This window comes from Lepeophtheirus salmonis, chromosome 14 (genome assembly GCF_016086655.4).
Source record: "Lepeophtheirus salmonis chromosome 14, UVic_Lsal_1.4, whole genome shotgun sequence".
Taxonomy (NCBI): domain Eukaryota; kingdom Metazoa; phylum Arthropoda; class Copepoda; order Siphonostomatoida; family Caligidae; genus Lepeophtheirus; species Lepeophtheirus salmonis.
In genome coordinates, this window is record NC_052144.2 from 35,068,193 (window position 1) to 35,212,371 (window position 144,179).

General features: G+C 30.3%; 5 protein-coding genes across 13 annotated transcripts; 3 read left to right on the forward strand and 2 right to left on the reverse strand.

The window, feature by feature from the left end:
* The first annotated feature begins 13,878 nt into the window (after window positions 1–13,878).
* Window positions 13,879–16,956, forward strand: LOC121129198 (uncharacterized). Of its 4 annotated transcripts, none has more exons than XR_011783560.1 (3): window positions 13,879–14,864; window positions 14,926–15,842; window positions 15,928–16,956. XR_011783560.1 is itself a non-coding variant. In XM_040724888.2 (2 exons), exons 1-2 carry the CDS (start codon window positions 13,988–13,990, stop codon window positions 15,525–15,527), a joined length of 1,479 nt encoding a protein of 492 aa, XP_040580822.1. In that variant the 5' UTR covers window positions 13,879–13,987; the 3' UTR covers window positions 15,528–16,956. The 4 variants fall into 4 exon arrangements, 1 of the variants encoding a protein (XP_040580822.1); XR_011783561.1 differs by having other exon boundaries at window positions 14,926–15,740; XR_011783559.1 differs by having other exon boundaries at window positions 14,926–15,658.
* Window positions 16,957–45,548: 28,592 nt separating this feature from the next.
* Window positions 45,549–63,844, reverse strand: LOC121129545 (uncharacterized). Of its 2 annotated transcripts, none has more exons than XM_071893297.1 (5): window positions 63,282–63,837; window positions 49,075–49,255; window positions 48,657–48,979; window positions 48,272–48,587; window positions 45,549–45,697 (listed from the first exon to the last, which is right to left on the reverse strand). In XM_071893297.1, the coding sequence occupies exons 1-5, from the start codon at window positions 63,540–63,542 to the stop codon at window positions 45,618–45,620; spliced, it is 1,161 nt and encodes a 386-aa protein (XP_071749398.1). In that variant the 5' UTR covers window positions 63,543–63,837; the 3' UTR covers window positions 45,549–45,617. The 2 variants fall into 2 exon arrangements, with proteins under 2 accessions (XP_071749398.1, XP_040581198.1); XM_040725264.2 differs by lacking the exon at window positions 45,549–45,697 and adding an exon at window positions 46,026–47,475 and having other exon boundaries at window positions 63,282–63,844.
* A 178-nt stretch (window positions 63,845–64,022) lies between these two features.
* Window positions 64,023–70,996, forward strand: LOC121129355 (uncharacterized). 3 transcript variants are annotated; one of them, XM_040725067.2, is made up of 5 exons: window positions 64,023–65,014; window positions 66,395–66,809; window positions 67,678–67,916; window positions 70,166–70,256; window positions 70,425–70,996. In XM_040725067.2, exons 1-5 carry the CDS (start codon window positions 64,870–64,872, stop codon window positions 70,549–70,551), a joined length of 1,017 nt encoding a protein of 338 aa, XP_040581001.1. In that variant the 5' UTR covers window positions 64,023–64,869; the 3' UTR covers window positions 70,552–70,996. The 3 variants fall into 3 exon arrangements, with proteins under 3 accessions (XP_040581001.1, XP_040581002.1, XP_040581003.1); XM_040725068.2 differs by having other exon boundaries at window positions 64,832–65,014; window positions 70,372–70,996; XM_040725069.2 differs by having other exon boundaries at window positions 64,833–65,014; window positions 70,323–70,996.
* A 9,954-nt stretch (window positions 70,997–80,950) lies between these two features.
* On the reverse strand, window positions 80,951–99,684 carry LOC121129001 (uncharacterized). 3 transcript variants are annotated; one of them, XM_040724635.2, is made up of 7 exons: window positions 99,539–99,684; window positions 96,136–96,358; window positions 84,361–84,709; window positions 83,735–83,852; window positions 83,528–83,668; window positions 81,529–81,875; window positions 80,951–81,465 (listed from the first exon to the last, which is right to left on the reverse strand). In XM_040724635.2, exons 4-7 carry the CDS (start codon window positions 83,835–83,837, stop codon window positions 81,190–81,192), a joined length of 867 nt encoding a protein of 288 aa, XP_040580569.1. In that variant the 5' UTR covers window positions 83,838–83,852; window positions 84,361–84,709; window positions 96,136–96,358; window positions 99,539–99,684; the 3' UTR covers window positions 80,951–81,189. The 3 variants fall into 3 exon arrangements, with proteins under 3 accessions (XP_040580569.1, XP_040580571.1, XP_040580568.1); XM_040724637.2 differs by lacking the exon at window positions 96,136–96,358; XM_040724634.2 differs by lacking the exons at window positions 96,136–96,358; window positions 99,539–99,684 and adding an exon at window positions 88,573–89,141.
* On the forward strand, window positions 90,380–97,524 carry Ric (Ras-related protein interacting with calmodulin). The gene is made up of 3 exons (XM_040724638.1): window positions 90,380–90,838; window positions 94,743–94,946; window positions 96,534–97,524. The coding sequence occupies exons 1-3, from the start codon at window positions 90,515–90,517 to the stop codon at window positions 96,624–96,626; spliced, it is 621 nt and encodes a 206-aa protein (XP_040580572.1). The 5' UTR covers window positions 90,380–90,514; the 3' UTR covers window positions 96,627–97,524.
* Window positions 99,685–144,179: the final 44,495 nt, after the last annotated feature.

Here is a 144,179-nt window from a genome sequence, read left to right on the forward strand (position 1 = left end):
TAGTAATGAGGAAGCGTAGTGACGGGTTTTTTATTGTATTTTAAAATAAAATAGATTGTATCGGACAATTATTAATATCAATTTGTTCCAAAAAATATATACATCTAAAGATATATATATATTTCAGAGAAAGCTTGGTTCTTATGTATGTTTTTAGTACTTTTAAAATTTGGTTTATTGTTAAAGACACACATGTAGTCTTTTAAGTCGTTTGACCCCACAGGTCCACTATTTTTTTGTTACAATTTTTGAGCAAAATATATATGTTTCGGAATGCGGGATATTGCACAATCACATGACCAACAGCTACTGGATATTAACTAAATCAAGGTCAAATTTGTCACAAAACAATTGCAGTTTCTCAAAACCACAAGTGTTTGATTAATTGACTCATTTGTAGAACTTGAAAATGCTGAAAATATATTTTTATTTCCGTAAGATTAGACATACCTTTACAAAAATGAATATATCTAAAAAAAAACTATTCCATATTTTGTATTTTTGACTTCAAATTTGAATCGATCATAACATTTTGGTTTAGAAAACATGAATTACTTATAATAATTCGAAACTTGATATTATCCCAATTTTGGCTGTGAAACCCGTGTAGAATCTAAAACAATGGCATATGTTTGTGAAGACATTAAAATCACACATAAGACCTCCTTCTCATTCATTTTTCTTCTTCATTATTCACGTTAGGGTGGATAAATGATAAGAACACATAAAAACAGTCTTTTAAACCTTGATAATTAACTCCCGAATTTGCTATATCCCCCCCCCCAAAAAAAAAATGATATTCAAATTATATCATAAATAAATAATTTATAATGAAGATGGAGGGAAAATATGATGTATACAATATATTACAAGATATTTTAGTTTTTGGAGGAGATAAACACCCCAAAGAAAGTAACAGAGATTTAATCAAATAAGTAGTTAATAATATGCAGAATGGTAAATATCCTTACTGACAAACAGGAATCAAACTCCCCTTCCTCCAACTCACTTCTAAATTCCTTGCTGAGCATTCCATTTACGAGTTTACATATGTAATATAATATGTTTCATCCATTTCCTAATCGTCATAGAAAATGTATTTATTTCTAGAAAATAGGAGTTTTTTGTTTAGTTTCCCGCTTTTTTACTTGATACAATGAAAAAGTAAAACCTTCCATGATATTTAATATTTATTCCCGGAGCTTTGATTTCATTTTTGTTTTATTAGAACACATGAAAGAGGATTTTGTTCCAGGGTTACATTGTGACTTTTCTACAAATTACAGGTAGAAGGAATTACGTGAAGTGAGTTTAATTTCAAATGGTGCATTACTCCTTTCTACGAGTACACCTATACAAAAGTAAATTCAAAGACTTCCTTTAAAAAATATACAAGCTCCTTATTTGGCAAACTATTATTCCAAGACACTGTTTGTATTTTTTTTTTTAATTCATGAAATTACAATGTAACGAATGTACAAACGCAGGTATTATTTGTTGGTGGTAAAGTAGTTTGCTTGTTATCTAGGGGAAACCCGGGGGACACCTGTAATAAGTAATTTCTTGGAGGAACAATATTTTGTAATAATATAGTCAGTTTTTTATTGTTTTTGCTGTGATTTATATAATTTAAATGAGTGATTCTTTTAATATCAGGCGAGATAATTTTACCACAAAATTTAAAAATCACTCATGGCGAAGGGATTTGAGATATTGCAACGCTTAGTACAAAAAGTTCAGTTATTACAAGTGTTTCCATTTTTTCAAAAATATATAAAAGAAGGACCGTGCACTGTTCTGTTCTTCTTTATTTCTTTTCTTTTCTACGGACTCAGCCCTAAAGACATAATTATCTATTGCAGCCTTTTCCTTTGTTCCTTTGATGATCGTAGTTGTTTGATTGAGCGTGTTTAAAAGTACATTAGCATTTATTTTAAATATTGTGTGTTGCAAAATTGGGAGATAACTCTACTCTGGAAGATGAAGGACGAATTCGAATCCATTATATTTGACCAATTTCTATAGATCAACATCGGGATTGAACATAAGAAGACATATGTCATTCTTCTACTAAATGTCCAATAGGAACCTACTTTAGAGTTGTCATTCGAAAGAAAGATTTAATATATTACATTTTACTCTTTGCCCTTTGCTCACCCCCGCATCAAACATTTCTTCATGTAGGGACATGGCATAGAACTCCCAATTGTAATATACATATTACTTGCAATAACAATGAAATTAGTCCACTTTTCTGGGAGAAACTTGATTTAATAATTAAACAGTTATATGTGGTTTTATGAATTAAGTACATACATAATCTGAATTCTTTGTTGGCTCTAAGTTGTATTACAAATATTTATACAGCCTTTTGATTTACTTTATAATTGTATTTGAAATTACGAAGGGCAGACAGCCAATATTAATACAAGAAACTGTTATAATTTAAAAGTTATTACAAAAAATGATTTATTTCTTTGGTTTATCCATAGTGAAATGTTTGCTTATTAGTTAACTCTCTTTCTAAAAAAAAAATAGGCCTAGCTGGGTATGTATACTTGCCATTTAAGTGCGCACTCCTTTTCTTTAGTGCTACTTGATTAGCCAGGGAAGGGACCTGAAGAGGGTTGTAAGATTTAATCTGTGCAGTCTATAATAAATATTGGCCAAAGTTATAAAATTTAGATATATTTATATACAATATATTTAATATGCACGACATTTTTGATATTTATATGGGAAAAATAGAGAAATTAATTTTTTTGGAAAAAAAATTCAAAAATTAACAGTTGGTCACAAAAAAAATTAATTTTTTGGAACAAAAATCCACAGTTATTCCCAAAAAACATTAATTATTTTGCAAAAAAATTCAAAGCTTTTATCCAATATTTAAATTTTTGGCTATAAAAATTTATAGCTGCTCCAAAAAAAATTTTTTTTTTGCAAAAAAATTAATTAAATTTTGAAATATAACATTTTTTAGTAAAAGGCAAAAATGTCTTCTTTTTTGGGGGAGGAGGGTAAGGCCGTTAGGCCCACCCCTGCAGACACCCCGAACCCATTAAAAGCCTCAGTTATTTATTATAATTTTGTTAGCTTATATCGCAAACTCGATTTTATAACTATTACAACCGTGACCATTGTGATAGTTGAAAAGTCGCATTCCAGTGAAATTGTTACTCAAAAAACTTCTACAAATTGTAGACATATATATTGGTATGTTGTGGTAAATTTTAGCATGTCTAAGTCGACCAAAATCTGAGCAATTGAGTATAAAAAAGTTGAACTATTCTTGGTCTCCCCTATTATTGAAATATATTAGAATGAAAACTTTGGGAACGGACGTTACACAACTTGGTTGTGCAAAAAAATGCCTTGTTCCTAACAAATTGATGATGTAGTACATAGTATGTAGGTACATAGTATATACGTATAGGAATATATTTACAATAATAATAAGCAGAGGGGAAAAAACTAGAAAAATGAGTTGCCTATTAATGAACAACTGACCCCTTCTAACCTACATACATACCTGTGTGCGTAATTTCCATGACTTATCAAAATATTAACATTTTTATGAACCCACTTTTGATATACCCATGTAATATATATGAGGTTTCTTTAGTGTTATGTCGACTTGAATGTTATTTCGGTCACAATTTATTCGGTCAAGTCCAGTCGTAGGATCGGTCTTCAGAGTTTTCCAAAGTATGTCGGTTGTTTATTAAGCCAAATATGATATATCTGATAATATATAATCCTGTTTTCATTATATTGATATAGACCGGCGGTGGAATGTATTTGCAAGAGAGGCATACTTTTATAATGGGACGTCATCTGGGGAGCCGACATGGTTACTTTTTCTTTGGGGGGGGGAAGAGTTGGCTTTTTGGGGTATATTTAGGTAGTTTATTTTATTTTTTCAGTGATATATATGTATATATATATTTCTATTTATATAAATATGTATATTGTACAGCAGCTAAATTAAGTTTAAAGATTTAGGTTTACACTCGTGCGCAGAAATGGAAGAAAATTGCCAGTAAGGAAAATTACCCGGGAGAAAATTACCCGTATTTTCTTCAAACTTACTGATGAATCATAACACATTATATTCGCTTCATATTATTTATGACAAATATCTAAAAATATTGTTTGTTCCAACCCTCAAGGGAGTACCTTAAAAAATGCAAAAATTGCAATATAGGAGGAGGAGGGGGGAGGATAAATAGCTTGGGCCCCTTAAAATATAGTTGAATACTCTCTGCCTTCCGATTGTCCAGCGTTCCGGAAGTAGTGTCTGATACAACCAAGGAACCCATCTAACATCATAAAATAGTTCAAAGCACTCAGGTTTTCAGGGTCCGGGAGGTATTGTGAGATAGTTACCCCCACCGCCGAAGCATCACATCAATCCAAGGAACGCCCTCTAGTATCAAAAAATAGTTACACGGCATTGGGTTGCGTGGAGTACTTGAGGGTACCCTTGGATAATTAAAAACTGCCGCCTTTGCATCACATTCATACAAGGAACCCCTTTAACTACCCCGGCCAATCTGAGGGCAAGTGTATTCAACCATATTTTAAGGGGCCCTAAGCTATTCACCCCCCCCCCTTCCTTACCAAAAATATCGATCCATATCTTAGGAGATTGGATTTAATTTAAAAAATTGAAAGGAAATTGTCTTGCAATAATATTACTCACACTGGAAGGTACTCCCTTGGGAGATGGAACAAACAAATATGCTTAGATAATTGTCATAAATAATAAATAAAGCGAATTTATAATGTGTTATTATTCTTCATGAAGTTTGAACAAAATACGGGAAATTTTTCTAGCTGGCAATTTTCCTCCATGGCAATCTTCCACTGGCAATTTTCTCCAGGCCAGTTTTCCTAGTACCGTTTACACAAAAATAATTGTTTACATAAATAAGTATGATAAAACTATTATGTCTCTGTTACCAGTGATGGGCAAGTTAACTTATCTTTTAAGAAATTAAATTAAAATTCATTATTATTTTATTTTTTTATAACTAGTTGAATTAAAGTTAATTTCGATTTATATGAAAATTAACTAGTCAATTAAACCTTTCCTCCAAAACGAAAACTAGAAAAAAAACCTTAAATTAATTGGTAGTTTGTCAATTGTTCCTAACTAGTTTGTCAATTTAATTTGAATAAACGTTCAAAATATTGTGAAAGTGAAAAGAAACAAACAGTCGACAGTTGATAAAAAGTACATATTACATTTTTGTTGGTGAGGAAACACCGTAATAAATAATAAGTGGTTCGATACTTTGGCTTTAAATAGGGAATTGTTTGGTTTCAATTAAACATTTGAATCTGGAAAACCACTTTCTCGTTGTATCTTTACATATAAGTTATGATAAAAAAGATTTAATTTTGACTGGTTCTATTATATTATCATTTATCATATTAAACATGTTATCAATTGATTAGAAGGGAAAATATAAACATGTTTAAAAACGAAATCAGATCATATGTTGACTTTCAAAAAATCCTTAAGGATCATAAAATATAAGATTGATAGGATTTAGAAGCAATATTTTTAAGATATAAATTTTTAATGATTCAAAATTAGTGTTGAATTCAAGTAAAAAAATTTGAGTTTGATCGAGTTTAAGTTTTTGAGAATTTACACAAAGTATTATAAGTGGTTTCTGTTTTTGAATACAATATTAACTCTTCCTTGAAAGAAGTAAAAACGTTTGTCGTATTTTTTATTTTATTTAATGTTTCTCTTATTGGTAGGATTGAGTTACACTGATTAAGTATAAGTGAACATTACAGTATTACCATTACTCTATCTGATCTAAGAATTGTCTTTTAAGTCTATATACCTTTAAGTATATTTCCTTCTCTAGGAAAGACTGAATATCGAACCTACGCACATACAGGGAGCGGCGATCAAATTGTCGCCAAAATATTTTTCTACAAAAAACAACACAAAATATACATTTTTTAACTTTTTTATTGAAAATCAAAACTATGACGAGCATATAGGTATAGAGTAGCCATTCATTCGATATAATCACCGTTACCATCAATAACGGTCTCAATACGGCCTCTGAACCGGCCGCAGGCTCTTCTGACCATCTCATTGGCCATGTTGCCGAATACCTCCTTGATGGAGTCCATCAGGCTGGCCTCGGTGCTATGGGGATGTCTGTTGGTATGTCTCTCGACATAGCCCTAGACAAAATAGGCCAAAGGATTAAGGTCGGGAGAGTTAGGAGGCCACAAATCCTTGGTTACGATGTCATAACAGTTCTCGGTTAACCACTGCATGAAGATTTTGGACACATGGCAGGGTGCTGAGTCCTGTTGCCACACCCAAGGCCTGTCTCCGGCCTTCATGGACCTGGTAGGGTCATCCTCAACCATCTTCTTCACCTTGTCGACAAAGTCGGTGTCCCTTTTTTAGTCTGATTAATACCCAAGTCGAACCTTAGTCAATTTTGTGATCATTATTTGTTGAGTTTGAGTATGTAAATATCTAATGAACTCTAAGTGTTTGAAATTTGTATAGAACTGTGTACGGTCTAGAAAAGAAAAAATATATATAATTTATATATGGACCTCAATTTCCTAGGTAAGATGAATTAATTAAAGTAATAAAATGTCAAACTTATACCAAAGCTTAACTTGTTTTTTTCCTTTGTTTTACTCGGCGCGCGTCATTTTAAATGATAAATGATTTTAAATTTGTATACATCAGAATCTGGCCCTCCTCAAATAAAGCAATTCAAGCTTAACAGAGAACTGATCAGACGGTAACAGTAAGGTATCTACAGGAAGGTGACGTCACTAAGCTCCATCTCATTTCTAAAACTTATTTTACTATTATAAGGCCGCAGTTTGTTCTTAAGAATTAATTCCATGTTTCTTGTATTGTTGAGATACATCAAAGAGTACCTAAAATATGTAAAAAAAAAAGTAAGTTGATAAACACACGAATTTCATATTATCATGCTAATTATGCATACATTCCTAAGGCTGGATTAAAATTATCATTCCAAATATATGCATATACAATACTTTTTAAAATGATTTGCTTCTTTTCATAGATTAAGATATAAAAATGATGAACTTATATAATACTAAATATTATAATCATAATCTCCTTTTCCCCTAACACGAACAAAGTCAATCTGAGGCCAACAAAAGTCAAGGGAGATAACAAAGAAATATTTCTTAATATCTACATATGTTCCATTAAGATTCGCTTTCTTCATATTATTCAATCTTGAATATGCTTATTGAGTGTAAAATAAGATTAATGGGTGCGTAAAATTATATCATCGAAGTAAAATATAAGTAACTGTAACATTATAATCCAAAAAATTAAATAGGAGTGTCGGTTTTTATACTACAAAAATCAAATTTATTTTGCACAATTTTAATGTAGTTTTAAAGTAGAAAAATACGTCAAATGGAACGAGGGATAAAATAATGATAAATGATATTGAAGCAAATATTGTATTATTTTAGTTAAATGAGGTTGTATACGTAATTATCTCTCTCTCAGTCTAAGGATTGATTCTATAAAGGAAATTTGTATTGATTTAGTTATATAATTAGCGCTAGCTGTATGTAAAAATGCTATAATATTAAGATATCATGACATTGCAAGGCAGTTTCAAAATTATAATACTCATGTAGTACGCAGTAGGGTGGCTCTTATTGATACTTACAAGTCAGTATTTTAATTTATTTATTTCAGATCCTCCATCGGTTTTAATAGTAAAATATATTCCTTCCCCTAAAATTGTAAGATTTGAGCAATATTCAGAAGTAGCCCTTGACTCTTAAGCATTCGACTAAAATTGTAAAATTTATCAACTCTTTACACAAAAATGAATTGTATAATAAATTAAATTTTACCACGGCACTAAATAATAGTTCGTTTGATAAATAAATTACTTTGTATTTTATAATACCATTAATATTAAAAATTTATAAAACATCTTAAGCCATAAAATAATTGGCCCTTCCAGCAACTTCAATGCTGAGCACGTAGTCATTGTACATCTCAGCCCACTCCTTCTCAACGGATGCCTTCAGGGAATCAACATAGCGGTGGCGAGCTGAGTAGGGGTTTTCACGAAGTTTCAGAGTCCATATTCCAGTGGTGAGCAGTTCAGGGATGAGGGAGACCATTTGTTTTGAGGTCAGAAATCAGCGAAGTTTTCCTTCCACCAAGCTTGAGTTGTTTTAACCTAATGCTCAGGTGCTTATTCTTGTTGCAAACAGTAATCCCCTTCAGGATAGTTTTCATCCAATCAGGGCATCTCAACCTCTTTCATGACCTCTTGGTACTTCAATTTCAAAGGCCACACTGGTCCGGAAGTCTTCATCGACAATCTTGTTGTTTCCTCCACTTTCTGTCTTCCTCGAGAGGCTCAGGGTGCTGTTAATCAGCCTCCTGACCTTACGGACAAGCCACAAAAAAAATTATATATATAGTGATAGGTGCGGAGAAGATATACATTTCATTTTTTTTTGTGTTTGCCTCCATTGCCCTTGTTTTTTGACGTATTGCAACCAATAATACAAGGTATGAAAGCTGATAAATTTATAAGCAATTTATGCAGGTGTGCACGTCTAAAACTGAACACTTCTTTAAATTTTATGTCATGCACATATTCGTGATTATATTGAGTTGAAACCGGTTTATACTTCGAGGCAAGGGTCTTGACTAGTTATAAACAAAACTCCAGCAAAATCTAAACAGCAACTGTGAAACAATAGCTGATAATATGTAGAGACGTCGAGTCGCAATTTTGGAACTTTCTGCGCGGAGAAAAACTCCCCCTGAATTTGCCAAGGTTATGAACTGCAGCCGCACCACCGTTTACAGCGTGGTAGCCAAAGGGACTCCTGAGGCGACCACAATATCTAAGTCAAGGCCTCGAAGGTGGACGAAATGGTTGCTGCCGTGAAAAAGTATGTCGAGGACAAGAGAGGCAAGGTCACCGTCAGCGGCCTTTCCAGGGAGTTCAACGTCAGCAGAAGTACCATGGACCGGCTAGTTAAGAAAAATTTGGCCTGAAGGTCTACAAGAGAAACCCTCGTCAAGCCTTCAAGCCTGTAGACAAGGAAAAATTTAGAGGAGTGTTCAGTTTTAGAGGCGCACACTTATATTATTTACACAACTTCGATTGCTAATAATAAAACTTAAACGAGCTCTAATTGGTGCAGCACGATTTACTTACCGCACACTTTTTATACAACTTTTTGTAATAATTTCTGATTATGCAAATAAATATTTTCTAAAATTACCTACATTATTTGACTAATTATACTTAATTGACTGCTTTATTGAGGTAGTCAAACTGACTTAATTTTTAAATTTAGATTTTATCCATTCAATGGAATTGAAAGTATCAAAAATATAGGTTCCAATTCGAAGGACCTGGGTACAGTATAAGTTAACTTATATTATCTAAAACGAGCTGAGATCCAAACTGGTTTTGGATATTTGAATATTTACAAAAACAGAAAAAAGTTTTTAGTATTTTTTAGAGGGATCCTCGCATTTGGCTTCAATCGATAGATATTGGCATTTCTGAGTGTGAATATGTACCTATATATGTGTTGATAAAACTAATTCAAGGCTGGGGAAATCAGGCCTTTTAAATAGATTTTCTTATACTTTGTGACGACATATTTCCAACTTGATATTCTCGAATCAAAATGATGGCATGATATCATTTAAAAATGAGCATGCACCATTTATTCACTGAATCCTAACACTTATAAATTTAAACAAATATCTTGACGTAAGGATCGTTTTCTTCTTTTTTAATCAATTTAAAATATTCATGCGTCCATGGATAAGCTTCTTTAAAGCATGTACCTCTTGATTGTTTTGTCCAACGCAAGTTCTCATAATGAAGATTTGGAGATTTATTAATACCCCCCCCCCTTGTTTTTTTCATTTATAGTTGTACATAAAATGTATTTTGAGTCAGTCACCTTCCCTTTTTTTAAGAAATAAAGCTAAATAATTGTTTAACTAATTTGCAGCCTTTGTCAGTATTTCTCTTTCATCTCCTACTTTTCAACTGATCTCAGTACCAGTCTTGTTCTTATGAGGTTAAATAGTAGAGTAATACCCTCCGCTATGTTACATTCCTCTGCCGGGCTCCCCCCTAGATTTTTTTTTATAAATATTACTTTTTTTAGTATGAGCAATTGCCTCCACGTAAGCTATGTAAATGTTAGTTTCCAAATACTTTACGTCACCTCCAGTTCAAGTTTTATATCACTCAAAAATATTTAATGAATACTTTTTGCTTGAAAATATTAAAATAAAAAACTACAAGATTTTAAATATCTCTTTCAAAAATGTAATCTTATTCCAGATTCTATTTTATTTAGGTCTGAACTAATGGTAAAATGCTTATAAAATTCGAGAAAGTTACCATCAAATAATGGTTTCGATATGGATACGAAATTTCAGGTACCCGAAATACATTCAAATATTCACGTCTAAATATCCGAACCTATGCCTAACCAAGAAAATGTGAATCCGTCCTAACTATAACTCCAACTCGACTGGACTCTATATTCAATTACTGAAATCCAACATTGGTAATCTCATGAACAGGCCCTGTGATAAAAAGGTTGAGAAATACTATTATAGACTGATTACCCTTTTTTTAACAAGTTTTCTCAAAATTGCATGTAAATAGTTCAATCAACTCTAGTAAGTAAGATGCAGTCTTATTCATCTTAAAATGACTTTTTTTGACACTTATCATAACATACTTTTTTTGCATCATCTGTTTGTTACGATATATTATTAATTATATATATATTTTTGAAATAAGAATACAAAGTTTTTTGTACCATTAAAGACTTTTTTTGTCTATTTTACTACTCGGAAAATAATTTCGGAATGGAACAGAGATTTTAATTAAAACAGTCTAACAATCAATGTTATCAGGTATGAAATTATTTTTTTAAATTCATCTATTTACTTTATATTATTAAAAAATTGTATTAATTAATACAATAAAAATAAATAAATCATGATTTTTCGATCCAAAATTATACAATTTTTTTTCAATCAAGTTTGGGCTTGAATCAAGTGGCACTAATAACTTATAAAATCGGCATTGTTTCTTCTATAAACCAACATGAGTGAAGCTGCTTTGAAAAACTTTGTATTTTTAATACATGAAAGGAAGATTTGAACATAAATTGACTTATGAGATCCATGTTATTCTTTTGCATCTCTAAGGTATTTTGAGAGGCAAAAAATATTTTGACTATAAGCGATAAGTTTTATGTTATTTTATGAGACTAATAATTTAGTTCAAAAAATATTTCACAAAAAGTGAAGCACCTCATTTTCTTAAATATTAATATCTTTTTATCCCATAAAGTTTTATTTTTGTATATATTTATTTATAATTTCAAATCTATTAAGTTAGCTGTTTTAAAGGAATTTTGTTATAGCTCTTTCATGAGTACGCACAGCACGTAGTTCTTATTAATAATGTGAACCTTATGGAGATTACCTGTATAAAGAAAACGCAACCAAATAATATATGGTTGGTTCATATCATGTGTTTTTATACGTCTTAATGGTCAATAATTGATATATTAATGTATTAAATCAAAGAGCTTAATTGATTTCAATAAATGAAATCAATGTGATGATCCAAAAAAAAGTTAGGCATGTCACTTAAATTCTTATCTGAGCTAACTCGATCAAAAAATATGATATGTAATAAGTTAAAATGAACAATGTTACCTCCAGGAAATAATTTACAAAAGTATTATATAAATTTTAAGCCACATGGTATATTTTCCAAATTATTTTAGATATCATAATTTAAAGGTCTTAAATGCGTTTAAACACAATAAATAATATATGAATCAATCGTTCGAAATCATTAGCCCAGTTAGGATTTTTAAACTGGGAGGTCACTACATAAATAATGTAAAAATATGGAAGGGAATTTTTCGCCCATGGCTGAATTTATCATTCAAAATGATTTTTTTTATTCTAATTAAAAACACCATACTATAACACACAAGAATATAAGAAATCACAAAAAGTGGGGTGTAAATCATAAAATTTAGAAAAAAAAAAATTCAATATCCCCTCCCCAAAGGACAAATCGTAGTATCGGTCTTCCCCTAGTGCCCTTCTACCTTAAAACTTCCTTGATTGTAATGAATGGACGAAATTCTTTAGATTTTTATTGTAGACTAACAAAATTGACAAAACGTTATATCGAACTAAATACGCGATAATCATCTGATACAATAACTCTTTTTCAATGCTACAATACATCATCTATCCAGTGATTAAAATCTAATTTATCATACTCATTATTCGGTAAAATATGTACATGATATTGCGGGTATATTTATATACGTAATTAATAGGAAAAATGAGCATAAAAGAAGTCTTACGTGCGGTTACCTAGTACAGAAACAGTCTTGAACAAAAATCAAGACAATGAAAAAATCTTGGATTTTTTTATTTTATTTTTATTCTACAAGAGTATACCTTAATATTTTATACAATAGAAGATTTTTCCTAGATTTCATATAATGGATTATAATTGAAGGAAACGTCATTTTTGGGAATCAAAGTTGATATTTTTACTTAATAAAATAGACAAATTTCCAATAAATCTCAATGAAACTTTATCAAATGGATATATGAATAAATAAAAACCTTTACATTTGAATTAAATGCTACTGAATGCAGATGATAAACACTGATATATTAATTCAATCATAGTAATAAAAAGTCTAAATTTGTACAACTTTGATTCATTTTCATCGCTAAGGGACAAAAAAAGTAGGATTATTTGTCAAAAATATCTTATTCTTTCCTTTATAAAAGTTAATTTTTATCTAAATTATGGAAATGAGTTGTATCACGATGTAATCATATATTTTTATCTCATTTAAGGACCAGATTTATAACAAAACTAAGCAATAGAGGGATATTTTTGTAATAGATGGTAAGTCTTAAGTATTTTTATTTATTGGTCCCATTATGACATCCGATACTTCACTATTTCTCTTAATATTAATATAAAAATGGGGTTCACTGTCGTAAAACTTGGTCAATCAGGACCCCAAAATAAACGAAATTAACAGTTCTGACTTCAAAATGAAAATTCTCAATTATAGGCTTATTATTTGTATTTTTGGGATGAGTTAAGATAATCAGGAATTTTGACTAGCTCTTAGAATTTTGATTTAGTTTATAAGACATAATTTGGCTCTAATTTATCTTTATACTAAAATATATATTTTTTTGATTCTTCCATTGTTAAAATGATTTTTTTACAGGGGTGCTTTTTGGCAATTTTTTTTTCAAAGACAAATATGTCTTTTTTTTTATTGTTTCTTTAATAACAAATTTGATAATAACCTTGTTTTTGTAAAATATTGACAAAAATGTCTGTTCGACAAACTTGACCATAAGATTTTCGATAGAAGTTTACAATAATTATTCGTTAAAGAATACGAATGTCATCCTGATTCAATGTTTATAAAAAAATATTCTAGCTTGCTTCTGTGTTGATGAGCCACACTAATCAAACAAGTAATGAGTGAAAATGTAAGTTCATTTTATCAAGAAATAAACTATTTGCGATCCTTCAGAATATTTTTATAACATGTTCTACTCATAAACACAAACCTTCCCGGCATTCTTTATTAATTGATCAGACTGTGACAAGTAGCGCAAATAATAATGTTTTATTAATACATACATAGGATAGCAGGCAATCTCTGCGTTAGGTACAGCACATGGTGTTAGGCCTGCGTGCGCACACGTCACTTTTTGATAATTTTTAAATCAAAAATGGAAGAAGATTTTATTATTTAGTTTTGCAGATGTATAGCGGAGGTGCGGTGCGGTGCAGTGCGTGTGGTTCTTCATATGAAAAATGCCCTAAGTTAATTCGTGCTATGTGCAAATACTATGTCTTCAAAGACATCTACCATTCTTTGTTCTAGTGGAATCTTTATCATTTTACTTCTTCTAGCTGGTGCACTTTACTACACAGTGATTCTATCATCTCCTTTTCCTGATAATGCTGTTTACTATGCCAGAGACATATCACTAGGCATTGCTTTTTCAGATGAAGAGGATACTCAGGCAGCTATATCATCCATCCAGCGAATTAAACGAGGATTAAAAGATTTTTCATGGAGTTTCACTCCAAATATTAAGGCCATCAATGTGCCTGTTGAGTCCTTAGCTCAAGACTATAATAAAGCCAGTCAAGAGGTAAAGTTCTTTTTTGGATATCAAGACGAACAGCTCTCAGCTCTCGAAAGTGTAGCAAGCAAGTACTCTGTTTTTATATCGCCATTGGCTCATTTTCCTCATCGCCCACTTCATCTTATTCGTAATAATTTGGACGCAGGTCTTTTAGCAAAAGCTTATAAAGCTTATTTTGAGGCTTATCGAAGAGGAACCAAAACTGTTATAGTGTGTGTATTATCTCCAGACGACCAATTGGCTGTACAATTCTATGAACACCTTAAAGCATTAAAAGCTCATAATCTTGAAATAAGCCTCCCTGTTGCATTTGCACAGAACTCTTCTTTTCCATCAAGTGATGCCTGGCAAATTGTGTCAGATATAGGATCGAAATTAGCTTGGGCAAAACGGCCATACATTTTTTTCCTTTCAGATCCTAGTAATATCATTCCCTATTTATCAAAAATAGTTCAGTCACATCCTGAAATAGCAGAACATCCTTGGGTTTTAAGAACTCCATTAACACCATGGCCTGGACTCAAAAATCTAGCTGACAAAGTTGGTCTACATACCATATCGTACTTTGCTTTAGGTAAGTACTATTTTCGGGTTATGATTTGAAACTGATATGCTTACATCTTCCATTTTATTAGGGGATGATGAAAAAAATTTAGAGAGGCGAGCACAATGTCTCGATGATGGTATCAAAGCTGACAATTGTCATGTGTATGAGAGCTTAATGAGATTTCATCGTTCAGCCTCTATAGCAATCCAGGATAAGACCAACTTAGAGTCAGCATATTCACGGGATGGATTTGAATCTCCAGAGAGTCTAAGTCTTCAATCTGGAATCCTTGCAGTTAAATCAGGAGAAGGTAGAATCCGAGATATAATTAAAGTGCAAGATAGAGTTGTTACCAAGGTTATTATTGTACGTGAGAGCTATTTACATAGAAGAGAAGTCGCCAAGTGGGCTAAAAATGTATCTAAAATTGATATTTACTTGGAACCCGGAATTTTACTTCCATACTCACATTTGATGTTTGAAAACTTTGGGAACTTCCCAGAGTATTTAACAATACCTCAAACTAGAGAGGAAACGGAGTTTGGTCTTCATTTGAAATTAAAAATTGATTCAAAGACTGTTTGTATTTGTGTGCCAAGCAAATTAGATCATGGAAAGTATATCTGTGATCTTGCAGATAGTTACTTTGACTCCCCTACTGCTCTTCCAAAGAAACTAGTATATTCATAAAGAAGTGGTGTTTATAATATATCCTGTCAGAAATGTAAAAATAAATGAAAATGAACTAAGTAATCCTGACAATTTGAAGAATGTTAAGGAGAATAACAGCTTAGCTGTCATGAAGTTTTATTATATCAGCTGCAAGCAACTGTAAGTGGAAGGAAAGAAACACTGATCCCACTCTGTATATAGCTAAATACCTCTTTACATTAACCTTAGGAGGTAATTCAATTTATTATATGCATGTTTTGCATAAATATTGGTGTTTATAAATACCTATATGTACACACAGGGATACACATAAATGAATAACAAGCACTTTGTGTACGTATGTACCGAGTGGTTCATTGAAATCTGAACACTGCAAATTTTAAACTTCAAATAAATATAATTTATTTATTAACTATAGGATTTCAACAAAATGAATGGTGTATATAGATGTGAATCAGAGCTCTCTTAATCATTAATGTAGCTTCCCTTAGCGGTAATGATAGCTTCCAGGGGACGGTGGAAGGCCTGGCACACGTTGCAGATATAGCCATCTGTCATGGCTTGCCAGTAGAGGCTGAAAGTGGCTTTGAGGGCCTCTGTGTTTGGATGACGGACACAGCAGGACTTCCCATCGACATGCACCCAAAAGGTGTAGTCGAGGAGGTTTGCATCAGGGCAGTGGGGAGAGCCAAAATTGTCAAAAAAGAGTTCAAAAGAACTCAAAAGGCTCATTCAATAGAGTCTTTCAACAGAGGAGATGGGTGTCTTTCATAGCTGCTGTCAAAAGTGGCCTCTTCACCCTGACAAGGCACTTTCCTCCCACTTTTTTATAGCTCTCTGGACAGTCTGGTATTTTCTTTAACTCCTCCGATTAAGTTTGGGCTTTTTGAGAGAGTCCTTCTTCTTCTGCAACGTTTTGGACTGGCGTTAAACTCCGAGATCTTTTGCATTGACCATCATGGACTTGAATGGATTGGTCTGAGCTGTTTCTTTAACTCATCCAGGTCCAGTTTGGCCTTTTTGACAGAGCCCTTCTTCCTCTCCAACGTTTCGGGCTTGCTGGCGACTTAGAAGGTGGTCCTAGAGACGCCCAACTGCATGGAGCGCACGAATGGATTTTCGCCAATCACGTTCATATGTCATTTTCCCTACTTTTACTTAAGTTAGAGAATTAACGGTTTTTTCGGGGTTTTTTCAACTTATTGTTTATGTTTTACTATATCGAAATGTGAATTAATTTCAATCACTCAACCTTTATTAATTATTGTATGTGTAAGTGTTCAGATTTCAATGGACCACACAGTATAATATTAGAAAGTTGCTAAAAAGTAGCAATAGCTATCATTATAGATAAGATTAATACTTTTAAAAATTATTGAGCCTCTTGTGGCTTATTTATAAAAAGATGGGTTTTATTTTTGTAAAATACACTGACATTACATTTGTACGCACTTTTTTAATTATTCCTCTAAAAAGACACGAAGATATTATTTAATCGAAAATTGTCTAACAAAATTAAATAAATGCATATTAAGATAATACAAGGAATAATAAAACATCTAGAGACGGAAATAAAAACTACATCCCCATGCGTGTAAAATAATAGTATTATCAGTCTGCTATCTGCTTATTCCAGAGGATTTTTTTTCTTATTCCCTTTTCTTGTCATATCATTGTTCTACTTCCAACAAATAAAAAACGAAAATATATTTTTATAGTTATCTGGGAGCGCTCTGAATTACTCTCTGCTATGCTTGAGAGTAGTACACAATATGTGCTGCCGGCTTGTAAGAAAAAAAGGGAAATGACGTCATAAACCAAAAATGTTTTCCCGCTCTTTTGTTTGTAATTTTTACTATTATTTTACAAACACTTGGCGACAGTTTTCGTTTCTGTCTCTGAGCACTCATGTAACCCTTTTCTTTTTATATAGCAACTATAGGGGATATTTTTTACTATTGATAGAATAGTTATGACATGAAGGTGATTACCTCACGAAAATCTTTACAGTCCAATGTTTTGACTGTATATTTGTTTCGGTCGTTTAATGGTATATCCCAGTTTCATCAGCCATAATTAAACCAAAAGTTATTTACGAGTGTTGCTATAGATTGGACTATTTTCATGTTGAGGTCGGTAACTTTTCAGACCACCCTCATATATATATTTATTCATCTATTTTAGTTTATAACATGTTGAATGCTATAAATATTGTAATGTATTGTCAATATAGTATAGTCAAAACATTTATGTGTCCTCCTAACTCAAGCCACTACAAAAAAAAACTTTATTAATCAAAGCCTTTATAACTATTGTATATACAGTATGAATAAAGTATAAGAAGATACGGAAAACCTAAAGTAGTTTTCCACATTTTCCATATTTCTAAATTATAGACTCAAGTCAACGCATTAATGAACAAGATCTTGTATTGTATTGATGGTAATATGTCAAAGGAGCTTCAGAAATAATAATATAAAGAAAAACAAAATGTTTAGCTTTCTTGAAATATTAAAAAAAATTCCGATCCCATATCATAAAAAAAGTAAAGTACAATCCGATATTTTACAAATTATTAGATGTATTTTTATCCTTGAAAGTTTTGTCACTATTTTTTTCTTTCATTTACATCTTGTTATAGCACTCGGTGGTTAATGCTAAAGGACTTAAGGGAAAGAGAGGACAGTCGATAGATGAGAGCATGTTTCTTCCTTCTCTTTGCTGATTGGCTTAAAATTGACAGCTTCCATAACGTCTATTATTAAGGTCTTGAATGCAATTTATGTACTACATTGGGGTCTTAATTCACTTGTTTACCATAATTAGCTAATTATTATTATTGGAATATTTTTCATAGTGGGTAATGTAATGCAGTGCATTGTAATAATAGATCAACTTGAAGTAAAAATTTCCCAAGAAAATATTTAATTTCCCAAAAAGACAGGAATCGAAGGAAGTTGTGGATCAATGTTATCAAACGAGCGAATTAAACTCCAACTATTTTTTACTATGTGATAGATTTGCAAATTAAATTAATGGTTTGTATTGTAAAGATGTCACTGGGTTCCATTTTCTAATTATTCATACTTAAATTATTCGCCTTCAGCTCACTTTGAAGAATCAATGTTTCTGGGGAAGTCTTCAAACGGACAGTGGCGTTTGATATATAATACAATTCCTTCTTTATTTGAACATTCTACGTTAAAAAAAACAATGAAAGTCCCCGTTTAACCGAAACAAAACAAAAGTAGTTGATGTATGCATGAAATTGGGCATGCCCACATTGAATTATAATTAATTATTTAAATGTATTATTTCGTAAAAATGTTATTTAATTTTATAGTGTACAATTCAATTAAGTATTTTATAGTTGAAAAGTAAATTAGGTTCTTTTTTAACTTTATACTTATTTTTGAAAATAAAATTTTTAATGGAATTTCTTAATAAGGATAATAAAACAAAGTATTAACAACTATTTTATAAAATAATAACCATATTTGATTATGAAAATGAGAGAATGACTACTATATATCAGTCAGTGCAATAGCTGTAGATGAAGATCTTATTTCTTTACCTGATATATCTACATATATATTTTTTTTTTGTTGTAGATTTTTTGTCAGTCCACTCTTTCCCTTGAGTCCTTTAGTTAATACTATACTTTCTATTTCTTGGATATCAAGGCTTATTTATATTTCCATTTGATAGTAAGAGGAAAATGAAATTTTAAACAAAAATGCACTAAAATGTAATCAAAAGGATAGAATAAACAAAAATTCTTGTAAAAAATAAAATCAAAACTTGTAGAAAATACTGATTTATCTGTTTTAAAACATGTAAGTAAAGTTTCAGAACAGATAAAACACCGAAGATATCATAGTTCGAGGAACTACGTTTTGCATATAAATTATAATGAGCTTTTGTAATAGTTCTGTTAATAATTTTCTCCTCTTTTCCAGAGGAAAAGGCTAAGAAATCATATTTCTTCATGTTATGAAAAACAAAATGTTGCTTTTAAAGTTCGCCAATGTCATTATATATGGTGAATACTTTACTTATTTAAAAGACTGATATGTGAGAGTTATAAAGGGCAGATTCATCAATTTGATCCCTGGTTAGTAATGTGAGAAATATGACCGTTTCAAAAAGAAATTAGTTGCTGTGTTAGACAAATTTGACATGCCTTGGTAATGAATAAATCATACCTTGAATTTTTTACCTAATGTTAAATGTAGAGAGAAAAACCTTTGTGTATGCCCTCTTTTAGGAATTAAATAACTTATGAGTACTCTGTTTATTAAGCATTACCTGGCTATAAATAAAAAAGAGCAAGAATTTTCCAATTTTCCTCTTTTTTCAGATAAAATATCGGAGGGAATATCAAAATTTCGAAGAATTTTTTCCCGATCTCGATAGGAAGCAGATACTTGATACTTGGCCCAATGTATGGATTTCTCGAATTCTGATCCAATATATCAGCCCATGTTTAATCTACATATCTGTATTTATAAATACGAATATTTATGTACAATATGATGATAATAAATTCAATTAGTTCCTCAGATTGTATGTAAAGAGGAATGTGAGTAGTATATTTAAACATTTAAAACTTTATCATAAGGTAAAATAAGTAATACATATATTCATATTATGTCACACAAAGTATATGAATTAATTCCGTGTAATTTCAATTAAGAACCATTGCAATTTGATTAATTATTTTTTCATCAAAAACATTAATGAGAGGAGACTAGTGTTATGTCGACGTAAATTGAGTTAATAAATTAGACCATATTTCAGAAGAGAGCTAAAACTATATCCAAATTTCAGAAAAAAAAAATTGAGAACAGATGTGTATTTTGAAAAAAAATTGTGAATAGCTGTGAATTTTATAATTTTTTTTTTTTAATCTAATATTTGAAATGTAATTTTTGAGATTTTTTTCAAAAAAATTTTACTTTTCAAAATATTTTTGGAAAAGAACGGAAGTTTTTTTGAAATTTTTTCCAAAATATATAATTTGGAAAATTTTTAGAACAAAAAAATCTAAAAACCAAGTAGTATGATTTTTTAAATTTTTTCTGAAGAAAAATAAATTTTTTGAGTATAACTATGGATATTTGAAATTTTTATTTTTCTGGATGTTTTTGTTTGTTTGCTAATAATTCCAAGCATTGGCAGTTACTCTCGCTATAAAAAAAAAAGTTATTCCAATTCAATTATCTCTGCACCTCGTCACTATTCGACAAATAGTGAAATGAAAAAGAAATCTTAATTTAAACCAGGTTCATTTATTTTTATTCTGAACACCATCTTTTTTTTTATTATTTAACTACTTATGCAGACCTATTTAGTTCAGGAAAAAAAACACGATTGATTCATTGGGACACTCTTGTTATAGTAAGAAATAATTTACATAAATACTTAATAAACTAATTAATTTCATCCATGTTTTTATATTGATGCCAAAAAGAGGATCTAATAGAAATGAAGGATGGTTTCTTGGCATTAACTTTTTGTTGTTGAGTTTTTTTGTATGTATTGCGTACTCATAACCTACCCTTGAGAACTCCTTTTATGATTTTTTAGTGGGTCTTCGTATAAGGTTATACCTACATACCTATATTACATTTATATTACCGTCCATATGTTAAAGTTAACTGAAAGGAATAATTAAAACATCACATCAGGTGAAGGTCAAGAGTTACAATAGGAACTTGATAAAAACTTTTATTTGAAAAATAAAATAAAAATCAGGGAATGGATAACATCTTATTAAATGTATACGTATAATATTATACATTTTTAGTATGTTTTAATCATAAGTCATAACTGTATTTCCTATCTAATATTATCAATTTTCCTTATTAGGTATTACACGTCAAGAAATAAATTCTATACGTGGAACGAGCACTCTTTTTCCCCTTTCCTTCTTTTAACCAACTAAAGGATATATATTATATTTGAAGAGGGGGGGGGGGGTCTAGAAAAAACTAAGAATAGCGATAAAAAAAGGAAAAACGGTTGATGCTTGTGCTCTTTCTTCTTTTTTATTCATTATTTAATAATTGTGTGTGTGATAACATCTCCCCCTAGAAGAAGAATAATTGCCTATCATTTAAAAATAGTGTTTGCAACAAATTTTATTCTATATATGAGCCCTCAGCTTTAATAATTGCCTCAATAAGAGGCCACAAATCCTTAGAGACTTTAACTATGTAGTTAGACACGAGCTAGGCCCACTCCTTCTTTATGGAAGCCTCTAAGACTAGATACTAACACAGCACACACCCTCTCCTCCAGACGCACCTTTGATAGAGTAGTTCATTGGGTTCGTGTCTGAATAGGATAAAACTCACATGTTGACGTCCCAAAAGTCTGGAAGGCTATCTCTGAGGAAGGCCGGGGTTTTAGCAGTGCGATTATAAGGAGCTCCGTCTTGAGTGAAAAAAAGGTTTTGCCCCTACATTTCTCGGGTCCAAAGTAGTTATTATCCAGAATTTCGATGTAAGCATCTGCATTGAGCCATGCCTTCCTCTCCACAAAAATGGAAGAGCAGACTTCCTCTGTACTGCCCAATTGATTTTTTGTTCTGCAGACATGTCTCACTAAAGCTGAGATATTGTCTGGATATTCAGTTTTGATGTAGCGGCTGTTCTGCTTATTCATAATGGTATCAACGGTGAAAAAATTTTCAGCAGAAAAGAGCATAACTTTGCCCGAATTTTTGTTGTCCTTGAGAAAAATTAATATCTACTTTGCTCTTTCCAACAGTCGCAACTTGCTCTGTTCAAAGATAATATGGGCTGAAAATAATTAAATGTGTACCACTCGATAAGATCAACCCTGTATTTATGAATATATATTTAATTCCAATATTTTGCAATACTAATGCAATTTTACATGTATTTTAAAGATATCCTCTTTATACCAATAATTCAATTGATCCCTCCAAAATTGTAAAACAGGCAGCTGATATTAACAGAGGTCTTAACTCAATTGTACCATATGTCTCCCTCCCGTCTTCTTCTTGCACTCCTGCAAAAAACACATCTCTTTATATTTCGTAAAATAGCAATGAAATGAACGAAAGAATTCAATAGAGCATGAAAAAGCTAAGAAAATAAATACTATCCCCCTCAAGGTGGTGTGACAGTCTGTAACTTGTTTTAAAAAATGGCACATTCTCAAAAGAATTTTGACAGCTCTCTCTATGTCTGTAACATAAGTTATGTTATTTTTTATTAAATAATATTATCATTCAGGTTGATTTTTTTTTGTCATAGGACTGCGTCATTCTCTGTCACTTTTTTTTATATTTGAACATAAATAAACATCGCTAATGCCCCATTAAAAATCTTGTAATGAAAGTTTTAAACAATTACATTAACTTTTTATATCAATTTTTATATATCATAACTTTAAAATTGAAACTTCTGAAATTCAACAACATAATTTTAAAATTGATACTTCTGAATCCATTTACAAATAGAGAATGTCCGCAAGAAAAAGTCATTTTCAAATGACTGTAGAAGGCAAAAATCGTCCATAGAAGACTGAAGCCTTATAAACATTACTTTTCATAAAAATACAACAAAAGATCTAATTAAAAGGTCACCCAAAAAATTTGACACAATTTTACATATGCTAAAATCAAGATTTTCCAGAAGTTGACCTCGTTATGACCTTTGAATTTGTAAATTACCTTAAAACTGTACTTTATAAACTTAACATGTTATATAACTATTTTTTTCATCATAAAATTTGCAAGTTTCTTCTTATTACATTGAAAATAGATTTAAAAAATGGTCGATATTTTTTTTGTTCAATGGTGCTTAAAAGATGCTCTTCCATCCGAAAAGTAGGGATAAAATTTAAATAGCTCAATTTCATGATTTAACACCCCACCTCCTATTATGAACAATGTAAGGTTCTATTTAATTTCGGAAGTCTCTTGATTAATACATCATAAATTTTCAAGTTAAACTGAAAAAAATCAAACAAAATTGAATAATTTTTTTACGGGAAATCTTTTAAAGTTGTAATAGAAGATTTATTTTTGATCTTTATATAAATAGGTTCATTTTTTAGGACCTAAGCTTAATAGAAATACAAGGTTAGACCATCATGTAATCGGGCTTGCTAATAATACCGTACCGACCACTAGGCAAGGCAGCCAGATTTTGACGTCATAGAGGGTAACAACGGTACTCTGACAGTAACAGTGAAGGAAGGCAATATATAGCTACTCTTGATAACAGTTATACTCAATGATGTCACGATTAAATAGTGTGATGGAAGTCAAACATCCGCTCGAAAAACATTATAGTATAACCTTGCATTTCTATTAATCTTGGTAGGACTTATATTCAAGATAACTTGAAAAAAAATATATTTTATGCTGAAATGACTTTTATCAAATGTTATTATCTATAACTTTCATCTATATAGCTATTTCACTTCAAAATATACCTTTGAAACGTGCAATCGTTTGAACTATATTTTTAAAACGTTTTTTGTTTTTATTTGAAAAAGGCTTTAAAGGCCAAATCTATTGTATTTGAAAGTTTTAATGGTCATTTTCGTATATTATGGCTTAAATAACTTTAATAGATGAGGGTTTTACCCTGTGGGCGTGTTATCCAAAGATTTAAAAAAACTATTCTAGAAATAGCAAATACATATAGACTTTTAATGTGTACCTTTATATTACTGTATTTATAGTACCTTATGTAATTTGATATTTTAATTTATTGGCTTGTTTGAAATTTACGTTGTAATTTGTTATAATTGTTTGAAGTTAAACATTTGTTAATGTATTGATGTAACGCATTGATTTGGTCTTTTATATGTACATTAAATTATTTTCAAATTTTCACAAATAACGCTTAATCTTTATTCAAAAGTTATTTTTAAGTTTTTTTAACCTCTAATTAATTTGTTTGAAAAAGTATAAAAACTATAAAAAGTCACATTTTTGGATTTTTTCAATGTGCTTTGCAATTCTTTTTTTGAGAAATATATATTTGTGTTTAAGATACAATGACTAGAAAATATAGAATAATATAATTGTTTACAAAAATTAGCATTAATTTCCTAAATAAGGAGATTCATTAAAAATTTCTATAAATAATCGAATATATTTTAAATATAAAATCAACAACATATATACTATTTGAAATCATTTCTAAACTATCAATTCTCTTTTTTGCAATAAATACAGTAAAAATTGAGACTCACACACAAATATAATTACAGGCTGTGGATGTGCAAATAGGTTAATAAACGAATCAAGGGCTTAATGTGATAGACGTGGACTGTTCAGTTCTATTCTAGGTTTAATTTTGGACACAGCAACTCGAAGATCATCCTCCATATTAAGCCGCAATCTGTATATATTGTTGATTTAAGTTAATATGGAAAAATTCCTCTCACATAAATAAGTTGAGCCAAATGGTAAAAGTAAATCTAAGACTGCGTTAGCAAGCTGTGGATACTCATTCGACACATAAATCCAGAATTTGCCAAGTATTTTAGAATCAAAATCTGTTTTTTGGATTTGGTTACATTAAAGTTCGATAAGTGCATCTTCCATATCAGACATCCTAATGTTCCGTAAACCACATGAATTTATTTTTGTTCTTTACTAGTAGTCAAAGAGGTTCCGCAATGTGAGTGAAATCTGGAATGAAATTATGCAGTTAGTTTTTAGTCTCATGAATGAAAGGAGATCCGTCACATTTTGAGGTGTAATGAATTTTCGTATCCTATCAGTTTTTTTTTGGGTCCACGGAAATACCATGGAAACCTATTATGAAGCCAGCAAATTTTATCGAGGTTCTAAATTTGATAATTTTCGACCTTACTATAAAATCCAATTCATCCTTCCATTTTTTTTTTTTTACGGTAAGCAAGGGGAAATTCGCACAATTAACTGCGCCATGTTTAGTTCTGTAGAGGACTTTGTATTTGTAACCGACAATATACATGCACATATAAAATGATTTTAATACTAGTATACTAGAAGGACAATACTACATTTAATATAATATTCTGACGACAAACACAATTTAATATACAAAAAGTGCCTATTGAATTTTATATTTCTTTGATTTTTCAACCAATTAATTCACAATAGATTTCAATTAATTAAGGGAGAGATTGGCGTGATTTGTGTGATGATGATCATTCCTTTTCTTAGTCTTCAATAAAATAATTGTTTGAAGAAATATTACGTAAGTGTATTCCCAAAAGCTGTGATATTAAAAGCATTGTAAAATAATTGTTTTATATTTATAGAAGTTATTCAAATAAAAAGAAGTAAATTATTTACATTTTTATTTCACATTATGTAAACAGAGCCACTAACATAACATTTTGCTATTTGCTTTTCTATCAGTTGTCTATTTTTTTAGTCCCTTATTAAAATGTACTTCAAACGTTAAATCACTCAGTCAAATCAGTTCTTGTAAAATTAACTATTAATGACGAAAAATATTGTATGAAGGAATAAATATACATAGATTAAATAACTACCTTTGTAATTAATGATACAGTTGGGGGATGCTTTGGGGTAATTTAATGTAATTATCTATATGACTACATTAAGTAATTATTTTCTTCATTAATTAAGAAAGTCTTACTCCTGGATATATATAATTACATCATTTCATGCTTCTTTCAATCTAAAAGGATGTTTCATTAATGGAATTAAGGCATTTCTTGTATGAAATGCAGTCATTGGGTGTACAGTTTATGTATAGTGCATTCTAATATATATCATAAATATATCAATACAGTTTATGGAGAAAAAGGGAGAACAGTACACAGTATAAAATGAATGAAATCTTGAAAGAATTTAGTTCAACTCATATTAAAAAAGAAAAGTTTGTTTTTTATTGGAAATATTATTTTTTTGTACATAGCTGAAATTTTTTGAAATTTATTTACAAAAATTTTAATATTTGAAATTAATTTTATGTTTATTGCAAAAAAATTAATATTTGAAATTTTTTTCCAAAATATTTAATTTTTTGTGAACAACCGTGGATTTTTAAAATTTTTGGAGTATAATCATCAATTTTTGAGGTTTCTTATGAATAACTGCATTTTTGACACTTTTTTACAAGATATTTAATATTTGAAATTTAATTTTTTTCCCAAAATTTTAATTTTTCTATTTTTTTTTATTTTTTTTTTGAAAAAAAAGTAAGAAAAAACTAAGCTCCCTCCCACCTCCCAAAAAAAATATATATATAATCCTGTGTACACCCCTGTTCTCTCTTGCTCATTAAATCATATTTAAAAAAACTATCAAGCTGTTATTGAGTATCTACGTTTGAGTGTGCTAATGTAAAACAGAAGGGTAAAACCAAAGATTGTTGGGAGTTATGTTCTAAATTATTAAACTAAAATTTATTTTCGTCAACCCCTAATAACTCAAGGCAATACTGCGTACAACCGCAACTATAAATTATAGATATGTTATGATAATCCAGCGTCATTCTTTTATACAAAAAGCTACATATTTTTCTTTACATTTGGACAATAAAAGATCTAAAATTTGTATTTGAAAATTAACTCTGAATATGTCAAAAGTTAAAAAAAAAATTTAAGACGATATTTTTTAACTGAAAAAAGGAAGTATCAATATAAAAATAACGTGAACCTAGCTATGTACAGTACTAATACGTTACGAAGATAGTAAACATAATATTATCAATAAAAATTTAAGGGTTTTCTCCTTAAGATAAATAAAAAATATTCTTCCGTTAAACAGTAAAAAAAATTTGTATTTGCAAATTTAATATTTTTATTCTAAATATATCCGTAGAGGTTGGGGCAACTTTTGTAAATGTATCTTAGAGGATGCAATATGATTAAGTTTTTTAAATAGACAGGGATTAAATAATTTTAAATAAAAATAACTGTCAATATTTTTCATCAAATTAGCTTTGATTAGTTATGAGATTATGAAAGTAAACTAAAATCCCACTCTTATATAGGCAGGAATGAGAGCCATGTCAATTTTAATTCTATTCCGAGTCCAACAAGGGCTTAAGCTTATAACTCCACAATAAATTCTCAGAGTTACTCTTCTTCTTTAATGCAATAGTGATTTGTTTATACCTACTTATTGTTCTTTCTTCAACAATAAAAGAATAATTAATTATGATAGCTTTGGTAAATCAAAAATTATTTTCAGGTAGCAATTACAAAAAGAGCACGATCTTCAAATTGCATATTTTTTAACATCAGAAAATAGACATGGACTGATATAAAAAAAATTCCGATTTAATATCATTTCAAAAATTATTTTATAATCCATTCCAATATTTTACAGTGTATCCGTATCTGTGGAAGCATTTGATTGGTTTTGTAGCAATTGGCTTATTTTGTTTACATCTTGATTTAGGCTTTGTTGGCTAATGCTTTACTTAAACGAAAAGGATGATCCGTGAGAGACAAATTTTTTTTTGAGTAACAAATATTTTAGCCATTAAGTACACATTATTTTGCCCAATATATCGGTTTTCCGATTTTGATCCGATATACTAGCTTACTTTTAGTTTAAAAAGTTACGATTTAGAAAGTTATTTTTTCTATAAAATAAGGTATAAATGTTTAAATTTTGATACCAAAAAGTTTGGATACAAATTGTACGTGTATCAGAGGTATTTTTTGATTAAACAACTAATGCTAAACTCATGCTTATCTCGTTATATGAAATTTGGGTAGTAAGGGAACAATTTTAGTACTAAAACCAGTCAAATGGGAGACATTATTTTTCTAAGTCCTCCGTTTACTTTTTTTTTTTTTTATGGTTACATCAATAAAAACATTTTATTCATTATAAATTTTTTTAAATAATGTATGCCGGACGACATACGTGTTAATTTAATCCTTATCAAGTATTTACTTAATTTTTAAACCAGTCATTTCAATAGTGTAAAATTTAAATAATCGGAACTTAATTAACATTTATTCAGCAGCATTTTATATTACAAGTTTATAAAATAAACAATAAGCAAAACTTTTAAGGATAGGTATCAAATCAAAAACTTACAGGAGACAATGAAAAATTATACACTTCTTTTATATGAATATTAAGGTATTTCTTATTTTTCATTTTGTTGAAATGTCCGGGTTGCCGGGTTGAAATCCGTTCCTATTGATAAAAAAATACAATCGGCAAAGTTTTTGCGAAATTGAAAAAATATTTAGATTAGTTTTTTTGATAATTTAAAAAAAATTATTCAATTATTCTTAATAATTATTTATTTTGCTTTGTGTTAAATATATTTTATTAGTTTATAACTTTATTAACATAAGATAATTTATATAATAAATATAATAGTTTCTACTCTATCAAGCATTACTATACAATTTGCATATTAATACATGGTTATATTGTCTGATATACATTTCTAATATACTAAGATATCCTGGATACAGATTTTTTTTTTCCAGTCTGGATACATCTTTCGATGCTCTTCAACAACTTCTTATAAGAAGTGAAGCTGCGATTCGTCAGTTATTAACGAGCTGCTTTATCCTGTAATAAGTGCTAGTCCTCGTTTTACTGGGTCATTGACAGCTTGAAGAGCATCAACTATTTCAAGAAACTTCTTATAATAATCGTTACCTCGCCACAATTTTGGAACAACTCATAAAAACACTTCTGTGAATTTCAGCATCTCAATGATTTTTTGTCTTTTTTGTTACAAAGTCTTCTAAATTTTTATGAATAATTTTTTTCGTTGAATTTTCGTCTTGTTTTTCCAAAATAATGTTTCTTTTCCCGTTGCCTAACTCACTCGACGATTAAATAGAGCCAAACCAACAAGTTTTTCAGATTAATTCCAAAAATGGTTTGAAAATTTTTGAGATGTCGTTCTTGAAATTAAAATATTTATTCTGGAATAATTTTGTGATTTCATCAAATTCAAATAATTAAATAGAGCATCTGAGGCTGTAGGAGTAGAGATCCATGCTTTCAAATAAATTCTTACAATAAAAATACAAGGATATCCTGCAATCCTTGTTTCTCTTTAGAAGTTAATTTTAATTGTGACTTAAATAACCAAATTTTTAAAAAATACAATACTTTAGACAACCAATGCACGCGTTTTATTGGATCGGGACACATAAGTTTTATTCCAAGTTTTGAAGTACTAACAAGAAATATTATTGTGAGTTCTAAAAATTATTTATAATCATTTCTTGGAAGACTTCGTTGAAGATGATCGTTAGCAAAATTGATTATATCTTCTATTATATTCTTCAATCTGACATGCTATTTCCCTATTTATAGTTCCAGGCTCGTAATTAGTTTTGTATATCATTTGCCATATTTTTTGGAATCTTTTGAAGAGTATAACCTCGTTAGAAGTGTTATATCCCATGCATGCATTATAAACTGACCTAATTATTAATTCTATAATGTGATGTCTACATGCAAACGATTATACCTTTTTATCAAGCATTTTCTCTAATAAAACACAAGTTCCAGCTTTTCTACCTCTGTTTGAGCTAGTTGTATCAAAACAATTCACTTTAATATCGTCTGCTACTCCCCAATCTTGAACGGCTTTAAAAATCGTAGTAGCTTGTGCTTCACCTGTACCAGATGGAAGCTGGGCAACACAAAGTAATTTAGAAATTTAAAAGATCGACCATTTATCGTTTCCAATTATATTGGTCATCATTTTACCATCCCAATGGATTACCAGAGGAATCGGATTTTTTTCTCAATATTTTTTTATCTATATTCAATTCTGTAACTACGAATGGTACTTTGCTTAAGAGCAAACTCATTTATGTTTTCACTCATACTCTGACTGATTCTTCTAATATAGAAACAGATTTCCATTAGACACTTTTGTCCCATCAAGAGCTCATGCAACTTCTGGAGTAATTTAAGTTTTTCTTCCTCTTAAGATTTCATTGAGTAGAACCTAGTTATTCTCCCTCTGTAATATTTTAGTTGTATAAATATAATACAATTATATTTCCATGCCAAATGGATTTAAATTGTAAACAAAAATAATCCAGATGTGCATGACACCTTTACTCGACCGATAAATGAGACTAAATTAACATTCCAAATTAAGGACCAATACAATTAAAACAAAGAATCATGTCTTGCAGAAGGAAAATAGTAAAAATGTACTATTTTGCATCATAATTAATATTATGAATATTTTTTTTTCTCAGAATAGCATAAATATATCTTATAAATAAATAATAAATTAAGTCATTTTAAAAAAGATATAATACACAAACAGCTGTATTGTGAACTGTTTACACGATAATCGAGGAGAAATTAATTTTTTTTTAGAAAAAATTGGCAATTTTCAAAACTTTGAGGCCGTTGTGCTACCTCTAAATATTTTTCAATTTGATGAAACTTTGACAATTGTATTTTTTGATCAATAGGAACGAATTTCGGTCCGGCATTCCAAACATTTCAACAAAATGAAAAATAAGAAACACCCTAATGAATATAGATGCAAAATATGAACAAACTCATCAACAACTAGAAAAAATCTTGTACATCTCAATAGTTTTTATAATTTATTATCATAATATTGAGAAGAAGAAAAAGCAATATGAAGTAAATATACTGCACTATCCGGGGAGTCAAAATAATTTCAAACACCACGTTATGCAAAATTTGCGTTCTTCGAAACTGCATTATGCTGAAATCACCGGTATAAAGTTGAATGGACAGTGATTGAAGATCTCCAATATGTAACATACAAATTACATATTGTATTTTGTAATATAATATGTGTTAAAAAAATATTATTCTACATTAATTTAGCTTATAAATTTAGTAGTTTCATTATAACTATTCAATCCCATGGAGTAATTTTTGCAATCATTCAGATAACGCAAGATTTTAAAAGTTTTAATTGACACAACCTCTACTTGAAAAAGCTTATATGTCGCACTATCAAAAATTATATTTATTTTATTATTATAATATTAGAATTAAGACAATTATAAAAGATTTGTTGTAATCGTCAGATTTACTTCAAATTTCGGGTTTCTTACACTTGGTTCTTAGTGAATACAAACAAAAACAAAAAAACTCCATTAAAACTGAAAAACCATACGTCAAGCTTGTTTTAGATAATTTTTTTCAGGCATGTGTCCAGTAAATGGACTCTGTATCTAAGTGTGTCATATTAAAAGTGAAATAGTAACTTAATAATGATGATAAATTAATTTTTCTAACACTGTATTAACTGTATTTTCAATAATTAAAGCCTTTTTGAGATAACTTAATTGTATATCTATATTCAATCTTCATTGTCAATATGAGTTGATCGTTTAATGTCTTGCGGAAATCAAATACATGATAATACTTATTTTAAATTACATATTAAATTCATATTACAAGAATACCATAAGAAAAACTATGAGAGTTTGCCAAGCTTCTGCATAACTGACTTTTCTTTAAAGATGGACAATTTATGTAAAGGGAGAATTAAACTAAGCTATAAATATATTTGTAAGAATATAAAAATGCTTATGCACTTTTTTCGTTGCTAAGAATCAAAGTTAAAAAGATATTTATTTACTATTACATACCGTAAATAAATTATTTGTACTACACGGTATACTGTAAAACTCTTTAGAACGCGTTGTATCTATCATTGAATCTGAATATAGGAAGGATTACATAATTATTTATTTATTGGATCTTACAACCTTACTTCCAAAAAGAAGCAGGAAAAAAGCAGAAAATTAGTAGATAATTTTCTAATTGTTACTAACTATGAAATTAATATTCAATATGAGAGTGGTCTGAAAGGCTTCTGACCTAACAAAGATACCAGCCATTTTTTCTGAATTTCCTATGTTGTATTAGCGAGGTATTTATAAAATAGAAATGGAAATATACTTCGGTTTTAACAAAACTGCTTTAAAAAATAGGACAAAAATGAAAAACAAAACAAATCTCAATATGATATAACCCTGAAAAAATAAGACTTGGATTCTAGTTTGATTTCATGAAACAAGACTAGACAGATTGTATCCGTCAAATAAAGAGTTTCTGTTGTCAGGAAGATGAGATGAAGACGAAACGAAACAAAACCTGGACGAGACAATAGAAAAATTATATAAAAAATTAATACATCTTGGAGTTGGCAGGTAAAAAGTAAAAGCTTATATTGACACATACATAGTTTTATCCAGTAATGAAAGGTTACTTAAGTTATAATCTTGGTAGTTTCAGGTCTTTGCACACAAGACCCTGGTAAGTTTCAGTTTAGAGTCAGGTCAACTTTTATAACTATAATAATGACATAGCTATTTTGTTACGGTTTTTCTACTCATTATACATCAACAAAACCATTTAGGATAAGAAAAGTTTTTACGCTAATGGGAAATGACTATGGATCGGAGAAATGTCTGATCATATGAGAGAGATGGGAATCACTTTCTAACTTCCAACTGAGTGTAATTGTATACATATGTTACTTTCATGTTAAAAAACTTTATATTATACAAATTACCTTAACATGTTATAAGAATATTTTGAAATAGTAAAGTAAGAGTAATACCATTTCATGACATTTATGAAAAACAGGTTTATATTATACAAATTTTGGTGTTCTGTTCATTTTTTTTTTTTTTTCGTTCAGCATTCAGCCATTATTTTTGTTCCGTTCCGCGTTCCGTTCTGCGTTCCAATCATGAGGTAGTACCAGGCTTGTGCAGTATGCATGCACTCCCGCGCTCGTTCAATGAAGCTGTACAATTTTTGAGGCATAAAAAAATCGGATACTCCAAATTAGATTCCTAAATTAGAACGTATAAAAACGAGAACACTTTCATGTATGTCTGGGTGGCGAAGCTTTTCTTGTCTGAAATGTCTATGGGAATCATTAAAAAAAAAATCCCGTGAGATAAATATGTAAATTGTCTTCTGAGAATATTCCAAGGTTAATAGAAATACAAGGTTATACTATAACGTTTTTCTCATTGATGTTCTACTTCCACCACGCTTTTTAATAGTGACGTCAAAGAGTATGTACTATTACTATTAATCATATATTTTCTAATATTATATGGTATTAATATACCTTTGTTATTCTCTATAATGTCAGAATCTGTCTGTCTTGCCCAGTGGTTGGTACGGTACATTAAATTGAAAATTTTAGCAAGCCCCATTACATGATGGTCTAATCCTGTATTTCTAGTAACCTTGAGAATATTCCATATTTTTTGGTTCTATTTCAACGGTTTCGAGTATAAGAGTTCAAGAACAAACATTGATCATCCATCTGCCAATATCTAAGGAGCTTTTTTTTTGTTCGTATCTTTATAAATATGAAGGAAAAATTGATATGATGAATTCTGATTAAGATTTATTCATTTTTTTCAATACAAACTTGTTCCTAAATTGGCAACTACTTTTAGTTGTTATTTTGTCGTCATTAATACAACAGCAAACGATTGAGTGTGATAATGAAATATATAGATTTACCAGTCATTCATTCATAGTTGAAATTAGATAATGGGGGATTGAGAATCCAGACTGACAAAAAATTTAAGCGGTGTCTTGGTTCTATTCCATCGGATCTGATTCAAACGGTTCAAGAATTGGAATTGCTAAGACTGCTTTAGGGACAACCTTGCTCATTATAGAACGAGAAGTGAGGGACCACATCCTAACTATTCGATGAAAATAACTTTCAGCGATATGGCTTTATAAACACTAATTAGTAGTAAACTGTATTGCGGCCCTTGCAACACATGAAAGCAGAATTTATTATTTTTAATGGTCAATTTGCTTACATACACGACCAAATGATGAGCCTCGGCCCCATGATTCCTAATTATTGAACTGGTCAAGTTCATTTGTTAGAATTAAGGTTGAGTACTAGAAAGTTTCATGTTCAATAATAGCCTTCAAAAAGAGCCCCCTTAGCCATCCCCCCTGTGCCATTTCCGCAAAATAAGTCTTCCGAGCGTTCGAATTTGCTGTATCAGCTCTTCAAATAAAAGTAGTAACTCAAGAAATTCTAAACTACTGGAAAGGAAAGAAAAATATCGCGCTCACACAATTATGCTAACTCCCTCTTTTCCTCTAACTACAAAAATGAGAAATGTCTAGTAAGATTTATAAAAAATTTATCGTACAAATATATCCGACTCGTAATTATGTCTCATGAACTTAAATTAATAAATTTCTCATCTTTATATTTATCCCTTTAACTTAATCATTTCATTTTATACCCAGACAAATAAAAACTTAATTTATATTACTTTGGATATTTATTTAGCATATTTTTTTTTCATTAGTTTAAAAATAATTTTTATTTCGTATTGATAAAAATATAATATTTGAAGTAGAATCATCTGTTAAGTCAAATGAAGTTAGGCAACGCTTTTGTTGTTTTACTAATAAGGGAAAATATTTTTTTCCTCTGTAAGCCATTCAAAATTCTGCATGGCAACGTTGAAAAGTCTATCGACAATTTTAGGATTATTAGTAGAGATACAGTTACCTGATTTGTAAGTAGTTGATAGTATTTCACTGGATATTGAATAACATACAGATTAAATACTCAGTTACTTTACGTATCAAAAATTATCATAATACCCTCAACTAAAAGTAAAGTGATTCTAAAATATTCCGACATTTAGTATAAACAGATCTGTCGACGTAAAAAGAATCCCTGATCATTGCTAAAATACATGTGCGAATCTCACTTCCATATAAGTTTCTTTTATTTATGAACGAAGTTCATTTCTAGTTGAAGTTATTATGATTAATTTTGATCACTAACGGTATGTGAGCATTTACTTTTATTATTTTTCTTGATGTAAATAAATATGAATATATAGCATAGTTATATATTTTGAGAGATGTGCAGACATAGCAAGTTTTTGGATAATGGTTTTGATAATGATCCAACAATATAGATACGATTTCTTGGTTGTGTTGAAGATCCTGAAGATGAAGTTATAGAGCGGGTAGATTTCCACATAATGTTCTCAATTTACATATCATATTGATGTTACAATTAGGGATAAGATTTTAGAAATTATTCTATTTTCGGCTTTCTATGAATCGACTTGAACGAGTTGAATTGTGTCAAATAAGGAAAAGGACACATTTAATGTTTAAGCAGTATGCTTTGAATTTTTATTAAATAAAAAGTTTCTCGCTGAAGTACAACTAAGTATATTTACTAAATTCTTTTTGTTGGTACAGGCATCACAATTGATCCGACAATGAAGAACTCACTTAAAGTTTTAATTTTCTGTTGGAGTATTAACGATGATAATGATATCCGCCAATATAAAATTCCTTGCTGTTGAAGAAGATCCTGGAAAAAAGTTTTATAGTTTGGAGATTTTCCATAATAATCTGAAATGACCTACAATTTGCATGTCATATAGATCTATTTTTAGAGATAAGATTTTAGATATTATCATTTTTTCGTCTTGGTATAGATGGACTTGAATGAGGTGTCAAATAACGAAACAATTTATGTTTAAGTAGTAGCCTTTGGATATTTATTAAATACTATGTTTGTCCTTTCTTTACAACTTATTACATTCACTTAATTCCTGTTGTTAGTATGGACATCACAGATTTATAAGACAAGAAGAATTCCCTTTTAGTTTATTCTTTTTTGCACAAGCTATACAGATATCTTAAATATAAAAATGAGATATCATGCAAACTATTTCTTTCTCTGTCCGTGGATTTTGTAACCCCAGAAAAGGAGCACAAAGTATATCTTTTACAATGTTAGAAGAGATAGCCATTTGTACCATTATGATTGAGAACTGGGAAGTTGTTAAATTTTAAGTGTCTCAAATGAATTTATGCTTCAGTACAGTGATACTAAGTGTAATACTCTCTTATTTAGTTTGATGTTGTTAAAGAAGATCCTGAAGGATATGTCTTCTTCCACCTCCAGGAAGCTGCAATGTCTAGCCCTTTCGTATCTGAATGTAAAATTTTGATAAGTGCAACTTTTGGAGTTTTAAGCAACAAGAACCCCGAAGGAAATGTTTCCAAAGAGAGCTCGTCATAGAGATCTTTTGCTGACAGAACAATCTATTCTGCATACTCCAGATCTTCTTGTCTTTCATTCTCCAAATGCACTCTTTTGGTACTAGTTGATGCATGTGTTGGTCTTGGAGGTGGTAATGAGATATACCTTGGCAGATTCGACCAGTTTGATGGGATGGCATCATCTTTCAACAGCCTGTAAATATATATCATTAATAAGTATTATTGATTACTAAAATTGAAAGGGAAGAAATTGCAATATTAAAGTGTATAATTTAGAATTTGAAAGGAATGCTTCTTAACTATGCTATAACTTCTTGAACATACATTTGAACAGCATTAGACAGTCCTTCTAAAAATATTTTAATGGACATTAAGCAAAAAACAAGACATCTCAGAGATTCGTAAGCATGAAGCAATTTCATAGTATTGGGGAGAATTGCTTACCTTCGTTGGAGGGATTTTCTTTTATTACAGGATTGATCTAAAGATTCAGTGACAAAATCAGTCAGTTTAAAATGCAGACTGCATACTCTTGAATTCGCTGTTGGTGTCTAGTCAATAATATCTTTTGGTTGGCATGGTCCTAAGCCATTTGGTTAGGTTTTATGAGTCTTTCATGGGGAATTTGTAAAGCTCACATCTTGATCCTTAGTAATGCCGTCATAGCCTGCTTGCATCAAGGAGCAGAACACTTGTTCACCATTATTAATTAAGTAATAACAAAAAAAAAAGTAATCTTTATGAACCACGTTTTCCTTTAGTATAATTCATAAAACAAAGGATGTATCAGCCTCATCGTGTGTAAAAAAAGTGAGTGCGATTTTAAGACACACTTAAAGTTATTTTTAGTATTTGTTGAGTGACTGTAATGACCATCAACTCTGAGCAAAGAAAAATGTAATCTTGAAACTGAGCATTTTCAATGCTCCAAGCTCAATGGATATTAAATGAACTACTTATTTGGCCTTATCTTTGCTTATGTAACTCCCCATAAAAAAGTTGAATGGTTTGGCAATACAAAATTGTAAATTTTCTACTTTAAAAATACGAAGGTAATAAAGTTAATAAAATCTTTATACATATGTGTCAGCTAGTTTGAATTTGAATGCATATTGATACTTTAATTTAAAAGAACCAAGTCTTCATTTTATATACATTATGAAATTTCTACAATCAACACCTACAGTTTTTTGAAATTGTATTTTTTTTCCTGTGGACATCTCCGAAGATCAACTTTTATTATTTTCTCAATATAATCATCATCAGGAATTTCATGAAATGTTTGAATCATTATTTAAGTCATATTGTGAATAGCCCAAGTTTAACAGTAATTTCACGAAAAGACTAAAGTTTTCAAGAATTTCATGAAATTCATAGGTATTCAGTTAGACTTTAACATATATAAGAATAAAAAACATTTTAATTTAGTCAAGTTATTAGTATTGGCAAACTATTAATTAAATATCGTCCATTTTGTAAATCAAAATATATAACAATGAAAGTTTTACTGAATTAATTAAAATATATTCGTACTTCAGAGTAATCTAAGTGAATGTGTTACATGTTGAGAGCGTTTAAAAATTTAGGACTTTCTTCAAAATTGATAGCCAAAACAAGACCGATTTTAACTCCTATATTATGGACCGATATAACTCTTTTAAAAAAAGCATGAATCCATATAATGTTTCAAGTAGTCTAAATTGAAGTAGTGACCCTTTTAATTATTTTAATAAGATCTAGTACTGAGAGTCTGAAGATTGACAGTCTTAAGGAACGTTCCCAAGAACATTCTAAGACTGGACTAGACCATATAAATAAGGACTGACACGACCAGGGCTGCGGAGTCGGTACAAAAAATATCCGACTCCAATATTTTGAATGTAACCGACTCCAACTCTAACATACATTATTATTTTATAATAATATGCTTTATTGCCTATATTGCCATTGAGTAATTTGAGTCTAGAGACTATAAATATAGATTTAGTTTATAGTAATAGGTAGTTATTAGTTATTTGTACTAAATAATTGGGCCATATTTAACAAGATGAACAAAAAATGAAATGCAGCAAAATCTATCGATTGTTAATACATTCATAAGTTTCTGAAAATAATTTAGGAACTCGTAACCGAGGAACGACAATCCAAACAACATCTCATTACAAAGTTACACTTTTCTCTCATGACTATTCACAAGAATAAGTAATGAAGTAGAATGGCTAATGACTATGTTTTACTTGAGATTTTAGACATGTTTGGGAATTGGGATTATATAAAGCATAAAACACGATTAAAATTTGTGTTCTGTTAATTAAAAAATGAGTTAACTTTCAAGTTTTATAAATTAATAGTATTTAATACCTATAATTTATTAACATCTTTAAAAAAAACTTTACGAACACTCAATGTAAGCTTTAGATTATAAACTAATTTTATGTACATAGATTATAATAATTTTTGTAGACGGAGTTCGTAAAAAATTTCTAACTCCTGACTCCCCTAAAAAAGGTACCGACTCCGGCTCTCCAGACCTGGATACAACACTAATTATAATTTCAATAAGAAGTATTTTTCGTAGGTTAAAGTTGAAAGCGGATCTTTTAGGCCCGTAAGACGGCACAAGGATTAATATAACTAATAGATGGTAATCTCATTCGGTAATGTTGATATTTATTTGTAGGGGGACACCGTGGATAGCTGCAATAGTCCATTCTTCTTGAACATCAAAAGGGTGCTGCCATAACAATTTTCATCACAATTCTGAATTATAATACAGGTTATTGAGAGAGAGAAAATCAATAGCTTTTGCCAACATATTTTTGATATATGAGATATAAACTGTTTTTAAAAGGTAAAAGTAGTTGTTTTTAGAATCCTTATTTTTTTATGCATTGTTTTTGATGTAACTTATACCATTTGAATTGGCTACATTGGTATCAGTTCATATAATTTTATCAAAATTCCTACATCCCTCTGTGATGAGAAGTTTAAGATATTTTATCGCCCGGTACAAAGGGGTCCGTTGTACGAAGTGCTATAATTTGCATGGGAATCTTTATTGTTTCATGTTATTTTATATAACTACACTTCACATTCAGCTAGAGCATGGCCTTGAAGAGATTTATAAAAGTATTTTTTTAAATCTATAATAGGGATCAGTGAACTATAATATAGATCCTATTATATCTTAATGTACTATAATAGATTGAAATTTTCAAATAATTCAACATCATAAAAAGTCAATTTAGTTTTTCTTCAAAAAAAAATATTATTTAGTCTAGTTTTCTTAATTTATAACTCAAAATCGTTATTGTTTAACTATTGGAAACGTTCCTGGCTACAGGAACAGTTGCCAGTTGTCTTCACAACAAGTTCTTCATTTTGATTTTACAGTATTAGATACAAATATGTATGGTGGTTAACCAAAGAGTTTTGAATTTGTACGTAAACAATTTAGTGATATTCAAAATATTATATTTGTACCGATTTACATATTATCGCATTGTTAATATATGTGCATTAATCTTATTGTGAACCAAATTCACAGTCAAACTTTTATTTCGAAATGCATATAAAAATATTGAATACACTGAATATGAGTACATAAAACCAGTGCTGGAGGATTGAAAATGTACAAAAAGTGAGTTTATACATGTACATACAATTGATGTATGTATATCTGACATAAGTCTAATAATTTTAAATTATTTCAAAATATTTACATTTACAACATAAGTACATTTATTCAAGAAATGGAATGAGACTAATTTTTTGTATATTAGTTGTCCATTGCCTCATACTTAATTAAGTCTTTTTTTTCCTTCTATATATTTACAAATTTATGAATGAGTTTACATTTTTCAGGATCCAGCCATGTCCTCCAGACATTCAATTCTGTAGACTGGATCAATGACAGTATAAGTATTTTTTCTGACAATACCAGGTCTATTTTTCCATTCTGTAGAATTTTTCCTCAAGTCCAAAGATGAAGTGAAGTGAACAGCGGATCTCAAACTCCGAACAGGACGCTCTTTTTCATGGATTTTAATAGGAGTTGGGTAACGAGATAATGGAGCCAATTTTAGAGGCTTATTACATTCATCGTCGTTGTTATTTGATAAAGGAGAGTTCCTTCGATGATTGTGACGATGTTTTAAGGCGTTTTTCATCTTTTTACTTACGGTTAACAAGTCAGAAGAGGATTTTTTTCTCGATGAGGCATAAGAAGAGGAGAATGAGGAGGAATTGGATGTCTCACTGGAATCGGAACGGAGAAGAGGTAATTTTGAATCATTCTCTGGTGGAGTTTTGTCTATAACCCCGTCTCGGGATTCATTTCGAAGGTTAAATGCAACTTTCTTATACTTGATACTTTCTTTTTCAAAAATTCTATTTTTGAAATCTTCTTCTTGTTTTTCAGTGCTCATTCTAGGTTGAGTTTTGTTAGAGGCATTGTGTTCATATGACATGTATGTAACATTCACTTCTAGTTAAAAATGAAATAAAGTTAAAAATTAACAACACAGAGGGACGATTTATTGCTTTCTACTTGAAAAAGAAGAAGAAAATTCGTATCTCTTCATAGAAATGGAAACCACGTAAATACCATACCTTATTGTGAATAATTAATGTCTACGAATAAATGCTAAGCAACGAAAAAATAGCCAGCCTTAACGTGTGTGTGATTGAAGTGGTGTTTGAATTGACAATGTATGGTAGGGATTTCCTCTTAAGAAATTATATTTTTATTTAAAAACATAGCCTGTAAATACTTTTTTTTTCATAAACCAACTTTTTCAAGTTCAAAAACTTTGTTAAAGTAGACATTTTATTTCAATACTTGGATCAAAATCATAAGAAATTTTTTAACCTGTTTGGTTATTTTAAAATCACCTTGTTAAATGTATATAAGTCAGTGCTTCTCAAACTATGAATCATATACACAGTTCTATTACAACTGGATATTCTAGTTGAAAAAAATGGGATATCAATCTGAAAATTTGTAATATTTTGTGCAAAAGGCACAGGAAAAAATAGAAATTTTGGGTCAAAAAAAGGTTATTGAAAGAAAAATGTCTTCTTCAAAAAAGAATGTACCTAAAAGTGGTATCCCCCTAAGATAAGTCGTAAGAACAATCCTGTGTGTATCACTATTAATATGTTTTTAAAATGGCAACATCAAATAAATAAACACAATGTTTTTAATAATAAAATGATGATCAAAAATTATGTCTTATAATATGGTAACAAAGGGCTTAAAAAAAATTGCATTACATTTTGAAAAATTATCAAATTTTAATAATGATTCAACTTGGAAATTAATTTCTAAGGGGGAACTTAATGCAAAAGTTTGAAAACCACTTATCTAGATAGTATTATTTTCACTTATACTGGTTACTAATATAAATATACCAATAATCAGGCAATTAAGATGGTATATTACGCCAAGTAATATAAAGCATTCCGACAATATCTGAATATTTTTTTAAACGTCACCCAGAAATTTTTGTAAAAAAGATAGCCAAAGAAATGCCTTGTGTTTAAAAAGTCATAAAAATACTAGTTACAAAAAAGGAAACTACTATTATTTACTAGGAATTACTAGGAAAAAAATAATAATAATAATGAGAATCCTACGTTTATAGTGGTAATTAATGTAAAAAGTTTGAGAACAACTGATCTAGAAAATGTTCCTTTCAGCTAAACTACTTACAAAGTATAACAAAATACGTAATTATATAGATTAACCAGAAAAGGGTTACCCGGCGTAGCTCAGGCCAAGGAGGTAGCAGGAAATCACATTGACAATGGTCAATATGATTTCATCTTAATGTTTAGACACAATTGGTATAGGCAAGCAATATTATAAGGCGTCTTAATAAATATATGATAGTATAAATTGCGTTATAAATTCAAATAACATACCAACATATATGCATGAAAAAATGTGTCAACATAAGAAGTCCATCTTTTATATTTGTTCATAAATTGTCAAATAGAAATTCGCAAAAACTGGAACATTTTATGACATAATTTTTTCAGTATTTGCAAAATGAACCAGTTATCGAGGTTAATTTTTTTGACGAAATTATTCTCTATAATTTTTTTATTTTTCCAAAAAAAAAAAATAATATTAGCATTGTAAAGAAGAACTGTATATCTTTCTTACTTGCCGAAACAAAAAAAAATTAGAGAATAATGTTGTCAAAAAATTACCCTCGATAATTGGTTCATTTTGCAAATATTGAAAAAATTATGTTATAAAATGTTCCTTGAAATTGAAAATAATATATCATTTTAAGTGTTAGAGTCTAAAATTTTAGGTGTAAAATGCATTCTTTTGTGGCATTTCTTTTTAAAAGTTGACTTTTGATGAAAAAAAGAGAACTAAAAGAAAAAAAATTAAGATATTTCAGTTAAATATATTTTTATGTGTTAAATATGCAAACGAATTTTCAAACAAATTTCTTCAAACTTCTTTTGCAAACCTTTTTTTTTTTTTTACAAATGAAAAAAAAATGAAAGTGCAATTTTCACCTATTTCTTATGTTACCCATAACTTTAGAAAATATCGTTATTCGTATAATTGTTGTTTTAAACGCTAATCACTTTTTGATTTATAACTCCACCCCTATCTAGTCTCCTTGAGCTCGAAAAAACAACTTTTGTGTTTTGAATATAGAATTACCCATACCCTTATATGACCCCCCAAAAAAATGTCCCTTTCCCCTGTCTTAACCTCACCAGGTTCATAAGAGGCAGCCATGAAAAATTTCAACCTCCTACGTCTAACGGTGTGGGCAACCATTAAGATCACATACTCTATTATACAATATGTCCAAAAATAGATGCTATTTTTTTTTTTAAATCATGAAATAACCTAAGCAAGTGATAGTTTTTTGGTGAAAAACTTTATTTACTTCCCAATATGACGACCTTTAAGCTTAATGCATTTTTTATGCGTTTTGGCATCCCTTCATACAGATTATTCAAAGTATCTAGAGAAATTTTTTCACAAGCTTTTATCAGATTTTTTTTAATTCATCCTCTGAAGTTGTTGGTGCATTTTCATTGAGTTCCCTCTGGACCAAAGCTCAAAAATTTTCAATGGGAGTCAAATCAGGACTGTTGGCAGGAATCCAAGTTGTCTGAACACTACTTTTGTGCCTTTTTGGAGTAGTGAGCAGGGCACCATCCTGCTGGAAAATGGCTCTTGATATGTCAGACAAAATTTTCCTCTTCTTGACTTTGAAGTCAATCTTGCTGCAAGTTTTCTTGTGGATTGCCTCTTTTTGGTCAAAGATTTTGAAATCACCAGTTTGAGAACTTTGCTAATTTTTTTCTTCCTTCCTCGACCCTTCTGATTTGCAAGGTTTTGTCCAACCTTCCTTTTCTTACACCAATTCTCCATGGTCCTAAAAGGAATCTGTAACCTGTGAGCAACGTCTCTCTGGCTTGATCCACCCTCTATCATGCCAACAGGTTTGGCTATAGTCTTCAAAGAGTGCTCTATCACCATTTCGGATATTGAATTTCAACTAACATCCTATCATGTTTTCTGAGCCCTTTTATACTGATGTATGATGCAATTATTGAAAATAATTGCATCAGAAAAATTTAATATTGCCTAATGATTGTCTTAACCAAATTTAATTTTATTCTGACCAAAAAAAAAATTTTTTTAAACTATAAAACGGATATTTTTAATACCACTATGAATTTTTGGACATACTTTATATATGTTATTTTACTGTGTTTTTACGTAAATTTCAAAAATGTAACTTATAAAAAGATAGGATAATCTTAAGCTACATCAATTTCACTTTGAAAATTAGAGAAAATGTGGATTTTTTCTGTATTTTCCAGTACTGGTTTTCTTTATGTAATTTATAGATATTAATATTAAAGGAATGTATACATATTTATTGTTCTTGATGTGAAGAGTTCAAATATGAAGAAATTTTAATCATTAAATTATTCTAAGCTAGTTATTTGTGCACTTTAAAGTAGATAAATAAGCAGTAATTTTAATACTGTCTTGTATGGAAAATACTTGGAAACATATACTTTCATTTATTAACCTTATGATGCATATCTGTTGATACCATATTTTATCAGTTTATTTATTTTGATTCTAAATATATAATAAGAGAAATATGGCAATCCAAATAATTTATTAACAAACAATTTATTTGATTAAATAGTGAAAATATTTAAATTACATTTGGATCATCTTTTTCTTTCTGTATATCTTTCTTATAGTTTATTTAATTTTAGAAGGTTATAGAGGTCTTGCTTGGAGTCATACTTGGACATCTGTCTCCTGCTGCCCTCCTGAGTTCTAATTGATCCATCTCTCTTTTCATGTGAGAAATACTGTGAAGAAGCTTCTGTGACCATTTTAAAAACCTTCTCACAACTTTGTGTATGGCATAGTTAATATATTTGTCACTAAGTTATCATATTTTTCTTCTTCTTAATCAATTTGAAACAAAGTTAATTATAAAAATCTAGTCATTTCATAAAGATTTTTAGTATCTAGATATTTAGTTTTATTCCAATATCACCATTTTTCCTTGACATCAAGTTGCTTGAAAAATAGGTGTTAAGTATTTTTTTTCTTTTTCATTTCTAAATCTATTTGAGGAAGTTTATTCATAGTTTTTTTTTTAAATTAGTCTATTTTGTTTAATTAATAAATATATCAAATCTAGGGCCCCAAAATCGTGTCCCTTTGGCTTATGATGAAATATATATCTCACAAAAAGGTTGAATAGTTAATGATTTGATAATTGACTAAGCTCAAACTAATATACTTACAAAAAAATAACATTCAACTATGTAGTTAGTCTTTGATTTTTCTACTCTTTGTTTTGTTTTATAAGTGTGCAGAACATTGATTGGTTGAATTTGAAGAAAAAAAACACCTCTTTTTAAGGGCTGTTAACCATAGGCAACAATTATTTAATAGTAATATAATAGTTGAGAATAATTGTCTAGTTATAAAAAACTAGTTTTGGGCCTTTTTTTTTATGTTGGAGGAAAGGTGCAACGATGTATTAAATTTTTAATATTTCGAAACTTTGAAAAATTGTAGAGAGCCTTCGTATTTTTTCTTCAAAATTTGTAGTAAATTGTCCTGAAATATAAAATCATAAATATACTAATAAAAATGATTTAACTATTGAAATTAATAAATAAATGAAGGAGTTTTTAAATTTCAAAATTCTACATCAAAAGTGAAAACTCTTTCATCGACCGAAATGTCCTGTTTTTAAAATTTGTTTTTCCCTCATGATATATTTGAATGAAATAAGAAAATATTTAAATTCGTAATGTATTTATAATATCTGGCAAATTGATGATAATTTGTATTTCAAGCAGAAAAAGAAACGCCATTCTTTAAGGATGAAAAAAATAATACTAATATTATAAATTTATTATGTAGTAATACTAAAGATTAAATATTGATTGATATATGTATATTTTTTGGACGATAGATTAAATCTGACAGACAAACTAAAATATATTTTTATAACAAGTATAGAAGCCAAAGATTGCGTTTCCCGAGGATTTGCCCTAAAAAATTATGCCCAGAACATGTCGTTGCCTTGAGATGTTTTCGTCTTGTAATGCTTTGTCCTTGTGACATTTACGCTTCTACTATTTTTGCCTTATACTGTTTAGCTTTGCAACATTTTGGCCTTGAGACTGTTTTGCCTCAGATAATATTAAAGGGAATGTCAGTGGATTTTTTACCATTGTATTTCAGGTTTGAGAAGTTATTGACAAAAAGGTTAACATGCTTAACAATCACAATTATTCAAACCTTAAGATGTAGGTTTCAGAGCATTTGGAAATAATCACATAATTGCTACTACTACGGTCACTTGCGAATAATAATTAGCATTCATATCCACTCCATTTCTTCATCAATAGGCGACGCAGATATTTTGAAATCTTTCCTTACATCAAGGATTTTTCTGGAGTTATAGATCAAGATGGAAACTTTTCAATGAAAGTCTACTTAAATTTATATTATATTAATTATTATTATATATCTAGATACTTCATTAATTTATCACAATTATACACGTTATAAGGCAAAGGCGTTACAAGACGAATACTTACAAGGCAGACACGTTCAAGGCAAATCCCATCAGAACCAAAAGATTGATTGTCAAAACTATGAATTAATACTTTTCTATGAAATTGTTAAGTCTAAAATACTGCATTTATGTACATTAATTATAAGTTACAAATTGGAGAATTTCTGAGAGCAAAAATAATACATTATATATATTTTTAAAGAAAAACTGACGATAAAAATTAATTTTTATTCCTCCAATTTCAGAATATTTTCATCTTCTTTTAATCTTCGTGGAGGAGGATCCCATTTTGGAACGTTCCCTATTCCCGTTACATATTTACCACAACATCTTAATCTCATGTGTCCATCATCTCCCACATAAATAAATTTTGAGCATCCACACATATAAATGCAGCTTATAATCATTACCCCTCCAGGAATTGTCGAAAAGAGTATGAGAAGTAACAAAACTTTACTTGGATTAAAGTCTATCACTACAAATTCATAATTTTCTGGATCATAAAAGCAGGGATAGACAGCTCTGGATGTATAATTGCGGCCATCCTTTCCATAGTTATCATAAAAACTATTACATTCTTCGCTCAGAGTATTGACGCATCCTTCAATATTGATTTTCAATTTTGTTCTATTTATAAAAGTGATGTCGTGTTCGTAGTCGATCCCGTCAACTTTAAACTCCTCTATCTCCCTATACTTTGCATATTCTGTGGTTAGGTAAGAGTAGTTGACCGATCCTCCATTGTAGTTATTTGGAAACCATGTTCCATTGACACAGTCTCGAGAGATCATCATGTTTGAAGATCGATCTGTAGAAAATAAAGGAACGAAAAATTACATATTCCTAAGTGTATATATTAAAATGATAATCCATATGTAGTGAAGACATTTAAATTAAAGAAAATTAAATATATTTTCCTCGTAACATAGAAATAAAAACTTCTAACCATAAGGTAATTTTACATAATTATTTGACAATAATAACTGAAATATGAATAACTCTCAGGAGTACATTATTTTTTTTTATTTGACATAATTTACTTCCTTTTTCTTTTTTAACATGACGCACACGCTCGATGCTACATGCAAAACGCCTTCAAGATTTCATCAATATAACGACATTGTTATTTCTTTTATCAAAAACGACTCTGCAGATTACATGGAGACAGACATATAGACAAAGTAAGCTTCATTAACAAAGAAGATGATATTATATAATTATTTGTGGAATTTATAATTAAGTTATTTAGATTAAATCAAAAGAACGCGCGTTTTATATATGACATTTCTCCTTAAACTATTCTTCCATTATTAAGTCAAAATTTAATATAACAGAAAATCTGGACAAATGTTGTTTTTTTAAAATTATATTTATTCAATTATAAAATAATATTATATCCCCATGTACTTGGATGATACAATAGGAAAATAATGTTATAATTTTTTTCACCCTGAAATGTATAAAGAGCCTTCTAAATGTGGAAAAAAAACCATTTTTTCTAATGATTTTGACAAGAATATGAAAAAATTTGTGGGTCAACCTCAATAAAAAAATTAGTGTCAATACATATGGATAGGCAACCTCAAGAATATTTTTTTACTTACCAATGGTCACGTTTGTACATGCTACAAGGAGAGTATTCCTTGCCCCTCCTTCAAGTTTTGAAACTTTGGCAGTGGATCGTCTTCTACAATAGGCCATGATGACTTTTTCTCCTTGAAAAATGAAGGAATTTTTTCTTGTAGTATTAAATACTATCCCATCACACCGTCGCTCACACTTTAAGTCATAAATCTCTGAGCAAAAACCATGCTCACAAGTATAATATCGAGATACAGAGTTACCAAATTCATCTGTGCCAATTTCGGTGGGATCCTTTCTTCGTCTCAAGTCATAGCACTGCGCTCTTTCTCTACATATCTATAAGAGAGTAAAAAGTCACTCAGTTTAAGCAATCCTACAATTTATTATAAGCATTATATTTATTACCTGTTTACATGTTGAACAACCCAATTGATCACAATAAGCCTTGTAAGTCTCGTTTTTATTAGGTGTTTCTAGACAATTAGTTACATCCGAGGGGCAAGAGTTCCCATAGGGTCTATTTAATTCCTCTGGACATAAAGTACAATCACAAACCCCATGCTTGTTACTTTTTGAGTCTGGCTGTTTGGCCTCAAGGTCAAGTAGCATACTTTGAAACTTACTTTTATAAACAGAACTTATATTACGACAAATCCCAGCTTCACAAGCGATTTGAATATTATGGAATCGAATACAGCGATTTTTATCACCTGGGTTTTTATCCTCATCTACAATGTATATAAAGTAAGTTAGTATGGGAATTAAATGTTATCCTTGAAATTGTTGTTGGATAAAGATTTCAAAAGGATCATCTTTATATTACCTTTTTCATATGGAAAAAGCTTGCAGTTAAGACTTGGCAAGTCTTGAAGTACATTGCATTTATGATTGATGAATTCATCCGAATAAGTGACGTTTTCTGGAGGGATTTCACAGTTGATCCAGTCGATCTCAGTACCTAAATTACGAACTGCTGCATACACGTGGCTACATTCCTTGTTTGACTAAAAGAAAAGTGAAGTTAAAAAGAGTAAAAGTTAAACAGACTTTAATTAATGAGGTTTAAGGTAGTATATATTTATGTAAATAGTTGGTTAAATATAACTGTGTATAAAAAAGTAAATATGTGGTTTGTCAGCATATAAACAAAATTGAACAAAAATTAATAATAAACTTTTTTAATATTTTCACATCATAAAATAGACAGCCAAAAGAAATAGGCATATTTCGGTCAATAATAGTCATTGTATTTAAATTTTGGGATAATTTGAGATTCTCATTAATTTTTATAATAATTTAAAGCCTTCATAAGATTTATAAGAGTTAATTTGGTTCTGACATAGCTTCTCTCAAATAAAATCTTTCAATTATTGAATTGTTTTATTGTGATAATGCACTTTTGCTTCTTAAAGTGCAATTCGCAATCCTTTCCAAAGGATTTATAATAATAATTTGTTGATGGAAATTGATGAAGAAAATATACCATTCTAACTTTTTTTCGTATTGATAAAATATAACATTGCAAATATTTCAATTTCATATAAATGCGAATGAATTAATATTTTTGTGTAACTTCACTATGAATATGAATATATACCGAAGCTGCAATGTAGTGTGCAATTATTTTTATGAACACACACAAATAATGAAGCAAAAATTATATTTTATAATTTTATACAAAAACAGTATAGATAAAATAGTGCCAAATAAATTAAATATGTATTGGCTTTTTTTATAAATATTATGATTCTATGGCAGGTGCTTATCTTTACCACTAAATTCTCTAAAAGATTTTGCTTATGTAGACGTAATATTGGCAATGGTTCTAAGAGAGTTATACGCCAGTATTTATTACAAATTGATTAAATATAATATTTTCTAGGAATCTACATTAATTTATGGAATAGAAATATTGATATTAATTTCGTCGAACCTTGTAATTTATTGACTTTGTCAAAGAATAGGAATTGTAAGATATACATATCATTGTTATTAAATATAATCAAAACTATAACTTAAACGGCCTTTATTTGTCGTTGGGTAGGAAAAGTCAACATAGTTTTTATTGATGGATAAGCCATCTTTGTGACTATAAATGAAAACTTAGGGTCCAAAACAGTGCCGGTTTTAGGGGTAAGGGACATATGTGGAACTTATTTTTGACCATGCGCTTGGTTATGAGATGTAGAAAGCCTTAAGATTGTAAAACGTTGTATTTTTTTAATCCAAAAATATTTATTATCTAGAAAAAAAATCATTAAATAATTTCAAACCCTTATAAAAAAAATTAAGCTTAAAATCAATATCAATAAAGTAATTTAAAATTTTATAACACATACAAATGCTACCTCAACTAGTAAAAAAAGAGCCACACAAACTATAGACTGGCTGTGCCTAAGTTCCACATTTTAATGGAAAAATAGTTCTACATAAATAATTGTCTAAAAATCATAATTATCTCATTCAAATATAATAAGAAAAGGCCTTTTACAATTTTCTTTGTTATAGGCCTCGTTCACGGTAAAGTCGGCACTTGTATAATCATTGACTTTCAATATAATGTCTTCCTTTCAAGATCTAGCCTGAACATCTAATATTCTATCGGGATTATGATATACAGGTTAGGGAAGCAAAACGGGGACTGTTAATTAATGTTTATTTTCTCATTACTATCAAAAGGTTTAGTGATTATTTTTTGATATTCTGTCTCGACGTCCTTTTTATATAAACAAACTATTCTAATCACTTAGTCATTTCATCATCATGAGCGAGCAACAAGCAAAAAGGCAGTGCATCTCAGATCTTCTAGATACTAGAGTTGATGTGATGAAGATTACGGACATTTTTAATTTGGCCAAGAAGAAAAAAAATGGAAAATACTTCTCCAATATGTCAGAAAGTGGAAGGCATAAATTAAAGAGGGATATGAAGTGCTTCTTATGTTTGGAGAAGAATATAAAGGAGGATCACACTAAGTCGATGATTCACCTCACCAACAACTTCTTTGTGGCTCCTATGACCATCAGGAACGTCCGCCAAGTACCAAAAGTTATGTGCAGATAACATGGCTCGATTCTGGTTCAGAGAGATATGATCCCTTTCCTCACCAGATTTGAATCAACTGGACTTTTCTATATGGGGCACTTTGGAAAGGGAAACCAACAGGAAATCACACTCAAATATGGACTCACTGAAGTCCTCGATAGTGGCTGCATGGGACAACTTGTCAGAGGAGTTTGTCATCAAAACCTTGTTTACAAGTTTTGTTAACATTATTTTTTTGCCTATTATTGAAAATATAAAATTATTAATGTATTTATAAATCCCTCTCTCGAGTCCATGTTTGCTATCTTACCCTGTATGCCTTTTTTTCATCAATTTGAACTGGGGCTTCATAAGCGAGAGAACGTTCTTCTGAAGAAAAAATATCAAGTTCATATTCCTAAATTCTAGATTAAGATTTTGGAAGACGTACAGAATATTGAAAGCGCATGGTTTTACGGCCTAGATTTTTATGCATTCCATATTAAAAGTTTGGAAACATTTACCTTTATTATAATGAAGTATTTCAATTGATCTAAAAACAGTTATTTTATGAAAAAGTTGCAAAGATAAGGTCGCCGAAAGAACTATGCACTTAAGTTAGGCTAGCTAAAACGAGTGGACACGATATTAAAGAACAACCCAGAAAACATAAAAAGTTTTTCAAAACTTCACAAAACTTTTTATAATATTCACAAGGTTTTTCTCCTTTTGTAAGAATGTTTTTATTTTGTTCCTTAGGTCTTTAAATTTTTTTATCCATATCTATAGCTTGTTCACCTATTTTTACTCCGCCTCCTATTTAATAGTACATAAAAGTCTACTTTTTCCTATCATATTTTATGTGCCATATAGAGGTACCATACATGTATAAACATGACTAGAGTTGTATGTAATATTACCTGAACGCGTATGATATTTTTTATGTTTGTTAATTTGAAGAGTGTCATTTTTTATTCTTGAAGAAAGAACTACTATGTATAAAGTAATCATCAGTGCTCATGACTGATGGAAAGTAACACTTATGTTTTCTTGAGTAGTTCTCTATGAATGTCCTTGATGTACAAAGAGTACAATTGATGATCGACATCAAAGTAATTTCTACCTATGCCCCTGTAAATATGGAGTGGGATTTGTGTTTATTGCCTTCAGCCCATAAGTGTAAGGAGTTACTACGCTAATTTCTGCTACCTTTTTTATAACATCCTGGCAGATCATATTTTATACAATTCTACCCATAAGTATCGCACCTGCTTCTCCTCCCACTCTACATAATACTTATAATTGTATTATTTTCTCGAAATAATTAAACATAATATAATTAAGTGTTCCTGGATTTTTTTATTCAACAACGTTTTGATTCAACTTTAATTAGTAATTAATCTGAAAGCAAACTTGAGGGGAGAAATGTTGTAACAATATCCGATACTTAATTATCATCAGTTTAAAAATGTAGACTTCATGGTCGGGGACAAAAGAATACAGACAGAGATAGATGAGGGCTCATTATGATTTGAGAAGAGATACTATTTCAACTAGTAGCAGTGATCTTCATACTGTAGAAGATAGAGTCAAATAACTTCATTTTGATGGAATAGGACATGGCAATATGAATATAAATAAACTAAACAATGTTGATGATGTGAGAGACGGTTGGACAAATTTTAATGCTGAAGCATCATGAAGCAACACACTCAAAACAAAAAATATATTTTCTCTTCCGACTTCTTTTCAAGCAAATATAATAAATGACTCGAAAAAATCTTACAGAAGCATAGACGTACATTCCTAACCACACATTTTATACTACTTCAAACCTCCAAAACTATCGAGAAATGATTATACCTGGAATGAAATTTTAATCCTATTTCTATTTTTTATTCTATAAGTTTAATATTTTTCCTTTTTTATGAATATTTGATTTCTTTATTTTTTCGATAAACTTTCAAAAAAGAAACTATAAATCAATGATTGCTTCTAATTATTTTTTTGTTTGATAAATAGGGAAAATTAAACGTAACTTTAATTTTGCACTAATATAGTCTCTCTTGTCCACAAATTTGATCTGAAGCGATGCTTACTTTTTTAAGTGCACGTTCACAATTTTGAGAAGTCGAAGCGGTGAAGAAGAAAAAACTAATCAGTTGACTTTGACGAATGACTACTTTGATAAAAGGCCCAGTAGCGTTGTTCCAATCCTGGAACTTAATAATTGCAGTAACATTCCATTGAGGTTAGGTGAACAGTATGGCCGACACGGCTAGCTGATATGAGCCATATTGAATGTGAAACAACGACGATTTTCATTTTAAAAAGTTATTCATTTGCAATTCCTAATATAATAATTTTTGTAACGCAATAAATCAATCAATCAATGACACTGACATGCATTTCACGTAGGGGGGAAACTTGTGAGTATTTTTCTGAAGTTATAATTAAATTTGAAGTCGTGAACGTTACCACAAATAATATTCCCAAATTTCCCTATTTATAAAAAATAAACGCATAATAAAGTTTTATTTTTAGGACACCTGAAAACCAGTTAGCTGAATTTTCGGGACCATCGAGTTCAGTTTTTAAGTGAAATAGCAGTAATTTATTAGTAGGAAGCTATTCCGATAAGTCTATGGAACAAAAGTTTCTGTATTAGTGGCACTCTGAGCATGTTCATACATCTTTACTATCAAGCTCTAAGCAAGAAGATAGAAAATTTGGGACATCAAAAATAAGAGATAAAAGTGCCTTGGGAGATAACACTGTACGGCCATACTGTTCAATTAACTTCAATCGGAATAATACTTCAATTATTAATATCAAGGATTTGAACTACGCCAGTGAGCCTTTTATCACGGTAGTCATTCCTCAGGAGTCAACTGATTAGTTTATCAAAAAGAAAGAGATTAAATATTGATAATGAATGAAAAATATCAAACTTATAGAATATAAAAATATACTAAATAAAAACAAGTCAACATTAGAAATTAAGAAATAATAAATAAGAGGTCGTATTTATAAAAGTTTAATTGAAAGTTTTTTTAGTCCAAAATTATAAATTATTAAAATAAGGTGTCTTATTTGGAATAAACGAGCAAAAAAAGTATATTTAATCATTGTTGCAAAATATATGTTTCATCTATAATACTTAATAAAATAAAAATCCTCTAACTAGATTCAAATCGATAATTTTAAAGAAACAACATCAAAAGTTTCTTTTTTTTTTCTACATTTTACAGATTTTCACATCAAAACATGTACAAGAAGGACCATTTTTTGAGACGTTTGATGGTTATTTTCTTGTTTAGATTAATAAAATGAAAAATAAAAAATATCCATCGATACTAAATTCCAAACTTTTGCCATTACGATACACCCTAGAATATATAGGTACATATTCTCGTATCTTGGATTTTTTGAACAGTTATTTAAACCCTACCTATAACACTTATAAATTTAACTTTGAGAATTACCAGAATATCAATAGAATTTCTCGATTTCACGAGGACACATTAGAGAGTTTATGGCTAATACTGTACTCTATTACATAGTTCTGTTAATGAATTTTATGTGGCATATAATTTTTGTTTTTTCTCATTTTTTTAGAATAAAAAGGCTCACTGGCGTAGTTCAAATCCTTGATATGAATAATTGAAGTATTATGACACAATTTATCAAAATAATTATGGATGTTTGATATTTTTACCTAAATATTCGATAGATTTCTAATGATTTACTACGTTTTTTGTGAAAACAAATTGTTTAATCTAATCACTCTGAGCTAAATTCTTAAATTTATTAAATTATTTTGTTATGTCCAATTGAATCAACTAATATATATATGTGTTAGATTAGCATAAAAAGAATTTTAACAAACATAAAAGGCAATTGGTAGAACGCAATACCTCAATCTTAAATCAAATTGAGTTATGTGTTTCAATTTGTTCCAAAGTTATGATTGATTATGCATTTTTTACGCTTTTGAATTAGCTTGAACTTTGATTTTGACTTCTCAAAATTTAATAGTATCTTACTGTTATATATGTAATCTTCGTACCAAGTTCAATCAAAATCGATCTGTAATTTTTGTCATAATCCTGGTAACTAACAAACAACCAAACAGAGGCAAAGACATAAACTCCGTTCAGCTTGATTACAGAGATAAAAATCTATCAAAGGAGACAAGACAAATACATTTTTGAGATAATATATACATAGATTCCAATATTTCATAGACATATATTTTCATCAATTATAGACTTTATATTCAAATTTCTGAAATAATTTGAAATACCCAAGAATGTTAAGTACAGTTTGAAGCCTTCATGGGATTTATAAAACAATATGGGCCCTTTATAATTTAATATATCAACTTTGAATTATTTCATTGTGACGATGATATTTTCATATTTTAAGTACAATTTGTGGTGCCTTCAATGGATTAATTAATATGATTCGTTGACAAAAATCAATGATTATAATGGGTAATGCATTCTTAATTTTAAGAAAAATCATTCTAGTTTGTCTTTTTGTTCACGGCCACCACAAATGCTTATCGCTTTGTATTAAAAGTCACTCATGAATTCCCTTCGTCAATCAAAAAAATGACATTAAATAAACGAATGAATTTATGGAGATAGAAATATAGAATCATATCTATTTTTGGGGGAGGAGGGGGACTGACTTGATTCCTATAACAAAAGAACCTCATAAATCATTTACATAATTCTCCACTCCACCCACTTTGTACAAAGAAGAAGAAAGGCAGAAAAGAATAAAGGAATAAATATTAATCAAAGAAGTTTTTATCGAGAAATTCAAAAGATGAATAATAATTTTGAAAGAACATAGAGATAAAAATAAATACACAAATAAATCGGAAATGAGGTAAATAAGAGCATTATTTACCTACTCATTAGTCATTACCATTTTAAGGAATGTATCATCCCTTATCATAATAATGAGTTCTGTAGGCTCTAGAGAAATCAGAAAGAGGAAGAAGAAAAAACTCATTGCACCAATATTCCCTCAAGTATGTTTTATCCATTAAGGGACTTCAAGAAAGAAATAGTATGGCCTAATTATGTATACATAGAGCGTTTTTACATGACAACAGCATTGTTAATTATGTTACCCATCTTGAGGGTCTAAACAATCATAAAAATCCTTAAACTTTTACTTTCCTTTATTTTCTATAAACAGATCTATCTAGTTCTTTAATTTAGACAACTCGCTTTTTGAAATAAACAAAAATATAATGATATTTTTTTTTCAACATTTTTCGCCCTTTAATTATTTCTGACTTAAAGCAGATGACTCTCGCATTTTTAAATTAAAAAGGGTATTAATACATCATCGTTTGACTAAAAGTGCCTTAGTATACTTAAATTTCATACAATACAATAAGTTTTGTAAAAATATACTTCTCTTTTTACAGTAGAGATTACAAGTGTACAAAAAAGGTCGTCGCGATATCGTTATACATACTTATTTACAAAGTGTAGACAATAAACTAACTATTATATTTACAAAGAATCAGATAATATTTTCCAATTATTCCACTTTTCTCGTCCCTAATTGATTCTAAGGCAAATTAACTACAAAATAATCCCACTTCATAGTATAAATTGGATTTAATTCAAGAATCTTTTTTTTTTCTTTGGCATTGAATATTATATTATTCAATAAAGATCATAAGCCTTTTTAAGCCATAGGATGAAGTTTTTGGAGATGAAATAAAAATTTGTCCCTTTTATTTAAGTACAATATATGGCTGCAAAAATTTTGTTTAATATATCCTTGATATTCTATATAGTACGAACTTCATACAACAGGGACGTTAATAGAATTGCTGGGTTTTTTACCAACCTTATTATATAGACTTTGTTCAACATGGCATCGCTTTGGTTAATAACGTTAATGATGTAATTTTTGTCGCCAGTGAAGACGTTCTATAGTAGTAGGTCTCAAACTGTGATTCGAGATATCCTTGGAGGGCTTAGTGAGGGAACGTCATCAACAGATTAAACCTCCTGTGTTATATGTATATACAGGGTTAATCTTATGTGGTTGTATACATTTTATTATTTTCAATCCTGAATTATATTGGTTTCAAAATCACAGAGGGGGACAACAAGACATCTTATCTTTGAACAGAGGCAGCTGAGACGGTTGGAAAGAGCAAAACAGACTGTAAATGTTCTCAAGGGGAACAAAAATTCGAAGTAAGATTTTCACTTTTCTGATAATTTTTTTTCCGTTGATGCCACTGTGAATAAGCAAAGCAGCCGCTACATCACAACTGAACAGCCAAACAATGTCTCAGCTTCAGTGAGAGATGTCTTCAGAACAAAAAATCAATTGCGCAGCACAGGTGAAGTCTGCCCTCCCATTTTTTTGGAGAGTAAGGAACGGCTCAATGCAGATGCTTACATCGAACTTCTGGATAAGAAAGTGCTACATTGTTCGGGGACAACTTTGTTTTCACTTCAGACAGAGCTCCGTTTCATCGTGCCGCTAAGACTAGGACATCCTGAGTGATAAATTTTCAAACATTTGGGACCTCATCATGTGGCCCCTCTACTCTCCAGACGTAAACCCTTTAGACTACTCCATCTAGGTGCGTCTGGAGGAGAGGGGGTGTGCTACTCCTCACGGGAGTATCCAGTCTCTAGAGGATTCCATCAAAAAAGGAATGGACCAAGCTCGAGTCTGACTACTTACTCAAGGTGAACAAGGGATTTAGGCCCTGTATTGATCTAATAATTGAAGAAAAGTTGTACCGAGCATTACTATCAGATGATTTTGCAAAATAAATGTCCTCACAAAATCTTTCGTTTTAATCTTACTCTTGAAAAATTGAAAATAATAAAATTTGTACCACTAGATAAGATAAACGCTGTATTCAATTTGGTGAAAACGGTGGTAAATGGACAGCCTGATACTTTGTAAAGTAGTAAGCACTTTAAAAAAATTTGAGAACTACTACTCTATAGTATATATATAGTACATATAAAACTTCATAATATGTTGGTATTCAGTAATATCAGCAATAAGAACAATGAAACATTGTTGGTTTTTCTTCGTTTTTATCTATAAGTTTGCCTAATCAATTATTAGAAACAATAAAGATTCTTTGAGTAGTGGTCCCCCATATTTATATTTCTCATCAAGAGGCACAAAGTAACAATGTAAAAAAATGGTCTAGTTTTATCCTATGTAGGTACGTATAATATATCAATATACAATTTGTCAGAGCCATCTTCCAGGTACCGCTACTTAAATGCCGATAAAGGGACTCTAGAGACTTGTACATGTACTCGTATTTCCAAAAATACAACTATCCTTAAATGTTAATCAATCAAAATAATAGTACTTATCATAAGGGGAACTTTTGACAATCATATGAAGGAAGTTACATTAAAGAAATGTAACTTAATTATTTAAATATGACATCAATAGGAAAACCCACTCTTAAGATTTTCTTCAAATAAATACTAATTGTTTTTATATACTTTGTACAATGTAAATAGGAAATAGTTTTACTATTTGCGAAAGAAAAATGTCCTTAATATTTACAACTACTCATGCAAAAATATTTGATATAATTTGCAAAAAAAAATAATACATTTTACCATTTTTTATTATTTTATAGCAGAACATATTATGATTATTATTGTGTGGACTTCAAACATTATGACCTCGGTTCGATTCAACTGAAACTGCGAGTCAATGTTCAAAAAATGCTAATCTGCAGTCGAATCAATATTTTTTTTGACATGATTCGATTTTTGATCCCTCATGTTGAACAAATAATAATGATAATATTTATGCATTATAAGTCCTATAATTTTTGGTTAAAAATCCGATAGAGTATTTTGCATTTACTCACAGTAAAACCGGTCCACACTCAATCATTTTATAAAAAAAAAAGAAGTATTTGAAATTGGTTTCTTAAAAAAAAATCCAAATATCCTTTCAAAAACAAAATAAAATGAAATTTTTGTATAACACAGTTGAGCTACAAATACCGGCTCTAATCCCAGTTTAGTAGGGTACCCTGTCAGATACATCAGCATCAAGGTAATACTATAGTACCGATATATCAAAAAATACTAGTCTTTACTCAAGTCAAAACAACCCAAATATACGACCTTGGAAACTTTTTAGACTACCCTCGCATGATTTGATTAACTCAAGTTATATAAGGAGAAATTATTAAAAGAGAATGGATGCCAATGATAGGAAATGAAGAATATGACATTGATGAATGACTATATAAGTTGAAACAAATCACTTTGATATGGGGCATTTACAATATTACTTCTTATTATAAATTATTATCATGTACAATAGATTGAGTAGTGTTCAATTGAAGGTGAACTTTACTTCCAGTTCACCAACTTCCATGTACTTAATCCTTGCATTTAATAAAATATGATATATATTATATAAACAAATAAACTCATGCCTCATCAAAAAATATTATTGATTGTTTATCTTTGAGTTATATTTCCGTTGCATGAATCACCAACTTCACATTTCTAACCTTCTATATAATACCCTTTTATTTCTACTTTTATAAATGAAAGCCGGCCTTCAATCACGCAAATATTTAAATAAAAAAACATAATACTTAGTAACTTCAAATGTAACAATTTTCAAAAATGCAAAACCTCACTTGTAGGCTAAAACAAAGAATATTTTAAACAGGAAGGAACACTTCTTTTCTCTTTTTCTTTTTTTGACCAACTTAAAGCTATTTTTCTGCTTGTAAAATAGTTATTAAATGAAAGATAAAATTGAACTACAACCATCGTATAACAAGATTCGTAAACAATTAAATAAACTTAATTAATCAATAATTACTTTGGCAATATTTATATATAAGCAAATGATTACACGGCGTTGCGTGGACCAAGGAGGGAGCGGGAAATCACATTGACAATAGTCAATTTGGAAGAAAAAAAATTTGAAAGTAAGCGTTACTAGGATAATAGAAAAATTGAAATTCCCCTGGACGGTCAACATATTAATGGTGTAATTTTTGACTATTTTGATGAAAATGACTTTATTTTTTATTTTCAATGAAAATCTCTAATTGATAAAAGGTATTCCATGACACATTATAAAGTTCAAATCCCAACAGTTGTTTTGATCTAAGGTGTTAAGTTATGAAAATGAGTAATTCAATACATATTTTGGTAGTATTTTCGTGGAAAAAAATTGAGCAAATTTATTGGCCTTGGAGTTTGGCCCTCATCATCTCTCGACTTCGACCCTTTGGACTATTATTGGTGGAGTACCGTGGAGAGCAAGACCAATAATACCCCCCACAACAGCATTGAATCCCTCAAGTCGGCCATCAGGGAGGCATGGGAGGTCCTGTTCATTAGGATGAAGTTTATTTTTTATATGTTTGAAATATAAATTCTTAAAATGTTTTGTTTTCTGTAAGTATCATGGCTAACTTTGAATTTTTTTGAAAATATTCAGTGGTATGTCAACGGCCCCAAGGCTTTGAAATGCTATCATCCATTTTGTATGAACTACAGCTTTTGTCAGGAATGACAAATTTTGATATACAAAATTTCTATTAACAATATTTTATAAATTTGTATGAGAATTCTGTATCTACGTTTCCAAAAGAACAATAAATAGAGTGACATGAGTTTTAGCTTTCTACCTATTTTTCTATTCTTTAGCGTATTGCAGCATAACTATTCAACTGATGCATACCATAATTTATAAGTAAGTACTCATATTGTTTACTTAAATAAACAAAAAAGTGAAAATTGGATTACATTGAACTTGGTGACCTTTATTGAAAGAAAAATGCATAATTAAATGTTATAAGATTAGTCAGAAATTCTTATTAAAAAAAATAAGTTTTACAAAATAAATTGGAAAGGAGTTATATTAATTTAAAAATGACATTCGAGGTCATTTTTCTCAAAAAAAAAAAAAATCTGAAATTTGTACTAAATAGATGATATCAAAACAAAAGCACATGTATAAAAAAATATGGAAAATTTCAAAATTTTAGGGCCGTTGAGCTTCCTATAAATATTTGATTTTATTCAAGCTCAAAGTTTGCCAAGGATATCTATAGACTAAAAGGAACATTTTGGGACCCTAAGTATCTCATATTTCGAACATTTAAAAATAAGGTCAACCCTGCTGTCCATGGAGGAGATTGTCTGAACTTGGTTCTCATTTCAGCGACGAGTCGAGGCTGTTATTATTGCTGAGAGAAGATACTTTGAATACCTCAATTTGTAGTTATTGAACTCTCAATTTACCCATTTTCAAATCAAAAGTTTAATCATTATTATTTTATTAATTATAGTTAATAAAGTGATGGCTGTAAACGCTTCCTTGATATTTTTAAAGAAAAGTTTATTTCTGGCCACTTTGTGTAAATATATCCACAAAAAACCATAGTTGGGCAAAATCTGAATGATTAATATGATTAGTTTATATTATGTATGCATGTAATTATTCAATAGAGTAATAAACAACAGCGGCATGGTGAGTGTACCATCCTAGCCTTTTTGCATGGGTATAAAATATACATAAATTTACGTATAAAAAACGATCTCATTTATATTCATTATTCCATGAAAGGAAGTGCCTAGCTTCTTGCTTTTAATGGGTAAAAAATGTTTATTAGAGACATATCCATTAAGGAATCTACATAAGATACACATTGTAACAATGTGCTATAGAGTATCCACTCAAAGCTTCTCTTCTTCTACTTGAATGTCTTTCAAATCACATACACGTAGTGCCATAGGATAGTTTAATTTCTATTTTTTTTTTTTAATTTAAAAATCTTCCGCAATACAGACCTCCAGGTGGGTTCGAAACTTACGCCAATTCCTCCTCCACCTTGGCTTTCATGACCTTGACACTGCTCTGGTAGTGGGCGTTGGCCTTCCTCTCTACGACACTCCACATGTAGTAGTCATATGGGTTCAGGTGGGGAGTTGGTCGCCCACATCTCCTTGGACCAAAATCCACCTGTCACTAACTTTTTGATAACATATTTTTGGGGGATATTGGAAGTATGGCACGGTGCTCAATCTTTTGCATACCCTATTTCCAATGCCGTAGGTTACGTTGAAGGCAGAAAACACCTTCTTGGCCCATATAATTTTATAATCATTCGCTTTCAAGGTCCTTTTATCCACAACGGTGGAAACACCTTACCGTCTGAACCAATGACACCGAGCATCATGGCATTGGCTGGGTGTTTCGTACGCCCGATGAATTTTACTTTGAGAGGAGTGTCTTTGTGGGTCTTGGCGATGTACCGAAGGCTAAAAGAGCTGCTGACTGGGTCAACTGTGAAAATATTTTCATCCGAAAAAATGACCCTTCACTTTTGTAACAACTCTAGAATTGAGTGCCAAATCCTCTCTAACAATGCACTGGACAGCCGTTTTGTGAACCCTGAGGTCCCTGCCCATTTGCCTGATGTTGTCACGAGGGCTTGTGTCTATCTTCCCCTTCACACTCCTTATAAGGTTCTCATTGCGCACTCATTTTGGTCATCCCATCTTGTGATGATCGACAAAGGATTCGATTTTGTTGTAGAGCTCCTTTGCCTTGTATAAAGTGGTCCTACTGATCCAGAAGTTACGTGCAATTACCAAGAGATTGTCACCGGCTTTGATGCGTGCAACGATTTGTTTACGAAGTTTTTCTATTACTGTATTTTGGAACTCATGAAAGACCTACAGATGATTTTAGTTTTTTAAATAAACACCTTAAAGGAAACTTTTTATTAAATGCGTAAAATTGAAACGTTATTATCTGTATAAAAAGTGTACAAGGACTTATGGCGCATACGATTGTAGGCATAGTTTCTTCGAGTTCAAATAATACTCTTGTCTATCACCACAAATATGATATTCACAGTTTTTCTCGTAAATATGAATGCAGTTATACTTAGAAAAATAAAAAAAAATAAAACAATAAAAAAGGGCTTACAACACTGAGACACCACTCCTCACAGGATGACCAACCTTGACAATCCTCCAATCCTGAAATGTTTCCACTTTTAGAAAGTGTTGTGCACATTTTAGAGTTGGGATCAATGGTCGACTCCAACTCGATTTTCGAGGGTATGTACACGATCACAATGGCGTAAATAATGGCAACACAACTAATAACACTCAAAAGCATGGTACAGAAGAGGGTGAAGCACAAGTACTTCTCTCCACCCTGTGGAGGATATTGAACCTTCCCCATGGCTAGATGTCCTAATGAATAGATATAATTTGAAGTGAGGAATTATGAAGTGACAGCATAGCTCGGAAAAACGAGGAAGGCACGTCGTCAATGTGTTCGTTCACCGCGATTCAAATTGTAGTAGTAATACGTTCTGTGAAGGGCCCTGGGACGATTGATAGTGGATATTTAAGAAAGGGAAAGAGTTTTTAGAATGGTACTTGAGCATGAACAGGGGTGGAGTAAATGTTAAGTTTTTTCATAATTTCTAAATATATCTGAGAACATGGATTCGGCTTGAGAAGTGTAACTGGGTAACTATTATTGCTTTTTATTTTTCACGTAGCTTTTTATTTCTTAGAAGGAAGGAAGAAGGGAAAAGGCGTGCGCTCAACCTTTCCATAAAAAGGGCTCAATTTTATAGAACATACACACATACAAAGTAATACAATCATATTGTCTTCTGGCCTGGGAAAGAGGGAGTCTCAACAAGGAATCGATGTGAGTGTGAGACGAGAGGGAGTGGGGGTAACATGCTTGCATGACTACCACGACGATTATTAGTATAACTACTGTTTTTATATTATTTTATTTAGAAAGCGCTTTGGACAGTCTTTGAGTTGATGACTTAGACAATCATTTAATCATTTGACACAAAAACATTGAAAATACAAATATAAACATATCGTAAAGTAATACGGTATTACTATTAACTTTAAGTTCAGACACGAAAAAAGTAATAAAATCCAACAAAAAAAAATACATGACTGTTTCCCCCAAAAAGTTGAGGTGTTTCAGTTTCAGGGTTTGAATGTCGGGATGATACTGAAACATTTTTATAACAAAAAGTTATCATTATGGCGATTTTGCATCCATTTTAGTTATCTCCCTATTAATGAAATTACACATTTTTTATAAAATATAATAAGTAGATCTGGAAATTTTCATGCAATTATTTTAGTACATTTTATTTTGTTAGAGTTGTGGGTCATTTAAAATGTCGAATAGTGTCCCGGTGATGATAGTCTCGTTTAGTATGAGTACTTCTTCAATATTGAGAATCAATAACTATACAATGATGATTAATCAATGTGTCAATCCCTGAAACAATTAAGACCTTTCTCTCTCGCCTATATAAAAAAAGCAGGGGATATTTTACCTATAAAGTCTACGTACATATGTGTATAATACCATGAACGTCAACTTAACAACACTCTTCTCCTCAAATATGGCAGAGAGAAGAGAAAAAAAGGGAGACAAGAACACCTGTTCTAAGCGGAATCTATTCGGAGACAATCAACATGACTTAAATTACAATTCAGAGTACTTTTAGATGTATGAGTAGAATATGGCAGAATTTAATTCAGGTAGAAGAGTTTTTGTGCTGTTATTAGGATCTATTACTGCAAGCATTTTCATTATTTGTTTCCTGAATTGGGAAGCACATCGACGCTATGACAGATATCTTCACCACAACAATCCCGAAGGTGAATGTAAGTAGTAGCTGTTATTATCTCAATATAATGAGTTCAAAAATTTACGTTGTCTCACAAGGAGGTAGATTTGTCACAGGTGCTCTGTATATAGTACATACACATGGACAAACATAAATAATTGTATACGTATTTAAATATATTAAACAGCAGATGTTTTTTGTTTTTTTAGTATTGACTCTCCATGAAATTGAATATGCTATTTAAGGATAGTTCAGGAGTTATAAGTATAATCTTAAGCGAGCAGGGGCCGGACAGCAGGAGGGGCCAGAGGAACCATGACCTTCTCACTTTTTGAGACTTCACAATTATCATATAGTTGCAGAAAAATGTTATTTGTTTGTATTATAGAAAATATAATACAATATGATTGGCCCCTCCACTTTTAAAAACGGAGTCTGGAGTGGAGATGTTGTTTTTTGTTGTTGTTTTTTTTTTTGGGGGGGGGACAACAAATTTTGCCCAATATTTATAAAATGAGATTTTTTAGGACTTTTTAAGAAAGTACATTTTTTGGTGAACTTTTTTTGAAAGTTCAAATATATCATATCACTGACACAAATATTGCTTAGTTTTCCCTAAATTAAGAGTGAAGACAATTAACCGATTATTGATAGTTTTCTTTTATCCGGGGGAGAGAGTCAATTGCCCCCTGCCCTCCCTTCTCCTAACCCAATTACTATAACACATAAAAAGACTACTTGAGAGAAGGAATGAATACATAATTATGACAGCTGTTGACTGCAGTCCTCAAATATATTCCATATATTATTTTTTCTTTATTGATTTGATTGTTAAGCAATGAATTTAAAGGACTATAGTCAACAGCTAACTCAACTCTGTCTCTAGTCCTTCTTTCTAGGTAGTTTTTATATATACATAATATGTCATATATATTATGTGGTGAGTTAACACAACAAGAATCTGGAAATAAAATCAAGAAAGGAAAAAATGTACAATATATTTTTTAAGATCATATATTCATACAATTCAATATTTCATAGATATAATATTTTGATCAAGTATAGATTCCATAGTAAAATTTCTGAGATGAGTGAAGATACACAAGAATATATACTATATTTTATAACTTATAATTGATTTATGTGACTTAATTTCGTCACGATATGAACCCTTTTAACTATCAATTTATAATTTTTTTTTTTGATTGTGGCAATGAATTTTTGCTACTTGAAAAGTGCAATTTATGACACCTCCAAAGAATAAATCACAATAATATAAATAAGCGATAATGTAGTCAGAAATACAGATATCATCTAGAATTTTATTGAGAAAAAACGTTCCAGCATGTTTTTATGTTGACTGGAAACATATAGGTATATATTCTTCTAAAGATCTTTTTAAATTAATATGTTTCAGCTATAACGATAATTAAAGAACGAAAAGAAACAAACAATAGCTCCTCCACAACTTTAATAACTGTGATTAGATCAAAAATGTCACATTTTATTTCGTCTATTAAAACGAAACTTAGAAAAAAATTGTTATACCTAATCAGAGAAGAAGAAAGTAAAGAGAATACTGACGTTCCAGAAGAGGCAGATAATATACCTCATCGGATTGGTCGGCAGCTTAAAAGCATATCAGAAGAAGATGAGCATGATGACATCAAAACTAAGGAGCATCATAGTCATAGTCACAATCATCTGGAGGAGCATTTAATCTTGAACGAGATTCATAACAAAACTACGAGACATTTGACTACCAAGATTCATCAACTGAAAAGAGATTCTCCTTTGGTTAGAGGGATTTTACGATCTTTTGGGCATAAATGGTAGTATTTTAAAGTTATTTATTATTTTTAAATCGAAAGGCCTTTTAAAAAGTATCAAAGAGTAGGATTGTATCAACGATTTAACTTTTTTTCAGTTTAGGGAGTATTATAATTATTTTGACTGCTTATACAGAAACAAAAAACTAATATAATTAAGTTTTGAAAATTTATATTTCTATTTTTTGACATTCTATATAGTACATAATATAGATACAATATTGTACGTATGCCAAAATCATAATCCAATTCAGATGTTTCAACTGTACTTCTAATATAATTTAACTTTTAAGATATTTTTATGTTTCTACTTTTCTACTATGATATTTAGAAATACATGTCCTATGTAGCAGGCTTGGGTATTGAGCGCCAAATGAGTACTGTTCATTATTTTCCCTCATATAAATCTTCTTGAACAGAAACCCTTTTGAAATAGCGTTCATTTAGCCGTTCATTTCTTGGTTCCTTTTTTATTGTTCTCCAAAGACATATTTTACTTCAAACCGAAAGCTAAAATCAAGCGCTAAAACAAGGATCACGTGATCATCTTTCGGCTTAAGTAAGATAACTTTTTTGCCTACTAGGGGCGTTGAGGATATCCTGAATTATAAAAATGTAACTTACTTTGCAACCTCGATGAATTTACAAAATGAATTCTTCGGAAAAGAAATAGCATATTTAACGAGGAAAAAAGATTAATTGACGTTATCTGTGGTACCTCAAAATGTACTACTTGCATGTAAAAAAAAAAAGGATGAACGGATCCAGGTCTGCTATAAAGTTAGTTTTATTACTATTGCTAAAATTAGGATTGACTCAAAAAGAGGATGTTAATTTGTACTAATTATATATTAATCTTCATTTTATGAAGTAATCCACATGATAAACATCACGGAAATCACACCCACCGTCACCATGGCAAACATCATACCCATCATCACCATGGCAGAAATCACACCGATCATCCCCATGATATGATATTATACATAGGCATCAAATCCCATTCGAATCATTCTTCGCATCGACATATCATTCCACAGGCAGCTTATCAAGATGTAACCCACAGTGACAAAAGTATACTTCAAGGGCACAACGTATGTGGCTCTACAGGTAAGCAGTTGATCAATCAAAGAGTAATTAAGTAGTGCGTTAACACAAAAGCTCTCTTTATCAAAAATTATAAAAGGACAATTTTACATTTATCTTTTACTTCATATCTATGTATGTATAATAAACTGCACCAAAATGAGAAAAGGTGAAAATTGGGTAACGCAGGATATTTTTTATTTGCATTTTATTCCTCTAAATATGAAAATAACTATCAAACCTCAGAAAAAACTAACCATGGACGAGTTTTTGATTTGAAAATTTTTAAAATGTCGAAATAAATGAAATTTTAAAATTCGATTTTAATCAAGTAACAGGATTTTTATTTTACTAAGCACAAGAACGAACACGCTATGTTAAAGATAGGCAATTAAAAAGAATTTATTTAGATTTGGTTGTTTATATTAAAATTCTGAACTAAACCTCGTTGAATAAAAACTTTTTTTGCTGTTTTCTGTCTATTTGATGAAAATATAATCAAATTTGCACCCCCTTTTGACACTCTTAACATATAATTGACCATGCAAATATATTGATTTTGGTAAATATAATACATTTTTTTTAATGTTTAACCTTGTGATTTATTTATTGTTATTGCCATTGCAAGCTTGCCATATTGATTCTTCAGCCATATTGCAGAAAAAAGATACATAATAAGATTAACTTGCTAATCTTCTTCTTCCTTCATTTAACTAATTCCCATTTTTCATTCGTATTCAATATGCGTTTTCCCTATTTCCGTTACTACTATAATTTGTTTATTGGATTTTTAATTTTTAAATGCTTTTTCGAATCCATAACCAATACCAGAAAAAACTTAGATACACATGTTTTATAAAAAAAATCAAGTTATTACCCAAAAAACAAACACGCCCTCCAGAGCCCAGGAATTTAATCTGATCAGAATAAAACATAGCTTTTCATACGTAACTCAGAATTGTGAACAACTTTTATTTACCTCCGTTTTTGAAATAAATGTGTTTTTATCATTTTTTTTCTAATCGGATCGTACATCACACAAATAAATTATTTTAGGATTATAGATACAGCATATATTTTTCAACAATATTTTGACAATTTTCCACAAACTTGCTCATGATATGCTTATTTTAGTTCCTAACTTGCTGCCTATAAATAAATATATACCGCGAATGACTCGCATTTATTTTGATGTTTGGCTCTGGTGTAATAAGTTTGTAATCATTTAAAACACTTGGAGCAATAGCAGCGGTAGCAGCGGTAGGTCGTATGGAAATGTCATATCTAATTAATATTTATATGAATAAACTATCAATAACAGTGATTAAAAAACTGAAATGAACCAAAAATATGTAGATCATTAAAGGTCGTATTAAGAGTTACATAAGACAGTTACTGTAGTCCAAAATTATAATAGGGTGGCTTATTTGGCATAAATGAACAACGAAAGTATATTTGATAATAATATATTTGGTTTTTCGTTTCAAAAAATGAGATTTGAGTAGTAAAAATAAAGAGAAATATCAAAATATATGCGAGTAATACGTCGTACAATAAGGTAATATTTATTGAGTACATGTTTGGAACTAAAATACTCATACCATGGGGCAAATTAAAGAAAGGTTGTAAAAATATTGTAGAAAAATATATGTTTCATTCATAATACTTAACTGTTACTCGATTCAAATCAATAATTTTAAAGAAACAACATCTAAATATCATATTTTTCCATATTTTATAGATTTTCAAATCAATACGCGTGCAGAATTTTTTTTTTTTCTGAGGTCTGTCGGTTACTTTCTTGTTTAGAGGAATAAAACCCAAAATAAAAATATCCTCTGATACTAAATTCCCAATTTTTTTCAGAATGGTACAGACTAATGTGAAAATATACACCTTAATATTTTGCTCAATTATAGGCCTGTATTTACATTTTTGGCATGATTTGATTTATCCAAAAGTATTAAATATAGTGGAGAAGTTATATTTGGTTTGAGACTTAGTTAAGCTCCAATATTGCCATATCCAATGTATTCGATCAATTTGTAATTATTTAATTGTGACTATGATACTTCTTTTCTTTAATTGCCATTTACAACATCTCCATAGGATTAATCTGAAAATTTTATTATAAGAAATTGGCAATAATTTGTCTACGAATACAAATATAATTATTCAGATACAATTTTGAGACTAACCGTTATAGCTTATTTTTGTGTTGACAATCCACATACATATACATATATAATATAACTCATTTTCTTTTCTTTCAGCGGATGTGGTCCTTATTATCATATCTACAACACTAATCAATTGGACAATATTTATCATTGTATTTGTTATTCGAGCAATTTTTTTACAAAGGTATTTTTCATAAATGTTAACTATGGAATCTTTTTATTTTATTTCTTATTTTTCCAAAAAAAAAAGACCATTCTTTTAAATTATGTGTAATGAAGGATTCTTCCGTTTACTCTAGAAAAGAGGTATTCAAGATAGATTGCATCTGATAGAAGATTTATTGCTTTTCAGAAATTTATTATGTAATGATGATGAGGAAGACACCTTGCCAATAACTATATATGAAGATCAATACAAAAGATTATATGAGGACTCAACTGATTCAATTATTATCAAACCTAATACAAGAACTACTTAAAATATATTATTTGAATTACAATAAAAAAATTGTTAAATTTGCTAAATATATCTAATTGTTATGTAAAGTTGCGATTGATACACGCAACCTCTTTATGATAAAATAGTAACATTGTAAAAATGATTCTTCAATAGTCAAGGCGGGTTACTAGATCTATCGTGAGTGTAGACACCTAAGTGCATATATAAGGATATATAAATAATATCGGGAGACGAATTGCTCTCACAAAAATTCCCTATAATCAACTAACAAGAGTCAATAATATATATAAACGCGTATTTGTGTACACACACGAGAGATTTGGTAATTCACCTTTACATATTATATTTTATTTATGTAATATAATATATTTGTGACAGATTTGATTTGTGATGATTTTTTTTTGTTAAAGTGTTTCGTATAAATATATATATACTTATTTTTGAAATAAAGAATGAACATGTTATTTCTTTTGTCTCTTAGCACTCAATAAAATATGAATAACATATTATTGCAGATGAAACAGTGATCACTCTTTAATAATAAATAATATTTAATAATACATTTATAAATTATTTAACATGATATCCAAATTTCAAATATGACCTTAAATGATTGCACCATTCTATAATTTTTTTTTAAATGTATAGATTAATAAAGGTTTGTATGAAACCTACTTAACCCTTTAATTATCTATTTTTCTTTATTCAAGTTCATTTATACTGGGAGTACTATATATAACATAAAACATGAAGAGTAGACGTGTCTTCAAGAAATACATACTGCCTTAGAAAAGGAGGACTAGTCATCATACACGTCGTCCAAAGAGAAAAATATGAACTAATAACGTAAAACCCTTGGTTTATATGAAATAAATGAATAAATTAAAACTGAATCAAACATTTAATTATTTACAAAATTAAAATATTTATAAAAAATAATATACAAATTAAGAAATAATTTGCCTCATTTTTAAGCTTTGGTTCGCATTACTTCCCACTAAGACATTTGAAGCACCTTCAAATTTTATATTTTTATCTCTATAATAAAAGTGTAGCAAAAGTGCTTACAATTATGTTTTTTTTTTTTTTACAATTTTACACAATACTTCAAGCTGACAAGAAGTACTAAATGCATTCGAAAGATTTTTCAGGATTTCAGGATAAATCATGAATAGGATTGTTCATTTTACATATTCTAGGATTGTAGCTTTCAAATATTTAGCTAGCTTTTTCAAACAATGAAATTGAGGTATGGCTTTTTTTAGAAAGTAAATTTAAAGAATAACAATTTTTATAAACCTTAGTATCATACTTTAAACATTGGAGACCTAAAGTATTGATAGTTCTGCGAATGCAATAATCTCCCTAGTGAGTTAAATACAATTTTTCGAGGTCTTCGAGTTCAGACAAACAAATGGAAAAAATTGGTTATCGTTCAATTCTACTTTTTTAGGAAGCTGTTGAGATATATACTCAAAATCAGTGAGGAGCACGCAATCATCAAGTTGATAATTACCAGTATCTTTTCAGAGATCTACTGTGACAAAGTCACTAGTTTCAGACAATTTTTAAACTCCTTTACTTTTGGAGTAGGATTTTTGCTCTTATAGAAGAGAACACAGTCTTGAGTAAAGCGGCTACACAACAAGAAATCAAAAATAAATCGGAAGAAACTTATGCTGCAATGTTATCAGAGATGATGTACTTAAAATCATGCCTCTTTGGATTGGTTTCCATCCATTATAGCCATTAATGTGTAAATTCTCAAAAAGATCTTGGAAGGAATGAAGGAAATACATAGTCTCTTTATATTTTGACATTAAACGCATAGTGAGAGCAACAAAGCGTCTTCTGGAAGTGGTGAAGTCAAACCAAAGCCCTACTTGATCACAAAACCCTACCGTCATAAGATATTTATTATCAAATGATCCACTAGACAGGATCATTCGAATTGCCGTTGCCATTCACTTTCATTCTTTGAAATTGGCCAGGGTTAATATACTTCTTCTCTGTCAATTTTGGATGAAGTTTATGGGACACTTGATCTCGATATGCAATTAAACATTGAGAAGTTTCCATGTCTACAGTATCAGAAGAAAGATTATATTTCTTTTCAACATGTGCTGGTATTGTTATCACATGTCCTATAATTAAGTGATTTCGTAGGCTCTTGATCAAATGTGAGATATCCGAGATAACACATATTAGTTCATGGGATAAAAGAGGACTAAGAAAAGCGTTATGATGTTGCCTGCCTTTAGCACTATTCTGAGCTCCCTCTATATCGCCTGTTTTGATGGACCCATATCACTGGTTATCGACCCAACTTTCAAACCAACGGTTGAAGCAGAAGTGATTATTTCCTTAATTATGGAATTAACTTTCATCGGGTCGAATTAGTTTCTAGTAAAATGGAATACTACGACTTGTTTCAAACTAGTTTGAATATCATTCAACACGAAGCACAAAGCATGAGTTGCAAAGACATTGTTTTCATAATGAATGAATATCCTTTTATTGATTGTCCATCGAATACAAAGCCATCCCATCGAATGCTGAAGGACAATGGCGTTTATTAGGAGGGAAACTTCGAACTTTCACTTAAAATATATAAAAACAGTAAACTAAATATATGTATTTTTCATTAAATTTAAAACTACCTTCAACAATGTAATTACGTCCTTTACAGTACCAGGATTGAAGTCCAAAACTTCCAACCGTCCTCTCAATGTCCTTAGACTTGGTAGAGAAATTTTTGTCCAAGTAGGATCTCGTATCTTGTGGCACCACATGCAATTCGTAGCTGCAATGTTTTTTTATGGTGCAAGAAGACAAGGCAGCTATATTTTCTATATTATTGGACAGGCCATATCTGGTCATAATTAAATATACGATAAATTGCCTCACTCATATCTGTAATATGTACATCGTACATATGTATATATAGCTATAACAACCAATGTTAATAGAAATAAAAAGTTAGACCATCATGTAATCGGACTTGCTAGAATTTTCGATTTGATGTATAATACCAACTGCTGTGCAGGACACATATATTTTGAGAAAACACATAACCACTCATACACTATGACGTCAATATTAAAAAGCGTGGGGGAAGTGAAATATCAGTCGCACTTGCGTTATGGTATAACTTTGTATTTCTATTAACCTTGGCTATAACAAAAAAAACACAATTTGAGTCAATTCTACCTAAAGAATGAACAGTAGATGTGACCTACTCCCCTGAATTAGAGTGGAATTATTCAGTTTGTGTGAAACCCTCTAGTACATCAGGCTTGAATTCAATAGTTTGAGTAACCATCATTTAGGAAACAGTTCAACTATTAAAAATAAAATTCAGTTTTAGTAATACATATACACAAATTAAACTTATATAAACTATTGATACATTTTATAAGATCGTATGATGTCAATACAGTACCTGTTGAATTGTAATAGGAGTGTTCAAGGAGTAGACAACATCCCAGCTCTATGTCATTTTCAGATGAAGTATCTCCAACTTCTCCGACTTGAGAAAAATTGTTGGTGGATACCGAGACTTTATTTGAGCTAAACAGCGATTAATCATGTAAATTCATAGAATTAAGTGTTTTTCGAGTTTTGCTTCTTTGAAAAAGGAAAATTTGTTTCGAATTGCACCAGGTCTTAAATGTCTCCATTTTCGATTTATTGAAGAAAAAAATATCTACCTCTTTGAAGTGAACAGAACATAAAACATACAAACCTTTCGGTTCGTAGTTATACCGCCTCAGAACACGTAACCAATCCTTATTTTGGTGTAAATCTTTTGAAGAACTAAAAAACACTATATCTATGCTAGAAATGCTTATTCCGGCATCCAAAAGCAGCACAAGCAGCCATTTTCACTCAGAAAAATTATTCTTATTAATAAACAATGACTTTCTATTCTTTTAAACTAGGGTTTTAGATATATGTTTACTGAATCAGACATAGACATATCGAACTATCTGGACAACATGCAGATGAATGAAAAAGTACACCGGCTACAAGACACGGCTTATTTTTTAAATTGATTAGTCATTGTTTTCAGTAGTGTAAGATACTTATAGCTTTAGGATTCCGATTGTGACTCTTAAGTTAACTTGTTAACTCTCTAAGATGATGGGATGGAAGTGCTGTTCCCACGGATGTCGTCAAGGTTATGACGGCACCCCCAAGAATCCTAACATCCTATACCATAGTTTTCCTGGTTTCAATGTGCCTCCTAACCTGGAACTTGAACCCAAATGGGAGAGGACTGTTCCAAGACAGAAAGTGGATCTCAAAGTGAATTCAAAAATATATTCAATGACTGTGCACCTTCATTTCATGAAATGGGATTATATTACCCATTCTGTGGACCAGAAACAGGGCAGCGGTCTTGAAATTTGAACGCTAGGTAATAGTTCAGTCTCCCACTTTCTTACCACAAAGGTTAATGTCATAAAATCAGTAACTGAAGTAATCAACATTATGTAATCTACTACGAACACCACCAACAGACGGAAGCAACGGACCGGAGTAAAGTCAATAAGAATACCTTTGGATTGGGGGTACAATTATACACTAAAACATATATTCAATAAGGGATTACATTTAAAAGGATGTACATACTATAAAACTATTAAAATATACAAACTCGTAAAACACCAGGTACATTACTATCTATTTAAAACAAATCCCTACATCATGATCTAAAAGTAAATAAAAGACAATACATAACACATTACTGCATATTTAGGATCAAAAGACTTCTTGAATAATGTTGTTGGGACATGGAAATGAAGAGACATGGAACACATGACATAGCTCTTCAAGAACCCCAGCAGAATGAGATTTTCACCTTGTCTTCTCTCTATTTGTCTTCTGTGGCAAAATGTTAGTACGGCCCTCTTTGATCATATCTTCAAGTCGATTTGCCATAAGGTTCCATGTCCGAAGTATCTTAGAACTATCTACTGCAGTTACCGTATAGACTGGACTACCTTTATCTATAGTTAAACAAATTAGAACAAGCGGGAAACACCTTGATAGCTGAGAGTGTAATGCCAATCTTACAATCGATGAGGTCTACTCAACTAAAATACTACATGGATGTCGTAGCACTTATAACGGATGCGAAATTAATCTCTGAATTCCTCTACAGCAAATATACTCTAATTATGAAAACCTCACTCAAATTGGATTTCTCGTTGTAGCCGTATTAGTCGGATTTGACAGCTCTACAGCTTGTTCTTCAAGGGAGCGGATAAGCTTTTACACCATATCATGAGTAATTTTAGATTATAACTCTGTTGGTCAATTGACCCCTTCAAGTACTGTATGGTACTTTGCCTCCCACTGTCGGATGATACCTACTGGAATATTAGTCTACATGGTCAACATGTTTTGGAGTAGTTCAATACTAAAATGAATACTAAAAAGACGTAAAACTATTTAGTCTGAAATGATAATATAAAATAATTGAAACAATAAATCGTCAATTGACCATTTTAATTTATTTCTTAAGTGGTTTGCTATTAATGTTGTCTCCTTTAATTTTTATTAACTTATATATCTCGTGTATGACTATTTAATGTATCAATTACTAATTTGAATTTATATTAAAACATCATACAGTCGCACGTATCGTGAGCTTCTGGTATAAGAGTGCATTTAAGGTCAATTTTTATACTGCAAAATTATTCATATATAACCAGTAAGGTGATCTTCGTGTACAACCACTTAACAAATTCTATGGGAAAATTTGTCACCGAAAGCGAAGATCCAAAAGATATATTGCTAGATTATGGGACCGAGTGGATCACTTGAAGGAAACACAAAGGTCAAAATTCACTTATCGAAGGAGATACGAAGGATATATAATGTAAATTATATTTTGAACTGCATATTAGTCACCCTGCAATAGAAATGCTGAAACGGTACCTTCAGTCTTCCTGATTTCATCTCCGTAGGTATACCATTGTATTCTTCAAAGATGATATTGACAAATTTATCTTAAGTTTGACCATCATTTTAAGTAACACAGACTCTATGATGACAATCTGATTGATGGTTTATAAGGGGCATGAAAGTCCCCTTTATTAATATTAAATTGTAAAGCACAACATGTCCACAACATAATTAAAAATTCTACTGTCTGGCTTGATAACCAAGACACGTGAGTTTAAGCTACCTTCCTTGGGAGCAGAGGCCCATAATAATAGATCATCATGATAGATGCTGCCACTTATATGAAGTTCCGATTTAATGAAATTAACAACTCCTTATTTTTTTTTAATAATGGTAACAATTTTAATAATATAATTAACTAAATATACAACTTTTTAAATACTAGAATATGATATAATAAATATATGATATTGATAAACAAAATACACGTGTTACCGTCTTCAGTATAAATAAATGAATAATTTCATAGCAAGAACGACATCTAGTGAAAAAATATGAAAAATTCCTCAGAATAACGATCGCGTTTCGCTACTTGGTTTAAAGCTTTAGTGCTCCCTATCCAAACCAATTGTTCTAGTAACATTGGTCCTGACTCTTCTTTTCTCAGGTCAATGAGTTCTACTAATATTTTGAGTCAACCAAGGGTCAATCACTTAACCTCATGTAGGGGGATGTGTATTTATTAAAGTTAAAAATTAAATTGCAAAATCTAATTGACTTTGTACAATACTACTCCATTTTTATTTTAACAGCTCAGCTAATCTATGTGAAGTCACGTGCTACAATTAGTATATCTTCTACCAAGACAACATTTTTTAACTGAAATAAAAACGTTTCTGATTTAAAAAAAACTTTCATAGAGTAAGTGTTTCAATCTGAGAGTGATACAAATATTACCTTTAACATTTTTCTACAAGTCTACCAAACGACTTTATATTTGGGATTCCATCGTATGTATTTATAAGAAATGTTCGTTTACCAAGATGAATCCTCTTATTCGTGACCTTACCTCAGTTTTCCAGTTTCTTTAGAAAGAGCTCCAAGATGAGTTTTGACAGGCTCTTATCCTCATTAACATTTGGATGGTAATGTCAAATAAGTTCCACTCTCGGAATCTGTCTCTTTACTGACCCAGGACTGACTTACGAAAAAAATGGATGAACTCATATCGATCATGATCTTTCAAGGGAATATGTATATTTGTGAATTAATCCTTGACAAATAGTGACGAATGCAGCCCTTTGAAGTAAAAAAAAATGTCACCGGCACAATTTGCCAACGGTTTTTGGGTTTACCTCGGTATTTGCCGACCATAGGCTTAGCTTTATAGTTTGTCAATGCAACTATAATAAAAAGTGATTTTATCTATCGGTGGTCAAACTACTACTGCACAGGCTTCGTTAGCTCCTATGCTATAGGGATTGTAATTAAATACGTACCGTAGCCTACTATACTTATACAGTTGTGAATGGCTATTATAATACGCACCACATGCATGCAGCAGTGCGTAGGCTATCATTAATTGAAAGATAGTTGAATTGCACGTATTTACTACGCTTATAAATATACGCGGTCGAAAGTCGCGGCCTAGATCTATCTACTATGTAAAACATGGTAGTCTAATAATAACAGTAGCAAGTTAATACATAGTGTCTTGGTTTGATATACCCCCAGCATTAATTGTTGAGGTATATCAATATATGGTCGGTAATTTCGTTGGCATTTTCCGACTCCCGACGTGACTTCAGAGGGCTGCAAATGATTAACTAAAGAGAATTCTAAAAAGTGTTAACAACGCAATCATTGATTTCCTATATTTGATGATTTTGGGTATTCGTTTGTTAAAATATTTAATTAAATCACTACCGATAATCTGATGAAATCAAAGAGTTTTGTTAGCTACTTAGTAATAAGTATATACAGTGCTCCCTGATTTATATTAAGTAAATTAAGGATAGGTCTGTTTTCAAAGAACTAGTTATATTTTTCTGTATTTTTGAAGGTTCTTTTAAATAAGGCTATATATAGCTACAGAGTACTTGCATATAATATTTAATGTATATTGCGGCAAATATCCGGTTCTTCCGAGTCCGAAGTTCAACTGCCCATGCCTAACCAGCTCTAAAAACAGACTCCATCACTACAGTGCTTTATTTATATTTTTGTTATTGGGGGCCTGATTGGAAAGACTATGGATGACTCACCCTTAATAGACTGATAAATTGTACCACTTAAAAATTATTGGGACGAGGTCCATCCTACGATGAGTAAGACTCTGTAGTATTATAAATGCAGTAGAACCCGCTTAAGCTAGATCTCAAGGGACTGTCAAAATCCGTCCGCTAGAAAAGAAATCCAACATTGCTCTACCATATAATATTATATATAAAATTTACTTCCCCATTAACCCCTTGTAACGATGATATCATTATTTTCTTCCAGTCTTATGGAATGCCCAATCGTATAGTCTATCTGTCTCACACTCAAAATCAGGAAAGGTGATCTTCAGTTACTATGGACCGAGCGTAATATAAAAATCAGAAGCTTTTCTAGAAGATAACTTCATCTACCGTCATTGATGGGACGTGTAATCTATACATCGTACTTTGTTAAAACATTGTGGCTAATATAGATCTTGTTCTTCTAACACAGAAATTAATTTCTGGAAAAAAATATTTCATTTTTTTCGAATAATATTTACAATTGATTCGTTCTCAGAAGTTTTTGTCCATACAAGAGTGGGATTAGCCCAAATGTTACCCAAATATCTTGTTGTAAATTCCAAAATATAATAGAAAATCAAATAATTGGACCATTTCCCTTTTCCTAGATAAGTTTTTGACCTTAAGAGAATGAGAAAAAGATCCAAAATCAAGGGAAAATGCTGGAAACATTGGAATGGTACAAAAAGGTTTTTTTTTTTTAAAGCAAATAAATACATATCTTGCTTTGTGAAATATTCAAGCTGCTAGTTACTCTGTTCCAGAAAGAGTCAAATTTACTGCAATTTTTCTGTTCCAGAAAGAGTCAAATTTACTGCAATTTTAGAAGTACATTTCTGTAAAGTATTTTGTTAATTTTATCATCGGCAGATTTTTGGAACTGTTAAGATTTTAATTTCAAGGTGAACAATTTCTATAGATAGAGTATAGACTGTAGAACAAACCAATAATATTGAATGAAAGCTGTGAAAAAGGTTGTCCTTTGGTTCAATTTCTTATTATTGCTACAATTGAGAAGCTTTTAGTTGATATATTTTAATACTATTGGGATTTCAGAGTTTGTTTTGAAGGAGCTATATAAATCATATCATGCTTATATATTGGTAAATATTACTTTGGCAGTGAAATCAAATTCAGATGTCTAACTAATAAGGATACTGAGGGCACTAATAAATTATTTGAAAAGTTTATGAATCGATATTTAGTCTAGAGTTGTTTATAAGTAAAATAGTTATCGGCTCAAGGTATCCTACTCAGTATATATCAGGATCTCAGAGTTGGGAAATACATGGTAAATATGAAATAATATATTGTGGACATGGAATGGAATGGATTCCATGCTGAAAAATAGAACCAAGTTAGACCAAACATACACCAGAACATAAACCTCTGGAGGAGTTTCCATATTGAAAATGTAAAGCTGTATATTTCTAATGTTATTCCAAGTTTAATTTATAAAGCTACAACAAATCCTTAAATAACAGAGAGGGGGATTCGGCAAATAGGTTATTTTTATATAAAACTGAAATATTTTATTACAGTTTTAGATAAATTTGACCTATCTGGTCAAATTTAAAATAAAATGAGTTATCAAAGCGTTCCTCGAACAGTATGTAAAATAATTTTTATTATTTTGGTATTCATCAATATAATTATGTCATGACTGACAAGTTTTATATTTAGCTATTACTTATAACATATATTTTAGAGAGCAAAACATTTATTTTGTCTCTCCTGAACAATTTTGAAAAATTAAAATGGGACATTATTATTTTAAATCAACGAAAAAAAACACTTTACTTGAAAATTTATTGAATTCATTGCATCTTTTTTTTTGGCTACGAAATACTTTTTCATCGCGTATGTCCCATTTGAAGAAACACAAATAATGTGAATGTATCATTTTTTCTTGCGAAATATGCAAAAATAAAATTCTCTCCGTAGAATTAACCTTGTCAATTCAATTAAATAGGGGTGATTCATTGAGGCTGTGTAGTTAATTATAAAGTAATTCATGATAACCTCGACACATTAGTATTTACGTAGCCAACTAAATTTGTACAAAAAATGATAACGTGATCAAAAAATGAACAAAAACCATAAAATGGTACTCATTTCTGCTGAATATTTAAGTGATTTAATAATCTGGCTAAATAAAAATACTAGAGTAGTATAAATTGAGGTACATTCATAAATGAAAATAATCTTAGACACAGAAACCAATAACATAAAAAAATATTTATTTTTAGATTTCTATATAATGTAGTTTGAATAATACTTAATAACTAAATAATATATTATAAACAAAAATTCAATAGATTAATAATTATTATATCTCATGATTATTTACGAAAATCTATTGTTTAACCAAATAATGAGAACGTGAAAGAATAAACAAAATAAATCTTGAATGGAATGTTGTAACATGGAGAGTGGAGACAATAATAAAACCATATTGAAAATTATAATAACTTCTCTTCTTTATCAGATAGTTCTTTGGGACTTGATGGATAAGATTCAGAAGATTCATCGGACTGTTTAATAGACGAATTTATTTCCGCTGAAATAACATCTTCGATAGACTCTTGAGGGCTAGCCTTTTCGGACGAGGAGGATGAGATCGAGGACATTGGTGTCAATTTACAGCAAGAACTCTTGCTTACACTTAAAGTATCCTTCGACTCGTCCTTGTTATACTCTTCATCCATTTCGACTTTGCACTTGGTAAGGGCAACAATCTGAAAGAGATATTATATTTATAAGATTTGTATACAAGATATTACAAGGGGTTGTCAACTCACTTCATAAGGAGGTGGAGGAGTACCTAAAATTGCTCTTTGGATATTGCTACCTCTTAAGATACCTGTGTCACTCTTTAAAGAGGCTGTAGAAGAACTTACAACTGAGTGTCTGGATCCACTTAATGCAATTACTCTTGATTCTTGTGATTGGCCATGATTGGTTATCACTGTGATCGATGGAGATGATTCAATGATAGTCCTTGGATTTATGACGCCCACTTCGATATCGCTAACTAATCCACGAGTTTCTTCTTTTGTGTTTATTTCCGTTGTTGAACTTGAACCAAGTTCCCGATAAGTTGAAAATATTGCAAACCAAATGTAAATAACAAAAGCAAAAAATGGAGCTATGGAATAAATAGTTGTAACAGACGTGAATATCAAATTCTAAATATTAAATATACGGTTCCATTTTTGAGATTATATTTTTACACCACTCCTTTCTGCTGCATATTGGTGAAAAATAAGTTTCCCGAAGTTGATCTGAATTTGATGGATTTTGGACAAGTTTTGGAGTCTTAACATTAAAAAAAAATATTTTTTTGGTCAAATATATATTGGTCACCGGCGAAAGAATGTATTTGCAAGGGGGGGGGGAATGATATGATGGTGACATCATCATTCTTTGTTGGACTTTTTTGACAAATTTTGTAAAATGTTTTTCTAATAAATGCCAAATTTGATACATAGCTTTTTTTAGAACAGACAAAAACTTTTTTTAAAGATTTTAGAGTTAAAATTTTTGGGAAGAAACTACATTTCAATGAATATTCGTTTTTTTTTTCGAAAATTATGACATTTTCAATTTTTTGGTAAGGACGATTTTTTATTTAGTACGATAGCTTTAAAAAAAATCCCGATGTCTCCTAGAACCCAATGGTATAGGCTTCACATTCTATAACAATTTCAATTTTCAAACTATCTCGTTCTTTGAGTAATTATATATTTAAAAAATATATTGGACAAAGCAAATACTATATTTATGATACCTGATTTAGAGCAATTTGTATATCCTTTATTGGTTGACCTATTAATTAAATTCAAAATTGAGTAGAAGCTTCAATTCAAACTGGATTATTTGTTGTTTTATAAATCAAATGAATACACATAAATTTCAAGTGTATACAATAATAGGTGAAGTTAAAAGTTCTGAGTATTTTTTTTGCTTTATTTTGAAAATATAATTAACATTGTAAGGATCACCCGATTTAGATGGTTCCAAACGGTTTTCTGGCTAATCTTTAGTTCCTGAGCAATGGAATAAGTACTGTCATGCCGATCTAACTCGACGATTTATATTATTTTATCGACATCTTCGATGTCCACACTACAGAAAAGAATTGTTGGAACCACCAACTTTTCCTTTTTCATTCGATACTCTATTGGGTTCATAAACAGTACAATTTTTTTTGTCCGTCTGCTCAGCCTTTTCACCTTGGTTGTTGTAATACAGAAGAATGTATTGAATTTTATCTTTTTTTTACTTCCATTTTGGAACGTTGTAACACACAACTAGCCTCACTAAACACACAACTATAAATGAACTTTTTTTTTAAATGTACGCTAAATATTTTAGCTTTTTTTGATGCAACGTATTAATTGTGACATATAGCTCACTAAAGACATCTAGCGAAAAACGGTCAGAAATTTTTACTTAACCTAATATAACACTTATTTTTGCATTGAAATATGGTAACTTAAACACAAAATAATTTATAAAAGAAAAAATGGCAAAATATTTCTAAAAGTACATCAAATTTAGACAACCCTAATTTTTTTTCATAAATATGCAGCATAAAATGGGTTGTAGGAGTAAAAAATATATAATCCAATCAACGGTACAGTTTAATATGGCCTCAAATCTGCTTTAAAGTGACATAATTAATATTTTAATATGCTTATTATCTACCCATAGATGCAAAAAAGAAATATTATTAGTTTTCTAATTTCAGAGGCATAAATTGGGTATATTTTGTTATTCTAAAATGTATTTTCTCACAAGTAAAAACAAATGTGACAATGGATCCAAAGTTTCCTAGGGCAAACATAACTGAGAGTACGAAAATAATATTGCATAAAATAGTCGACATAGCCATGAACATCCATGGAATCATGAGGAGTCGAGTAGACGATGCAACACCTGTGGATATTAGTTCAACATAATTAAATAAATTTTGTTGCGTTTTATTAATTTAGAAAGGCTTACCAATTAATAGAAGTAAGGAAAAAAATATATACATGGCATCATATGCTATGACGAGGCTCCAGGTGATTTTACTAAAAAAATTCAATTTTGGGTATGTCCTCATCAGAGATTTCTCGAACTATAAGAAAGTATTGTTTAGATACAAATTAAATAATATAAATACATATTAGGGTTTCTCATTTCCCGTCAAATTGTCCTTCAACGAGATCCAAGTAAATTATGGAATGAAATCATAAATAAGACTGTGAAATTTCTGTGATTTATTTATTTATTTTAATAGTACTAAAATTTAAACTGGTATTATCCTTACTTTTGTGAAAGCTTCAAAATTTATTATCCATGTTTCCTACGCTAGAAAATGCAGTCATAATTAATATTCATTTGTTACTTAAGTATAATTTTGGGTTAATGCACCTCATTTGCATTGTAGCATACATTTTTAAAAACTTTATATCGAGGCAATCTTCAATATGTCATATTGAACTTTTCATTGAATGAATTATATTAAAAAAGTGTATACATAATTGCATGTTGGATATTTTTTTTTCTTTGAAATTTCTTGTACGCGTAAAATCCATAGAAATCCCTGAAGAGAGCCCCTAATACATATGTATATCTTAACTTACGCCCTTCCGCTCTTTGTTTTTTCACATATTCCTTGATATAATAGTCGTGATTATCAATAAGTAAACAGTGGGGAACTAGTGCTGTGACCGTAAAAAGTATTCCAATTGTTGCGATAAGGGCACTGCCTGTTCGAAGCGAGAAACACCAGCAACACTTTTTCATTGTGCATTTCATAATAAACAGATCGGGTTTGATGAATTACGAATACTGTGTTCAAATAAGTTTATTAGTTATTATAATCATATTATTTTTTCAGATTGTATCCAACTTCTAATAGCCTGGTTGTTTCACATTCTCAGATAAAGCTTTCATTCAACACAATGACTACTTCTCTCGTATTACATTATGCTGAAAGAAAAAGAAAGCTCTTAGATTATTATGCCATCTATGGTTATGTACTTTCTCCTCCTCCTCCTCCAGCTGTTTTTTATTTCAAAAGAACAAGGCTAAATACAGCATATTATTATTTCAAACTCAGTTTTATGCTCGAGGGGAAAATATCTGATTGCCAACAAATAATGGATTATTCCAAGCAAAATCAATCACTTAATAGCAGCAGCATCTTTGATTTTATTTCAAGTTTGGCACATATTTTAATATTAGTTAAAAAATCCAAAATTTCAGCCTTTTGTGTCCTCCGGTTCAGGATTTAGAGACTTCTAAAGTTTCTTCCTCAACGCTACCTACCCTATTTTTAAATCGCTGTATTTTGCATGCTTTTGAAGATATTGATCAATTTTCAACCCATTTTATAGATAATTGTTTTATTTATTTATTTATTTTTGTATTGTATTATATAAGCTAAGAAAATGAGTTTTTACTCATAAAGGTGAATATTTTGACCTAAAAAAAATGAAACATGTCCCTTTTCAATTTCATTCACATTTTTATATGTTAATTTGTAATGTATCATAAACATATACAATAAGTTTCTAGAGATGTATTCGATTCCACTTAAATACTAAAGATAAAAATGTGTGTCCAGGTAGAGAAAATTTCTGAATATACTCGTATATACTAAATATTATACTCGAATTTTTGCAAAATATATAGGTACTGGGTTTTTAGCATGTAGTAAATGTTACAAAGGGTTATAGATCTTTTTTGTATTTGACAAGGAATGTGGTGTTTTTTTAATGATTTAAAAAAATTAAATCCTTAAAAAAAACTTGCTTCTTTTAATTGATATGTTCTGTACAATTTCCTCACATGTTGTAACTTATATAAATAGATTTTTCAAGTGACAATTTCTATGTCTCATTACATTTTATTTAATTACAACATCAGTCATTTGAATTACCAACTATACATTGATGGCAACATTTAATTTTGATTTAAGAAATAAAACTAAATAGTTAATATGTAATTACAAAAATATAAATGTGTGCATTTGAATTTTATAATGTGCCCAGGATACCTATCCAATAAAAATTTCATCTCAGTAGTCAAAAAGTATATTATCAACATATCAAACATCCATGGAATATTTAATTATAGCATTATCCTTATTAGAAGTACTCTAAATTATTCATTTTAAATTAGCCAATTTTGGGTTACAACTTGTATAATTTGCTTACCCAACTTTGAACTTACATAAGCAAATTGTACAAGTTGCAATTTCTTCTTCTTAAATGCATTACTTAATTACAAGATTATTTATTATATTTAAAACTGTTAACTGAAACTATAATATAATTTTGATCTATTAAAATAACATGGTTATTATGTATTTCTAAAAGTCGGCATTTTAACTATATAATGTACCATAGAGTACATATTAGCAAGGTTGTGCCCGGTATAGGTTCAGTGGTTCTATCAGTCCTGGTTTCGGTTCCTGTCTTCTGTCTCGGTTCTTTTTTATATATACTCAGTTTGGTAAAAGGCACTTGAAACAAAAAAAATTCGGTATAAGGAAGTGATACTGGATACAAACAGAACCGCAGCTACCTTATACTTGAGACAATGGTCTTCAAAGTGGGGGTCGTGAGGGGACGCTAGGAGGGGGCGCAGGAAGATGAAGAAGTGAAGATTACTTTCAGTCTACACATACATAGTACAAATGTTTCATATAAAGGGCACCTCAGCTAAAAATGTATTAGTATAGTGGTCCTTGGCATAGTAAAGTATGAGAAACCTTGGCTTAAGAAAAATTATATTTATCATATTATAGGGCTCCAAAATCTTACCAGCGGACCTGGATTTTTCTGTTTATTTTTTTAGGAAAATTTTTGTGATACAATAAAAGTAACGACGTGCTTCATTTGCATAAAATTATGAAGATGGAATATCAAAAGGTAATAAATATACCAAAAGATGCAACAAACGAAAATAATCACAATAATTGAAACCGATAAGCAATATATTACGGTCTCAGTTCGACTTTGTCGGTTTCAGTTCTAGCAGTTCAAAAACCAGAACCGTTTGAATCACTAGACCGATAAGGGCACAACCTTGCATATCAGCAAAGCACTCTTTTGATATCCACATAGTATTTATGAAATATTATGTTTCTGAAAAATGTCCCAAATAATACTTCGGCGAAATGTCTGTTCGGCAAAAATGTTTTTGGCCAATTCGCCGCTCAAGTTTTCCCTGATGGTTTTTAGATGTATTTTTTAATAGCATCCTAGGCTATTGGGAAGAAACGAAAAGCAACTACACAACTTATACATTAAGATGCATATGTGCTTCATGCATTCTCCATCACTTTTTACAAAATTATATACATATTATATGGTTATATAAATTTGTGAATAAAGGAGAGAAATAATTAAAATGTCTGTACACCAGTTAATCAGAAGAAACAAATCCAAAAGTACCCCTTCATAAGGGCGCCAACAAAATTATCTACACTGTTCTATTGTACCAATGAAGTACTTTATAAAAAGGGAGGAATAACTATTAAATTGGTAAGGTGTAATGGACGTTAGAACATGTATTTTTCTAGTGTCTTATACAGTTTTCAAAAAAATTGTTGATGCGACGTACATGAATTTTAACCCGACATTAGCATCTTCAATCTTTATTACTGCACAATATGAAAGTACTTTGTCTTAATTTTGAACCTCTCCTTTTTTTTTCAATAATGATAATTAATTGTCTGGAGAGCGTGAGAAGATATTCATATACATACTTGAATTTAATTTTATGGAATTCAATTACTGGTATTTAAAAATATCCTCTTGTGCACAATACTGAATTCTGCAATTCATAAAAACTTCATTCAATTCTCTTGATATGTAAGAAAGTTGTGTTGTTTGATTGAAGTATCATATTTTATTAGATCACAGATTTTGGTGTAGGTTATAACAGTAACAGATTTAACACTACGAAAAAAGGCGTAAAATTCCAAGGATGAATATTCAAGCTAGAGATACGACTTTGGTATCAAAATGTCTTTTTCACCATTATCTATTATATAAAACAGGTTTATAAGGAAAAAATGGAATTTGAAATTTTGTGTAACATACCTACATACAGAGTTGTCAAGTTCAAGTACGAGTAAAGAAATGAACGGCCCTCATAAAAGGTACATAAATGCATTTTAGGTTTAAAGAAATTTTATATTTGAATATAATCACAATTAAATTGATTGAATCACTGATTGCAAATGACCCTAATCGTTTTATCGCTATATCGCAGTGAATTCGTGATCGGATCGCAATTTTTTCCCTGATCCCTCCCAAGCCTGGTAATTTTCATCGAAATAGTCAAAAATTACTTCATTAATATATGTATATAGACTACACGTGGGATATTCAATTACTGCATTATGCTCATTATTGTACTTTAAATCCTTAATTTAAAGGATTTATTCATATCATTTTTAGTTACAAATTGTACAATTTCCTGTAACAAGTTTTATCTTTTATAAGAAATTGTACAAGTTGCAACTAAAAAAAAAAAGATGAATAAGTATGAATAAATAATTTAGAGAAGTTTTGATGAGAATAGTGCAAACGGAAAATATTTCATGGATATATTAATGATACAATTTAGGAGTTTTTTAATAAGAATATTGATTGTTAAGTATTATGTGTCAGGACTTGTGTAATTTTAATTGATCAAGATTAAATTATAGTATCCGTTAATCATTTGTAATTAAATAAATGATGTTGTAATTACATAAAACATAATGAAATTGTAACTTGTACATTTTGTTTATAGAATTAGCAACTTGTAAACAGCATAATAATATATCGACAGCCTACATAAAAATTAGGAATCGCATTTCTCCCTTGAAGAGGCACAGATAAAATTAGATTACGATAAATCTGGAGGGGAGCATGTCCATTTTATCCCTCCTCCTCAACCGCACCCACATGGAGCATGGTATTACTACCAGGAACTCAATACATATGCTTATATCAGTGGTTCTCAAACTTTTACATTGTGTTCCACATAAGAAAATATTATCTAAAAAATCTCCATGATAACCAAACTGAATACTTTACGATACGAGCGGAGGCTTAAACTATAATCTCATTCCTTCTAGCTGTACCCTAGAACGAGCTTACGCGTACTACTACTAGTGCCACGTGCGCCAAAGTTCGAGAACCGTTGACCTACATAGATAATAAAACACGGTATAGCTTCACGTTATTCAAACAACTGAATATGTATTCATTTTTATTTCCTCAATTATTCTGTAATAAATACAATAATATAATAATCCTAGCTATAATTAAGAAATAATGAGCCCATGGATGCCAATTTTCGGAGTACATTAATGACCTATGCCTTTTTTACATAATATATATAATGTTAGAAATTCTTGTTAATAGTAGTTAGTTTTAGTCAGTTTAATGACGTTGCAGTTGTAATGAAATAAAACGACGTTATTCTAATTTAATTTCTTCTATTTTAGTAATTATATATCTTAATCTTTGTACATTTCAACTAGGAGGATCAGTTTTACTACTAGCAACTTATTGTCATTGATAATAAGTTTATTCAATGAGCGAAGGAGAGAATGAACAACATATTCAATCGTTAATACTTATACGTACATAAATATAGAAATAATAATAAAATAGCATACTAGCACGAACACGCTATTTTAAAGATAGCCAATGAAAAATTAACAAGATTTTATTTATATTTAGCTAATTTATGTTAAAATTCTAAACTAAAACGATTTAATATAAACTATAATTATATAATAGACAAATTTCCATTATAAAACCTCATTGAATACAACTTTTTTTTTTCTGTCCATTTGATGTAAATAAGATCAAACTTGCACAACCTTTTGACATTCTTGAAAATTTAACATATGAAAATATTGATTTTGATAAATATAAGTAATTTTTTCTAATGTTTGATCCTGTGATCTATTTATTGTCATTGCCATTGCCAACTTGCCATGTTTCTTCTTCAACTCAAGATATTGTCTCAAAGTATCTTGCTTCAACCATAATGAACATTGAAGATGCATACAAAGACTAACTCGCTCATCCTATTCATATTTTCCTTTTTTAATTCGTATTTAATATACGTTCTTCCTTTTTCTATTACTAGAATAATTCGTTTTTGGCTTTTTAATTTTGTTTGTGCATTTTCGAATAGCCAACCCATACTTGAAAAAAACTTCGAGACACGGGGTATCGATCTTGTTTTATGAAGAAAATCAACTTATTTGGGAAAAATCAAACTTGCTCTCCAGATTCCAGGAATCTGGTCTGATCCGAATTAGCGTAGCTTATATAACTCAAAATTCTAAACAACTTTTATTTTATGTCTAAAGTCTGTATCTGTCTCCGTTTTTGAAATATATGCGTTATTATCATTGTTTTTCTAAGCGGGAATTACATCACACACACAGCTTGACATAAATTATTTTAAGTCTATTGAATGAAATTAGTTCAAGAGAAGACCGAGCTGTGGAGGGGGGGAGGGAGGGAAAGAGAGAAATACAGCTAGCTAGCTAGATGGTGAATCGCAGAGCTACTAGCTAGAGTTCTAGAGAAATAATAAGAAGAATTGAGCGCATTTGCGCATGGAGAAGAGAGAGGGAGAGAGAGAGAGAGAGAGAGAGAAGTTGAAGGGGGTCAAAGAATCATCAACTACTGAGGACTGGGACTGGCACAGCATTGCATCTGCTCGAGGATGGCTTGATTAGTTGTTTTGGAGATGGAAGTACTCCCTTGAGAGATGGCGGGTCAAGGCGGAGTACGGTGTTACCGGATCGTGGTGCTAGGCGACGGAGGGGTGGGCAAGTCCGCACTCACGCTCCAGTACGTGCAACACAACTTCATCGACTATCACGATCCCACCATCGAAGACGCTTATCAACAGAGAACAGTGATTGACAATGAGCCCTGTGTTCTGGATATCCTGGACACTGCGGGACAAGAAGAATTCACGACCATGCGGGAACAATACATGAGAGGAGGAGAAGGATTCGTCCTCTGCTACTCCATCTCGGATCGACACTCCTATCTTGAGGCACAAGAGTATCGCAAACTCATTCTTAGGGTAAGAAAGAATTACATCTCCCAACCACCCAAACATTGCATCCTTCATCTCAAGAATATCTTTCCATCCTATCCCTCAGTCACATCCAACACCTCTCCTCTAATGCCTAGTCGTAGTAGGTATCTCATCCTCAAATGTTGTCAAAATAGGTTTTTACATCCTTAGACAATCTATTTTTTCCATATTCTAGATAAAAAATAACTAATACAATGCAAAGAATAAGATACTCTTCTCTAATTAGCCTACTTTTCTCGTCCCAAATCCATAAAAAAGACATTTCATAGGAATTTGAAGTACATATTACATTAAATTAATTCAAATACCACTGTTTATCTTATGCATAATAAGAAGGCTCTCATTTCATTCTCTTGTCCCCTAAACTGCCGTTACTCTACAGTCATAAAATCAATATGTGTACATATTACAACATTGTATATAGAGATGGGGGCAAGTACTTTGGTACTGGAGTCATATAAGTACGGACTTCAAATATTAGTTTATAAAGTATTACTTATGAAACCCTTAAGTACATTCGACAGAAAATATCTCACCTATTCCGTGTTTAATTAGGCTTAAAAACAATGCATATTTTCTTTATTTGTTATATGTACATGTAAGTAATAAATGTTAATGACTCTGAACGTAGTTTCTAGTCGTGCCGTTTAGAAAAACGAGAATTGCTACTGATATTTTGAAAATGAAAAGCGATTCAATCTAACAATAAGACAAAATGGAATGCACAGCTAATATAATTAGATATGTCCTCGCTATTTCAGACGATAAATTGTCTTTCTTGCAAGATATTTATAAGCTAAGTTCCAATCACTTCCTATAAAAGTAAACTACCTCATAAAAGGGGTCTGAGACAAAACAATAAGTAAATGTATACTTTATTCTTAAATACATTGCAATAATTATTTGAATACCTAAAGAAAAAAGCCTAATAATTAAATTAAAATTTCAATGAAGTACTTGTACTTGACTTAAATACATCTAAATGTACTTGACGCCATCCCTGATTTAATATCAGTGAATATGTACAATGCCGTTAGAAAAATTCAGCGTTTGACGTGCAGTAAATTCCCCTTCTTTTATTTAATAGAACCAATAAGTTTATAAAAGCTAATTGTTGAGCATTTCTATACCATTTAGCTGTAATTTGATCTAATTATCTATATCCTGATGTGTTGATACTGATCTTAGAGGATTATATAGTGTGTATAAAGAAAATCCTTGAAAACAAATCTGTGAAATGTGTCTTTTATAGCCATTAAAAATGATCATGCATTGACCTTCTACTTCATCCCTTATTTAAATATAATTTGCCCAGTGTTACTTACGAAATAGTGCTTATCCAGCACCTTATTATTTATAATAAATAAATTAAGGCAAATTTTACCATCTGCAAAATCTCATAAGTCAAGTTTTCCATACTGCCAACTTGCCTAGATATATGCACAATATACTTAAATATATTGTATTCTCAAATTTACTGAGAATAATAATTTCAAACGAAAATTCCTTTAAATTATTTTATTAAAAATTGGAGTTATTTAAACATTTAATAATCTATTAAAGTTGACTTTTATAGTGATTGTATCCTAAAAATATGAATTTCTTAATTTGCTTCCATAGGTACACTCTTTCTTTTTTGTTCATAAATTCCTTTGAGTAGTCCTTAGATGTTATTTTTAGATCCATTATGCCTCTATAATATTAACTTTAGTTCATTTTTAATTACATTTCTAGTCTATTGTTTTGAACCACTATGCCGTGTCACAGTAGCGTGATACCTGTTTGACTATGTAAAATTATTCATTTAATTTTTTTTTTTTAAAGTATAACTCTTTTTTCCAAATAAGATTTTAAAATTTGATAGAATTACAAACATATTTTTTAATTTTACTATGAATTTAAAGAAACATAATACCCATTTTAGAATAAAGTTTTATTTATATAATAATTTATTCAAATAAAAGTCTCAATGATTTTTCAAATGTTATAAATCTTTCTGTTATGACTCCAATTGGGAAGATCATTTTATTTAATTTTAAGCATTGCTTGGAATATTAAATGTTTCCATGATTTTATAAATTAGTACTTTTGAAACTGTTGGGCACGCCCCTTAAGAGAGCGATTGACCGAGTATTTATAAGATTCAATTTGTTAATAAATTGACTATCTTTATAGAAAAAAGAAAAAGTAGAAAATAAGGATGGAAGTACAAATTACTAATATTTGGTGTTATTTCTGTCCTGTCTAAATAAACATAGCATTTTCTTCCTCATTGTTTTCCCCCCCTTAATTAACACATGACTTTATTATATCACATGGTTAATCTTGCTATATATCAATTTTTTTCGAACTGGATTTAATTTTTAAGATACAATCATTTATTTGATTAAAAAATACCTCTTAAAAGTTCATAAATATACCAAAAAGGAATATTTCATATGTTTTAATGTTTATTTGAGATGACATAATCCAAGTATTTCTTAACTCTTATGACTTCCTAGTGTAGTATCCAGTAATATTATTTGAAATTGTTATGTATTTAATTATTGCATAATGTCAAATACAATAATTTTATTTTTGTATTATAGTTTTCTTGGAATATTAAATGTTTCCATGATTGTATAAATGAGTAATTTTGAAACTGTGGGCCACGCCCCTTAAGAGAGTGTAAATCAACTAGAGGGGAGTTTAGACGAGTATTATTCTTTTAAAATTACTATTATTTGAAAAGATTATTTTATTAAAGAAATTAATTATCTTAATAAAAGATAAAAAGGTAGAAAAAACGCTTCTTTATAATGAGAAAAAGTGTAAAGTTGTTCAATACTATCTGAGGAAGGTGCAATTCAATAAACATGAGAAACATTGATGTTAGTAAACTTATTTTGCAACGACTTATATTTGTCCTAATTTACATTAGTTCTAATTTTCGATCTGTATCATGACATCTTACTGTAAATATATTATAATTTAACTTACATTTTCTGAATGTATGTCATACGAGTACACCAATCAGTTTTTTCTCAAACGTTTTTACATCCGGCACCTTTCAAATGTATAAAAGACATTGAAGACGCCCTTGGGTAAAATAGGGTTAAAACGAGAATAAAAAAGAACTATTAAGTCTAGCTGCTTCGGCAGGTGAGTCGTTACACACTCCTTAACGGATTCCGACTTCCATGGCAACCATCCTGCTGTCTTAAGCAACCTACACCTTTCCTGTTATCTGATGAGCGTTTTCTCAGTTTTGTAATGAACAAATCATAAGGATAACTGTAAATAATAATAATATCTTAATTCATATAGCTCCTTTATAAAGACAGGCTTACAAGTGTTTATGTGCACATTGCACATAAACACTTAATCTCATTTTAGGCTGCTCCACAAAGGAACGCCGTGGTCTGAGTTTAGATATGAAGCCACTCAGTTTGTCAGATGAGGAATAGTCAAATGTCAGAATATATAATTTTATAAAGTAACCCCTGCGACAATCAGGAGGCATCTCCGTGTACCACGGCAACCACTTCAAGAAACACTGGTCTAAATATCCCATCCATAGAGTTTTATTTTTGAAAAAAAAAATACCTTCCGAGGTTTAATTAAGCTTTGCCTATTTTGTTTATTCTAGGTCCATGGATTCTCAAGTTTCTTTTTATTTCGATTTAAATTAATTTCTTCTACGTAAAAAAAATCCTTCTTTATATAGATCTATATAGAGATAAACAAATAAGAGATTTTATCATTGTCGTCTTGGTTTCAAATTATTTGCTATTATGAAATTGTTTTTTGATAATTTTAATTATTTTTGTCGGAGGGGAAGAAAAGGGGAAACTACTTTAATTTTAAGTTGAATATTGTTTTTCTTATTTTTATACTTTTTTCATTATAGGTAAGAGACGAGGACTCAGTACCCATGATCTTGGTTGCCAATAAAGTAGATTTGGAGGTTTACGGTAAACGCAAGGTGAGCCCTGAGGAGGGAAACGCTCTTGCCGATAAATTTGGATGCCCTTTTATAGAAACTTCTGCTGCGCAGCGGCGTCGTATTGACGACGTCTTTCATACCCTAGTCAGAGAAATCAGAAAAAATAAAGTAAATTTATCCTCTATTTATTTATTCTTTACTATATTATCATGTTCTTTGATGATTTCTTACAATATGAAATAATTAGATACTTTCTTGTGCGGAAAAGTCTGTCATATTTCATGTATAAGTTGTAAGCTTTCATCCGTATCGAATGTTGAATATTAAGAAATTTTACCATTAAGTGGATGTTTATGTAAACATACATTCAATTATAATTAATTTCTTAATTGAGGTGCAACTTATTATGTTTCAAGTAAAATATTCGATTTCTTTACTCTATAAAAGGAATTAAAAATTATCATATATTCTCTACCTATCTATTGCAACTTCTAATTATGAACATTTATTGTTCCAAAATATTAATACTGTCTCTTTAATAATATGTATGGAAGATTCGTTCTTTGATAATAGTTTTCGAAATTTCGCATTTGATTAGTTACAATTTAAAAAAACTACGTGAAGTCTTCAATAAATCAATGACTTGTATATCCAAAATATAGGTTGTTTCCGTGAATTACAATTGCATGCATAGAGAACCCATAGATAAGGTTTATAATTTTGCCAATAATAACAGTTACCCTTTTCCATTCTGTTTTTGGGGATAGCATTGAAAATTGTAATTCAATGAATGCAATCTCTTGTATGAGGAATAATTAAACGAAAAGGGGTTGATATTAAAGCATAAGTTGCTTCCGATTAAAAAAAAAGAATCAAGTCTTGAGTATGAGTATGATACCGACTCTTTTGAAGTTTTTTTATTTTATAATTCTTCCTTGATAGGACTGTATATCTAAAATATCAATTATCATCTTGAGAAGGCTGTGAGTTTGCCTCCTATGTAGCATCAGAAGGACTTTAAGTCGATCCGTGGACTGGGGATGACCCCAGACGAGGATCACTTATCATTAACTTATACTCATATTGTACTATTTACGAATTTTTCTTGTATTTACCACGAATCTTTCTTTATTATTCAAGAGATCACAGACACTGTATTTCAATTTTCCGTTATTAAAACTCAACGCTCTCCTCAAAAAATGAGATAAAAAGCGAAACTAAGACGTTTAGTCAAAATCGTAAACCATACTCGAGAGAAGCAGTAACAGAGTGGCATAACTTTGATAGGGAGGTCATCTGTAAATTTTACTGCCCCTACGTTAAAGGATTTAAAAAAATACTTTTCTTAAAGGCTTACCTTCTTGAAAATTTTAAACTCCGAAAATATTCATTGGAGTAAGATAACTTGGATCCGCTGCTCCTCCACGACTGCCCTGGGTCAATTTGCTCCATACATTTGTGAAATATCCCTATATTAATCCATGCTCCTTACATTTGAAGATAAAATTAATTCTTCATTTTTTATAGGTGCTTCGTGCTTGGATATCATTTTTTGTCGATGTACATAGTTTTTTCAGTAGCTTAAATCACACAAAAAAAAACTTGATAACATGTCAAACTTCAATTTGTATTCAGCTTCTTCTTGAATTAATTACATAAAGGAAGCTTTTATCATGAAATAGTTAAATACAAGATTCTCTGAGATCCCGGACTACATGTTTTACATACATATATTAATATATGATATACTTTCAGGAAGAACGCTCAAAAGCAAATGAAATATCCCGATGGAAAAAATTATGGGCAACGATATCTCGAAAAACCAAAAGAAAAAAAAATCAAGACTGAGAATAATAATAGTTTAGATAAGATATATATTGATATATATAACAAAGGAGATATTTTGTATATGCATATAAAATATTAAAGACACGCGTATATCTACATATTATGTATATAGTATACATATGGATTTTGTTATAAATATGAGCTATTATAGACATTTTTATTATGTATTATGTAATCAATACTCTCCTCTAATTTCTTTATTTTTTTTTAATGGTTTTAATATATTATATACATATATGTATATAATATGTAAATATATTTATTTATATATATATATACTTCATATGGATTGATACATAAAACAGAAAGATGTATTATAATTATGCTCTTGAAGCTTTAAACTAGTCGTATGCTGCTTAACGGAGTTAGTCAACATGGTTTTTTTTTAAATGTTAGATATCAAGTTTCTTCCGAAGAGATCATACTCACTAACGAATAACTTCATACCACTCTAAGGATTTCTTTGCTTTCCTAAACAAGGAAATTCTAAATTTTTTGAATTTTTTTTTTTTTTTTTTTTTTTTTTTTTTTTTTTTTTCAAATCATTTTGATGATAAAATGTAATTTTGTCTCTCAGGGTATACTAATTAATTACTACTACTACTACTACTACACCTCGAAAACGACTATAATTTCTATCACTATTTTTTAATATATATTTCTAAAATTATTTTTCCTTCAATTATTTTTTATGTCGCTTCTGTGAAGTAAAGCTGTAACAAAAAAGAAAGAAATATTTATTTAAAATAAAAATATTTTATTATGTTTCGTTGGGTCATTATCGTTATATTTTGTTATGTTTGTTTTTTCCTCTTTTGCTCATTTTATATATAATTATAAAATGAATATCTGTTATTGTTTATAAAAATTATGTTGATGAATATACAAAATCACATTATGTAATGCTTATTTTCTTTAAGGGAAAGAAATATGTTTCTCATCTACGCATCTATAGGAGAGTGGACGATTTTTAGGAAAGACAGTATGAATAAACAACAGGCTGTATTTTTAATAGTGTTGGATCGGTTCTAGAACTGATTTCCTAATCAGTCTTCTTTTTTTAATCAGTCAGATCTTTCTTACCATGTATCGGTTCTTAGACCGATACATCGTTTTTGCAGTCCCAGGGTCTTAGCTATCGTTTAATTTTCTACACTCCTAGCTTAGATTGATTGATATAAGAAATTAATGAATTATAAGTAGAATGTATAATAATATACGTTCTAACTTCTACTCACACACTTCCTACATTTAACTTCAATTATTTTTTCTCCATAGAAAAAGAAATACACTTCTTCCTCTTTGAAAGAGTTTATGAACTATGATGAAACTTCAGGGTCTCAGCTGATGTAGTTTCCATAAAGACCGGTCTTAGGACTGCAGTCTTCTTAGACCAATCCAACACTTATTTTTGACATTGAAAAATTATATTGATAATTAATTAAAGATTGTTATCAATTAAATTATCATTGTCACTCTCAATCATAGGTTCTAAAATGGTCCTATCCATTTCTAATCAGTTATTTGAAGAACTGTTTGAATCTTCATCTTCACTTTTCTGATGCACTATATCTTCCTAAATTACGAAATTGTATGTATAGTGTGGAAATACAAAGTAACGTCGATATCATTCTCCCTAATCTTCGCTAATATTATTATATTAAAAGAAATGATCGAATAAATTTATGAAAACTCATTTGAAAATAGCCACAACCCATGGATTCTAAAATAAATAATTGCAATTTTAACAACTTAATGAAAAATATATAGGCTAATTTAATAAGTTGAAAAGGATTTTAATATACTAAAACTAGGACGTACACGTATTATATATTTTATTCAGAATTATTTCATTAACGCTTTGAAAAACTCGAGAATTTTGTAAAACTTGTCAAAAGACAACTTTTAAAGGCTTGTACTAGATTGCCCGCACGTCATACTTTCTCTTTCTATCTAAAAAAATTGGAGACAGAGCCATAGTTGATATTTAACTATCGCAACCTTTTAATAATAGGGAAATCACGTGGTACGTCAAGTGTAGGGACGTGAAATGAAGCGAAGAATATATTGAATGAGGAAGAGGAGAAGGATCTTGACTTTTTCAAGTTATCTGGATAATTAACGCTTCGAAGGGTCACAAAAGTAGATGGAAGGTCTCATTGTGTGGAAGGGCATACATAAATAAAGAAAAGAAGAATCCTAAAATAAATTCAATACATTTTAGTATATTAATAAATATATAAACATTTAATAACTAACAAATTAAACAGTTAGCAAAAAATATATGATTGACAAAAATCCTACAGAAACAAAACCTAAACAAATGAATCAGCATGTAACAAAATAGAGCCATCACAAGAAATTGATAGATTAAAATATATAATAAATGAACCAAACTCATATTTCTTCTCAAAAGACCACAATTCCAAAGCCATTCGATGACAGTCTCCTCGTCGCAAACAATATTCTTTGGAAATTCTGTAACCTTCATCCCATGATATACCAATTAAAAATGAAGTGGAGGATGGGAAATTTCTCATTCAAACTGTGCTCGGGAAATATTATTTTACACAAGTTTTAATCAAGCATAATCAATTACATTCGATTGATGATGCAAACAATTTCTACATACATAGATTGAAATATACAATGCGAATTCCAAAAATGGTCTAATCCTACATAAAACCTATTCGAACAATTTTGATCGATAATATTATAACACAATTTAGTGATACATATTATAGTATATATTAAGACTTCGTATAGATAACAGACAAATAATTAAGTTTGAGCAGGGCACATAATTAAAGGCTATGCGTCAATATGATAAAATTTGATTTGTTCATATCTTTCAAATAAGAAAATTATTTAAATTACATTATTAGTAATGACGTGTGATTGTATAATCCTACCTGTAAACTTATTCCAACAATTATGATCGATAAATTCCTCACAAAATCAAATGATAATTAATGTAATATAATATTAAGACTTATTAAACCCGTTAACGCCTGAGTTACTATATATAGTATGCTTGAAGGAGCAGGCTTCTGCAGCTATAAATTTATATTTATTTGGATGAAAGTACACAAGATGCAATATCAACATGTTCTTAACTCGTTTCAAACCAGATCAGACTGCCTCATTGTTTTAACGGACCGGTAGGAGCCATAATACACGACCGTTAACAACGCATAAAATGATATCAAATTTCAAACGAGTAATAATTGGTTTTAAAATTAACATAGGGCTACATGGTTCTCCAGACTTTAAAAGTATTAGTTGAATTTGCATTACGTCAATTTTCATTGCTTTGGATTTAATAGGAGATAAATTATGAGGTTTACAGTACCGCCTACTTTATAAAGGGTACAGTTTTAGAATTAAGAGTTTTTTTAAACCGTTTTTTTTTGGGAACACTTAGTTGTACAGCTTTAAAAACCAGTTTATCTGATTCAACAGACAATTTTGTTTAAGTTATGTCTACAATGCGTTGAAAATGACCTCCGAGTACAACCGTCGAGTAGAAAACATTTTCGCCCTCCGTGCAGGCCGTGCCCCTAAAGAGGTTATCGACTTTATTAAGGTGTTCTCTGCCACCGTGTACAAAGTCGCAAAAGCGTTTTGCAGGTTGCAGCCGGAAGACCATATCTCTACCAGCTAGACGGTGCTCATATAAGCCATTTGGTACAAAATTGGCTTTCGGACAATTTGGAGATGTTATGGTCTAAGGAAATGTGGCCCCTAGCTCTCTGGACTAAAACCCTTTGACTATTTCGTGTGGGGCGTCTTGGAGAGTGAGTTCAACAAGCGCGCTCACACCAATTCCAAAGCTTCTCTGTGAGTCTCCATTATTGAGGCTGTTAACAATATGAATAAAGATCACCTGATCAAGGCGTGGAGTAGGTTCCGAGCCAGGTTGGAGGCCGTAGTTGAGACTAAGGGTGGTTGGATTGAATGATTAGGTTCATGGAAGGTCTCTACGTTTGTATATAAATTGGTGTTTTAAATACATATCTCTACTAATTTAAGAAATAAAAAGGTTTATGTCCTGATCTTGAAAATTCTTAATTGTAAAACCACACCCTGTATAGTAGGTTAGGAAGCTATGAAGTACAATTTGATTTTCAATAACTATATACACGACTTAGACTTAACTTATTCTTGCACGAAGTTATTTTATTTAACTGATTTAAAGGGTGTTATTATTATTGTTCAATTAACAAATAAATTTTTTATAGACGCGGCTGGACTTTAGAAAAAGTTTTGGCCTTTCTTGAAAAAGATGAAGAAGAAGTTAAAAGGATATATATCGCACCACTAGAACTGACTGTGATTCTGTGGATGAAGATAATGGTTTGATAGATAATTTATCAAGTCCGCAACTTAGAGCTCAGGCAGAAGCAGAAATGTTAAGTGGGCCTCTGGATATTTTAAGTCTCAATGATGATCATTCAAGTGAAGTAATCAGTTCCAACCCATCCAAAAAACTAAGAAAATTACAAAAGTCTGAATTATATTATACTTGGAAGAATTTATCAAGTCTCAAATACAAAGTTTTAAAACAAAGTGAAGAATCAGTGACTCCCGAGGTTGACCTCCGTGGGAAAACATCATTATAAAAATGTCTTTATTTTTTTGAGGACGACATTTTACATTTGATTCTTGCTGAATCTGAAAGGCATCCTTCTAGTTTCCGGATACAATTCTCTACCACGTAGAAGAATGTATTGGAAATGCGAAAGTGATGTAAGGAATGAATTAATTTGCAAAGCTCTTCCCAGAGACAGAGTTGATTAAATACTTCGTTATCTTCACATTGCAAACAACAATAAACTAAAAAAATTCGATAATATCTACAAAATAAGAGCCTTACTTGATCATTTGAACAAAAGTTCGCCGAAGTCCATCCTATGGACAAAACCCTTGATCAAAGTATGATATAACATTTTGGCAAACATGGATGTAAGCAATGTATTAAGAATAAGCCTATAGATTTGGTTACAAAGTCTGGTGCCTTAATTCTCCATTGGGTTAATTACTTTCCTTTGATATATATCAGGGCAAGTCTGCAGATCAATCTGAAGAACGGCAAAAAAATTTAGAAAAGGTAGCTCAGTTCTTTTGTATCATATTGATCAATAAGTTATCGATAAGCATTAAGAGCTTGGATCTTGATTTTTATTTCGATAATTATTTCACTAATTTCCCTTTGGTAGTTCATCTATCAGACCTAAACTTTGGTGCGACTGGAACTATTCGTGAGAATCGAATTCATAAAACGTGCCCTCTGACCAGTCCCATAAGTATAAAAAAACAAGATAGAGGAACAATTGATGTAAAAGTTGACTCCAAGAACATGGTTTCTGTGATGCGTTGGCTTGATAATGCTGTAATTACAGTAATGTCTAATCTTCATTCCGTCGAGCCAACAAAAAAAATCCAAAGATGGTCTTTTTAGAAGAAAGTAAGAATAATTGCAGAACAACCTAATGTTATTCATCAATATAATCAACTATTTGGTAGTACTGATAGAATGGACCAAAACATCAATTGCTATCGTATAGGCATTAGAAGTAAAACATGGGGGTGGCCTGTATTCAGTTAGTGTATAGATGCCACAGTTAACAAGGCTTGGTTGCTTCATCGATCAGAAAATAATTGTTCCTTGCATGAATTTCGTCGAGAAATAGCCCGAGACTTGTTACAGCAAAATACCTCATAGAGGTTGAATTGGTAGCCCTTGTTCAATTGTGAAAGATTTGCGCTATAATCGACTCGATCATCTTATTGCACCTCTTGGTAAACAAAACTGAAAATGTCGTGGTACAGAATGCAAGTCAAGACCATCTCAGCAATGCATAAAATATGAGGCTCCGCTCTATGTGAAATGTTTTGTTCCTTACCACACTCCTTGGAAAATTTATTTAATATGAAACAAAAAAATATGTACATATTGGAATTGTTATTATTTTTTTCGTTGTTATAGTACAAATTTAATAAAAATACTATAACTACGTATAAATATTCCTTATTATTTACCCCTGTAATCATCGACTCATAACTTGTCTAAGATGTACCGTGTAGGTGCTTAACCTACTATATATAGTAGGTTCATATTTTATAAAATTGGATCAATATAAACTTTTTTTCAAACATATTGGTGTTCTATAGTTGTCAAATAACAAAATTATAAGCATAATTGCTGCGAGAAAAATAATCGGCATTAATGGGTTAAGTAATAAATAATTAAGTTTGAATAAGGAGAATGATTACAGACTGTAAACTAAGGGTAAAAATAATTCCATTAGGTATTGAATTCACTCTTATCCGAGTTCATCGATGCCCAAAAAGAAAAACCCTAGTACGAATTTGCTTACTACAACTCCCGTGAAAAGTATTCCTGAAATTAATTCTACCGTCATAACTCATGGTAGATATAAGAAAAAGTCGTAATTCCTTAAATAATTAGATATGCCCTCCTCCTGCCTTATCCCTCAGCCAACCGATGTACTCCAAGAGAACTCCTCCTCCTTTGTATACTCCATAAAAGCCAAATTCACAACTTCTTCCACACAAGGAGACCTTCTTTCTTCTTTCGTGGCTCTTCGAAGATCCTTCTCCTCTTCCTCATCCAATATATTCTTCGCTTCACTTCGCGTCCCTACGCTTGACGTATCGAAGTTATTTCCTTATTATTAATAGGTTGCGATAATTGAATTTGAACTATGCTCTGTCGATGTTTCCAATTTTGAGATAGAAAGAGAAAATATGACGTATGGGAAAACTTGTACAAGATACCCAAGACTAACTCGTTAATCCTCTTACTAATTATTTTCTTATTTCGTTTTCAATCATGGATTACTTAACATCTCGATGAACAATTCCCTTTTCAAATCACGCAACCTCTCTATTATAACCATTACTATTTTGATTCAAGCCACTGGATGCTATACATAAGTTATATATATATATTAATCAATAATCATGGACATATAGAGTCGGGAGTGACTGATTGTTAGGGCTTGATATTAAGACTAACCTCGAAATCTAAGAAGACCTTACCTTTCGAATTTTTCATGGGCCTCATACGCTAAGTAATAGTTCAGTCTCCTACTGTCTTACCACGAAGGCTAATGTAATCAAATCAGTAACTTAAGTAATCTATATTGTTGCATATTTAGGATCAAAAGAGTTCTGGAATAATGAAGAGACTTATGAAATACTTATGGGTTTATTGGACAACTACTTGCATCCCCAGACTTGGAGCCAATTCATTCTTCAAATTGTCTTTCATCTTAGAACAGATGACATTACTCTTCAAGAAACCCTACAGAATTAGATTTTCCCCTTGTCTTCTCTGTGTTTGTCCTCTGTGGAAAAATGTTAGTACGGCTATCTATGATCAAATCTTCAAGTAAAATTGCCTTACAGTTCCAAGTATCTTAGAACTCTGTTTACTGCAGTAGTTATAGTTAAATACCTTGGAACAAGGATCAAACAACTTAACAGCGGAGAGTGTAATGTCAATCTTGTAATCGATGTGGTCTATTCTGCAGAAAGAGTTAGAGGTAATATAAGTTCTCGGACTGCACGAACAACCAACCAAACAACTAAAACGGTCCTTACATTTATGATCAAATTCGTTGGAGGAAACTACATGCACTTATACCGGTTTCCAAATTGAACGCTGAATTCATCTACAGCAAATATACAGGAAAAAAAAATGCAGGAAGTTCTTTTCTCATTTTCTTTGTGGTTGTGAGTTCCAGACTTCAATTACTCAACCACACAACCTCAATAGAAAAGTTCATCTCATCTTCGACCCTATACATAATTTAAAAAATAATTATAATTACTTCCAAAAAGAAGAATACTTCAACATTCAACATTTTAACAGCCTAGGAGTTAAATCATCATTATACCCTAACTTATCAAATCAAATAAATCCACCATAAAGAGTAAAGAAAGAGCTCAGAATCCAGACGTCAATGCCAATAATATACAAGCAAGAGAGAAGGATAAATACTACATACAAACTACTTTATCGGGTGAAGGAGTAAGAAATAAAATGATTCAGCACTTATTTGTGGAAACAGTTCATGTGATAAACTTTAGCCATCAAATTAATTACTTCTAAGACACTAAGGATGATTTATGGGTCTTTTTCGTGGAATAACTGGATATATGGATCTGAGTCCACTCATAGTTCCATTGAACTCAGATGTGTATTCACCATGTTCAGGGAATCTCATCTCTCTATTAAATGTTCTTGCGCCTTACTCGATGGATATTATCTCATTTAATGGAAATATCAGTTCTTTCATAGGTATAAATTTAACGTCCAAATCTATTACTTCATCATTCATTGAGCAGTACCACAAAGTGAAAAAATAGATGCAAGATACATTTAGCATGGTGAAAGATTTATTTAGTTATAAATAGTAGAGGTCATTAAATGTATCTTAAGTTTTTTGGTAATTACATAGAGAAATTAAGAATAAATAGATATGATAATATAGTTTATCAAAAATTCCATTTTATATAGTTATATGTATACATTAACAACCAATGAGGCCATATGGAGTCCTATTTCAAAGTATACTTACAAATTTAAAAAAAAAATCAAATTGATCTCATTTAGAAACCCCAAAAAACTCGATCTTTAAAATACCATGTTTTTAAACAGCGTTTTAATAATTAGACCAATAAAGGGAACTTTTGATCCCAGGGTTTTTATAAGAACGAGTAACATTTTAATTTCTCTAAAATTTTCAATATATACACTTCTACACTCTAGCTTCCTTCCCCAAATTTTAAATAATTTACAATTATCATATAGCAGCAAAAAATTGTTATTTGTTTTCATTATAATCATGTGCCCTTTCACTTTCAAAAAAAAGGTGGAGGGAGCCTGTGTGCTGGGGAATTTTTATATTTAGTTTCTTGTTTTATTTTATGGCATACTCCATAATTTTTTTATTTTAAACAAAAATCTTGTACAACTAGTATTAGAGTCTTTCTTAAACTTCAAGATGCTTGCCTTGGAAAATAAGGTATTTAGCCTTTAATTAATTCAGTAAGTATATTTTTTTGCTCTTTGTAAGGTGTAACTTTGGATCATGTATTTATTCTACAAATGTTCTTTCAATTTTTCTTTCATTTTTTGAAATGGATTTTTTGTCATAAATAAATTTATAATTGTTGGAAAAAATAATTAAAATTATTTGGAAAATATATAAATTTGGACCTTTCTTAATAAGTTCTTTAGATATTTAATTGATTGACAATTTTTTAGAAAATAATATTTATATACTTTCCTCAATTAAAGAAACTGTCAATCATTTTTTTTTTTATAAATAAATTTCCATATTATTTTTTTTAATTGTCCTTTTTTAATAAAATGCCTCAGATCCATCAGTTCACCTACTCAATCCGTGTGTCGGGGTGTATTATAGAATATTAGAAGGGTTCCTCGGTGCCTAGAAACACGGCAGTGGTAGAGTTTAAACTATATACCAGAATAAATCAACCACTTTCTCATCGCGTACCTTGGGCACAAAGGAACTGCAAGGTCGGTGTTTGAACTAGAACACAGCAACCATTTCCTCATTGCATGCCATGGAGATAGAGGAGCAGCGAGGTCAACATCTTGCCAAGAAAAGTGCGACAACATGCCGCGAGAATAATTCATAAAATATTACATTCTTAATTGCTTAATGCTCCAAGCAACGCCAAGAAACCCAACCCTATCTTCTCATTAAAAAAAAAGTCTACTAACATACATACTAAAACCAATATACAGTCAAATAATTCTTAAGATTTTACAGTCTATATTTTTTGCTTTATATTAAGCAGAAGAGTTCTTAATTAATTTAAATTTCTTAATTTTCCGGGTACCCCGGGAAAAATATATATTAAAAATCAATTAATTCTATTTAAAAGGATCTAATTTGCATTTTTAAACGTAAAAAATAATAATAAAAGTTTATTTTCCTTGTTTAATAACTATTCTAGTGAAATAATATAAATTGTACTTTTGAGTGCAATTTGTATAAGTCTCATATTTGTCTTACAATTGAAACGTTAAAATTGAATTAATTAAAAAAATATTTTTATTATTATTAGCATATAATATATATTAATAAAGTAAAGTTTGTCTGCATGTAATCTGTACATAAATTTTTGTTCTTAGAAATAACAATGCAGTAATTGAAATCTCACAGGTGTGAGCATGTAATTTCAAGCGTTCTGTCAAATTAAAAAGATAAAGGAAGTTTTTGTAGTATAGAATTGTAAAAAATATAAGCTAAGGGCTCTTTTTTTTCTCTTCAGCTGTTGTTATTATTATTTCATTCTTGAGGGAAAAACTTTTAAATATTGACAATTATGCTTAAATATACTCATGAACACGTCGAATAACACAAATAATTTCATATGGGAGTTATTATATTAACAAACCAAAGTGTGTCTGTTCGTCAACGCCTAAAACTCTGGGCAATGTCGGGTACTACAGCTAGTAATTAAGATAGATGTTTAACTGAAATAAATTTGTTGGTTATACTAACAAGCCTTAATATGTAGTCTACGGATGATATTAAAAAAAAAAAACACGTTTTTTTCCAAAAATAGGTAAAATTTCAAAAGTTTAAGGCTGTTCCCCAAAACTTTTTAGCCTACCTCTAAGTATTCATATACATTGTTTAAAGTTTGTTAATCGTATTTTTTTATTAAAATTACCACAAAAAGTGATTTAATTGGCTCCCTAATGGGCATGTAAAAAAAAAAATCGAAAGTCAACATGGTGTCCCTGAAAATTTGTAAGAATATTTTGGGTAAGATTAGCTAAAACCAGCTGTGACGAAGGAGGAGGGAGAGAAGGAAAAAAACAAATAAATTGGGAATAATTACTCTGATGTCGATCTCTAATTCTCCTCTTAGACCAACAAGGACTTACAATTATAACTATACAACAAATCCTAAGGTTTAGGCTCCGATTTTTATGATCACACACGAATGTTCAATCAAGTTTTGAATATAATTGAATCTATTTAGGAAAAAAAAGTTGACTACACATGAATGAAATAGTAATGACAACTGATAAGTAAAAGAAAATTCATTCTACAGATTATCAATTAAAAAAAAAAAAAAGGGGATGACCTAAAACTCTAAAAAGGGGTTGATTTTATCTACTGGTACTTATTTGATTATTTTCAATCCGGAATTACATAGGTACAAAATCAATGAGAGGAACAACAAGGCATCTTATCCCTGAAGATAGCAGGATGAGACGGTTGGAAAGAGTTAAGAAAACTCTAAATTTTCTAAAGGTCAACAAAAATTCGTGCAAATTTCTTTTCACCATGGATGCCACTGTGAATAAGCAAAACAGTCACTAAATCACAACCGAATACAGAGAACAATGTCTCAGCTTCAGTGAGATTTGTCTTCAGAACAAAAAATCGAGTGGCCAGCACAGGCGAATTCTGCCCTTCCATTTTTGTGGAGAGGAAGGAGCGGGTCAATGCGGATCACCCAGGGTCAGAAAAAAGTTCGGGGACTACTTTGTGTTCACTCAAGAGAGAGCCCAGTGTCATAGTGCCGCTAGTACCAAGGCCTTCCTGATAGACAACTTTTGGGACCTCAACATGTTACCTCCCTCTTTTCCATATGCGTATCCTTTGGAATACTCTATCTACATAGGCGCGTCTGGAGACGACAGTGTGTGTTACTCCTGATAAGAGTGTCCAGTCTCTTATTTAGATGCTTCTATCAAGAAAGAGTGGACCAAGCTCGAGTCTGATGACATAGTCAAGGTCTGCAAGGGATTTAGGCCTCATATTCAGGCAATTGTTAGAGATGAGGGCTCACATATTTAATAAAAGTTGTGCCAAGCACTATTTTCAAATGATTTTGTTATATAAACGTCCCTCGAAACCTCTCGTTCAAATTTTACTCTTGTAAATTGAAAATAATGAAACGTGTACCACTCGATAAGATTAACCCTCTTTATATTTATATGAACAGTTATGAGTGATGCAAATATTAATAATATTTGTATGGTTTATTTTCACAATTATATCAATTCAACGTGTCAAGTCCCATATTGAATTATATTTTGTATCTTCTTTGAACCTCATTCATCTTCCCCCCTCCAACAAAACAGTAACAAAAGATTCTGCTCTTTTTACTCCCATTTAGTTACCTAAAAGGTAGGGAAGACCGGAGACAGTTTCAACAGTTTTAGTATATAGCTCAGTTACTCAGAGCTGGTTTGACGTAGGCTTGTCAAATTTTAACAATTAAGTAATTTCCACAAAAATTACATTTGAGTGCGGGTTGTAACAGATAGTAATATCCCCGTAACCAGGGATGGATGCAACAGTTTATAAAATTAAGCTTCAGTCATAAATTAAGAAATTATACTATACTATTTCTTCTAGGAATAAGTAGCTACACTTTTCAAGATTTTGAATTATTTAATTTCATAGTATAGGAAAATAAGATAAATATTTTAAAAAATGTTGTGGAAATCTAAGTTTTCATTGATTTCCTTGAAATGTAAATTTGTAATTAATTTTTATTATGTTAATTAACACCGGGATCCCCAAATTTAAAATTAAACCCTCAAAATCCGCAATTATATATTTTTTGGAAGCCATTTATTGAAGCCAGCTTTCACTACCCTAAGCATAGTAGAAAATGGATTATTTGCCGTTTTTATGCAAATCAAAGAAAATATTGGTTTTGTTGGTTTCTGTGTGGCTATCAAGTCCATTTATGGCTTCTTCAATACTTACATAAAATCTGACAACTAGAAGTATCTTTTAACTCACAAGTTGTCCCAAGATCACTTATTACTATTTTTTAGTGCTTTGAGGCATAATAATAATCCAACAGCGTGTATATTTATATTAATTTTATACTACTTGTGAAATTTTAAAGATTTAGTTTATAAATCCAAATTTCTTCATCCCTTCAGGCAAGTTATAAAATGCTTTTTGTCTATCAGGAAGTTAAAAGAGGTTATGGAAAGGTGTTGTCTGTGGATGACTTCTGAAAACATTAAGCAGATAGACTCTGTATCTTTTCTTTAACAAAACAATTTGACTCTTGTTTAAGAAAAACAAAAACATGATTATTGTGGGATTCCTCCTGCATTAATTCCTACACTATCTTTATTTAAGGAAGTTGTGATCACCTACATCACTGGATTTGTAATCCTCAAATTGCAATCACATCTTTCAAGCATCTTCTACATATAAAGTATATGTGACCCTCTATAATTAAAAAAAAAACACACTAAATTGTGACACTCTATATTTATAGAGCGTTAATTTTAAGATTTTGTGTTGAGCCGAACCGATTTGATTGTTCGAGTCGACAAAACACTTTTTTCCCACATCAGAGCCGAAGTTATTAATAGTAAATAATAATGAACTGAGGATAAACTTTTATAAAAAATATTGATAAGTTTTTTATTTATTACTATTAATCTTTCTATAGATTGATTCCTAAAGGTTAATGATGGTTATAAATTTAATGGAGTTAGTATTTTTGGTGGCGGAGAAGTCCCCAAATTGAACTAAGGTTCTTCATATATCTTAGAAATGACATCTTATGATGAGTAAGGGAACCATATTGAGCGAGAATTTTGACAAACTTCTAATAATAGCCTCTACGTTGCTACTAAATTTTGTAAATGAAGGACAATTTTCTTATTAATTTGTATTTCTAATGAACTGGCAAAAAATGTAATAAATATTTGGCCTCTATTATGACGTAAATTAAAAAGGGAATATGATTAACTTATTTGAATAAGGAAATGTGATTGGTTATCTATATACATATGTTTTATATCAAAACGTTAAGGTTTAATAACTTTGTACTAATATGTGACTCTAATCCGCCCTTTTAACAAACTTTCGTTTTTTAATCAAAAAATACTATATTTATATATGTGAACCTTTATATATAGAGAAAGTCATTGGAATAGCACAGGCTTACCTTTCTTATAAATTTGAGACAAATTTTTGAGTATGACAAAAATCACTAATCAAAAAAGAAAATAAATATATTCTCTGCAAAATTGTACCCTAATTTCAAATATTTATAAAAATAGCTTTTTAATGGTTTAAATGATACAATAAAGCCTGAATAATTCCTTTACTTAAACATAAGGCATTCATTTGCAGTAAAACTAAATTGGTCTTTTAATTTATTTTAATTAATGAATGAGTAGTGGGTATGTGTAGTTACTTTTTTTTCTTTTCTAATTTATTGACTCGAGTCGATCCTCTTTGTTGTTACCTCAGTTGTATCAACCATTAAGGTAAATAAAAACAGAAAATAACCCCAAAATCAGTAGGTAATCATCCAAATCTTCCCAACTATATAATTGTCATTCCATAATTAATTGTTCACAATTTAACAAGAGATAATTCGAATACAACGCATCAATGTTCACAACACTGATTAGAAAAAATGGATTAGACACATTCATAGCTAATAACAAAATACGATGGAATGTTTGTATTAGTGAGGTAATATCATTTCTTAACAACTCAATTTTGTTCAGTTTGACTCAGTTAGACTCGATTCAAGTCGACATAACACTCACTAAATATATCATAACTCTCTACAACTACTCTCTACTCTAAAAAATATGTTGCCTTTATTCCTTAAAGTTACGAGCAAACGACTTTAGTTCATCGTATATAAAATAAAGCATACAAGGCAATTCATTAATACCTTAAAAAATATAATTATATAATATGAAAAAATATATATATTAATATTCATATGAACAAAAAGAAAGCGTTTAAATGAGGACTAAAAGGAAAATGATTATATTTTTCAAGTACAATGATTCCGTTTGTATTTATCAAAATTATTTTCATTCATATTGAGGCTACTTGCAAATAACGAATTGAGTTTATGAAAACATATTTAGTATTCTTATAATGCATATTTTATGTCTAAATATAAATTATTGACATGGTTTACATCTATTATACTTGAATAGAATATTAAAACTTAACATATATATCATATTTATCCCTTATAAAACTGTGCAAAAAAAGGGTCATTGAACGCCCGCCGGCCATTAACCACGTTTATTATTGTTATTTATGCCGTAGAGCACGAAAATGACTATTATCATCGGGGGTATTCTCTAAGTTTGCCGGCACGTGATACTTTCTCTTTCTATCTCGAAATTGGAGACAGGAGATAGCTAAAATTCAATTATCGCAACCTTTTAATGATAAGGATATAACTTTGCAATGCGAACAATTATTGATTAGAGAAAGATAATAAGGGTTTCGACTCAATCAATCACAATTACTTGAATAAGTTTCTACGATTGATTAGATAATCATTGGAGTTTGTTCGCTATATTTATATTGATGTATGTTTATAGTAATTTTAATGTTTCAGGAGCTAATGGTTTTGATGACATTTAATTACATCTCCGTCATACCTATTACGTTCATCCTGCCATTATAGGTAATTTAATGGTTCATGGTAGATGCACAAAAAAGTCGTAGTGCTCTACTTAATGACATGCAATCTCCACCAACCTCATTCCCAGTCCACAAATAGACTCCACATAATGATACCTTCCATATCATTTTCATGATTCTCCAATGTGCTATATCTTGAAAAAGTAGGGATCCCTTTCTCATACTCCAATGATATATTCTTTGCCTTGCAAAGATATTTCTTTATTATTGAAAGGTTGCAATAATTGACCTTTAACAATCCACTGTCCCTGTCTCCAATTTTGAGATAGAAAGATAAATTATGACGTGTGTGTAAACTTATACAATGTACACTTAAAACCTTCAAACGTAATGGGTTAGGCCTTTAGAACCTTAAAAATAACGTTATTAGAGTATAGCTACGATTCAAAGCCATATTTCGAAGTGAAACAACTATATTGAAAAAAAAGAAAGGTAATAACAATGGATAAAAACATTCCATCATTATAAACACAAACCATTTATTAAGTTAACTTGAATATATTTCTTACAAAATATGTATAATCAAGTGAAATGAAAGATCTTATTTGGAAGCTACTATTTTTTTCAGTTACTTTATTATAGCTAAAAATTATTACTAAAGTTAAAGAATACACCCTATATTACAACTTAAAACATTTTGGATTAAAAAAGGTCCTTTTTTTTTAGTTCAACTGTTAAATTATTACAATTAGTGAAATAATCAACTTAACTATATAATCATTTCATATAGTTATTTCACTTCAAAATGTTGCTTTCAATAAAAAAAAAAAAACCCTAAAATGTGGTTTTAAAAGGTTTTAAAAGCCAAACCTATTGTGTTTGAATGTTTTTATGGTCATTTTGTGTTTTTAAGTGATAATAATAAATCTGGATTGTAACTTGCGGGGAAGAAATGCTGTTGTACATTGCAATAGATAGTGTCAAAAATCAGCTGTATTTTTTTGCTCATCTTTTTTTATTTGGGGAATTCGTAATCTGAAGAAAGAATTTTCTTTTCCTTAGCCATTGTCATACTTATAGTTATTTGACTCCTGAGTGGTCCTACTCTATTCAATTATACTCAAAAACTGATTAAATATTGGTGTGTGCTCATAAAAGACAGAGTGTAACCTTGAGGATTTGTTTTGGAGTTATAATTGTTGGACTCAGAGTAGAATTGAGGATCAGAATTGAAGTCATTCTTGCCAATATCCATGTTTATTTTTTTCTCTCTTGTCACAGCTGAATGTAGCTGATCTACTGAATTCCCATGGCAGCTAAGTTGCCCTCTTCTAAAACATTCTTCAAATTTTCAGGGTTACTATATTGATTTTCGGTTTCTTTTTTTAATATGTTCAAAATAAAAATGATTTTTATTACTATGTAGTAATAGAGTACATGAAGTCTTGATGTACATATATTCATTATCTATATTTTTTTTAAGATTAATCATCGTTTTATTTGTTTGATCCACCAGGATCCATAAAGATTCATTTTGAGACTCATTTGCAAAAAATACTTCTAGAAGGTCTAGTTCAGCTGTACTATTGTTTGGTTTTCGATGTTATTGAGGAAAAAATAAAGAAAAAGTTAAAATAATAATTAATAAAAAGTATATTGATTACCTATTTATTAATTTTCTTTTCAACACGATGAATGTAATTCATAATCAATAAATCTTGAGTAAAACCAATAAAAACCTCAAGTGGTTATTACTTTTTAAACAATATTTTTAAACTAAGGTGGTTTTTGGCCTTGAAGTTCTAAATTCTCAGGATGGGATGAACGCATATTAAGTAAAAGCCCATATTTAAAGCTAACTATTTGTTTACACAAGATGATACCCTTCCACACACGTCCAAGAAGGTGCAGCATTTCTGTAGGGAGAACATGGCTTCCTTCTGGCCTTCGTCCTCACACGACGTGAACCCCCTAGACTTTGTTATTTGGTGTGTCTTGGAGGGTAAGACTAACCAGACTTCTGGCCCAAATTTAGATGCCCTGAAGGCTGGGATGACGTAAAAAGTGGAACAAATTGTCCTCGGACTCTTCGGACTCGGGTTTTACAATTTTCTAATTTTTGAGTCCTCGCCCTGTTTGTATATATCTGATGTTCTTAAATCAAGGTGATACCAGTCCATATTGTTTTTGCAAGCTGCATTTAAGTGTAACTTATAAGATGTCGTTGTTCTCCCCGTACCAACGGTTGCAACAATAAAAGATAACAAATTTGAGTCATATATTAAGAAAAAAAAATAGAAATACACTAAATAATTTATTCAATGTATTAGGTTAAGATATATTTTATATGATTTATATAATAGATTATTCATCAGGTAGGAATTGAAATGGGATAAAATTAATCTCAAAAACTCTGATGATGCCTGTTCTATCTAAAAAAAACATGCTTATAGTTAAGTCTATTTTTGTAAAATAAGTAATACAATTAAATGTACACCCTTGTTGAAATTGTATTCTTTGTATTGAGCGTAGAAATAACTCAAATTTCTCTTCACTGAGTTTTAATTTTTATAAAGTAACATTAGCAAAATAATCAACATTTCATATGGTAAAATTCACAACTAAAATAATACAAAAATTACTGCACTATTTTAAATGTAATATTACTCAAAAATTACTTAACCTTTCAAAATCAGTTTTTGTGCAATATGTAGAAAAAAAATTGAAAGAAAATATATATATTTTTCATAGTAATCTGCATTATATTGCACAATTATGATACATTTTTTTGGCTATAGCTTTCTTGATGTTCTAGAAGAAAGACCTGATGTAACTTTTCCTTGTTAAAACTCACTCCTGTCTCCCCTATATAGGAAGATACTAAGAAAATCTCCTCTAAATTAAAGTATTTCACAAAGCAGATTATTAACAAGACAGCCTCTTCAACTGCACATGTAGGTATCAATTCATCAATTTCTAAGCCTTTAATATTTTATTTGTTTACTTATATGAAAGAAAGGAGATGACAATTTAATACACACCACTTTTTAATGGGATAGTTTTTCTCAATACAAAAAATAAATATAATACTTCAAAATATGTACATAATCTATTCCTCATCCATCCATTCATGGATGTTACACAACAATATCATTTATAAAATAAGTATATCTTTCATTTTGTCATATATATTCCCATGCAAGTGATATATTCTCGAATTAGGTTCTCCGGGGAACATCTCAAATTATATCTACTCTTCATATATAACTAGAGTTTTGAATTCTAAGCACTTTCTATCGTGCTAGTTTTTTGTTTCTTAAAATCGTATATAGATTATATTGTTCAAAATGTAAACGGCTCGTCTGGTCTTGTCCTAATTCTTATTGACGAGTCAAATCAAACACAAAAGACGTCTCATAGGAGAATATTAGTGATCTCGACTTTTTTAGGACCCAATTTTTGAATTGAATCTAACTCGGTTACAAACAAAATTAACCATGAATGGTATGAAATATCATTTTCCTTAATATTTTATCTATTTAATGCTATACTTTAGTCTGGATTATGACTTTTGAGCTCGGTCCAGAAACAAATTAAACTCGTATCTCATGGTACTTCTATATTTTATTCTATCTATGCGAATAAAGTTGTATTATATGTCAATTCAACGTCAAGTAGAGAAACTAATTTATTTGGTTAACATTGTATTACTACATCAGAGTAATGATTTATTTATCTAGTTGGATTACTATCTTAATGAAATTCTTTCACCATAGTTAATGTAAGAAGAACACACACATGTGACGTCATATTATACCTTTTGTGCCACTGACATCTTTTCTAATTCATTTTGCGCATCTTGTTGCTTTTATGTTTTTATTTCCCTTTGATTAATACGAAAGTGGAGATACTTATTTTTCATTTTTAAAATTGATTAACTAGTCTCGAGTAAATGGGGTTGTAGAAAAAAATGTAATTAAATAACTTCCAATTTAAAAATTACAATACAATTTTCATCAAACATCCAGCAAAATATTTTTCCTATATATTTTATATGTGGTGTGCCAACATAAAAACAGTCTGGAACAAAAATCTTGCGAAATAGAAAATTTAAATAAATATTTTTACTTTATATATACATAGAGCCAAGGTTGTGCCCTTATCGGTCTAATGGTTCCGGTTCTTAAACCGCTAGAACCGGAACCAACAAAGTCAAACCGAGATAGGAAACACAAGAATGCCATATATTGCTTATCGCTCTCGGTTCTTGTGCTTTTGTTCCTATAAAGAAAATTATATATATAAAATAGAATGTGTGTGTCCTTTATAGGTACCCACGCCGTGGAACCTTGGCAGCAGAAATTTTGCATGGGTCCCTCTATTGAAACTGGTCAGGCTAAGACGGGAATGTCGATTTTTTTTTTTTTTTTTTTTTTTTTGGGTCATTTAAGTGGTGCTTATGCCATACTCAAAACCTGTTTTTTGCAGCTCAAAGAGACTAGATAAGGAGTTAAGTTAAAAGTTCTAAAATGATAAGCATTTCAAAAAACAACAATACGAAAAACTACGTTTGCTAAATTTATTCGAAATCAAAAAAGTTATGGGCAAAAAAAGAAATTGGTGAAAATTGCAATTTCATTTTCTTCTTCTTTTTTTCTCTCACTTTTTCATCAAACGTTAATTTTCAATTTTTTAAAAAGAAATGACACAAAATGATACATGTACAATGTTGTATTTTCAATTTCTGGAACATTTTATTACATGATTTTTGAATATTTGCCTAAAATGAACAAGTTATCAAAGGTTATTTTTTCGACAATATTATTCTTCATAACTTTTTGTTTTCACAAGTACAAAAAAAGTTATGATAAGGTTTGTGTTCTTCTTTAAAATTCCAATAAATGCTATTTACAATAATTTTTGCAAAATTAGGAAAAAAAGTTTTTTGCCAATTTTCTTCCCGAATTTCAATTTGGGAATTTTTTGAAGTGAATAAAAATGAACTTCTCATCTAGAATTTTTTTTGATGCATATATTTTGGTATGTTATTTGAAGTTTATAACACAATATATATTTTTCTAAACTCATAATAGAACTACTAAGGTTACAAGAGCCATGCTATGATGAGACTTTGTCGATTACCTTACTTAACCGGATTTATATAGTGTCAAGAATAATTCAAGAGAAATAATTAGAATTATCAGGACTGCAGCATTTTCCAATGATTTTTACGTCGCCATGGTGATACAGTTGCATCTGAGCTCACATTGTAAAACATTGTTTTAAGCAACCTTAGCTTTCAAGGCCCCTGTTAGAACTTGGCGCACTAAGCACTCTGTGTAGCTGGAGCTCTGTTTGTGTCTAACACAATTTCCTGCCCCAAATTTTCTAGCAAAGCCCCTTTTTTTAGTGCCTGTTACCAAACTGAACCGTGACCGAAGACTGGAGATGAGTCCGATAAAGCTGAACCGGGCCGAGAATGAAACTGTTGGAATGAAAGAACTAAGACCGAGAAGGATAGAACTGCCGAACTTGAACCCGTCATTACCTTGCATACAACCCATATTTGAGTAAATTTTAAACTTTGTATTCAAAGTTGTCGTATCAATTAAAACACCCAAGAGGGTCAACTACTGTTCAAAACCTTCATTTGATTGAAGACTTATATTGGTCCCGATATGACTTATGAAATAGCAACTAACAATTATGTCATGTGACACTCAACTTTGGCTACTATTACAGCAATTTGTGCCACCTTCAAAGGGTCAGGTGGTATAATGTGTTGAAATACATTTACAATAATTAATAAATAGAAAAATACAAATATATTATCCACACGTAATTTTAATAATAATTATTATTGCTTGCTTTTGTGTTGACTGACAACATATATATTTTTCGACATAATATGTATCATCAAATGGTCCTTAAAATAACAGGTTCAAAGAAATTTAGTGTTAAAGGCAGAAAAGAGAGTCTAAACAGAGATTTATTAACTATCACATCCAAACCGAACAAAACTGATTAACATTATAGTTGGATGTAACAATGGGCGTGGTGCTTTTTTATAAAAGACTCAAACCAAATGAAACTATATACAGTACTTTTGGGCGTGAACTATTAGTAATGTATTATCTATTTCATTATTTTGTTAAAGGGTGTGATTTTTGTTTTGTTTGATGGATCATAAACCACTAACGTACCCACTGACATCAATCCCAGATAGGACATCATCTCGAAAAATCGGGCAATACTTCTTTTATTTGATTTAAATTACCGTAAAAAAATACTTCTGGAAGCAGAAAATGATATTTCAAATTTACCTTAGAAAAAGAGGTATCGGAAGGGAAAGAAACATAATTTAACATGTTAAAAAAATCATTGGTAGCAAACTTAGATATTGATACAAAGTTCAATCAGACCTATATAAGGGAAGAAATTATATCTTCTCTTGTTTTAAGATGAATAAGCTTAAAAACTTTTGAATATATGAAGAAAAATAATTATCTAGCTTTTTGAATCCGACAACCTTAAGACTGCTCGTTAAGATTTCAACATGACAGCATTAGAGCCTTGAAAGAGATGCTCCTAATTTCTGAAGATGACCAAAAATTAGCAATCTTTGATGAGATAGACATCAAGAAAGAATATGAAATGTATTCTAAGAAACAGTAAATGGTTGGTACTTGCAAGAAATTACTAGTGGCAACTATGCGTGGTTTAGTCCGTCTCTGGAAGGAGCCAATCTTCTTTGATCTTGATAAGATCATGAAAAAGGAGTAATTTTTTTCTTTAATAATTGAAATGGAGTAGCATGGATTTTTCATTTGGAGAATCACGATGGTCATAGGAAATGTATCTCTAATATATCAACTGACGTTAAATGACAAAATACGTTGGTTTGTGGATCTATGTGAGCCCTCAGGCAACGTTTATTTATTTCCTGATTCACGTAATTTACTGAAAAGAGCTCGTGACAAATTTGCTAGATAAAGGAGTTGTTACATTTTCAAGGGATGGAAAATGTTCAGCTGAGCTTAATAAATCGGATTTTCAAAAACTTCTAACTCAAGATGGTAGTGATTTTAAAATAGAACATAAACTCAGTGACATTTATTTAAATTGCAAGATAAATGATAGACAGGGCGTTTCACGTGCAGCTCAATTACTTTCAAAAATAATCGCTTAAGCCATATCCTTTACATTAAACAAAATTGATGAGGAAGACACAAAGCTTAAAGAAGAAATAATTCTTGTATTTTATTCTTGGTTTGATGTTTTAAATTTGAGTAGAACATTCGATAAAAAAAAAAAATGTCATGTGGCTTTTGAATACATTGGAAAGAGCTACACTACGGATTAAACTAAATGGAAGTTCTTTTTCATTCTATAAAAATTAGACATAAGTCAGATGATAGATACTTAAATATTTATTTTCCTTGCCAAGAATGCATACTAATGCTTATCAAATATTTAAAACCCTCATTTACTGACTTATTTGAAAATGGTCCTCTTAATTATATTTTGATATAAATAATTTCTATAGTTTTCACTAACATGTATTTTATTAACTGAAAGTAAAAATATTGCTTCAGTTACTCAACTTTTATCTTTTTGATTAATTATTTTTTTTTAGGAAATAGCTATAACCTAATTTTTAATACTTATAATATGTAACAAAGAAGGCTGGAATATTTTTCAGAATTCGTGGTATTTCCGGTAATATTTCCCATCCAGGACCAGTCAAAGTTAAATCTAGGATCAAAATTTTGATTTTGTCGATTCCATTCCGGTAGTTTTGATGTCAAACGTGCACAACACTCTGGAAGGCCAACTATCGAAAATATGGATAAAGCAATGTAAATCGTCGAGTCTGAAAATCATGTAAGTACTGTTTTGATTGCAAATGAGATAAACATTACTGGATTTTTTTTTTTAATCCATAAAAATAATGAATTTCTCTTTACCATAATCTATATACACTTTGTTTTTTTAATATAAATAAAATATTGCTGTACTCGTATGTAACCTTCATAAAGGGCGCTGTGAAAATTTTCTGTGCATACTCCATGTTTTTTAAGCAACAAGCTACTGAGTGTCGCAGTACCTTGCCGATAGTATTTTTTTGTTTGCTCATGCTCCCATTGTGAAAAAAATTTATTGGCTTTTTTAATATGCTGAATTGAAAAATTACCGGATATTACCAGATAATAATGAAGTTATATAAATAAATGAAAAATCGATACAAGGATGTTTTTATATTCACACTTCATATTTATCAGTATTTGTTTATTTTATGAACGAAGTAAAACAAAAATAAATTGAAAAAGTCTGCTCCTCTTCATCAAGCAGAAGCTTTTAGTGTTGTGTCGACTCGAAAAATAATCTACTCGACTCAAATCGAGTTTGTTAATTTTTCAGCTAAACTCAAATTGTCAGTCGATTTCAATTTTAATTAAAATCAGAGACGACTCTATATGTCTATTATTGAGTTGGCTTGACTAAAAGTGAGAAAATATTTTTTTACCTTTGTGGTGCTGTCTCTAATTTTTTTTGCTTATCTATCAGAATTTCTTTCTGAGGTTCTTTTCATTTCTGAGGAGAGTAGCTAGGCATATACCACGGTCTTGAAACGAATTGCACAACTTCACAGTTACTTAAAAAATAATAACTCACTAGTGAATCTGTCATATTACCATTTTTTTTCTTTGCCATTTTCTCCTCTAAAATTTTCCCAAGAATAATATAACGATACATGCAACATAATATTATGACATTATTTTGTTGAATATAAATTAATAAATTATTAATGTTTTCTCCTTCTTTTTTTACCTTTCTAATTTATTGACTCAAGTCGATTACTAAATACTTTACTCAAATCAGTTAGACTTGACTCAATTGACTCAAGTTGACACACCACTAAATTATTTTCATTCAAATCCGAACGTGAATACTTTCCTCGAGGCTTGTGTAAGGAAAAAATATTTTTAACATTTTCCATCTTTGTATCTCATATATTTTTAGATAAAAATGTTTTTCCAGATTGTAATAGTGAATAAAAATGAGCATTATATTTACAGTGAGCTTGAATATGATATGTTTTGTTTTACTGATAAAATAAATAGATATTATTGAAGCTAGAGCCCTTATATGTACAAGTATTTATATATTTTTAAAAGTGAACAAAATTTGAAGAACCCATAAATAATTCAATTAGAGGTTTTGTGATTGTTACATTGTTTGTGTATATCATTCTTCCTTCCTCTTTAGATCTCTCTTTTTTAAATGTCAACATTCAAGGTGAACTATAATGCAATACTCTCTACTTTTTCTCACAAAAAATCGATCAGAAAGACCCAAAGCAATGAATAATTCATGTCTTGGAAGGCCAGCGACCTAAAGCTCACATTTATTATTACTATATAAGCCGGAGATCATGATAATAACCATTTAAACCATTAACTGCAACAAATTTGACATTTACATTCTTTTTTTAAAATAACTATTTTAGAGTATAGTTACGACTCAGAGCCATATTTGGAAGTAAATGATAATTAAAGGTAATAACAATAATAATAAACATTCGAGCCTTCGAAAAATGAGTTAATTATTAAGTTATTTTGAATAAGGTCCCTACAAAATGTGTCTAATCATACGAAATTAATGTAAAATGAAGGATCTTATTTTTGAGCTAATATTTTTTTCAATTGAAGAGCAAAGTATATGATGCTCCTCCGTTACATTTTGGGGGTTATTGCATTTTTTAAGTTGTTGCTATATACTCTTTAATTTACAAGTGATTTTATTAAAAACAAAAAAACAAATGCTCCATATTCACACCTAGAATGCTTTGTAGTAAAAGATGTGTACCTGTAGTCAAGGTTAAAAGACAACAATCGCGCACTTGAGCCCCTCATCAAGGCACCTTCTTATTTTTCTGCAACTCGTGGCATAACCTCCAAGAGATCCAAATCACCTATTGGTAGGCAGAGTATGACAGGAGATGCAAAATTGCTCCATTACCTTTCCTGAAACGAGAGATCAAAATTATCAATATATAAAGAATGCAATTGCCCAAAGGAAGATGGGAGACACCCATCTTGACTTCCTCCCATTAAGGATGCAAAGCTCGGAGATGTTAAAGCCCTCCTGAACCATGTCCACATTTCGAGCTTTGTAACTTTTTGACAACTTATGAGGAATAAACGAAGATAGCGAAGAAGTGGACGAGTATGAGTAAACCTGCCAACACTCATAACAAACACTAATAGAATGAAACCTTAAAATCTTGCATGTTTCGGCATGCCTTTGTTTCAATGTCTATTTCTTTGTTTACGCCAAATTGTTTCTTTTTGATTGAAATGAGGAAAATTATATTATTATTTAAATTGATATTTTTATTTATTTTTAATTTAAAATATCATAACTTTCATATAAGTAAACATACATATATTTGAATATAACCAGAATTCCAGATAGTTTTCCTTCCAAAATGCACAAAATGCTTCTGTTTTCATAATTTTAATGCATTTGTAGAGTTAAAAAATCCTATGTGCTAATTATTGATTAGTCAAAATCAATAAGAATGTGTCATTATACATATATATATTGAATTGTGGACAAAGAGTGAACATTCAAAAACTGAACTTCAAACGGCATTTCCAAAAACTTTAAAGCCATTATTAAAATATCTCAAAACTAGTATTATGTAACATATGCTCTGGAATTGCTTTATATATTATATAAAACTAAAGAACATACCTTTTATTTCAGCTTTAAAAGATTTGGCGTAATCAAAAATTTCTTTATTACTATTTTTTTCAGCTTATATATTAATTTTCTAATGGGATATTTACAAAATATGCGATAAAAAAGGTTAGATGAAAATGTTCCGAAATTAAATATAAATAAAAAAAATAGATCAAGGTTAATATAAATACAAGGTTTAATGTTCATTTAATTGGTTAGATGGAGTTGCACTGATTAAGTATAAGTAAACATTATAGTATTATATTTATTCCATCTAACCTAGGAATCTTTTGGTGATATCCATTTAAATAAAGTACATTTCTTTCTCTAGGAATCACCTGGGCGCAAACTTACACATTGAATTTAAGAGAACAACTTCGAAAGCTACGAAATTCTATAAATCATCCTTGGATTAGATGTAATAAGTGTGTAATAAATATTAATCAAATACATTGGAAATGAGGGATATTTAAAGTCCGGTTCCATCTCCTTGTATCTAAAATATTAATTATTCAAATAATCAACCCATTTAAATCTAATTTTGATCATATTTTTCGAACAACCTTATATTGCTTATATATTAAATATTCTATATTCAAATTAAAAGTAGAACCAAACGAATCCATAAAAATGGAACTTTTTTTAACATTAAAAAATTGTAATATATGCTTTATTCTTTAGCTTAAGCAAATTAAAAGATTAAATGCAAAAGTATGGGCTTCTATATATGATCCTTCATTTAGCTTTATTAAAGAGTAGATGAAACAAAAAAACAAAAAACAATATATTTTGTCTCTATGCGTAAAAATGTTAAAACAAAAACGAAAAAATCCATTGCCAGTGTTAGAGCCGGGAAGGCTATAGATTGCAGAATCAGTTGGGATCTCAATCAAGATCTCTTACAAAATTAAGAAGTCAATTACAGCCTCATACATCCAAGAAGAACCAAAACTTCTACGTTAAGGCGTTTCTTATTTTTCATTTTTTTGAAATGTACGGGTATCCGGTTCAAAATTCGTTCTTATGGATAAAAGAATACAATTGGCAAAGTTTCAGCAAAATTGAAAAATGTTTAAACCTAGCTCAACGGCCTCAAACTTTTGAATTGTTAGAGTTTTAGAGTGACAATTAGTTTTTATTTATTAAAAAGAATACCATTGTTAAAGCGTTTGTTTAAAGCGGTTTTATATTGATCATTAAAAAAAAAATGATACCCAATTATCCTTAAAAATTATTTATTTTGCTTTGTGTGATATAAATTAAATTAGTTTATAACTTTATTAACATAAGATAATTTATTTCATAAAAGTAAAAGTTTCTACTCTATAATTGCATTATTATATAATATGCATATAAAAAAATGGTTATCCTTTTTTTTGAGTGATATGTGTAAAATAAGGTTCTAGGTATTTTTGTCCCTAATATTTTCGACCCCTACATTTTTTTGCCACTAAATTTTTTCCGCTGGTAATTTTCCTGAAGATTCCTCATTTTCTAAAATAACGATTACATATATATTGTTTTAATGATTAAAATAAAAAAACGTACATATACATTACTGATTCCATTTATTTGGGAATATTCAAGGAAATGCTTTTTTTTTTCATATATAAGTACAGTCTCCTCTTTTTAAATCCTCTTTTTAGCAATTACTTATTTTATTCTTGAATAATTAATTAATTTGCACAAATTTGGGTGCATGCTTGTAGTAGGGCATTTTAATGCCCCATTTTTAAGGATAGCATAAATAATATATAAAAGCAGATTATGTGTATTTCTACTAATGTTACTTTTTTTCAAAAAGTATATTTGATATGGTATTTAAAAAAAAAAAATATTTAATTATCTAATTTCATTTAGAAAATACATACAAAGACCATAATGGAATTTTCATTTCTAAATATTTCTTGCTGAAACTTTCAGATCATTTAGTAACTATGCAATTCAACACTTTTAATTTTATAAATGATCATTAATTTTTTTGTAATATCGACTTTTTGTAGCTCAAAATCATCATTTGTTACAAGTGTGTAACATGAGTACAAGTCTAAACCTAAATTTTATGAGGCTAAAGTAAAATTGCTAAATAGGTGGATATTTTCTGCAACATAGAACATAAAAGTAGATACTGTAGAGAAATAAGAGGCTACCTACCATCTTCGGACAATAAATATTCCTTTCTTTCTATCAATGGAGTTTTTTCCCATTTCTTCAAGTATCAACTAAAGCCATGACTATGATTCATTAACGTGCCACAAGTCAATGAGTCCTTTCGAAATAGACTCAGCATCCCAGATCCGTGATTCCTTACTCATTCATATCTATAATATTAAATATATAAACAGCCCAAGATTACGTATGACTTCTTTATCATAATTCATTTTTTCTTCTTCTCCTAGCTATATAATTAATCTCATCGAGATACAACAATTAAGTTCGAACCGATAATAGAAAAACATAAAAAGGCGGCAAAGATGTCAAGACAAAATTTTCTCGAGGAAAAATTACCAGCGGAAAAAATGTAGGCACAAAAAATGTAAGGGCAAAAATGTTAGGGACAAAAATACCGTTGACGGTAAAAAACTAAGGTATCCTAGATACATATTTTTTTTCGAGTCCCGATACATCTTTCGATGTTCTTCAACAACTTACTACAAGAATTGAAGCTGTGATTCGTTAGTTGTTAACAAGCTACTGCATTCTTTAATAAGTAGTCCTCGTTGTCAATTTGAGGATCATAAGTAAATTCAAGGGATTTTTTCTAATCATCGTAAAATGCCCACAATTTTGGATCAACTTACAAAAACTCTTTTTGAGGTTTGGGCATCGTAATGTTTTTTTTTTTTTGTTACTAAGTCTTTTAAATTTTATGGATAATTTTTTCAATCCATTTTGGTCTAGTTTTTTCTTATTTTTCATTACAAATAATATTTTCTTTTCCTTTGCCAAACTCACTCTACGATCAAATATAGCCAAACCAACATGCTCTTCAAATAAATACCATAAATGGCTTGAAATTTTTTAAGATTAGAATATTTTTATTCAGGAAAAATTATTTGGTGATTTTATCAAATTCAAATAATTAAATGGAGCATCTGAGGCTGTAGGAGTAGAGATCCATGCTTTCAAATAAATTCTTACCATAAAAATACAAGGATATCCTGCAATCCTTGTTTCTCTTTAGCAGTTAATTTTAATTGTGACTTAAATAACCAAATAATTAAACAATACAAGTCTTTAGACAACTAACGAGCGTGGTGTATAGAACCAGAAGACATAATTTTTATTCTACGTTTTAAAGTACTACCAAGAAATATTATTGCAGTTCTAAAAAATTCTATATAATCATCTCTTGGAAGACTCCGGTTGATGATGATAGTTGGGAAATTAGTAATTTCTTCTAGTATATCTTGAGTGTGATATGTTATTTACCATTCCAGGCTCGTAATTAGTTTTGTTTATCATTTGCCCCAAATTTTGAAAATTAGAAACTCGGGAGAAGATGCATGCATAAAAAACTGAGCTAATTATTCATTGCATGATTGCACATTATTATTTGATACTAAATATTCCAAAACTATTATAATTAATAATTATAATACGACTATAGTTCCATACCAAATGGATTTAAATTTTAAACTAATATACTCCAGAAATTATGCTTTATAGAGGGCGCTTTGATATTCAGGACACCTCTGAAGGTCCAATAAATTGGATTTATTTAACATTCCAAATTAAAGACCAATACAATCAATATAAAAAATCATGTTTTTCCCAAGGAAAATGGTGAAATTGTAATTTTTCTCAGAGTTGTATAAATATGTATCTTAGAGTAAATTACGTAACTTTTAAAATTTATAGAATATAAAAACATGTATCTTAAACCGTTTTTATGATAATTGAAGAAGAAGTTACATTTTTTGCGAAAAATGGTTATTTTCAAAACTTTGAGGCCGTTGAGCTACCTTTAGATATTTTTCAATTTTGCTGAACCATTGCCAATTATATTTTTTTATTAATAGGAATGGATTTTCCCCGGTGGGTTGGAAATTTGAACAAAATAAAAAATAAGAAACACTATTCTACAGCAGCAAAATTGCTCACTTCTGGTATGCCTCTACGTGTTCCTCAACCAGCTCTTCTAACATTAACCACATGGACTTTTCAGTTTGTGGCGTCTGCTGCATATCTCATACAAATTTGGATTAGATCCAAGCTGTTATAATGACACGATCTTCAGCCTCAAGAGATGACAATCTCTTCGTTGGCTTATTCAGGCTGTTATTACTTACGATGGAGGGCTTATTGAATAATAAAATCACAAACAAATATATTATTCAAATATATATCACAAATTGATTTTGAGTTCTGTTTTCTTTATTTCATAAAAATTACGTTTTTTCTCATTTAGTCATGATACTCTGCTGTAAAAAAAGAAGTTTAAATAATTAATAATGATAGCAGTTAAGGAAAAGAAAAACAGGCTGCCAACTAATACTATTTTAAACGTACTAGGCTCTTCTCTTTATACAGGGTGTCCACGATAAATTGGAACTACTTTAAACTTCATCCAGATCCATAATGTGGATATTCGGAGTTAAATCATACTAATATAAAAGGTTGCGTGAACAATACACTATAACTTCCACCACAATTGTTTTGACAACAAACAATTGTCATCATGGAACAAGCAAGAGAGACGCCATCCTCCAATTAGCTCGCTCGGGATACAAGCCCTCTGCTATCTACAAGCTTCTTAACTACCCCAAGACCACGGTGCATCAGATCTTCAATGCCTGGGAGGTTGAGGAGAAGGTCTACCGCAAGGCCCACAACATGAGAAGTAACCGAATCTGCACTCCCCACTTCCTTGAAGGCCTCTGGATGTCCATTAAGGCTTCGCCGGGGACTTCCTTATCCAGGTTGGCTTAGAACCGTGGAGTGAGCAAGCAGCTGACCTCCAAGGCTGTGAATGAGAACTTCGGGTACAGGTCATACCAAATGGCCAAATAACACATCCTCACGGCATCCATGAAGGCCACCAGGCTCACCAATGGTAAGCGTCTCATCAATGATCTGAAGAGCCATGGAGGAAGAATCATCTTCTTCTCCGACGAGAAGAACTGGACTGTTGACAGAAGCTACAACGTCCAGAATGACAGGTGGCTTGCCAAGGAGAGAGAAGAGGTCCCTGCGGTCTTCCCCACAAAGTTCCTGGCCTCCGTGATGCCCCTGGGTGGTATCTGCAGCACTGGTGAGGTGATGCCTCCTTTCTTCTTCAATCCCAAGGAAAGAGTTAACGCAATAAGGTACTGCGAAGTCATGGAGGAGTTTGTCATCTCCTGGATGAAGGATACGGCCGCTGGGAGGAGTTCATATTCCAACAAGACTCAGCGCCCGCACACATCGCCATGAGGACCACTAACCTCTTCAACTCCCACGACATATCTTTCTGGGATTACAACACCTGGCCCTCCAACTCACCCGACCTCAATCCGTGTGATTACTACTGGTAGGGGAAGTTGGATGGGGAGTTATGCAAGGTCAGCCACAAGAGTATCGCGGCCCTGAAGGGCTCCATTACGAGGGAGTGGAATGCTGTCGAATCCGCAGAAGTAATCAGGGCATGCAAATCCTTTAGGGGCAGGATGGAGAAGATGGTGGCTGCTGAGGGAGGACATGTTGAATAAATTTATTGTTTAATATCATGTCTAACTTTTTCATATTAACAAATACACTCCAAATTCCATTTTTATCTAGCAGGTTGAATTTTAAGATAGTTCCAATTTATCGTGGACACCCTGTAGCAGTAAAACCATACAGCTGGAAGATGATATTAACAAGTGTCTTAATTCAAGAGATCCATATGTCTCTCTCTTGCCTTCTCCTCGTCCTCGTTTTTCCTTATAAAGATGTCAACTCTTTGAAATGTGGTAGGAATAGATGTCCGATATTATAGAAAAATAATTTTAAATTATAATAATAATAAGGCTAAGATGTTAAGGAAAAGACTTCTTCTTCGTAGATACACATACCCACAACAGACTGAAATATATAGGATAGCTAAAACTCAAAGATTATATCCTTCATCCATACTAAGTAAAATGAAATTGAAATAAAATAAAATCCAATCTGGACAATGAGAAGATTGATGTAAGAGCTCTCACAGTTAAACTGGCTAACATATTCGTACGTGGCACTGCAAAGGGAAACCTACTGCATTTTTCAATTACTATTAGCAAGTATTTGTATTATTCATATGCAGGTAGAGGTCCTTTGAAGTCTAATTTCAGACGATCAAACGGTCACAAAGCTTAAATATATTTAATCTCTTAATAAAAGGAAACTTGATTTTTTTTTGTAAACTTGTTACAATGAGACACAATTCTTGATTAAGATGGAGATATTTTCTCCTTATGGACGAAAAGGGGATACCCAAGTCCACCAAGGCCATCTTACAGCAGGGAGGTTACGTAGTTCAGATCCAATCGTCGTCGCCAATGTTGTGTCTGACGAGGTTACTTTCCAAGATCCCATCTTCGTTGCCAATATTGTGTATGACATGGTTACTTGACATAAACTCTAAAAAGAGGCTCCAGAATGGTAAAGATAATGAAAGAGAGAGATTTTGGAGGAATAACATAATATTCTATACACACATATATTGCACTACTTTGATATTTAGAATCTTGTCAGGTTATCTATATTAAGAAATACCAAGTAAGTAATTTATAAATTATAATATATCTACATCCAATGCATATTAAATTATGACAAGAAAGTAAAAGAAGAAGAGGATAGGATCACTAGTAAATACATAACAGTAACATTTTGTCCATCTTACATTTGTTAAATATATGTACTATCTACGGAATTTTTAAAACGTACTAACGTATCAGGGTGCGCAGATAAAATTCCGTCAGTATGTCCACTTCCATATTTTTATATATGATCAATGGCATCGCACACATTTTTAACCAGTTTCAAAGTGCAAGCCAAATCTCCATACTCATGACGCAATTGAGAAGCTAATGGGATTCATAAGGAAGATTTTTAGCGAGATCAATGTATTGTATTGATCCATGCAACCAAATCTTTGAAGGCATGCCATATGTTATCAAAATCATAGCCCAACAAATTATTTTGGAAAGGAATGATTTCTATACCATTGCATGCTGCTGGAATCAGTTTTGGAGTCAACGATAATTTTCACAGCCTTTTTAATATCTGAATCACGATCAACATATACATGACAATACCCTTTAACATGACCAAGAATTGGAATAAATTTCTCTTTGATCATAGATAAAACGTTCATTTGATCCTCGAGAAAGGACCATATCAAGGTGTTCACTCATGTTTAACAAATCCCAGACGGCTTATGTGGTCAATAAACAGTGGATCTTGTAGGACTCAAACTACCCCCACTCCATACATTTTGACAGGATTTTCCAGTAAACATTTTCGTAACGTTTCCCTATATGTATTTAACAAAAAAAAAAATTTCCTAGAGTGAAAGGCATGGTCTTGGGCATAGAGTTTGATGTTCTATACATACTTTTAATCCTTGATCTATAGTCTACAATAATCTTAAACTGTTTTTATACTTGAAATAATAGTTTTATACTACTTTATATTCATAATGTATAGTTTTAAGGTCATATTAAAGTTGAAAGGTAAAAAAAGGTCAACTTCTTCCAAATTTTTATTTTATCGAGTGTACTAGGGTGTACTAGTTCGGTTTCCTTCTGTATAGGTATTGATGAAAAAATTACGTTTGCAAAGTTTCAGTCTTCATAAGCAGATTTGAATGACCTTTATAGTCATACGAAAATCATGTTTATGACATTCTCTATTTGTTAAGGAATTCAAAGGTATCAAATTGTTGTTATATTACATAATTTCAAAAGTTTCAATAAAGCTCTTTTTCTCAAGTGATACACACTCATATAACCCTGATTTTTTGTTTTGGAGAAAAGCAAATTATAGCCCAACGCTCTGTTTTCTTTAATTAAACAAACGATCAGAAACACTGTATACTGACCTTTAAATTGAATCAGATAAGTATCTGACCTATGTCCTTAATTGTAATACAGGTGGCTAAAGTAATAGAAATTAATGTTATGTGGAGTGTCAAAATCAAATGTATGCATAGTAGGACAAACAAATATAGGAAAACTTTTTTTTTAAAGTGAGACAAGAAATCAATAATCAATTTTGTAGTAAAATTATTCAAAATTGCTAAAGAATATTAAACTTCAATGCAATTACCATAAAGAGTATTTATGTATAATATTCGTAATTCATATTTTGGGATTGATTTAGATAAGTATAAATTCATTTCCCCGATGCGATCCAGATTAATTATTAATTCAGGTGTCAAATGTACATATATATGCAGTATTATAAAACAATGAATTTTGTTGTATTTAGTATATACCTACTTCTGTTTTAAAAGAAGCTTTATATAACGTAGAAAGTAAATTGCTCAACATTAACAATTTCTTAGAATATTAAACTTGGGCAAGATTCGAAGGATTTATTGGTTCCAGTTAATTTATATTCAACTTTTCATGTCCAGAATAATGATAGTATCATAGAAAAGTTACCATTTTATGATGGTTTATTAGTTTTATGATTGTAACTTATTATTGTTTTAGTACCTAATTAACAAAAAATATTAATTTAATTCTTCATATCAAGAGCAATTTATCTGAATCTGTACTCATTTCAAAATTATATTTCGTGTTGTTGTTAGTGTATCTGAGATATCTTTGTCTTCACACTATAGTTACATTTTAAGTAAGTGATAAAATATGAATGCTGAATTGGTTTCTGTCAAGTTATACATCCTTTTCCAGACACTACAATTGTAATTGAATAAAATAAAAGACTAGATGTGACAAAATGATAATAATATGTATTATCAGAACATAAATATTATCCATGCTGTACAATTTTAAAATCATGATTTGGAATTTAAATATATCAAAAATAACATGCAAAAAATATTATAAATTATTAATATATAAGTGTTTTTCATTTGCTTAGATTGATTTTCATTAATTGAAAACGGAAATTTCTTTATAAATTAGGACAAAAGAAAAGACTCCAGATACTTTATCCTTCACAAGAGATGCTCGAATTCCAATATCTACGGGAGTGATAACAGGATAAAAATTTCGCCGAAGACAAAAACCGAAAAAAGATAATTTAATACGGAAGTAGAGTCGACTCTTTCCTTTGGTGGGAATCTATCCATCCATATATATATTCTCAGGTTGAATTCATGATGGGAAATTTAATTGTAGTTTTACTTTCAAAATTTTTAAAGCCTAAGATCATTCTTGGACTTGAAGAAGTGCACTTTTATTTTCTTTGGGAATTAGGAGCACAGGAAGATACTTCTAACTTGATCATTGACTCAAGAGATGCTCTAAGTCTTATTCGGAAATCCGTATTCTACAGGGAACGACGGGATGAAATTTCATCCGAGGAAAACTATCAAGCTTCATAAGAGAGTAAAGTGGACTCTTTTATTCCAGCATAGGAACAATGAAAAGATCCATTTACGAGGATTAGTTAATTTGAATATCCAAAATATACATAATTAATAAGTATTTTAATTGTACTTGTGCAAAGCGCGGTATTATGTTTGATATTTATTATTATTATTTATTACGTGGTATGACGTCATTATGAGGACATTGAAATTGGAAAAAATATTCAGATAATGAAGTCTATTTACTAGCTCACCTCCTTAAAAATAGGATCACTCAAAAAAATTAAATCGAACTATATTCCTTGAAATTTGATATTTTTTAAATAGGTCTTTTTTTCAATAAAAGATGGAATATTTTTCAATATTGATATTCATTTTCACTATCAATGATGGATAAGTTTTAATGTTCTAAAGAAGAGTATAGTTTTTCATCATTTTTCAACTTAAAAATGGAAATATGTCGAGTTCCGAAAAAGATACAGAATCAATAAAAACACTTTTATAATCATTAAAGAACTTTATTCATCGTAATTCAAATTGATCATTGTTTTAATGAGGAAAAAAGTCTCAGAACAATAATAGACCGAATTACTATAATGTAAAATATTTCTGTAACCTGACGAACGAAAAAAACCCTGAGATCAGTTTTGGATTTTGTGCTTAATGATAAACTATATTCTTGGTTTGAAAAAAAAAAATCAAAAATTAAAATATTTTGAAAAAAATTCCAAAAATCCATAGTTATTCACAAAATATTATGGTTTTTCCAAAAAAAAATCGAAAATTAATTTCTTTTAAAAAATATTTTGGAAATCAATTTTTTGGTAAAAATTTTTCGAAAATTTAATTTTTAAAAATAAATTCCTAAGAAACTACAACTGTTAAAAAAAAATGAAATTTCAAATATTAAATTTTTATGGTAATATTTCAAAAATTCCTTTTATTCAAAGAAAAAAATATATTTCAAATTTGGCATTCTTTTCGAAAAAAAATGAAAATTACAGAGTTATTCCCAAAAATTATTTTCTATGGAAAAAAATGGGATACAGCCCCTTTTCCCCATCCCCTACGGACGCCCTGTTAATGCATGAATTTTTGAAGGACATATGTCCTAAATAAGTAGCCTAATCAGTTTTTATAAAGTCATTTTATATTTCACCAGGTATTATCATTGATATTGAGTAGACTACAAACATAAATCTAAATAACTAATTAAATATTTTCTGTTAACTCCAACGCCAAGAAAGAACGTAATTACAAACTTTTTATTTGATTAATTATACTATAACTTATTATACGTACACTTAAATATACAGGTATAATAACAAAACCTTCTATTCCCTATACCTACCTATATCGTTAATAATAAAGATACGCTTTTTAATCATTTTTTTTATTAGAGTTTTGAATATATCCATTTATACTAGATTGATGATAATTACTAATTTTTGAATAATATACATATAGTTGGGTAAATATATGATTTCTACAGGAATAATTTATTTCCGCGGTATACATTTTAGTAGGGCTCTTCTCAGTAAATCAAATTTTTTCCTTATTTCTGTTGATTTTCATACATGAACAAAACATTAGGATGTACTGTAATGAAAAAAGTTGTGAATTTGGTATTGTAGCATTATAAATGTTATCATGTAACTAAAAGATACACTTTTTGTTCATAGACTTGATTGAATTGTGTGTTAACTTCATACCAATCGAGTAAAATCAACCAAATTCAAATGTATGCTTGTATACATAAAAAATATTCATTTCTTGGGGGCCAAAGTGATGGATTTCAGATTTTCTATCCCCAGGGGTTTTCAATTTTTATAAATTTAGATATTTGCTTCGATATTTTATATTATGCAATCAGAAAAATAAAAATGAAAAATAAATTGTTTTTCATTTTTTGTGGACAGGGAATGTACACTCAGACTTAAAGGAGTGAATGAATGCATTTGTTATAAATTATGCACTTCTTAAAAAGATTGCCTCCCTAGTAACATAACAATAGGTAAAAAATCTAAGATAATTTTTATTCATTACCAAGGTTTGTCTTCCATTAAAATGGCTTTCCTTTTTTTCAACGGTAAGCTTAGATACAAGAATTTGAAAAGTTTAAGCAAATACATTTGTATTTGCTTAAAATTTCTTTGATTGATCCGATGGAGTTACACTGATTACGATAAATACAAATTTTAATATTACAATGACTCCATCTACCCTTGGCATTAATTGCCTTTGAAGTCCTTATATGTTGTGTCTCAGGAGGTTACTTGACACAAACTATCAAAGGAGGATGTAGAATGACAAAAAGAAATAAAAAAAATTAGAGATAAGTTGTGGAAGAATAAGGCATGACAATATATATTATATGGACAAACGAATATCATACTAATCTGACATTTACAATCCTGTCAGGGTATTTATAGTAAGAAATATAAAAGTACTCAATGTCATACCTATAACACATATTAAATAAACATAATAAGTAAAAAAAAAAAGGGGGAAGAAGATCCATTGTATCAAGAGTAAATGCATAATAATATAAGTAATGTATATTTCATTCTCTAGGAGTGACCGAGTATCGAACCTACGCACATGGAGTTCAAGATAATAATTTCTCCCGAGCACACATTCTCCATTGAGCTATGCTACTTCATTTTGCATTTTCAGAATAGCAAAATGGATTTTTGACTTCACCATCCCCTTCTATTAATCATGAATTTCATAAGTTTTATTATTAAAGTTTTAAGAGCACGAATTCAAAACATAATAAAGAGTTATTTTAAAATTGAATATTGTATGAAAATGAGCAATTCATGTAAATAACACTACATTAAACTAATCTTTACTTAGAAAAAAAAAATAACCCCGGATATTATCAACACTTAAACCCTTAAATAAATGTATTAAACATATAGGGACATTTATGAGTTTAATGGCTAAAAAGTATATTTTTGGGAAACAGTATTGTTAAATGTTAAATTTGCTACGATAATAAAATATTTCTATATGAGACAGTAAAGTTTTCTTCCTCTCTAATTAAATTGAAACTCAAATACGAATGAAACATATGACTTATTGATCGAAATTACATTCATGTGAATTTACACTTCGAATGAAAACACACAAAATAATATTTATCTCGTACAAAAGTGGACCTATTGAGCTGTGAACCTCCAACACAACGGCGTACCTACCTTCTATAACATTACTGTTAAGTTGGTATTAAAAAAACTATCACACTCTCTAGATCTAAATCCCTAAACGGAAGGTTCAAGAAAAAATAACATCAGAAAATAAACTAATCTAACCAAAAATTAAGTATCGAGCTCACTTCCTTCAATGGCAAATTAAGGTTTAGAAGACATAGGAAGTTCTAAATGAGTTGTAATAACTACAGTCACAAGTAAGGGTGCCAGTGAAGTTTTCAACAGAACCACTGACGTAGCTATGTAAAAACCAAAATTGATAAAAGACAAAGGAATTCAGTAGATATTTGACGATGGTCGACTCTAGTTAGACTGTAAAATCTCTATTGATCATCAATATAGTTTTCTGCATCTTTCGTTGCCAGTCAAGGGAAATGTACACCTAAGAGAGTAATAGAAAATAGTGAAATGTTGGGATTTTTCGATATTTTAGGATCTAGTTACCTTAGCTTCGTAATTCTTACATTTTTATCAAAATTAAATATACAGAAAATAATTTTTTTTTTTACTTTGGAAATATTTCGATTTAAATTAGAAAGGAAATTTAGTCTATAATAAATACACTATTATGTTAACCTATTTCAGGCTATAGGTTATTTAATTTAGAGGCGACAATGGCATCAACTTTATCTGGTATATTAGTAAAGACGTTGTAAAGATCCAATGTGTAAGTAAATGGAAAAATTTGAGTGTTCTATTAGCAATATTTGGCTACATATACATTGATTGCTTAATAATCTCGAATAATGTCAATTATACATTTAAAATCAGTTCAAAACATTTTTCCGAATTCCTAAACCCCTTTATAAGAAGATTCTAAAAAGAACATCAATTCCTGTGAAAGAGTCAGAAGAGAAGAGATCAAAGGAAATTAGCGCTTCTGAAGATGCAACAGTCATTGGAGAGATGAATAAAATGATGCAGCTTGGTAATTTTTAATTATATAAATTATGAATATTGTATCCCTTAATGTGAATTATATTACCAGTTATGAGAGCCGAAGAAAAATATTGAAATGTGTGGCATCTTATGTTTATGCTGACGTAGTGGTTCTAGTTGACACAAGAGTTGAAGAAAACACTAACTTGTTTCCCATTAATGATGATTACAATATAGTGTACTCCTATGCTACCCAGAGAGAAAAACATCGATCGAGAGGGTTCATACTACTGATAAGAAAAGATATTGAATACAAGACTTTGGAGGAGGAAAAGGGTGGAAATTTTGTTATGTAAGATTTAAAAAAAAGAAAAGGGTACCTGATAAGAACAGCGGTGCTTTATGGTCCAAAGGTTGATGATCCCTTTTTTTTCAACGATATCGCTAACAAATAGCAAATTCATCTGCCTGAACGAATAACTGAACGAAATTTCTTTGACATTGAATGTAAAAGGTATGGATACTGAATGTCAGCCATTTGTTAGAAAACAATACGAAAAGCAAGTTGAAAGTAATAATAAAATGCTTTGGATAATTGATTGAAAATCAGAAATGAGTGTTGCACCTGGGGATGAGTTGGAGAAAATGCTGAAAAGATGCAAAAGTTTTCTTAGAAATAATTGCTCTAAGATCCAAGAAAAGAAAAACCGCCGTGAGTACCTCAAAAGCCTCATATATAAGCAAAAGGCCGGAATGGGAATATAAAAAGAAGTATAGGAGTTGGTTGGAAAAGATAATCCATTGTAGTTTAAAGATAGGAACTGTATATCTTAAGGGGAAGATACCTCTATGGAGAATGTAAAACAAGAGAATAAATTTTTTAAATCTGTTCAATAAATATATGTAGGATCATTGAAGACCCAAACGAAAATGAAGCAACTTCGAAGGATTACTACGAAAAACCTTTCTAAGTGTACATATATTAATGAAGATAATCTGACCTGAATTGGAGTACAATACAGCCGTAGAAAATATAATTTGTACAAAGAGTAGTGATGTAATCCTGAATGATGAAGACAAAAAATTTATAGATACCAAAATTAGTACAGAAGAGATTTGATTTATTTGAAAAATTATAAAACGAAGAATAAGTCATGTGGAATTTCAGGATTCCTTATGGTGTTCTACGTAACCTTTAGGGAATTTTTGGCTGTAATATTGATTAGGGTATAGAGGAAAGGTTTTGTGAAAGGGCACTTTCCAACTTTTAAGGCGAAAAATTTATTTTTTTAATACCAAAAGGGAAAAGAGATCCCAGGTATGTAGAAAATCTTAGACCAATTACTCTTTTAAATAGTAGTTATAAAATAATGAATGAATGATTAAAAATTATTTTAAGCAAAATTATAAAATCGATATCAGAAAGGGTTTGTAACTCGTAGATCTATAGAAGACGCAATAAGGAGCGTGCATTACTAGTTGGAGGAAAAATAAGTTATAACGAAAGCAATTACATTTTAAAAAACATTTGATTCTTTTTCACACATTCACATTATCAACACAATAATTTTGGAGACGTTTTTAATTAATTCACGTTCATTAATTTTGAGGGCAAAATCTTGCATAAGTGTAAATGTTCAGCTAAGACATTCAAGATCCAACGTCTTGTAGACAAGGAGACCCTTTATCTGCCTATCTTTTTATAATTGTACATATTGATGGATACAATATATAATAATGACCGAATATGTGGGATATTAGTCGGAAATATGAAGGTGAAGACAGAAATTTATACTGATGACATGATTGCTTTAGTACCTTAACAAGAAAAAGAAGCACCAATTTCAGAATTAATGGAAGTACTAGAAGGATTTGGAAGTAAAAGTGGATTAAAAATAAATGCAAATAAGACTGAAGTGATCACTATGGGTGGGGAAACTGTAGAAAAAATACCAACTGAGATAAACAACCTATACTAAGCTATTAGGCCCAGAAATTGGGAGAACAAGTAACCTAAACTTTGAAAAAATGGAAAGTATGTAGAATAAAACAAATGTGTTTTGACTTTCAAAATTACCGTTTGGATTTGCCTGGAAGAGTTCTTATATGGAATCAAATAATCTTGTCCAAATTAGTCATTTAATATGTTTTATTCCACACTCCGAAGAAAATGAAAAAAATAATTGACCAAATGAAGAGAAAATTCATCTTCGATGGGAAAATGCGTGGCACAATATCATGGAACAGACTTCATGAAAAAAGTTCTTGTGGGGGATCTTGGACTAGTAGGCACAAAGAAACACTGGATTATGAGTAACTTCAGATGGTTTAGAAGATTGAATGGGAGTCAAAGTACACGGACAAGCATAATAAATGTGATATGAAAATAATATATAGATATGATATTAATGACCAGCCTGAATATGGTCATGCCGACCTTATTAAACTATTTAAAATCAAGGGAAGCTTTTGGAATCGTATAGTTGCTACATGTTCGAAGTTACTTGATAATGTTTTATTGGGTAGGCAAGGAGCACAATATCTAGTTCGAATCCCAAGAGTATTACTGACCTTTGGGGAGCACGGTAAGAGGAAACTCTCATATTTAGATGTGTTTTTTTTTTGCACAAAAACTCAAATTTATGAGTAAATATTTGTCGTTCATGAAATATATATACTCGTTCCTTCAAATTGTACTAAAGTAACCTTTGTTTCTCATATATATATATGTATGTATATTTTTCTTGAGGTGCTAACTGAAATAAGGAAAACATTTAAGTATTTCATGTTGCATCACTTTTGATGACCGAGAACATGACGTAGATATGCAGTGATGATATATACTTTTAATTATTCATAGTATTTTCAGAAATAGTATTAATAAAAAAAGACACTTTTATTTAGATATTTAGATCCATCATTCAAAGTGATAAGCAATATTATAAGTTATACAGGGCGTTAAAGACGACATTACTCCATCAGCTGATGTCTGATCCGTCTGTTTTTGGTGTTAAATTTTCCCGGGTCATAGGCTTCAGTTATTGTTTACCACTTGTTGTAGCGATATCATCATTTTAAGTGCCCAAGAAAAGTCATTATGTTCAATGAGAGAAATTGTAGGCGCGCTGCTATTCAGATTATGCTTAGTGATCACATGAAGTTAATCAATGCTGTCATCTCTGGCCTTCTGTCAATGCCAGTTAGAACGGTCAGAATTCTCAGGAAGAAGCTGGAGGAGTCATCAGACCCGATGGACGTTGTTGACAGGAAGAAGAAGGAGGAGAAGAGCACCAGGATTGTCCGGGACGTCACCTTCATCAACAAGGTCAGGGACGTCCCCTTCATAAACAAGGTCAGGGACATCATTGAAAAGGATCCCCAGCGTTCCATGAGAGCCATGGTAAGTTTGGTGCCAGCGACAGGCCGTGGATGTGGCAGCAGGACTCGGCTCCGGCCCACAAAGCTAAGCTGACGCAAGAATGGCTGAAAAGCAATGCTTTTGCGTTCGTACCCTTCTCCTCTTGGCCTTTCTCATCACCGTATTTGAACCCCTTGGACTACTTTGTCTGGTCCTACGTGGAGAACATAACCAACCGCTCCTCCCATAACACCAAAACGTCTCTCATCACCTGCATCAAGGAGAAATTCAGTGAGATAGAAGCAGTTCAGATCCAAAATGCCAGTTCTCGGTTTCGTAGCTGCATTGAGCGGGGTTTGGCCCAAGATGGCGGCTACATTGAATGGATAGCTGCTCTATATCCTAATCCAGATATTTGTTTTTATTTTATCAATAAATATTATAAAATAAGCTTGTAGTTATTGTTTTTTTGAAGCGGTAGATTTTGTCCACGCACCCTGTATTATAAAAAATATATTATATTCTTATTTTCTTTAAAGATTTTCATCTTAAAAGATATGAGCTCTTCCATTTTTCGTAAGTTAGTCCTTAGTTGGTTCAAAGATTGATTTTTTTGACATTACCATCTAAATGATAATAAGAGCTTGTCAAAACTTATCTTGGAGCTCTCTCGAAGAAACAGGAAAACGGAGGTAAGGAGACGAAAAAGGGGATTTCTGTCTGCAATTGAACGTTTCTCATATATGAATGCAATGAATTCCCAAATATAAAGTTGTTTGGTAGAATTTTTTATTATATCACAACCTATAATTTACTGAAATTAAAGAGTTGTCCTTGCCACGTTTAATACTAAAGATGATTTTTATGTCAACCTATATATTTCCATGTATCTATATATAGTGCTCTCAGTAAAATGATATTAAATATCACAATACATATCTTGGCTTTATTTCATTGCTAGAAATTTTGACTCTATAATTGTTGCCCTTTGTTATTCATCAAAAACCAAAGGATGGCATTATTGAAATTAGTTCCATAGTAACTTTGGTATGGTCGTTATATGAGTTTGGCCTTAAGTATTTCTTTACATTAGGCTTAATGTTAAAATATCCTACTATATTTGTTGGTCTGCTGGAGATGATGGACGTTAGTCTGCATTTGGAAAAAAACCAGGATTATTGATGTTTGTGATACAAAAAAGATTGGTAGTATTCTTGAATTGAAAAGTGCCTTTCCATTGAGGACTTTTGTATCAGGTAATATAATTCTTTCTGGAATACTAATATACTTTAACAGTTTCACTAGGTCGTATTTTCTTTACAAGCTTGGCATACAATTTCTGTTGAATGATGAAATAGTCAACCCTATAATTATTTTTTAATATTTTTCGGGATGCAGGTTTCCATTTGGTGACATGTTCGCTTCTGAAATGGTAACTTTTTGAATTCGATCCAGATCTTGCTCTTGATGAAATAATATTTTCTTATAAAAGATAAGAAGCTAATTTTGATATTAAGAGGACATTTATATTGACCATTATTCCTTTCCTGTTCTTTAGGATTTGTAACACTATCTTTTTGAGGTTGATCATTCTTCTTACAAAACCAGCTGTCACTTGGAACTGTTCCTCCTGCACACTTTGTTGGGTTGATGTATCTATTTCTTATGGAATATAATCTTTGTTAGAATTAAGATGAACAAGATATAAACAAGGTTTTATTAGCTACTTCATTTATATGACTGTCATTTTTGGTTCTGGTTCCATTTGCAGTCGTGGATGTTTGCAAAGGAGTGTCAACTGATTGTCTCAGCATCAACCAACGTTGATTCAGTACCAGCTGACCACCGATTCAGAGGTATTGGTAGTTTTATTCCATAATCTATTTCTGTATAATCACTGATTCACACTCTTCTATTTGGAGTCTCATACTAGAGTAATTTGTTCGTTTGTTCTCTTTCGTTGTAGAGTACGACTTTTTATCTCTTAATACTTAATGGACAACTTTTTATTTTAGGTGATTCTGCATTTTTTATTTATGAACCATATATTTATGGATCAGCTCTGTAGGATTTTTATCATATGTCTATTTTTTTATACTCAAGTCATAAGTTATAACTCATATAAATTAAATATTTAAATAAGATGATTTTATTTCCTTCATTTTCTAAAATAACAATGATATACATTTTTTAGTTATTAAAATAAAAAGACAAATAAAGTAGATAGACATAACAGATAGTAAAATTCTAAAATGTGAGAATATTCTAGGCAATGCTAAGCATATATTTTAATTTTTCCGTTGTATTATATTTTAATACTTGGTCTTAGAGTATTTCATTTATGTCCTTGTACATTTCCTTTATATAAGTATCATGACTGTTTTTTATATCCACTTTTTTCTTTTTAGAAATTGCTTTATTTTTTATAGAATCAATTAATTATTACAAATTTGGGTCACAAAGTTATATAACATCCTAATTTCGAGGTATAACACAAATTTATGGCAGATTATGTTTATTTCTACGAAAGTTATTTTTTTTTCAAAAAGTATATTTGTCGTGATTGTATTTTATTAAAAAAATACTATTAAAGTAACCAATTTCTCCTAGAAAATACAAAGAAGACCATAATGAAATTTGCATTTATAAATATTTTTTATTAAAACTTTCAGATAATTTAGTAATAATGCAATTCGACACTTTTAATTTTATAAATATACTTTAAATTTTGAGTTAACGTTAACTTTTTGCAGCTCAAATTCATTTTTTTACAAGTGTTACCTATATGTAACATAAGTATGCAAATAGGACGAAATATATAAACTATCTCAAACTCTAAGATCATGTTAATTCATATTGTATGAGTTAGGATTTCACATTCCTAAGCATCATAAGATATATCAATGTTACTCGGTGTGTGAAATTAAAAATTGTTAATGGTCTTCTTTGGAAAGAGGGGTTCAAAATAGAGGATATTTATAATTTCATTTACTGACTTCTTAAAAAATCATTGAAAACAATTATGGACAATGCAAATCGTCTCTGTGTTCAGAAAGAATAGTACTTTTTCAGAAAATGCTAATTTAGAGATATTTTTTTTTGTTGGAGAGTATTAAAATTAATAAAACCCTTCTTAGTCTAACTTTTTTGAAGCTAAAGTTGAACTGATGTCTCATGCCTCCAATTCCTTAATATGGGGTTTTTGCTGGAGTTTTTTTTAAAATAATGGATATAATTATCAAAGAGCAAGATAATTTAACTTGTACAATTACATTAAAATGCGAAAAAGGTCAGTGTTAAGAAGAAAGTATCCTATTTGAAAAATTGGGCAAAGAGTCATCCGGAGGTCTGTCAGTTGGATTAGTGCTCATTCTTATTGTTCTATGGAACAAATAAAAATATATTGAAAAAAATCAATCAGAAGAAGGGGAAAAAAGAAGAAAAAAGGGCAAGCACTGATAAAAATAAGAAAGGGATAAATACTTTGGAAAAACAAGTAACGATGAAGGATCTCAAGTAAATCAATAAAAAGAAAAAATAATTCACACAGATATACTCAAAAGCGTGTTGATTGAAGTAAAATAGGAAAGGATGAAGACTTTGGAGGAACAGGTAAAGATGAAAGATATCAAATAGCTAACCCATGAGAAAGACTTCCTCGATGTCAAGTGGAGATTCACAAAAATATAATATAAATTTTTTTTAAATAACGTAAAAGTACAAAAAAACTAAACAAAGAAAAAACCAATTATAAAATGTATACAATATATATTAATAAAAATGTAATGGGAATTTTTTTTACTAAAAATCGCTTGAGGTCAGCCTCACTTCCTGACAAAAACATAAAGGAAAATAAATAAAGAGACTAGCCAATCTATAGAAAAACTAAGTTTCAAAATGTCTATATTTGGTTTTAGGAGGTAGATGATTGTGTCATCTGAGAGTCTATTTGTGGAAGAGGTGGACTCTTTTTTGCATTAAGGGTAGGAGAGGTAGGTCTATCTTTAAAAAAAAAATTGTTGAGCGTAGTAATATCATTAATTGCATGTCTATGATACTTAGTGATGATGCAAACTTTGTAAAGTTTTACCATGAACGAAGGGTTACGGGTTTTGAAACTTCTTTTCATAACTCCTAATTTTTGATGGACCTTCCTTATAATGTAGCGTAGTTGCTTCTTAAATCTCAGATCACGAGAGACGTAAATTCCTAAGTCTTAGTAATCCTCTACCACGTTAAGATTTGGGTGCAAAACATATTTACTAACACTTTTAGGGATTCTCCAAGCATCCCATCAGTAAAGAAATTTAATATAAACATCACTGACAGAGTTTAAATCAGATCAGATTATTTTCGTATCATCCGCGTATATATAAAAATATATTT

Bases quoted from the DNA above. Each gene is read 5' to 3' on its own strand.
- LOC121129001 (XM_040724637.2), bottom strand. From the start codon at position 83,837: ATGAGGACATACCCAAAATTGAATTTTTTTAGTAAAATCACCTGGAGC. The intron at 83,669-83,734 runs GTAAGCCTTTCT...TAATATCCACAG, and splicing joins TTCCTTACTTCTATTAATTG to GTGTTGCATCGTCTACTCGA. The intron at 81,876-83,527 runs GTGAGAAAATAC...TTTATTCCATAG, and splicing joins TGTCACATTTGTTTTTACTT to CTCCATTTTTTGCTTTTGTT.
- LOC121129545 (XM_040725264.2), bottom strand. From the start codon at position 63,542: ATGGGGAAGGTTCAATATCCTCCACAGGGTGGAGAGAAGTACTTGTGC. The intron at 48,980-49,074 runs GTAATATAAAGA...TATACATTGTAG, and splicing joins GCTTTTTCCATATGAAAAAG to ATGAGGATAAAAACCCAGGT. The intron at 48,588-48,656 runs GTAATAAATATA...ACTCTCTTATAG, and splicing joins GTTGTTCAACATGTAAACAG to ATATGTAGAGAAAGAGCGCA.
- LOC121129355 (XM_040725067.2), top strand. From the start codon at position 64,870: ATGGCAGAATTTAATTCAGGTAGAAGAGTTTTTGTGCTGTTATTAGGA. The intron at 65,015-66,394 runs GTAAGTAGTAGC...AATATGTTTCAG, and splicing joins CAACAATCCCGAAGGTGAAT to CTATAACGATAATTAAAGAA. The intron at 70,257-70,424 runs GTATTTTTCATA...ATTGCTTTTCAG, and splicing joins CGAGCAATTTTTTTACAAAG to AAATTTATTATGTAATGATG.
- LOC121129198 (XM_040724888.2), top strand. From the start codon at position 13,988: ATGTCTTCAAAGACATCTACCATTCTTTGTTCTAGTGGAATCTTTATC. The intron at 14,865-14,925 runs GTAAGTACTATT...CCATTTTATTAG, and splicing joins CATATCGTACTTTGCTTTAG to GGGATGATGAAAAAAATTTA.
- Ric (XM_040724638.1), top strand. From the start codon at position 90,515: ATGGCGGGTCAAGGCGGAGTACGGTGTTACCGGATCGTGGTGCTAGGC. The intron at 90,839-94,742 runs GTAAGAAAGAAT...TTTTCATTATAG, and splicing joins ATCGCAAACTCATTCTTAGG to GTAAGAGACGAGGACTCAGT. The intron at 94,947-96,533 runs GTAAATTTATCC...ATATACTTTCAG, and splicing joins GAGAAATCAGAAAAAATAAA to GAAGAACGCTCAAAAGCAAA.